General features: G+C 55.6%; 8 protein-coding genes and 1 long non-coding RNA gene across 22 annotated transcripts; 4 read left to right on the top strand and 5 right to left on the bottom strand.

Annotated features, from left to right (window-relative positions):
* Nucleotides 1-2,220: 2,220 nt before the first annotated feature.
* Nucleotides 2,221-6,408, bottom strand: LOC136019132 (immunoglobulin superfamily containing leucine-rich repeat protein-like). The gene is made up of 2 exons (XM_065689007.1): nucleotides 6,255-6,408; nucleotides 2,221-4,815 (listed from the first exon to the last, which is right to left on the bottom strand). The coding sequence occupies exon 2, from the start codon at nucleotides 4,805-4,807 to the stop codon at nucleotides 3,557-3,559; it is 1,251 nt and encodes a 416-aa protein (XP_065545079.1). The 5' UTR covers nucleotides 4,808-4,815; nucleotides 6,255-6,408; the 3' UTR covers nucleotides 2,221-3,556.
* Nucleotides 6,409-9,677: 3,269 nt separating this feature from the next.
* On the bottom strand, nucleotides 9,678-13,507 carry ISLR2 (immunoglobulin superfamily containing leucine rich repeat 2). The gene is made up of 2 exons (XM_065688292.1): nucleotides 13,446-13,507; nucleotides 9,678-12,925 (listed from the first exon to the last, which is right to left on the bottom strand). The coding sequence occupies exon 2, from the start codon at nucleotides 12,917-12,919 to the stop codon at nucleotides 10,826-10,828; it is 2,094 nt and encodes a 697-aa protein (XP_065544364.1). The 5' UTR covers nucleotides 12,920-12,925; nucleotides 13,446-13,507; the 3' UTR covers nucleotides 9,678-10,825.
* Nucleotides 13,508-19,234: 5,727 nt separating this feature from the next.
* On the bottom strand, nucleotides 19,235-29,029 carry LOC136018601 (protein PML-like). 7 transcript variants are annotated; one of them, XM_065687971.1, is made up of 10 exons: nucleotides 28,819-29,029; nucleotides 28,047-28,152; nucleotides 26,500-27,067; nucleotides 24,266-25,164; nucleotides 24,115-24,167; nucleotides 23,616-23,696; nucleotides 23,310-23,526; nucleotides 22,686-22,738; nucleotides 20,037-20,193; nucleotides 19,235-19,932 (listed from the first exon to the last, which is right to left on the bottom strand). In XM_065687971.1, exons 1-10 carry the CDS (start codon nucleotides 28,843-28,845, stop codon nucleotides 19,358-19,360), a joined length of 2,736 nt encoding a protein of 911 aa, XP_065544043.1. In that variant the 5' UTR covers nucleotides 28,846-29,029; the 3' UTR covers nucleotides 19,235-19,357. The 7 variants fall into 7 exon arrangements, with proteins under 7 accessions (XP_065544043.1, XP_065544044.1, XP_065544045.1 ...); XM_065687972.1 differs by having other exon boundaries at nucleotides 24,422-25,164; nucleotides 28,819-29,027; XM_065687973.1 differs by having other exon boundaries at nucleotides 24,587-25,164; nucleotides 28,819-29,024.
* Nucleotides 28,388-34,151, top strand: STOML1 (stomatin like 1). Of its 5 annotated transcripts, XM_065687984.1 has the most exons (8): nucleotides 28,390-28,625; nucleotides 28,860-29,432; nucleotides 29,610-29,716; nucleotides 29,856-30,005; nucleotides 30,469-30,672; nucleotides 31,407-31,617; nucleotides 32,112-32,378; nucleotides 33,192-34,151. In XM_065687984.1, the coding sequence occupies exons 2-8, from the start codon at nucleotides 29,285-29,287 to the stop codon at nucleotides 33,392-33,394; spliced, it is 1,290 nt and encodes a 429-aa protein (XP_065544056.1). In that variant the 5' UTR covers nucleotides 28,390-28,625; nucleotides 28,860-29,284; the 3' UTR covers nucleotides 33,395-34,151. The 5 variants fall into 5 exon arrangements, with proteins under 5 accessions (XP_065544058.1, XP_065544056.1, XP_065544055.1 ...); XM_065687986.1 differs by having other exon boundaries at nucleotides 28,388-29,432; nucleotides 30,559-30,672; XM_065687983.1 differs by having other exon boundaries at nucleotides 28,390-29,432.
* A 296-nt stretch (nucleotides 34,152-34,447) lies between these two features.
* LOC136018602 (protein PML-like) lies at nucleotides 34,448-40,103 on the top strand. 4 transcript variants are annotated; one of them, XM_065687979.1, is made up of 4 exons: nucleotides 34,448-34,636; nucleotides 36,043-36,515; nucleotides 37,453-38,021; nucleotides 39,167-40,103. In XM_065687979.1, the coding sequence occupies exons 1-4, from the start codon at nucleotides 34,514-34,516 to the stop codon at nucleotides 39,991-39,993; spliced, it is 1,992 nt and encodes a 663-aa protein (XP_065544051.1). In that variant the 5' UTR covers nucleotides 34,448-34,513; the 3' UTR covers nucleotides 39,994-40,103. The 4 variants fall into 4 exon arrangements, with proteins under 4 accessions (XP_065544051.1, XP_065544052.1, XP_065544053.1 ...); XM_065687980.1 differs by having other exon boundaries at nucleotides 39,185-40,103; XM_065687981.1 differs by lacking the exon at nucleotides 34,448-34,636 and adding an exon at nucleotides 35,019-35,156.
* A 2,649-nt stretch (nucleotides 40,104-42,752) lies between these two features.
* LOC136018699 (zona pellucida sperm-binding protein 3-like) lies at nucleotides 42,753-46,274 on the top strand. The gene is made up of 9 exons (XM_065688200.1): nucleotides 42,753-43,182; nucleotides 44,161-44,279; nucleotides 44,355-44,458; nucleotides 44,670-44,847; nucleotides 44,931-45,051; nucleotides 45,403-45,494; nucleotides 45,663-45,805; nucleotides 45,930-46,019; nucleotides 46,103-46,274. The coding sequence occupies exons 1-9, from the start codon at nucleotides 42,787-42,789 to the stop codon at nucleotides 46,216-46,218; spliced, it is 1,359 nt and encodes a 452-aa protein (XP_065544272.1). The 5' UTR covers nucleotides 42,753-42,786; the 3' UTR covers nucleotides 46,219-46,274.
* A 4,038-nt stretch (nucleotides 46,275-50,312) lies between these two features.
* Nucleotides 50,313-52,885, top strand: LOC136018991 (zona pellucida sperm-binding protein 3-like). The gene is made up of 9 exons (XM_065688723.1): nucleotides 50,313-50,782; nucleotides 51,183-51,301; nucleotides 51,388-51,491; nucleotides 51,647-51,824; nucleotides 51,907-52,027; nucleotides 52,114-52,205; nucleotides 52,329-52,465; nucleotides 52,541-52,630; nucleotides 52,704-52,885. The coding sequence occupies exons 1-9, from the start codon at nucleotides 50,420-50,422 to the stop codon at nucleotides 52,844-52,846; spliced, it is 1,347 nt and encodes a 448-aa protein (XP_065544795.1). The 5' UTR covers nucleotides 50,313-50,419; the 3' UTR covers nucleotides 52,847-52,885.
* Nucleotides 52,886-54,530: 1,645 nt separating this feature from the next.
* Nucleotides 54,531-65,146, bottom strand: LOXL1 (lysyl oxidase like 1). The gene is made up of 7 exons (XM_065688570.1): nucleotides 63,376-65,146; nucleotides 57,847-57,955; nucleotides 56,868-57,005; nucleotides 56,190-56,346; nucleotides 56,014-56,109; nucleotides 55,520-55,635; nucleotides 54,531-55,180 (listed from the first exon to the last, which is right to left on the bottom strand). Exons 1-7 carry the CDS (start codon nucleotides 64,436-64,438, stop codon nucleotides 55,174-55,176), a joined length of 1,686 nt encoding a protein of 561 aa, XP_065544642.1. The 5' UTR covers nucleotides 64,439-65,146; the 3' UTR covers nucleotides 54,531-55,173.
* Nucleotides 65,147-117,758: 52,612 nt separating this feature from the next.
* Nucleotides 117,759-119,860, bottom strand: LOC136018983 (uncharacterized). Its single transcript, XR_010614691.1, has 3 exons — nucleotides 119,784-119,860; nucleotides 119,182-119,355; nucleotides 117,759-118,199 (listed from the first exon to the last, which is right to left on the bottom strand). It is a non-coding gene; the product is annotated as an uncharacterized LOC136018983 (long non-coding RNA).
* Between the last annotated feature and the right edge of the window lie 16,590 nt (nucleotides 119,861-136,450).

Genomic DNA, 136,450 nt, shown 5'->3' on the forward strand with positions numbered 1-136,450 from the left:
GAGAGGGCGGTGAGTCCCTGCCTTCATCTGGAGCTGCCCCAAGGGCCACCCGGTGCGCTCGGATGCTCAAACCCCTGTCACATCCCCTGCCCGCTACCCAAACAGGATTAAACCCGCACTCTTCTGATCGGATTTGAGCACTGCCTGGCACGTAGCACATCATCACCCACCTGGGTGACAGCGGTGGCACCCCACGGTTGCTTCCTTCTTAAGACAGCAGGAGCCCAAGGGGCAGTTCCTGCTGTTTCCCCTGGGCTTCACCCTGTGAGTGCCGGAGAGATGCGGTGCCAGTTGTCCTGCGCGTATCCGGCTGAAGTGATGCCCCAAGGCAGAGGCTGCACTTTTCCCTTGCAGCCCATCCCATCTCCAGCCTCGGGGGCTTTGGAGGCAGCCTTGGTAATCCCTAAAACCTTTGGCAGCTCCGGGCCATGGGTGGAGCTGGATTTCAGCATCTGTTTACTCAGCCCTGCCCAAGGCTTCCTGGAGATGTCTTGGCAGGAGGGGCCTTCCCTGATTTGCTTGTTTTCTTTCCCTTCTTTGACACAAGCAGCGTGCCCTGGGGGTGAACTGAGCTCCTCTTCTTCGTGGTGGCCTCACTTCCCTCCTCTAAATCCTCAGCATTAATAGCTTTGCCCCCGTGCATCTGCAGTCCTCTCCACCCAGCCCCTGAGCTGACGGCGAGGTGGTGCAGGGAGATGACCCCATCGCAAAGAACAGCCTTTCATGGAAGCCTGCCCCTGCGGGGAATGCAGACTCAGGGCTGGGTCATGCTGTGGCTTTGCAAATTGTGAGGGACGTAGAGGAGATGATGGGGGTTGTGGTGGCATCCTGGGCTTGAGTGAGCTGGTGGCGAGGGGAGGTCAGGATGGTGATGCCAAGTGCAGCATCACCTGCAGCATCTAATCTGGAGGCACACAGCCGGGTGCTCTGTTTGTTATAAATGAAAGATGCTTAATAACACTTACAATTTACCATGAATCCATGGGTGAACTTGGTGGCAGTGAAGGAATTCGCCTTCCTGGTGCCAAAACAGCCACACACCACCAAGGCAGGGGGAGCAGCAGATTGGCAAGGCAGGCAGAGACAATCTTACTGCTTTCATCCTTGCCCCAGGCTCCAAACCCTGTTCCCAGCTGAGGCTGCAGGAATAAGCTCCTGTACCCCTGTATTTCCAGGCAGGCAGGGAAGGGAGCACCCCGGCTGCGATAAAACTCATGTTCAAAGCTGTATCCTCTGAAACGAAACCAAAACTCTCATTGGGGCCGTGATGTTTTCCATCCTTTCTGTCTGTAATGGGAAAAACATGTTCCTGGTTGTTAGCATCGGAGCCTGGTTCTGCCTCGGGACCCCCACAGAGCCCTCGGCGCCATACCCGGGCTGTGCTGACGTCCAGCAGCTCCTCGGCTGCCCCTTCCCTTAACCCTGCAGGCTGGCTGGGCACCCACTGCTGGGGCTGCAGAGCTCCTGTGCAGGCTTGAGCCTGCTTTGCAGCTGGTTTCGGTGTTCCTGCCTTCCCCTGCCCGCTGCAGGCAGCAACGGGGGGAGTTGGGGGTGTCCTATAAATGTATCCTTCCTCCAGGGTCATTGTGGGAGGGCTTTGGGGGAGCTGGCGGGGAAAACTGGGTGCCCCCTGAGCAAAGAGGGTTGGGGATGATTGAGACAAGGACTTGGGGGTGCTGGTTCAGGAGAAGCTCAACAGGATCCAGCTTTTGTGTCCTGGGGGAGTGGAGAGATGCTGCGAGGGCTGGAGCAGCTCTGCTCTGGAGCCAGGCTGAGAGAGCTGGGCTGGGGCAGCCTGGACAAGAGAAGGCTCCTGAAGGGGAGACCTGAGAGCAGCTCCAGTGCCTAAAGGGGCTGCAGGGAACCTGGAGAGGGGCTTGGGACAAGGGCCTGTAGGGACAGGCCAAGGGGAATGGCTTGAACCTGCCCGAGGGGAGACTGAGCTGAGCTCTTAGGCAGAAGCTCTTCCCTGGGAGGGTGCTGAGGCGCTGGCACAGGGTGCCCAGAGAAGCTGTGGCTGCCCCATCCCTGGCAGTGCTCAAGGCCAGGTTGGACACAGGGGCTTGGAGCAAGCTGCTCCAGTGGAAGGGCTCCCTGCCCGTGGCAGGGGTTGGAGCTGGATGGGCTTTAAGGTCCCTTCAACCCAAACCAGGCTGGATTCTATGTGCTGTAGTACCCGGGATGTGCTGGGTTTGGGGTTCACAGAGGCAGCACGACCAGTTTAGAAAACAACAACAACCAGTATTTATTGCTGTCCATACAGCTTTGGTTACAAGGCAAGAGGGCTGCAGGCGTCCATCCAGCTCCCGCAGGCGAGCACTGGCAGAAGACACAAGAGCTGGACCACCCGTGCCTCGGGGTAGGGGAGATGGAGATGCTCAGCCCCCCCCACCAGGAGACATGGGGTTCCCCAGCACCCTGTGCAGCCGGATATGGTATATATGTCCCATGTGGGAATGCTAAAGCACTTAAGGAGTTTGTTTATGCCTTACAGGTCAGCTCGGTTTCTCTTTCTGTCATCTGGGTTTTCCCAGTCTTTCTTCCTCCCATTCCATTGTGCAGTCCCTGCTTGGCTTCCTATCAAAGAGGGGTGCTGGGACATTGCTTTGGTCTCTCTGAGCTCCATCCCTCCCCACTGGGGTTGGAGCTGGCGCAGGTCAGCTCCGTGGGTCCAGCCCAGAGCAGCAGTTTGGACCACAGGCTTCAGCAGTGAAAGGCAAAGGGGAGGGAGGAAATGAGCTGCATCACATCTGGGAAAGGTACTGAGGGAGGCAGGGCCTGATCCTGCAACATGCAGGGAGGGTGCAGGCACCCTGGGTGCTCCCAGCACCCAGCCAGTGGGTGCCCTTTGTGCTCCCGCAGGATTGAAGACTGTGGGACAGCTTCTTCTGCTCCATAAAATGGCCTGATCCAAGCCCACAGCCCCATCCAGCACGTCCTGCCATACCCATCCTGCCTACAAAGCACCATCATACCTCCGTCCCTCAGAGCTACATCCCCTGGGCCCCAGGACCCCATGTCCAAGCTATTTCCCTACTCTCAGACTGGTCTTTCTGCTCCTGGTGCTTCATGTGAGGCTGGTGATAGGAAGGATGCGCCTGGCCGGGCAAGGGCCGGGGCGCTGGTCACAGCAGGGATGACACCTTTGGTGCTGCTGGACCAGAGATGCCCTCCCTGGTCAGAGCTCACTGCTGCGGGTGGAGGTGGGCTCTGGGGATGGGTGATGGTCGCCCTGTTGACGATGGACTTTAATCCTGCTTTGGTCTCAGGAGGGAGACAAGTCGGGAGGCGGCAGGTTTGGAGCCCTGAACACAGCAGCACAATGTGGATCTGCTCTGCATCACCCGAGCTTGTTTGAAGCTCTCAGCTAACAAAGCCCAGCCCTGACTCCCCATCTAAGGAGGGGTTGAACTGCCAACCCTGGGCCTGAGCCTTGGCCCCCTTTGACTCCTGACCTCCCGCAGTTCCCAGAAGCTCAGCAAAGGCATGGCACTACGTGAAGATAAATGCTACAGAAAGAGGGGGACCCCCAAGGCACCGTTTCCTTCTCCCCCCTTTAACAGCAGAGTGCGATGCCCAAAGCCAGCAGGAGGGTCCCCAGCTGGACCTGGGGCACTGCTCCTCCAGCCCTGCTCTTGGACTCCCTTGGCATGTGGTAAACGATCACCAGCTTTTCTCCAGTGCCAGAAGGATCTAATTCATCCCCCTTGTAGCAGCTCTTGCCCCCAGGGTGGCCAGCATGGGGGTCATCCCGGAGCAGATCCTCAGCTGGATTCTCCGACCCAGCCAACGCCACGTTGACCGAGACATCCCGTGTTCCCACATCGTTGACAGCGAGGCAGGTGTAGATGCCTTCATCCTGCTTGCTGAAGTTGGGAATGGCCATGGTGCCGTTCTTGAAGGCCAGGAAGTGCTCTTGGCTCTGCTTGACGTTTCCGTCCCGCGCCACGTTGGGCCCGTTGATCTCAACACGGCGGCTGGAGGTCTGGATCTTCCACCTGATCTCCGGCGGAGGGCTGCCCGCCACGCTGCAGTGCAGGGTCAGCGTCAGGCCGTCGTACATGACCGTGTTGTCCAGGTTGGACAGGTAGGTGAGCTGCACGGAGGGCGCAACGCAGTGGTGATCAGGGATGTCCGTCACCGCCCTGCCCTTCATCCTGCCGGGAGCCACGCACAGGGTAGACCCCCCCTTGGTGATGGACACAGAGGTGCTCTCAGTCCACTTCTTCAGCCAGAAGACCTTGCAGGAGCAGTTAAAGGGGTTGTTGAAGATCTGAAGCTGGGACAAGGAGGGCAGGTTATCGAAGGTGCCCTCGGCCAGGGTGGTCAGCTCATTGTCATTGAGCCAGAGGGAGCGCAGGTCCTTCAGGGAGCGGAAGGCATCCCTGGGCAGCCCGGCCAGGCGGTTGTTGTTCATCTTCAGGATCTGCAGGCCGCTGAGGTTGCGGAGGTCCTGCCAGGGGAAATCCACGATCTTGTTGTGGCTCAGGTCCAGGTTCTTCAGGTGCAGCAACAAGGCGAAAGCCCCCGGCTCCACCACCCCGATCTGGTTGTAGCCCAACCACAGGGACTGCACTTCGGGAACCTCAGCGAAGGAAGCCTGCCCCAGCCAGCCGATCCTGTTGGCTGACAAGGTGAGGATGGTCACGTTGGAGGACAGCCCCTCGGGTACCTCCTGCAGGTCCTTGTAGGCGCACTCGGCCAAGAGCCGCCCGTTCTTCTTGGTGGAGCAGGAGCAGGGGCTGGGGCAGGCCAGGCAGGGCCCCAGGAGAGCAGCCAGCCCCAGGCAGCAGAGCAGGGGCCTCATTCTTCCTCCTGGGAACAGAGATGGGGGGAATGAATAGGATGGGCCGAGCCGAGATGGGGATCTGTGTTTTCTTGCCAAATACTAAGAGGAAGCAGCAGGAGAGCGAAGCATCCATGTGGTTAACCCCAGGCTGCTCAACATACTCTTCCCTAAGCTGCAGAAGGCATTCCCTCACCGAGAGCAGAGCCTTCTACCTATGTGAGCAGGGAAATTCCCCCTAAACCCTTTCCTTCCCCCTCTGGAAAATGCCTCTTTTTAATCCTGGCTGAAATCCAACCCTTGGATGCTGTTTCTCCAGGTTTTGGGATGAAAAGCGGGAGCTGGGAGTTTCAAGTTCACCCTGCTGAGGCTGGAAGGAGGCGAAACAGAGCGACCACAGCTCTTTCACAACCAGCCTTCCCCTAAACCATTAAGCCCGCCTCCCCCGGAGCCCATAAGTTGTTGGGCTTTTCATCACGCTCTCAGATCTCAAACCAGCTCCCCCCATCTCCATGTTTTTCCATGTCATGGAAAAATCCCAGCGTCTCAAGTGCTTTTTCTTAGCAAGAGAGTGTGGGGTCCCTGGCTGCTGGAAGTCTTTAGAGAGAAATAGTTCTGAGCTAACTCCTTACTCCCCTTCTTGTTGCCTTGCGCAGGAGACTGTGCACGCTCCATTCCCAGCCTCTCGAAGCTGTGTCCCACTGGGAAGAGGTTAACTGCGCCTCAGCGAGGAGCTGGCAGCGAGACCCCTTTGTCTCTGCCTTGTAGGCAAGTTTTGCTGCTCCTTCCAATCCCCAACCCTGTCATTTAGACCGGGGGGGGGGAAGGAAGGGGGTATTTTATTGGCAAGGAAGAGGATGAATAAGACCCACACAACAACTTGGGGATGGGGGCAAAAGGGGACACAAAGGGTCCTGTCCTGCAGGGATCAACCACCCCAGGCATGGGGTTCAAGGGATGGGCAAGGACCCCGCAGGGTTCTGGGGGTGACGGACGGTTGAGAGCCCAGTGGGGAGGGCGGGGGTGTGTGTGTGTGTGTGTGGAACAAGCTTGGCTGATGCATTCAAAGCCCCTGGTGGGTGTCATTTTGGGGTGCCCAGTATCTCTCCCAACCCAGCCTGCCCGGCAGGGGCAGATCCCATCACCAAGACCGGGATGCTGCGGGGGGGGGGGGGGGGGGGGGGCAGGACGTGGGGTACAGCCCCAAGGCAGCACCGGGGGGATTTGTCCCGCAGCGCTTGGTCTCCCGGAGCCCCCCCTTCACCCGTCCCCGCCGCCAGCATCGCCCCGGGGGTGCCGTTACCTCCCCCGCTGCCCCGCGGCCGGGCGGGCCGAGGCGGCCCGGGGCGATGAGAGCAGGGCCCGCACGCCGCATACCAGAGCTGTGAATAACCCCCCCCCAGCCCTCCCCGGCCCGGCCCTGGAGCTCCCACCCCGGCCCCCCAGGTCCCTTCCCCGGCCCCTTCACCGGCAGCTTCTCGTGGATGGAGCCCGCTCGCCCTCGCTCCTCTGGAATGGGGGAAAACGGGACCGCCGGCTCCCTCGGCCCTCGTCGGGCTTCTCCTCCCCTCCCCGTCCCACGGGCCCTTTTGTTTTCCATGGCACCGACCCACTACCGCAGGCGGAAAACGGCTGCGGGGCCCGTCCTCCGCCCGCCTCCCCCGGAGCCCGGCCCCCCCCGGCTTGTCTCCGGAGCGGGGGGAGCACCCAAACCTCTGCCCCCCCCCCCCCCCCCCCGCAAGCCCTGCATCCCGGGGTCCATCTCGTCCCCCACCACTTGCAGGGGATGTCTATGGGACAGGGCAGAGGGTGAGTGGCTTCAGGAGAGCATGGGGGGTGCTTCTGGCTGGGGAGTCTCCTCTAAGAAGGGGGGAAAGACTTTGGGGTCTCAGGGGCGGCAGGATGTGTGACAGGGTAGGTGTCCCAAAGGCTCTGTCGGGGCGCAAGGGAAGGTGGACAAGCACTGATGTCACCCAGAGACATCTCCTCCACCTTGCAGTGAACTGTCGATAACAGCTTTTCAAAGCAGATTCCTCCTCCAGCCTCCAGGACCACTTGGACAGAGGTGGGCAAAGCATCCAGGCCTGGGATGCTGAGCAGGTCCTTGCTCCCTGCCCTCCCAATGGCCAAACTGGGCTATCTCTGGTAAGAAACCTGCCCGCTTTGGGGCTGGGGTTGGAGCAACCTGGTGTGAGACCCCCTCAGCATGGAAGCAGAGGGGCTGCAGAGGTGCAAAGACCCCCATCCCAGAGCAAGCCTCTTTGGAACAGACCCTGAGCGGGAGGAAGATGGAGCAGGGAGGGAAGCTGGAGCCCCCAGGGGAGCTTCAGCTCCGTGTAGCCCAACCACAGCTCCCTGTCTTCACACTTGTGCTGACGCAGCCGCCGCCGAGGCCAGGCTGTGAACAGACTTGGCGTTAAAAATAGTGCCGTGCAAGGGAGAAGGGGATTAGCTTGAATCTAAAGCAGTTCATCAGGCAGGCTTGCAGCCCGGCTGCTGCCACACGAAGCATCTTGTCCAGGGGGGTCAGGACCTACTTTGTGAGGCATGTGTGGGGGCTGGCACTGCCCCTCTTGGGTGTGCTGGTGTGGAGGTTGCTTCCTGACCCCCCCATGGGTTGATATCTGTGGTGCCCATCACCCCGGCGCAGGGCAGGCTGGTATCTGGCTGGAGGAAGGATGGTCCATTGGCCCCCCAGGCTGTGAAGCACATTGTGAGCATCTTCAGAGCCTCTCTGCAAGAGGTTTGGGGTGCTGAACGGGTGGGGGGTGCAGAGCAGGGGTGACTGCAGAGGACCAGACCTCATTCTGCCCACTCACACCCATGGAGCAGATGGAAAGATGCTGCTCTGAGCCTTTCTGTGGGCACCACAGTCTCCATCTGTGACCCTGCCGAGGTACAACCCCTCGCAGCACTGCGGTGGCCGTACCGACACGGCAATGCTCTCTTCCCTTCATTTTTTGATCCAGGATAAGAGACAATTTTGGATGGGAAGGGGGATAAAATCTTCTTTATCCCGGAGCTGTCTCTAACAAAGGGCGCCAGACGCCTTCACACACTTTAGGTGACACTGTAAGTGTGCGACAGTGGGTGCAAGCTCAATCCCCGGGCTGGCGGCAGGCTCTGGAGAGGGGTTAATGCCTTAGGAGGGGCTGAGCCATCCCGGATGCTTTAACCCTTTCCAACCCCCACTGAACACGGAGCGGGTGGGAGGATGCAGGGCTCTATCCCTGACCCCTTCATGTGCCTTCGGGCACCAGGTGCTAATTAGTGCCCCCCTAAAAAGAAGCAAATCTCAACATCAACCAGCAAGGGAGGTAGCTCATCACGGCGAGATTCCCTGTAGATCTGTTAGGCGGGGAAATCTATTACTCTCTAATTAAATGAAAGCCCAAACGATTGTTCTTTTTCTATTCCTTGTGTGTTTCTAAGCACGAAACTCAATTATAAGTGGATCCGCAGAAGGGGATTCGGCTACAAGGGGGACTCTGCTTGGCACGGGGGGGTTTAAAAGCTGGAGCGAACACCTGGGCTGCTGTGGAGCAGCCTCAGTTTCCCAGGATTTGGGGGATTTGGGTGGGCACCCTCTGCTTGCTGCCTCTTTGCTTGCAGACCTGCTTTGTTTGCCTCCCCCATGCTCCGTGCCGCAGGAGAAAGATGCAGAGGCCGGGTTTAAAATAGCAAATCATCCTCTGGAGGATGGAGGAAAGAGTGTGTGCTCAGCGGGGATCTGCGGGGGTGCGTTTGGGGAGGGCGAGGGGCACCGCTGGGGTATCAGGGGCCACCCATGGGTGCTGGTGAGGGGGTGACCATCCCCACATGGCAGCGGGACACTGTCTCTCAAGCAGGGACACAAGGAGGGCATTTGGCTTCTTAGCTCCAGATAAGAAAAGCAATCAAAGGCAGCCTTAAATCTTCACCGTGTAACTGCGGGCTTAAATCATTGCCCGGACGAGATGGGGATGCAGGGCTGGGGAGGGGGCATAAATCCACTGGACAACTTCTTATCACCCCTGCTCTGCGATTGTGTGGGGACCGGGGTGACACTAACCCCATCCTGCCCCCGGCACAGTGCTGGGGATATGGTCACGTTTATACCTAGCTACAGGGTGTGCGTAGGAGACAAGAACTGGGGTTTGGCATGCATGGAAAAAACCGTGTACATGGACAGTGTGGGTATTTAGCATGTATTTGTATAGATACTGAGCATATATATTGTGTGCGCACAGATGCACACAGCTTATATACATTGTATGTATTCTTGCTGCCTACACATACTGTATCAGGGTGTATGTAGAGTGTGTGTATGTGCTGGGGGAAAATATTTGGTTTTCTTATATAGTGACTATAGAGCATCCACAGACTGTAGGATATATTTGGTTTATGATATTTTTATGCCTCTGCTGTATTTACATCTATTTGTTGCGCCTATAGACTGAGTACACACGAAATTTGATAAGTCTATGAAATGTGTGCACAGACAGTGTGGAACTATTTATGCGTATATACCGTGAATGTGTGTGTATAAAATGAGTGTATACAGCAGAGATGTGTATATAGAGGGTGTAGCTGCATATATAGTATATGTGTGAATTATATATAATATGCATATAGAATCATGGAATCATAGAATAATTAGGGTTGTATACAGAAATAAAAGATAGATACTGTGTGCAGCATGGTCTATGGGTATAAATATATATATATATATATGTATATATATATACACACATTTATAGCGTGTGTGTTCTGCCTGTAGCTGCGGCGATGTGTCTCCACGCCGTCTCCCTCCTCCTCGTGATCCCCTCGGCTGTACCGGGCTCTTACGGGGCAGAGCCGGGGGGACAGCGGGTGCAACCTCCCGCTCGCCTGCATCAAGCACAGACCCGGCTCCACTTTCAATCCCTTTTATTGACTCTTTCACAGACAGAAGCTCGCAGAAAGGCGCCCGCGACTCTCGCCGGTCCCGGGGCTTCCGGGGACCGGAGGGATGGGGTGAGGGGGGGCGGTGGCGGTGACCCCCTCGCCTCCCGGGGCCGGGTCCCCACCGGCAGCATGGGCCCATCTGCGGCACAGACACTTGGCTACAAGGCTACTCTACCCAACACACATCGAGGGGTCCCGCCGGGCCGGGGGGTCGGGATGGGACCGAGGTGGGGGGGGGGGGGGGGTCGGGCCGCCGCCGCTACCCCGGGGGAGCGATCTGGGGGCGCGGAGCTGTCCAGCCCCGCCGGTGCTGAACGGGTGAGCGCCGGGGAGCCCCGGCGCCCACCGGGCAGCGGAGAGGGGACGGCACCGGGGGACCTCCAGCACCCACCGTGGAGGATAGGGATGCACCGGAGTGCGATAGGCACCTACCGGCGGGCACCCACCGAACCGAGGGGACCGGCGGGGACCCACCGGGAAGCGGCGTGGAGCGGAGAGCGGGGAGGGTAACGCCGAAGAGCGGCGGGGACCGCACCGCGGCTCTGCGTGCCCGGACCGGGGAGCGGCAGGAGCGGACCGGGGAGCAGAGGGGACTCACCAGGGACCGAGGGAGCGGCGGGACCGGACCGCGGAGCGGCAGGGACCCGCCAGGGGCTGAACTGTATCCAGAAAGAAAAAGAGGTTTTGGGATTCCGGGATTTTTTCTTTTACCCATTTTTTTCTCATCGTTTTCGTTTTTCTCCTTTAAGGGGAGAGAAAACACGGGGCGGACGGAGAGCAGAGGCGGGCGGGGGACCGGGAATCGTTGCGGTGATGTCTCCGAGCCGCGAGTGAGGAGACCTCCGGTACCCAAAACGGAAACGAAATCCTGGGAGAAACGTCCCGCCCGCACCGAGCATCCCCGGGGCCAAGTCCCTTCCACGGGGACCTGACGCCTGAGGAGGAGGAGGAGGAAGAGGAGAAGGAGGAAGGTCAAGCGGGCGTTGCTGAGGATGCTCCGGCCGTTCCTCAGAGGAAAAGCAGCGGCGGTGCCCCGGGAGGCGGGGGAGGGGGGAGGAGGGGATGAAGGGGAGGTGGGGACCGGGAGGGGACCAGGACGGGGGAAGGGGATGCTCAGCGGGGGCGCTGCCGGTAGTTGCCGTTGATCTCTTGGGAGATGGTGACGGCCTCGGCCCCCAGCGGCAGCTTGTCGCTGTACTCGGAGCGGACCTCGAACTCCTCGCCGTTGGCTTTGGATTGCGACTCCGCCATGGAGCTGGCAGCCACGCTCTCCTCTCGTTCCAGCTCCGGAGCCCCTTCGGCTTCCCTCCTCCCCCTCCATCTGCCTCCTTCGTCATCCTCCTCCTCATCTTCCTCCTCCACCTCTGCTTCACCCACTTCGCTGGGATTGAAGTTCTTCTCGGATTCCAGGTAAGAGGTGCGGGGATCGAAGTCAGCGGCCATGTGCTTCTCCATCTGGTCCGGGTTCTGGGCCTTCATGATGAGCTTGTAGGTCTTCCCCTGGTACTTGGAGAGGAGGTGGCACCACGTGGCCCCCATCAGGGGTAAGGTGGCCAGCACCAGCAAGAAGATGCTCACAACCACGATGATGATGAGTGAGGGGATCTCCTTTTTGGTGGTGAAGACCACTTGGACCTGGCAGTCCTCCCCCAGGTAGGTGAGACACACGGAGTAGTTGGTGCCGGGGTTCAAGCCCTGGAACCAGTACGAGTTCACCCCTTCCTCGATCTTGGACCACTGGACCAAAGCGTGGCCCTGCCTGCTCTCCTGGCACAGGTAGAGCATCCTGAGGTGGACCTTCTCAGGCTGCATGTAGGTGGGTGTGAGCTGCACCCGGGCATCACGCTCTGACACATCTAAAGCGATCACCCCCAGGTCAAACGTGTGCTGCTTGAAGTCACCGCTTTCATTGAAGGCATGGTTGGAAATGTACTTGCTGGTTTGTATGGAGCCACACTTCTTCTCAAAGGGTGGAGGCTGGAAAGGGACTTGCCCATCTCCCGTGGACTCCACCTCAGCTGCCATGGATGGTTGGCTCTGCCGGGTGGGACCGAGGGGTTTGCTTCTGTCATCTGGCATGAGCACACTGTTCTTTGCTCCCTTGGCCCCAGGCTTCTTGTCACCTGGCTGTGCTTTGCCTCCCAGCGGGTCCCTCCCAGGCTGCAGTGGGTATTTCTGGGTGCCTGCCACAGCCACATTGACCGAGGTCTGGTTGCTCCCCATTTCATTGGTGGCCAGGCAGGTGTAGGTGCCTTCTTCCCGCTTGCTCAGGTGGGGAATCACCAACGTGCCGTTCTTGAAGACCAAGAAGCGCTCAGGGTCCTGTTTGGGGAGGTCCTTCCCGGTGCTCTCCTTGGGGTTCCCGTTGAGTTCCAGGGTTTGGCTGGAGGTGCGGATCTTCCAGCTCACTTCAGGTGGTGGGGTACCCGTCACAGCACAGTGCAGCGTCAGGGTGAAGCCATCAAAGAGCTCCGTGGTATCCAGGTTGGGGTAATAGGTGAGCTGCACGGTAGGTGAGGTACATTGCACATCGGGGATCTTCCCCACCGGCACTCCTCGGAGCTGGTCCGGGAGGGCACAGGTGATGGAGTCCTTCTCGGGGATGGAGATGAGAGTGCTGTCCATCCACTTCTTCAACCACTGGAGCTTGCAGGAGCACTCGAAGGGGTTGTTGTAGATCTGCAGGTGGGAGAGGGAGCTGAGCGAGTCGAAGATACCCTCTGCAAGGGTGGTGAACTTGTTGTTGTTAATGCGCAGGGATCGGAGATCCTTCAGGGTGTGGAAAGCTCCCTGAGGCACCAGAGCCATGTGGTTATTGTTCATCTTGAGCAGCTGGAGAGCACTGAGGTTGTAGAGGTCCTGCCAGGGGAAATCCACAATCTGGTTGTGGCTGATGTCGAGGTTTTTCAGCTGCACCAGGATGGCGAAGGTCCCGAGCTCGATGGAGCGGATCTCGTTGTGTGCCAGCCAGAGCGAGGTGACCTGGGTCACTTCCACGAAGGAACGCCGCTGCAGGGAGGTGATCTTGTTGGCCGAGAGGCTGAGGGTGGTCACGTTGGAGGGCAGCCCCGTGGGCACCACTTGAAGGTCCTTGTAGGCGCAGTCGGCAAACTGGTGGGCATACTTGTCCACGCAAGCGCAGGGCTCGGGGCACGCCCCGGCCAGGCCGAGCAGGGCCACCAGCCGCAGGAACAGCAGCGGGGCCATCTCCCCCTGACAAGGGACACAAGGGGGGCTCACAGGGCTCCTGCCCCCTCTCCCCACCAGCCCCATTGTCTGGGCCCGCCCCCCCCCCACTGCCCCTCCACCTCACCCCTCACCCTTTCTCCTCCCGATTCCCCTTTCCCCCCCTCTCCGCCGCTTTCCTCCCATTCCTCCCTGGCTCTTCCCACCCTTCTCACTCTCTTTTCCTTGTCTCGATTGGGCTTACAAACCACCTTGCCCCCGCTCGCCTCCCCCCCCGAAAATATTACATCTCGTTTTCTTTCTTCTCTGCTTTAATTTCTCCTTTTCCTATTATTTGTTTTGCTTTTCTTTTTCCTTTCTTCCACCTTTCAGCCTTTTCTCTCTCCTTGTCCCTACTTTTCTCCCTCCCTTCTCCATCTCTCCCTAGTGCTCTCCTTCCCTATTTCCCCCTTTCCCCTGACCCCCCTCCTCCCCCTTCGCCCCTGTACCAGACACACACCCCCTCAACCCCCCGCCTCGCCGCACCGGGGCTGACCCCGCACCTTACCCGCTCCTAAGTGGCGTTAAGCAGCACGCAGCCCTTCTTCTCGCCGTTACCGGTCTTCCGCATCCTCCTCCCGACTCTCAGAGGAGCCTCCGCCAGGCCGGACACGACGGTGAGGGGCGCGGCGAGGAGGTCGGGGGGACCCCACCCGTACCCCCCTCCGCACCTCTCCGGGCTGAGCTGCGAGCCGGAGCGGGGCCGTACGGGCACTGGGGCTGCCGAGCAGAGAGCGAAGGGAGGAATTAGCATTTCTGCCAGCCTCCCCCTCCGCACGGCTGCCCCCTCCCTCCTCGCCACCCCTTTCCCATCCCACCACCCACCCACCGCCAGCCTCCGGCGGGGACGGACCCGGTTGCTTCCCTCCCCAAAATGTACAATAACGAGCACGAACGCCCTCCCCGCACAGCGCCGAGTACAACTCGCTCGCCCTCGGCAGCAGCCTCCATCCAGACCCCCTGCTCGCCGCTTGTCCCCCATTCCCCACCCCTCCGCACCCGTTTCCCCCCCCCCCGGAGGGACCGGGATGCCGTCGGGGCAGATGCGGGACTCGGCTACCCTCGTCCGGGATATCCTCCTTTGGGATGCGCTTGTGGACGGGGAACCGGGGCTCGGGACGCAGCCCAGCCCTCCCAGCAGCCTTCCCCCGGTGCTGCTGCCCCCCCCGCCCGGTCGCTGCGGTGTTTCTGGGGGCGATGCGCGGCTGTGCCGCCGCCCCAGCCCGTCCCGTCGCGGGCGGTTCCCTTCCGCAGGGCGGCCAGAGAATGCGAAGGGTTTGGGGGCATTTAAAGGCTTAAATGGGGGCGCTGGGGTTCCCGGAATGGGACCGTTCACCTCATCTTCCTCCTTAAGGTTTGAACCCCCCGGAAAGGTGCAGTAACGGGGAGCCCCTTCTCCCCTCTGCAGTTTCTCCTCGACGTGGGGGTCTGTTTTCCCCCACCTCTCCCCAGCCCTGCCCTCGCCTTTCCCTCGCTCTGAAATCCCGAGAAATCATTGATTTTGGGAGCGTGATCGATTCCTCCCTCCCTCCCTCCTATCATCCCCCCCCCCACCGCATCCCTCCATCCTCCGCCCCACCGGCGGCTGCCCCCGGGAGCTCTGCCGGTGGGGGGGGGGGGAGGGAAAGGCTGGGGCCGGCTCCGCTTGGGCTCGGGTGGGTCAGCTCGATCCTCCCGCTGTTGCCGACCCGGCTCTGTCGCGACAGCAGCGGCCCCGCCTTGAACTGCGGCTCCCCCCCACACACACCCCCTCGCGCTGGGGCTAGGCACTGTCCGGGGGGTCCGGGGTTGGGGAGCCCCGACGGGCTTTGAGGGGGTCTCGCCTCCTCCCTGCTTGCTCGTACGTGGAATAAAAAGCCCGATCGGTCATTTCTCCCTCGGAGGGAGGCCGGCTCCGCATCTCCGCCCCGAGGCCACGGGGATGGGCGTGTTCTTCCCAAGGACGACCAGCAGGGAGCGGGGGGATTGTGGTGGGGGTTGATGGCTGAAGGGGCAGAGAGGAGAAGCGGCTTGACAGCAGAATGTCAGGTCTGAGCCTCCGGGCGCCTCCGACCCGCAGGAACTGCGTCCAAAGCACTCTCCGTGACGCCTGGTCCCTAGTGAGCACCTCGGGCAGAGCGGTCAGCCTCAGACGTGCCTCAGTTTCCCTTCAGCCCTGCAATCTGAGGGCTGACAGTGGGGGACACCCACGGGGTGGGCGAGGAGCTTGGGGGTCACCAAACCTGCCTTGTTTCCATGCAAGTGAACCAGCGCTGCCCGAATGCGGCATAGTGGCCACCGACACCACGTCCATCTCCAGTCTCCCTGGCACGGGTTTGTCCCAATCCAGTTGGCATCCCCCAGAAAAGCCCTGGGCATGGTGCTGGGACCAGCCCGAGGAGATGGACAAGGCCACCTCCCTCTGGCGAGCTACAGCATGGGGGGCACTGCTTCAGCTCCAGCACAGACATCTATAGGGCAGCATCTCCTTGCCTCCCTTCCTGCTGGAGCAGCATTTGAGCCACCATCGTGCTTTCAGCATCTTCAGGACCGAATTTCTGGCTGACTCCCTCCCCCCCCATCCCCACTGCTGGCTGGCCACCCAAGCATGTCCTCACCCTTACCATGATGCACTCCAGGCACCAGCAGTTTGCAGCTCATGGAATTACAGCATCAGACATCTGGAGCTGTGGTTCATAGGCATTTCCGCCCCTCCTTCATTTTGCTCACTCTATGTACACTGTGGGGCTGCAGAACTATGGGGCAGCCCTTGCTGGTGTTGGCCCATAGCTGGGAGTTGGGCTGCAGAGCTCAGGTGGAGGGCACAGGGACCACAGACTCGCTTTGAAAAGCATGAAAATAGGTTAAAAGGCCACAAAGATGTGGCCAGCACGGAGAGGGCACTTGTTTTCTGGCTGAGCTCTTCCCCAGTTGCCCTCATTCATCATGTAAGAGGAAGAAAGCCAAGTGCCCTAGATAGAGTTGCAGCATTTCAGGAGCATTGGAGGCAGCATGTTGTGCTAGAAATGGGTCAAGGGATGAGGCACGTGTGATGGGATGGATAGTGCATCCCTCCTCCTGCTCCTGAAGGCCAGAGCAGCTGTCTAGATTAGGACCTAGACACATGGGAGGGCACTGTAGCATGAAGCAGCGTGGCATGGATTGCACCATCAATCCACCTTTCCGTTCATGATGTGTGGGGTTCATGGCACCACTTGTGCCTCAGTTTCTCAGGGACTGGGCACAGTGTTCTGTGGTGGCTCTTCAGTCCTCCCAGGCGAGAGCTCCAAGGAAGGGTGGTGGGGGATGGAGGTGTAGAGGAATGGATGGTTGGATGGATGGGTGGATGGTTGGATGGATGGATGGATGGGTGGGTGGATGGGTGGGTGGATGGATGGATGGATGGGTGGGTGGATGGATGGATGGATGGATGGGTGGATGGATGGATGGATGGATGGGTGGGTGGGTGGATGGATGGATGGATGGGTGGAACAGCAAGCTCTGGACCTGCCAGCCTCTCCTCACACCACACCTGCCCCAGCCCCAAGTTGCAGCACACTCCTATGCATGTGACAAGCAGAAGCTGGGCTGGGGCTGGGTTCACAGCTGGTGTTGACCACTGGATCACCACTGTGGTCAATGAGGGCTTGCTGATTTACACCACTGAGAGGGAGGAGCCCTCCACACCATGGTGGTGGGAGCATTGCCTATTTAACAAGGAGGAGGCAGAGCTTCCAGGTTGGGTTCTTCTGGTTCCTTTAGCTTCTAGCCCTAAGCCAGCTTCTCCATGATGAGGTGAGTGCAGGAGTCATCCCTCCAGGAGCATCCTGGCCAGGGGTGATGTGGCTTCTCCTTCCACCGAGGCAAGTCTTCTCTCAGCTTTGCCTCACTGCTTCTCAAAGTATTTAAGAGGTCTGACCCCTCATCCCTGGTCCTGATGGTCCTGAGCCCTGCTCGGATGTTAGCAGGCTGGTGGGTTTCTTAGGCATATAGCCTAAGTAACCTTGCGTAGGCTCAGTGGGGTGAATTGACAGGCTGAGAACATCGGGGCTGTTCAGCCTGGAGAAGAGAAGCTGCGTGGAGACCTCAGAGCAGCTCCCAGTGTCTGAAGGGGGCTACAAGGATGCTGGACAGGGGCTCTGCATCAGGGACGGTAGCAACGGGACAAGGGGTGATGGGTTCTAACTGAAACAGGGGAGACTGAGATGAGCTCTTAGGCAGAAGCTCTTCCCTGTGAGGGTGCTGAGGCGCTGGCACAGGGTGCCCAGAGAAGCTGTGGCTGCCCCATCCCTGGCAGTGCTCAAGGCCAGGTTGGACACAGGGGCTTGGAGCAAGCTGCTCCAGTGGAAGGGGTCCCTGCCCATGGCAGGGGTTGGAGCTGGAGGAGCTTTAAGGTCCCGTCAACCCAAACCAAGCTGTGATTCTAATCCTCCTCTGTCTGGGACTCCCACTAACCTGAGTGATCCTACAGGGGCATAATCAGATGCAGAAGAACCGGCCCTTTGGCTCTAATTAGTTTTGCTTGATTGTTGGGGAAGAAATCCATTTTCATAAGCAGAAAGGATTTATGCTGCTCCTTCTTTCCTTCCCCCCTCTCCTGAGTCCCAAAGCACTTTGCTTGGGGCTAGCAGGGAGCCCTTTTATGAATGGTTTAGATTGAGCAATGCATTATTAATACCAGCCAATCAAGCAGGCAGCACATTGTATATCATTTCAGGAGAGTCACTTAATTCTCTAAAGTTATTTATTGCTCTTAAGAAAACCCAGAGACTGATTTTTCCTCCACCTCTGGCTTGGATTGGGAATTCCAGGGGGTGGTGATGGCTGGAAGAGAGGCCCAAGCGGGGCTGTACCAGCCTGTGAGCATGTACAAGGTGGTGGTGGGAGGTGGGAGCTGGTGGGACCTTTGGGGAGCCCTCACCCCACAGGGTTACCCCAGGGCTGGAACTTGTTGGGTGCTGCTCTGCTCAGCCCGCAGTGACAACCCCTTTTCTAGCCGGATGAATGAGCTTTACAGCAGCTCAGGGCAAAGAAACAGCTCATCTGGCTCCTGCAGCCCATTGCCTTCGCTATTGTTTTACACGGCTTTGATGAGGCTGGTGACAGCAGACAGATGGGCTCTGCTCTCCTCCGGCTGTGCCCCTTGTAGAGGCTGCTCCCGGCGCACAGCACTGTATCAGCCACCAGAGAATCCCCAGGGCAAGGTGGCATTGTCTGGATTTGGTGACAAGCCCCTGCGTGTCACCGTGCTCCTTTGGGATTGCTCCCTCTAAACTGCTGTGTGCTGCTGGATCCGTCCTGGTGCTTCCCCGGGCCGGGGAAAGCAGCCCCTCGGCCACCTCTGCCTCACTGGCCAAGAGCCAGCTCCAACACATCACAGCCGTGTTTGGGACACTGCTTGTTCCCAGAACGGGGGGGGAGCGGCACATTTTCTCCCTGTTTGTCCCTAATTTCCCAAGCCTGGCAGCTCCCACCTCACCCTTCTGGAGAGAAAACCTTCCCCACATCCCTTTCCTGCTCATCTTCGCCCATCTCGAGCCACGCAGAGGACCGGTCACTGCCCGCCTCCTCCTTCTGTGCCTGATCCCCGCAGACCGGAGGCCGCGGTGATGGCCGCGGTACCTCCCGGGTCCCAGGAGGGAGCACCGGTGCGCGGGAGGGACGCGTGTGCGTGCGGGACGCGGGGCTGGCAGCGCGCACAAGCGGGTCCGAGCGCTCCTGCGCAAGCAGCGCTTGTACGAAGAGGACACCTGGCGGTGCGCGCCCCTCATTGCGCTGTCACCGCGGCCTCGGAGCGCCAGGATGGTCTGGGCTGGAAAGGAGCTTAAAGCTCACCCAGCTCCAAGCCCTGCCACGGGCAGGGACCCCTTCCACTGGAGCAGGTTGCTCCAAGCCCCTGTGTCCAACCTGGCCTTGAGCACTGCCAGGGATGGGGCAGCCACAGCTTCTCTGGGCACTCTGTGCCAGCGCCTCAGCACCCTCACAGGGAAGAGCTTCTGCCTAAGAGCTCAGCTCAGTCTCCTCTGTTTCAGTTAGAACCCATCACCCCTTGTCCTGTCGCTACAGTCCCTGATGAAGAGTCCTTCCCCAGCACCCTTGTAGCCCCCTTCAGACACTGGAAGCTGCTCTGAGGTCTCCACGCAGCTTCTCTTCTCCAGGCTGAACAGCCCCAGTGTCCTCAGCCTGTCTCTGCACAGGAGGTGCTCCAGCCCCTGAGGATCCTCATGGGCTTGATGCCTCCAGTATCCCCACTCCTGCCTGGCTGGAAAAAAGAGGGATGGAGACACCCCAATAAATGACATTGGCTGTGCTCCGTAATGTGCTTTATAAAGGTATGTATTTGATAAGGAGCAGAGAGGGTACGTGGGTCCTGTGTGATGTGAGCATCCCCAGCACACTTAGCCTGAGACCCAACCAGCTCAGCTCACCCCATGCTTGTCCTCACACATCTTCCAGCTCATAGAAGATGAGGTTGCGCCGAGCCAGGACCTTGGCTGCCCTCCTGGTGAGCAGCTTCTCCTGCACCAGGGCCTGCAGGACGGTGTAGCTCTGCAGGTTGCAGTGGGTGAGCAGCATCCTCGCCTCAGCACAGGCAGGGAGCTCCAGCACTTCCCAAAGCTCCTGCAAGGCCTTGGCCGCGGCCAGCGCGCTGCCCTCATTGCGCTGCTGCTGCTTGTGCTTCCTCAGGAGGTTCCTGAACTTGTAGGAAGAGGCTTTGGGTGTCTTCTCTTTGACCAAGGGCAACATATCCACATAACCACGCACAGCACGGCAGAAGTCCACCTTCCTGCCGGCGGCATCCAGGGCTTTAAAGAGAGAGGGCAGCTCTGGTGCCCAGAAGTTGTAGACGATGAGGATTGGCCTGGGGAACAGGGAGAGGTACCAGAGGAGGTTCTGTATCGCCACCTCCATGGAGACACCCTGCGAGAGCAGCGCCAGCAACGACTCGGGTGTCTGAATGAGCGTCTTGAAGGTATGCTCTCCGCTTGTGGCTGCGACCTCTGTGATGTGCTGGGCTGCGGAGGGGAAAGGATGGGGCTGGAGTAAGTATTTGGGGTGCCCCTCTCTGCCTACCCCCCCCCCCCCCAGTGTCCCTTTACCCATGAAGGGCAGTGCTCACTTCGCTGTTCAGTTTTCAAGCTGAGGAACACTAAGGTGCTCAGCTCCGACTCGTCATCCATGGGGCTGTTGGGGCCGGTGCTGTGGTGGGGTGAGGTGCCGCTCCCAGACCATGTGGGGCTGGACGAGTTCTTGATCTTCTTGGGCTTGATGGAAGCCTGCAAGAGATCGGAGAATGGGCCCAAGTCCCATCTGCCTGCTTGGACCTGGCTGGGAAGGCATGAGGAGAACCCTTGGGTGCACCATAGGCCATGGGCATGGACCTGGTTGTGTGCAATGCTGTGAAGCCCATAGGGTCTGATGTGCAGGTGCTGCAATGGACGGCTGGGTTTGTGTTGTGTCTGAGAGCCCAAAATCAGGGTCTGGGCCAAGCGAGCAGAGCCCTGAATGCAACTTGTCCTAATGGGGTGGCCTCCAGGCAGTGGCCAACACGCAGGTCCAAGGAATCGCTGTCTCTTGCTGCATGTCTCCTGTGGATGCAGCTCATACAGGGACAAGGCTGAGCAACCTCACACATGTGATAGTGCTGGACTTGAAGATGTGGTTGGTGTCCAGAGGAAAAGGGGACTGAAGTGGGCCAGGGGGAGGTTTGGTGCCTAGAGTAGTGCTTCCCAAGGGGGAGTAAAAGCAGCCACAACCAGCAGCCTCAGCACAGATGCCCATCCACGGCAGGTATCTCCCTATGGGAAGTCTAGGACAACAATACATTCAAGAAGCTCCAACCTTGGTTTTTCCTCCCTTTTTCCCCAAGGGACAACCCTGCAGCAATGGGGCACCCATCTCCCTCCATCTCTGCATCTTCACCTGCAGCCCAGGGGTGGTGGACACGTGGCTGGACCAATGTCTGCAGCCACATGAGCAAAACCAAGCGCTCCCCAGCTCAGGGCATGTGGGATTTCTTAAATACCACGTTAAAATGGGGTGTCTGAAGGGCATAGGGGGTTCCTCTGTGTGGGAAGAGACAGGAGAAGGCTGGAACTGGTGGTGGCAGTGGCCAGAATGACCTGGCTGGCCTGAAGGCGGTTAGATGAACCAAACTTGGTCACCAAACGTGGTCGCAGATGCTCTTGTTACCCAAACCAGCAACAAGCAAACTGTGTTTCTATGCAAAAAGGTCTTATTGAAGAGGTAAGCAGAGAGGGGAAGATGGGCAGGTTTTGGAGGAGGAGAATCACCCATGCAGAGACACACACTGGGAGTCACAGTGGGTGATGGATCCAGGCAGAGCTGGGTGCTGGCCATGCTCTTGTGGCTGCAGCTGGGTGGACAGAGCACGCAGTCCCCAGGTGACCCCACAAAGGTTCTTCCCCAGCCCCAACATCTCCTTTGAGATATCTGAGCCTTTAGGCATGGCCTTAGCCCTTACCCTTCACCAGCTTCCCTGGGCTGCATCCCACTGCCTCATCCTATCTCTCAGCTGCCATTTCCCCTTTTTTTCAGGCTTTAAACCATCTTTTCCCAGCTCTCCAGGTTGCACTTCCCTAGTGCCCATAACCAGACCATAGGGAGATGTTTATACCACTGGGACCTCTCTTTTACTTTCAGCCTACACCTTTGTTGCACGCTTCAATGCACATCGCGCCAAAGGACACTCAATTCACACCGGGATTTCTCACAGCAAGCTGCTAACGTTCCCAAAACGCCCAGCTTCAGGATCTTTTTAGCACTAGCAAGGAGTGGGGACAGGGTTTTAGCCCCACAACTCTTTCTCCCCCCATTAGAGCTGCATCAGGAGAGCAAGTTAAAACAGCAAAGGCAAAAATGAGTCAGGAAGCCAGCAGCAGGGTGGGATTTAATCAGGGAACAGCTTTATTGAAGAGTAAGAAGAGCTTCTGCTTTAGTTTATACAGAAAAGGGGTTGCCAACCCCTCATTAAGCCAGTGCAGGAAAATCACCCCCTTCACCATCCCGAATCGGCCACACTCGCCTCCATTCCCAGAGGGATCCCCTGCTTGGCTGGTGACAGGGAATCTCAGCAGGGATCCCTCGCCTTTGGTTCATCTAACCGCCTCGGCTGGAGCCGTTTTGGTTGCAACACCCCAGTTTGCAGCATGGGTGCTATGAAATGTCGCCGCCGCGAGCTTGGAGATGCCCCCTTGGGAATGCTCAGGTGGTCCCTACTTGCTCTGGTGGCTCCTAGGACCTTCTCAGCCTGTGTGGGCACAGGACTGGAGTTCTCTGTGCGCACGGATGCTACTGTCACCTCCAAACTCGATGTTCTTGGTATGAAAACTGGGGTTTGTGTTTTAACCTGAGGTGACAAAGAAGCCATAGAGACCAACCCCAAAGGGTTGTCTTGGGGGATCAGCTGGTGTGGGATCCCACCTCAGAGCGGATCAAGCTGGGGCTTGTTTCCTGCGAGAGAAGAGCCAGGCTGCTCCAGACTACCAGGAGATACTAGCAAAGGTCTTGGCTCAGGAGGACTAGATCTGTGAGCGCCCAGATGCCCTGCATCTATCCATCCATCCTTGAGAGCAACCCAAGGGGAAGAGAAAGCTGCAAGCAAGTCTCTGGCTGCTGCTGGGGTAGAAGGCTCAGGTCTGAGCATGGCTGGAGGAAAGGGAAAGGCACCCCGGAGATGCTGGGGGGCTGCTGCCTCTTCTGCCTGCAGCGTGGCTCAGCAAGGAGGGGGCTCTGGCGTGACACTCACCACTGTGTCTTCCTCGCTGTCCTCCGAGCTGGAGATGATGATGCTGGTGTCTTCTGCAGAAGGAACAGGAGGATGCTGAAGCTCCAAGACTGTGATTTCGGATCCCATTGGTTTTCCCATGGGAGAACCGATATTATCTCCTGATTTATTGCAGCAGGAGGCAAAAACACTTCTACCAGGACCACGAAACACAAGCCCTCGGGTGCTCTCAGATGCACCCCAAGGTTGGGGCAACCTCTCCACTGCTGCTTCACCCAATGGCCCTATACCAGCCTCTCCAGAAGATGTATTTCATCTTCCCTCCTGTTTGCAGAGCAGAGCCCAGGACCCCTCGCTGTGGAATGTTCCCCTCCGCTATGCTCTTCCCTAGGCTTGGGTTTTGGCTACCTCAGAGGCAGGACATGGAGCTGGATGGAGCATCCCTGTTCATCCCTGAGCATTCCTCCTGTTTCTACCCTCTGGGAAGCAGCTCCCACCCTCCGCTTCTCTGACTCAGGGGAGGTCGGCCCAGGCTCTGAGTGAATGGGGGTGCACTCAGAGCCCGCTGAGAGGCTGGGAAAGATGGGGGACCACCATAAGGATGGGAAGAGATGTAACAGTGAGGACCACATCTCTAATCCCTACCTGCATCAACAATGTGGCTGCTGGTGGCAGGGATGCTGCTGCAGTTCTGGTCCGGTGTGGAGGTTCTGAGTTCCCTTTCGTCTTTCCACTGGTTTGAAGTGGGACAGCTGGGGACCGGCGTGTCGTTGCCCTCCAGCTTCATGAGCTTGGGAAAGGTCTGGCTCTCCGCTTCCAAGCAGTGCGATGTCTGCTTGGGCCACGTGGTGACAGGGTCAGCCTGGAGAGAGGAGAGCAGGAGGGATGTGAGGTGTCAGGGTGGCAGCGCCTGGTCCCCAGAGGCTCCTGCCTGGCTGCAGTGGTTGTTACCGGGCTCCTCTGCATCCCCTCAAGGCTGATGGTGCAGGTGGGCACGATGCTCTCACTCTCAGGCTGGATGGGCTCCTCTTGCTGCACAGAGAGCATGGAGTGGCATTAGGGTGAGCAGAGAGAGGGGCAGAGCATCCTCAGCGGGGGGGGGGGGGGGTGGAACTGTGGCACGGCTTGGCTCAAGGCTTGTGCCTGAGCTGTGGGTGTTTGGCAAGGCTACAGCCTGGGGAGGCTATGGTTTCCCCTGATGAAAATGAGGGGTGAAGCAGGAAGCTTGGAGAAGTGGGATGGGGTAGGAGCACGCCTGGGTGGTGGAAAATGCTGCCTACAAAGCAGATTCTGCTCTGCCCAAGCAGAAACATCCCTGGGGGGTGGCTGTGCTGCAGAAATGGGAGTGATGCGCTGGAGAGGGGAAGGTGGACCCTTAGGAGCAGCTGGCAAAGGTCAGAGGAAGGGGGATCCACGTTCAGCACACCAGGATGGAGCACGGATGTCTCACCAGGTTGTTCTCCAGGGACAACTCGGCCACGGGGTCAGCTTGGGAATTAGTGTCTGCAATGGAGAGAGCAGGGCTGCAATCCCAAATCAGAGCCTCTGGAGCTCCCACCCGGCCCCGGTACCAGCCGAGACAGGAACAACCTGTCTGGTACCTGCCACAAGGAAGGGGCAGCTCTGGTCTCCTTCCCCTTCCCCAGGCCTTTGGTTAGGGATGGCCCACGGGTTTAAGGAGCCTCTCAGGGTCCAGAAATCGGCATCACCAGAGCCTGTTGTATTTATGGGGGACCAAAAAGGGGCTCTGGTCATACCAGCAAAGGAGCAAATGTTGGTCCTGGTGGAATTAAGCACCCAACAAGAGTGAAGCTGGGGAAGAGAGGTGGCGCTGGGCCCTGTGGGATCCAGAGCTGGGTGCTGGCCTTGAGCTGGCCCAGGTCCCCGCTGCCTGCGGATGCATCCCGACGGCAACTCCTCACCTGGGTGCCCCTCGACGCGCTCCACCAGCGCCTGCAGCCTGGCTCTGCATTCGGCCAAGTCCCCAGCCTGTGTCCTGTCCCTGGCCTCCGGCGGCTGCAGATGCTGCAGCTCCTGCAGCGCGCCCTTGATGAAGGGCTGCATGTCCATCACCTCCTGCTCCGTGGCGTACAGGCTCATCTTCTCCACCAGCCGCTCGCCCGCCTCCATGCGCCGCAGCACCCCCTCCACGCGCTGCAGCTCCCGCGCCAGCTCCCGCCGGCCCTGCTCCTGCCGCGCCTCCAGCATCCCCAGCAGCTCCTCTTCCTCGCGCCGCAGCAGCCGCACCAGCTGCTCCACGCGCTGCCGGATCAGCTCCCGCAGCTCCCGCTGCGCCCGCTCCAGCCGCGACGCCTCCTCCCGCAACGCCGCGCACGTGGCCTCGAAGCCGCCGCGCTGGTGCCGCAGGGCGCGGGTGACGGTGCCCAGCTCCTGCTGCCGGCGCTGGGTCTCGCTGCGGATGTCGCAGAAGGCCGCGTGCCGGCTGTCCAGCAGCGCGCACGAGCAGCACAGCGCCTTCTCGCACTGCTGGCAGTAGATGCTGCGGGGACAAGCACAGCCACGGCACCAGCTCGCACCCTGCCCCGCGCACCGGCACCTCCGCACCCCGCACCGCGCTCGCCCCTTGCGCTGAGGAGGCGCCGCGCTGGGGCCACGCCTGGGTTTAGGCTCCCCCAGGGGGGAACCAAGACCTGGGGTCACCCTGCGCAGGTTCCTGCTCCTCTGTGGCGCTGGACACAGCCACTGCGCTGACCGTGCAAGAGCTGCGCACGGGAGGCATCCATCCCCACGCCGCAAGGGAGGGAAGGAAGGGGCTCCCTGCCCCTCCGTGAGCACTGGTTGGGTTACGTATGAGAACAGAAGAGCCAAGAGCGTCCCAGCTCCATGAGATGCCTGAGGCAAGAACGTAACAAGGGGGGAGTGGAGACCATCATCCGGCCCTTACGTACGCCCTGGTAGCCTTGGGAAGCAGTGGCCTGGGGACACAGGGATTGCATCGCGGCCGGCATCAGTGCTGGCCTCCACAGGTGCTCCAGCCCCTTCCCCTCTTGCTTGGACTTGCCCTTGGGGGCATTTAAACCTTGTCCTGTGCTGCACCCGTGCTGCTCCCCAGGCCCTCTCCGAGCTGGCCTGGCACCAGCAGCAAAGCCCGCCCTCCTCTGCTGTCCAGCACAGCAGCTGGAGCAATAGGCTTCTTCTTGCTGAGCTCCACCAGCCTCATCCTCCTTACCCTAGCAAGGAGCACCCCACACACTCCCCTCCCTTGGTCTACGCTGTCCCCACTCTCCCATCACCACCTTGAGCCTGGCTCCATCCAAACCACCCCTCCACGCTCTGAAGCCCAGCTCTTGCAGCACATGCTGGAAGGAAACGCGAGCATCTTTCAAAGCCAATTTGTGAGTGGTGGGAGGAAAGCATTTCCACTGTGCCGGGTGTGATTCCCCTCCCCAAGGGGCTGCTGAGGAGTTGCACAGGAGTGGAAACTGAGGCACGGGGCAGGGAACGCCTTTGCCTTGCACCATCAGCTGCAGGTGTGGGCATGAAGCCTGGTGTTAACCCACTTTTGCTGCTTTCCGTCGTCCTGAGACCTGCCAGCCCCATATCACACCCTGCTCCTGCCCAGCGTCTTCCCAGGTTGCAGAGGTCCCTTCCCAAAGGCAGGCAATGAAACCATCGTGGCTCTGCCCTCCTGGCAGAGTTCATAGGATCCCAGCCTGCTCTGGGTTGGAAGGGACTTTAAAGCTCATCCTGTTCCAAGCCCATGCCACGGGCAGGGACCCCTTTCCACTAGAGCAGCTTGCTCAGACTCGGTCCTGGAGCAGCAGCCGCAAAACCCTTGGTGCAGGATGGGACCTGGGCACAAATCACCACTCACCTGGAGATGTGCCCCTGCTCAGCATGACCAGGAGTGGAGCAGAAGAGGCTGCAGGACTTCCTGTTGTCTTCCAGGAACTGATGGGCGGACTCAGCACGAAGTTCCTCCACCCTCTTGGCCTTGTGGCTCCTCTTCTTGAAGAACCACTGGTGGTCCTCAAAGCACTTGGTGCAGAGGAACTCCTCGCACTCAGAGCACCACACCACAGCCGTTTTCACCCGGCACCGGCTGCAACTCGGGCCACTGGGGCTACTGAGCTCCTTGTAGACCTTGAGCCTGGCCTGCAGGTTGATGAAGAGCAGGTTGTCCATGTCGGGAATGCCGCTGGCCTGCGGGATGGCCGTGGAGCACACGGGGCACTGCCCGATGGGCTTGTTCTCGCTCAGGCAGCCAAGGCACAAGGTGTGGAGGCAGGTGAGGAGCTTGAGGTTGGGCGATTCCTGCCGGCAGCCCTCGCAAAGGATGAACTGGAAGTCGTCTTCCTCCGCGGGAGGGTGGGATGTGGGCAAGCACGGGGGTGTACCCGGCTGGGCTCCTGTCTCCATGGGGGCAGCGGCACCATCTCCATCTAGGTGGGATTCGGGGGAAAGACCCCATTGGACCAGAGGAGATGGAGTGTGGCAGGAGGCTCAGTCCCACCCAAGGGGGCCATGAGGCCCCTGTGCAGCCCACTTCACACCCCGCCCCGGCTGCAGGGAATCACAGCATCACAGAACCATCAGGGTTGGAAGGGACCTCTGGAGACCACCCACTCCAACCCCTTGGACCCCTTGGTGGCCAAGGCAGGGCCACCCAGAGCAGGTCACACAGGAACATATCCAGGTGCGTTTGGGATGGCTCCAAGGAGGGAGACTCCAACCCCACCCTGGGCAGCCTGTGCCAGGGCTCTGCCACCCTCAATGTAAAGTGTTTCCTCATGCTGAGGTGAGGGAGTGTCAACCCTCCAACCCGAGGGCATGTGGATGGCAGCACTCCCCAAGGCAAAGGATGCTCTGCTGGGGAGATCCTCTGCTGGCTGCACAGGGTTGTGCTCCCTCCTGCCTCAGTGTGGGACCCTGCGGGGGGTCCTCCCCGCTCCCCAGCCTCCTCCCCTTTGGGCGATTATGGATCTCGCAGTTGAGGGGGAAGGCTGCAAAGCGACTTTCCTTTCGCTTTTGCTGTCGCCGCCCCTTCCTGCCGTGTGAGCGAGAGCGCAGGGAAGGAATGGGAAGGGAAAGGGGGATCTCTGGCCACGCTCCCCCCCGGTTCCCTCAAAACCTCCGGGGCAGCACCGGGATGCTGGCACCCGAAGGTGTCCCCCTCGTTACTCCCCACCCCGGGCCTCCCCCAGTGCGGCAGCGCAGGCAGGAACCCCCCGAATAAAGCAGGGACCCCCCGTTACCACCCCCCATGCTGTAGATTTGTACCCTAACAAAAACTACCGCCCCCCTCACGCCCCCAGCGGGCAATCCCAAGGCAACGTTTGGGGGGGTCTGGGCCAGGCTTTGCCCCCCTCCCCGTCCCGCCTCCCCTTCCAGGAAAGAGGGGACCCCCCCCCTCCCCTTTACCTGCCGGGAGCCCGGGGCCGGGCGGGCGGGGGGCTGCGGGGCTATCGGCCATGGGAGCACCGGGGCCGGACTGCGAGCGCCCAGGACTTTCGTGTTCCCGGTCGAGCTGAAAGAGGAGGAGGAGGAGCTGGAGGGGAAAAAGGCGGGGAAGGCAAAGGGGGGGCCAGGCGGGACGAAACGGGGTGCCGGGAGGGGGGAAGAGGGAGCCGGGATTCCCCGCTCCCCGCCGGGCAGCGCACGCTGACCTGCCTGCTCTGCCTTCCCTCCGCCTGGGGTGCTAGCACCGGGGGATGCTGCTACCGGGGGTGCTGGTACCGGGGGATGCTGACACCAGGGGGATGCTGGCACCACGGAGAGGGGGTTCAGATGGCAAAGCTCTGTTTCATCTACCAACTAGGTCCCCCCGGGCTGTCATGGGGTGCATATCTGGGTGCCAGTTTGGTTCCAAGCGCAGCCGCTGTGTGTGCATTTGGGCCTCAGGCCACTGCTTCAGCCAACGGGGGCTTTAAACCGGCCCTGTTGTCACCCCCCTTCCCTTCACAGCGCTGCTCTTTGGCCTTCACTGCCCTTTGCAAGCCGGTAAGATGGAGGAGGGGGGACTTTGGCACAGTGAGAAGGCAATGCCGGAGAGGGAATGGCTGCGAAAAATACCCCCACTGCTCCCCCGCGCAGCTCGGTACCCTCCGGAGCCCCCTCCCCACGGGAACATGCAATGGAGGACCCCGTCTTCCCCATGGAAGTTCCTGGGCAGGGGCTCTCTGGGAAAACTCACCGAGCCGGGAGCCATGAGCCGTTTCATCCCTGTGCCGTCAGCAGCCACATGACAGGCGGACCAGGAAGCGCCAGCAGCTCGCTCCTTCCCTACACAGCGTCCTCGCCACGGCCTCCGGTCCCCACGGACACCCCTCGGGTATCTCCCAGCTCCAAGGGGGTGAGAAGCACAAGGGTGGCTTCTGTCTCCCGGCTCAGCTCCTGTGTGCCCGGAAGATGGGAAGCTCCAGGCTGGGTGAGAGCCTGGCGAGGAAAGCTCCTGAAGGATGTGGTTTCTTCTAGCCAGCATCCTCCGTGATAACAGCGCTTGTCAGCTCCTCGCCGGAGCACATCAGGTCTCCAGGCAGCCAGGCAGGGACGCTGGGTCGGGCTGGGGACAGGCAGAAGCCATGCTGGCCGCAGTGCTGGGAGCACAGAGCTGAGCTTAGGATGCTCTGAGCACCAGCCCTGTGCAAAGCACCTGCACCATGTTCAGCCGGTCGGGATACCAGGCCCTTCCCTTGGGAGACTTTGACCGCTTCCAGCAGTCCAGCATTGGGCTCTATAGTGCCCAGAAGGGCTTCTTCTCCTTTGGATCCAAACAAGACTCTCTGGGGCCAGCAGGGAATACCACAGGTGAGTCCCAACCTTAGGAGGGATGTTGCTGCTTCTCTCCCTGTTGCTGCAGGGTGTTCCACTGGCTGGGTGGCCCCCATGCTTCTCTGGGGTGCATGGGGGAGAGGCTTGGATTGGGGGCTCACAGGCAGGGCAGGGGGGTTGGAGCAGGTACATGTCCCTTTCACCCCACTGCAGAGTCCTCCCAGGGTTGGCTGTCCTGGATCTGCCATGGGATTATCACCTCCTTGGTCTTCTTGCTGATGGTTGTCACCTTCCCCATCTCAGGCTGGTTTGCCTTGAAGGTAAGGGAGGAAGGCAGGGCAGGAAGGGGATGACAACCCATCCTCCATAGGGAGGACTGCTCCCAGCTGCCCCTGGTCCCTTTGGCACCGCAGGACCCAGGGCTTTGCTTCAGCCCTGCTCCAAGCTTTCCCATTGCAGATCGTGCCCACCTATGAGCGAATGATCATCTTCCGCCTGGGCCGCATCCGAGCACCGCAGGGACCTGGCGTGGTCCTGCTGCTGCCCTTCATCGACCACTGGCAGCGAGTGGATCTGAGGACAAGGGCCTTCAACGTGCCCCCTTGCAAGGTAAGCGGCTGCTGGCTTCAGGGCAGGATGGAGAGACACCTCTAAAATACCCAGAGCACATGGATTTTGGGGTGGTCTGACCCTTGGTGCCGTGCATGGACCCAGCTTTCAGTTCCTCCTTGGGTTGTAGCTGGTGCTGTGAAGGCAGAGTCCTCACCTCTCTGCAGCTGACTTTGCATACCTTGTTCAATGGGTGCTCCTGCCTGCAGGAATCTCAGAAATATCCATCCCTATCCTTTCCAGATGTCTTTCAGTCACAGTCCCATGCTGGAAACTGTCCTCACCATTCAGACTAGCCCAAACGTCATCATTTGAGTTGGTTTCATTTCTAATGACCTTCTCAAAGAGACCTAGAGCTGCTTGCCAGCTGGGGAAGAAGTGAGTGCCTTTGCTCCCAGGCTGTGTGCACAAAGGTTGGGCAATGGGGCAGAGAGGGGAAGAGATCCTGACCCCTCTGCCCCAGCTGACCTCCAAGGATGGGGCCGTCATCTCCATGGGTGCCGATGTCCAGTTCCGCGTGTGGGACCCCGTGTTGTCTGTCATGATGGTGAAGGACCTCATCGCGGCCACCCGGATGACGGCGCAGAACGCCATGACCAAGACCTTGATGAAGAAGAGTCTCCGTGAGATCCAGATGGAGAAGCTGAGGATCGGGGAGCAGCTATTGGTGAGCACTGCCCCAAAGCCTTGGGCTCTTGGTGTGAAAGTAACAGCAAGGGAAAGATGGAGCTGCTCCAAGTCCGTCTGGCCATGGTCCTGGCCAAGGAAGGGAGCTGGGAAAACGTGGTGATTAGTGGGAAGCAGATATCTTCAGCCTGTGGAGCTCTGTGCCTTGTCCCTAAGGGCTTTTTGGCCACAGAGAAAAGCCCACATGGTGTTGGCAGGCTTAAATCTGACCCCCATAGCTCCACCAGGAAAATGCCTGGAGGGCTGCAAACTAGGAGGGGAGCAGGACAGTGTTGGCAGAGGGGTGATGAGTGCCTGCAGCCAACCTGGGCCAGGCCAAGATCTTGTGTGCTGAATGTCTACAAGGGATTGGATATATTATTATATAGGGAGCACCATACCAGGATGTGTTACCCAAAGGGAAGCAAGGAAAGGGCCAGCCTGGGAGGGAGCTGTGGAAAGGGGAACAAGACAGAACTGTCCTCCCTGTCCTGACCTCCTCCATGCCAGGGCAGCAAGTGGGGGAGCAGGGTTGAACGTAAGCATGGACAGCTTGGAGGAGCTGGACTATTGAGCCTGGTCCAGCACCTCACATCTAAAGCTGATGGGTAGCAGAAGTGTAAGCTATTGGATGCCCATGGTTGGTGTGCTATGGTTGGATGTTCTCCATGGCCTTATCCAGCTCTGCTCTGTGGCCTCTTCCCAGCACCTCTCCCTTTCTCCCCGCCTCTGCAGCTGGAGATCAATGACATGACCAAGTCCTGGGGCCTGGAGGTGGACCGTGTGGAGCTCAGCATGGAGGCTGTGCTGCAGCCGCCCCGGGAGAGCCCTCTGGCTGCCGTGCCACCCGCGCCCGGGCTGGATGGCACCATTCAGCAGCTGGCTGCCCACTTCTTCAGCAGCACCCTGGCTGGGGCAGGCAGTGGGACCGGCGCTCCAGAGGCAGGTAATCGATCTGCGTCTCTGCCTGCGACACCCCTCCTGCCCGGTGACCCCGTGTCCTTTGGCTGTTTGACACAGAAGTCAAAGTCCGGAGGCACCATGCTCCTATGAGCACAAACAGCGGGGAAGAGAGAGGACAGCTTCGGGCACAGCTCCAAACCTTTCCTACAAGGCACTGGGGAGGGCAGGAGCAGATCTGCAGGAGCCTGGGCTCAAAACCACCTCAGTTCTCAGTGCTCCCATCAGGCAGCCCCAAGCCTCAGCTCACCAAGAGTCACACTGAGGGCAGCGTGGGTTTATTGGGGTTTTTTCCAGGGGCCCTGCACCAGTTTGTTTCCTGCTATTTCTTTCAGGGATAATTTTCCACCCCCTGGTAGCATGGGAAGAGTAACCCATGGCAGACAGTAGGAAATGGCAACCCCAGTGGTTGTCTTCTTGCTTAGCTGAAAACGCACTGGTTAAGTGGGTTCCTTTACCTCCTGTGGTGGGTCCATGCAGACCAGCAAAGCTCACCGCCTCACAGCGTACCCTCTGCTGCCCCAGTGTCCCCAGCAGACAGCGTGGAGACAGTGAATGAGACAGAGCCTCTCGCCGCTCCCCTCCTTGCCAGCAGTGCCCAGAGGAAGCCCAGCACGGACGAGCTGCTCGCGGCAGTGGAACCCATCCTCTCTGAGGCCCTGGTCAGCCAGGTGGGAGCATCCTACCAGGTCAACATCGCCCTGCCCAGCGGCGCCTGGAGCACCTACTTCATAGACCTCTCCTCAGGTCACTACTTGGGGTTGCTGCGTTGAGGGGGGGGGGTGTTGAGCCCGTGCCCTGTTTTCATGCTGTGAACTCCCAAGCTTGGTGATCAGGGGTCCCAAACCAAGCCCATTTGGTGGCTCCCTGAGAGGCAGCCCAGGGTCCATCAGCTGCGCACTGCAGCTTGGCCACCACGGCCGTGAGTCCTTGCTCCCGAAGCACAATTTGGTTTGGGTTAAAGCCATGATTTTTCCTTCAGAAAGAGAGTCCTGGGAGAAGGTTGGCAGCTGGGTTTCCCGGTGGCTGGCAAAGTGGGGTGGATGGCTGAGGCCTCGGGGTTTGTTAGCTGTTGATGCCACCAGCCTAAGGGGGTAGCGGTGGAGGGACATGAGAGGACAGCACCTTGGGCTACTGCCATGCTGGAAGATGCCCTAATCCATCCCCCCATGGCTGCTGATGGTTTTCCTGGTGGCCATGGCAAAAGCAGGACAAGGCTTGGAGGTAGACCACTGTAACGGGACATTGGTGGAGCAACACAAGAGACGTTTATCTTCATAAGGAGGAAGCACTCCTGTGTCCAAAATCATAGAATCACAGACTGGTTTGGGTTGGAATGGGCTTTAAAGATTGTCCAGTTCCAAACCCTCAAGTGGAAGACACCTTCCACTAGACCAGGTTGCTCCAAGCCCCATCCAGCCTGGCCTTGAACACTGCCAGGCCTTTGTTTGTCATCTGGTTCAAGTCAATCCTTATGGAACAGCGGGGGTGAATGCCAGCAGGCAAGGCTGGATCCTGAAGCCCTCTGTTCCTCCTTCTCCCACCCGTTGTGTGCTACAGGCAGCGGCCGGGCTGGCCATGGTGTGCCCGAGGGCATCCCTGATGTCATTCTGGAGGTGGCAGAGAAGGACCTGAAGGACCTCTTCTCGGGTGACCTGCGCCCCTTGAGTGCCTACATGAGCGGGAGGCTGCAGGTGAAGGGCGACCTGCACCTCGCCCTGAAGCTGGAGGAGCTCATCAAGGCGATGAAGCAGCGTAGATAGAGCAGAGCATGCGTGTGGGTGCGTGTCTGTGTGCATGTGTCTTTGTAGGTGTGCGAAGGTGGGGGACATGCAGGGGTGCTGCACAGTGGGGGCCTTGTCCTGCTGGAGCTTCTCCCTGTGGAGGCTGCAGGAGTCGGTGAAGACCTGAGCAGGGAAACTGAGGCTGAGCTCCATTGCCAGTCCTTGTCCTTGCCTTTACCTCCCCTGCCCATCATTTGCTTACAATGGGATGAGAATCCCATGAGAAGATGGGATGCAGTTGGCACCCCAGCATGTGCCAGTTTGCTTCCATGTCCCTTGGCCAATATGCCACCAGGGCACAGCCTCATGTCCTGGTGCTCCCATGATGGGCTGCGTGGCCAGACTGGAAGGGGCATGAACTGAGCAGGTTGGATTGAGAAGAGCCTGGGGACACTGTGACCAAGCACAGTAGCCATGGGATGGGCAGCCAAAGCAGGGCACCAGGGCTGGCTGGACCAGGCTAACGGGATACTGGCATCCATGGGGAAGGAGCAGAGGTGGTGATTCTGGGAATGACCTGACTCAGAGGTACCCAAACCTTCCTGACACAGCAATTTGGAACAAGCGATTGCTCTGATTTGTGCTTCAAAGTGCTTTTGCATGTGTGCTGTGAGGCCTGTCCATGGGGCACGTGGACTGTACATAGGCATATATGCATACTTATTTATTTTGTAAGCTTCCTTTCTATCAGCTCTCAATGGACAATAAACCTGGTCTGCAGCCTTGTGCTTGTGCAGCGATGGGCTGATGACTTCCGCACCCCTTGGTGCCTCAGTTTTCCCAAAGGACCACAGGTAAAGAGGTGCTGGCATCAAGGAGGCTGCGTGGTGTGACTCCATCTCACCACGTGAACATGATGAAGACACAGAGTCTTCATCGTGGAGTGGGCTTCACGGAGTGCAGCCCCAGCAGCACCCAGCACCCAGGGGTTAACATGTCTTGGCAGCTTTACCAGGCCCCAGGGTGCTTTGCTGGACCAGTGGGACAAGCCTGACAGGTTTGTGCCCTGTACAGGCCAGGGACAAGGGGCAAGGAGGACGGAAATGTCGCCAGAATTGAAGCGTTTCATGGGTGCAATGAGGCCAAACCACCTCCTGAATGTCTCCTGCAAAGCCTGGGGCTGGGTGGCACCAGGCTAAGCCAAGCTTTGGAGACCCTCCATGCAGGGGAGGTGACAGCAGTGCCCTGCTATGCCCTGTCCCTTTGGGGATGCCAGGCAAGGTGAGTCCCAAGGGTTCCTGGTGGTCCCTGCTCCGTGGTGGTCCCCATGGTGCAGATGGTTAGAGGGGTAGCGATGCCCTGCATGAAGGGGTAAAGAAGATCCAGGACACAGCCCCCAGGACAAAGAGGTGTGTGGAAATCCTCTCCAAGGGTGGGGGGACAGTCCGTGACCCCCTCGCAACCTTGGGGTGCAGAGGAATGGGCTGGTTTCGCACCTCAGCACGGCTCCGTCTCCCCGCCGGAGTGCGGCCGGGCACTAGGACCCTGCGGGGCGATGTGAAAACGCCTCTTTTCGGGGGGTCCCGCGGTGCCCCCCGGCCTTGTCCCCTCCGGGCAGGGATAACCCGGCCGGGAAGCCGCTGAGGGCGGTGCCGGCGGCGGGGAGCGGGCTCCGCGCAGTTCCGCCCCGACGCGGAGGAGGAGGCACGGGAAGCGCGGAAAGAACCGAAAGTGCGGGCGGCGGGGGGGGGTCGGGTGGTCCGGCCCTGCGCGCCGCGCCATGCCCGGCTCCGGCAGCCCGGTGAGCGCCGGCTGGCCCCGGGGGGGAGCGGGAGGTGGGCTCCGGGGTGCGGAGGGTCCGGGGCGGGGGGGGGGGGGGGGGGCGGTCCGGGCCAGCAGGAAGCGCTCGGGGAGGGGGGGGGGGTAACGGTTCTGGGGGGTTACGGCCCTTTCCTGGTGGGTGCTAGGGAGGGTGCGGCCCCCCCACGCTGGCAAAGCGTAGGTGTGGGATGGAGCGGGGAGGAGTGGGCACGGGGGACAGGGGGGATGGTCCCACCCTGGCAGGGTGGCATCCAGAGGTCTTTGGATCGTGGGATCACGGAATGGTTTGGGTTGAAGGGACCTTAAAGCTCATCCAGCTCCAACCCCTGCCGCGGGCAGGGACCCCTTCCATGGAGCAGCTTGCTCCAAGCCCCTGTGTCCAACCTGGCCTTGAGCACTGCCAGGGATGGGGCAGCCACAGCTTCTCTGGGCACCCTGTGCCAGCGCCTCAGCACCCTCACAGGGAAGAGCTGCCTAAGAGCTCAGCTCAGTCTCCCCTCAGGCAGGTTCAAGCCATTCCCCTTGGACTGTCCCTACAGGCCCTGCTGAAGAGTCTCTCTCCAGAACCCTTGTACATGTTTCCTCTGTGCCCCATCCGCTGCATTATAGCCCCCCCAGCCCCTTAGCCCGGAGGCTGTCCTGTTGCCTTTTTGCTGCAGGGGGAGGAAGTGCTCAAGGCCATTCCATCCAACCATACCACAGTGCATGGGCCACATCTGGCCTGTTCATAGGGCCTGGGCATTGCTGGTGGCTCAGTGGTTGCTCTAAATAGGGTCTGTGGGTTGTCTTCCTCCCCCAGAGTTTAGTCTCATAAGCTCCTAAATCTCACCCCTGCACGTACTCCTCTTCCTCCCTCCCTTCCCAAGCTCCTAGAAGACGACTTCCAGTTCATCCTTTGCGAGGGCTGCCGGCAGGAATCGCCCAACCTCAAGCTCCTCACCTGCCTCCACACCTTGTGCCTTGGTTGCCTGAGCAAGAACAAGCCCATCGGGCAGTGCCCTGTGTGCCAGATGCCCATCCCGCAGGCCAGCGACATTCCCAGCACGGACAACCTGCTCTTCACCAACCTGCAGGCCAGGCTCAAGGTCTACAAGAAGATCATTGGTGGAGATGACTTGTTCTGCGACAACTGCAAGAAACCCAGTGAGTTCTGGTGCTGTGAGTGCGAGGAGTTCCTCTGCACCAAGTGCTCCGAGGCCCATCACCGCTATCTGGCGAGCCACGACGCCAAGAGGGTGATGGACATCAGGGCAGGGTCAGCTAAGGACTTCCTCGAGGGCACCCGGAGGAGCAGTAACTTCTGCTGCTCCAACCCGAGCCATAAGAACCAGACTGTAAGGTAGGTCAAAGAGGTGTGTCCCCAGCTGGGTTGATTCGCTCTGGGCTAGTCCCTGATGGGACTGAGCAGGGTGTCCCTGTCCCTTTGCTGCCCTGGTGTCACCATGTCATGGAGGAGATACGGGAAGTGGTGACCGGTGGGTTCTAGGGCATGGATGGTTTGGATGGAGCCAGGCTCAAGGTGGTGATGGGAGAGTGGGGACAGCGTAGACCAAAGGAGGGGAGTGTGTGGGGTGCTCCTTGCTAGGGTAAGGAGGATGAGGCTGGTGGAGCTCAGCAAGAAGAAGCCTATTGCTCCAGCTGCTGTGCTGGACAGCAGAGGAGGGCGGGCTTTGCTGCTGGTGCCAGGCCAGCTCGGAGAGGGCCTGGGGAGCAGCACGGGTGCAGCGCAGGACAAGGTTTAAATGCCCCCAAGGGCAAGTCCAAGCAAGAGGGGAAGGGGCTGGAGCATCTGTGGAGGCCAGCACTGATGCCGGCCGCGATGCAATCCCTGTGTCCCCAGGCCACTGCTTCCCAAGGCTACCAGGGCGTACGTAAGGGCCGGATGATGGTCTCCACTCCCCACTTGTTACGTTCTTGCCTCAGGCATCTCATGGAGCTGGGACGCTCTTGGCTCTTCTGTTCTCATACGTAACCCAACCAGTGCTCACGGAGGGGCAGGGAGCCCCTTCCTTCCCTCCCTTGCGGCGTGGGGATGGATGCCTCCCGTGCGCAGCTCTTGCACGGTCAGCGCAGTGGCTGTGTCCAGCGCCGCAGGGGAGCAGGAACCTGCGCAGGGTGACCCCAGGTCTTGGTTCCCCCCTGGGGGAGCCTAAACCCAGGCGTGGCCCCAGCGCGGCGCCTCCTCAGCGCAAGGGGCGAGCGCGGTGCGGGGTGCGGAGGTGCCGGTGCGCGGGGCAGGGTGCGAGCTGGCGCCGTGGCTGTGCTTGTCCCCGCAGCATCTACTGCCAGCAGTGCGAGAAGGCGCTGTGCTGCTCGTGCGCGCTGCTGGACAGCCGGCACGCGGCCTTCTGCGACATCCGCAGCGAGACCCAGCGCCGGCAGCAGGAGCTGGGCACCGTCACCCGCGCCCTGCGGCACCAGCGCGGCGGCTTCGAGGCCACGTGCGCGGCGCTGCGGGAGGAGGCGTCGCGGCTGGAGCGGGCGCAGCGGGAGCTGCGGGAGCTGATCCGGCAGCGCGTGGAGCAGCTGGTGCGGCTGCTGCGGCGCGAGGAAGAGGAGCTGCTGGGGATGCTGGAGGCGCGGCAGGAGCAGGGCCGGCGGGAGCTGGCGCGGGAGCTGCAGCGCGTGGAGGGGGTGCTGCGGCGCATGGAGGCGGGCGAGCGGCTGGTGGAGAAGATGAGCCTGTACGCCACGGAGCAGGAGGTGATGGACATGCAGCCCTTCATCAAGGGCGCGCTGCAGGAGCTGCAGCGGGCTGCGGCCAGGAGCCAAGCGCAGCCCGTGGGCTTCGCTGAGTGCAGAGCCAGGCTGCAGGCGCTGGTGGAGCGCGTCGAGGGGCACCCAGGTGAGGAGGCACGCGGCCAGGCGGGCTGGTACGGGGGGACCAAAAGCAGAGTTGAAGGTTATAATCCCTGGTTAGACCGTGTTCTCCGTGGGTCTCCTTCCACATGGAGCCTTGATGGCCCTGTGCCTCCAGCTTTTGCTCACGTGATGGGCACAATCCAACCTCTCCCAAGGGTGGGATGCAGTTGTTGCATCCATCAGCTCCAAATCAACCTTTGTCTCTTGATCTTGCAGAGAATGGCAGTCCCTCAAACACAGGTTGACAGGGAGGGAGTATGGTGAATTGCTTGGTATGGAGGCATGCCACAGGTTGAGGGACAAGGGAGCTGCGTGGCACCTGGGTGGAGATGGGGCACTTGGAGCTGGGGCTTACAGGGGCTGCTGTGGCAAGGAGGAAGCGGGTGGAAGGGTTGGATCAATTCTGCATCCTCTCTGAGTTATGTTTGTGCTGGTGACACCTGCAGGTCCCTCAGGGACCATAAGCACCTTGCTGGCCCCTGACCACTTCTGCTCCTTGTGTCTCCAGCCCTTTTGGCTTTGCTCAACATTTGTCCATAACCACATCTGGGGCAATTCCCCTTTGGGCTGCTGGTTACCAGCTCAGGGTGGTGCATCCAACCAGGAGGTGAAACGTTCCCTGCGAGCACTCCCTAACCGGGATGGCGAGAGGTCCACGAGCACTGCTGGGTTTGCTCAGGTCTTCCCCCAGCTCTTCAGCAGCAGCGGTGTGGTGGAGATGCTGAAGGTTTGGGAATGGTGAAGGCCTTGGTGTCTGTGCTGTGTGCAGGGATGGTGTTCTGGAAGGTCCGGGTTGGGTCAAGTGGTAGAATCCTCCCAGGAAACAGGCAGTGGGAAGCAGTGGGTGAAGAGACTTTGTGGGGTCTTCTGCTCCATCCCCCTGCTGCTGTCTTCAGACCTGGGCTATGACCAGTGTCCTCCTTGGCCTGCTGTGGGCATCCGCCACTGAGCTCCCCAGGGCAAACTCATGAGCTCTGGACCATGTGTAGCTCGTGGCATAGCTATGGATGGTTCATCAGCCCAGGGGTGATGTCCTGGTGGGCATTGTCCCTTCACCTCCCCTCTCTACCCCACCAAGCAGGCTGGGAGGACCCTCCGAGCCCTCATTCTCCCTCTTGCTCCCTTCAGTCCCCGTTCCCAAAACAGGTACCTCTGCTCCCCACCACGACTCAGTGTCTGAAGACGGGACCACCCTGATCCTTCACCTGGAGCCTCCCAGGGAGCATTGCCAACCGCATGGAGGTCTCCCCATGGGGCTGCCTGCCCCCCAGCAGCCCTGTGCCCCCGTATCGAACCCCTCCAGCAGCAGAGGACGCGTGTGTCCAAGCCGGGGAGGGGATGTGTCCCCCACCCAACCCACATCTCCAGCCCTGCCGATGCAGAGGGATGGAGAAGCGGAGAAGGACGCCACGTCAGCCCATGGGGACCCTGTGCCTCTCCCCAGGAGCATCCAGGACTCTCTGGCCTTGCTGCAGGAAGATTTCGGTGGCTGGGCCAGGTCCAACAGGCAGCAGGCAGAAAAGCTCCTGAAGATGGGCAATCGCCTCCTGCAAGCTCAGCACAGGGCAAACAGGCACTTGGTGTCCATGACCCAGGAGATCCGGGCCATGTCCCACTCCCTGGCCAACATCGCCTCGGCTGTGGGCCCCTTGCTGCAGGCCACGGGCAACCCCCAGGACCCCCAACCTGCAGACATGGAGTGGCCATCGCTGCCCTCCGGCATGCTGGAATTGCTGCTTCCCAGCACCCTGCAGAGGCAGGAGCCACTGCTCCCGGTGGCTACCACGGCCCCTTCCCATGTGAGCTCCCCTCCTGCCACCCCCCCTGTGAGCCCAGCACACTCGGAGCCCCTCAGCCCAGCCTCCGAGGAGGAGCATCCCAAATCAAGGCATCCCACCGGCAGCAAGCGTGGTGGGAAGCCCAGCACCAGGCTTCGGAAGCGAAGGAAGAAGTGAGGGGCTACCAACCAGGATGCTTGCCATGGGCTGCAGCTGGTTGGGGTACCCTTGTGGAGACCAGGGTCTCCATTTCATCTTGCTGTGCCAATAAATCCTCATGGAATGAATGGTGCGGTGATCTTTTGCTGGCTTTGGAAAGGCAGCATCTCCACCCCAAATGAGCCCTCGTTACTGCATGGCAATAACGTGCTTGGGAACAGCGTGGTCCTACTCTTTTGCTTTCCTTGCCAGCACGTGTGACCTCCTGGCTTATGGGTCTGGGGTGGGTGGGAAGGCAGCAGACCCATATGGAGAACTGGAGGAAAGGCTCTGGGACAAGGATGGGTGAATGAGCAGGCGGGTGGCTGGGCAGCCCAGCTTGCAGGGTCACTGCTGGATTTAGCCTCAGTAGCATCTCCAAGAGGTGACCCCTCAAGGAATCACAGAACCATAGAATCAACCAGGCTGGAAAAGCCCTTTCAGCCCATCCAGTCCAACCATTCCCAGCACTGCTCAGGCCACCCCTGCCCCATGGCACTGAGGCCTCGCCTCCACAGTGTGTGAGCACTCGCAGGGCCGGTGCCTGCAGCCCTGCCCTGGGCAGCCTGTTCCAATGCCTGAGCACCCTCTGGGGCAGGGATTGTTCCTCAGCTCCATCTAAACCTGCCCTGGGGCAGCTTGAGGCCAGTTCCTCTTGTCCCATCCTTTTTCCTTGGGAGCAGAGCCCAGCCCCTCCTGGCCCTGGGGCTGGCAGGGGAGAGATGCTGCTGCTGGCTGTGTTGCTCCTCATCCTCCTCCCTGGCTGCCCAGGAGCTGCCCAGGGCAGGGTTGGTGGTGCCTATCAGGGGACTACGAGCCCTGGTACTCACTGCAGGGGTGAATCAAAGCCCCGCATCTGAAAAGCGGCCCATCTGCCTTGGCAGGTAGGGAGATTCTCTGCTTGGACAGCTTTGAGGAGGACACGAAGAGGAGTGGATGAGTGCAGACAAAGAGCTGTCAGTGCTCCTTTGGTCAGCAGCATCCAGCCACCCTAGCCTGGGAGATGAACCTCCTAAGTGGGCACACAGGGTTATTGTCTTCCTACCTCTTTCCTCCTTGCTTTCCAAGCTTGAAGACAGCCCAGGAATTGCTTGATGCACCTCATTGCTCTTTGGCTCCTGCCTCCAGATGGAGAAGGAATAAACCATTTCCCGTGCATTTGTTGTGCATTGCAAGTGATTTCCTTTTGCTCGCCATTCCCACAGCACCCACCTGCTCAAAAAGGCAGATGTGCAGGGTGATGGGTGCTGTGGTGATGGTTGCTTTGCAGTTTGATGGGGCCCCTTGAGCCCACAATGCACGATGGGCCCAGGGTGACCCATGTATATGTGAGCTGTCCAGTTTGCATCATGCCAAACCAGCCTGATTCATCCGTGGCTACCACCTGAAGTTCATGGGCATCTCACCTGCATCTCCAAGCAAAGCAATGAGCACACCACTGTTCACCCAGAGGCAGCGGCTGTCCCTAAAACCCCAGACAAGGGCTCCATCCAAAGCCATGCTCCTCCCTGCTGTCACTTCCACACTCAAACTGCTTCTCTTCCCGATGTGCATCCCCTCAGCAGGCATAAAGATGCTCATGGGGGGTTCAGCTGCATGAACCTCCCCTGGTCCCCTCCCTCTGGGCACCATGAAGGGGACAACCTGCTGCTGGGCCACCCCAGGAAGGGATGGACCGTGCTGAGCATTGTGCCCCAGGTCTCATAATCCTCCTAACGATTCGAGACCATGATTATGTCTAATTATCATTAGTAAGAATTATAATTACATAATAGCGTTCTAATTTTTAATAACTATAATTAATCATAGTTATTATTATTTCTAATACCTCATAGCTCTAACATTACTCCTGATACTGATTATTCTAGTCATTATTTTACTACCGCTCATTGCCACACCAGTCCTGCCCAGGAAACTGATGGCTCCAGGGGACAAATCTGGTCAGGAAGCAGTTGACCAGCCACATGTGCACAAGCATGTTCCTCCCTTTTCTAAAATCCCGGGAAGCACAAGGAAACACAAGGAAACACAAGGACACATGGGTGGCTGCGCTGGTATGGACATCACTCTGCGGAGTCTGGTCCTGCAGGAGAAAGGATGTGGTTCGGGACAACTGATGGGGATCTCCTCCTGATTCCCCCTTTTCCTTTTATTCTTCCATATGACTAGAACTCAAATTGCCCCTTTTTCCTCAAAAGAAACCCAACTTTTTGCTTGGTAGACAAATGCCATCCATGATTCCCTCACATCCTGGCGTGCCCCAGTTGACATGAGCAGCTCCATGAGGATCATCACCATCCTGAAGGAGCTGGGGACAGGGACCAGTTTGGGCAGCTGAAGAGTGGGTTTGCCTTGGGAAAGCATCACCTCCCATGATCTGGAGGAGGGATATGGAGTCTGGAGGTAGGATGTGCAGTCTGGAGGTGGGATGTGCAGTCTGGAGGTGGGATATGCAGTCGGGAGGTGGGATATGCAGTCGGGAGGTGGGTCACATCTCTGTGGGTCTTACAGGGCTGGTTGTTACCAAAAAACAAGTGGAAACACGCAGCTGGCTGCACAGTAAACTCAACATCCCTCGCATGGGTGAGGAACCCAACCCACCACCTCATTGGAGCCCACCAATGGCTCCTTAAGGATCTGGGTGCTCTCAGCTGTTGGCAGTTACCCTTATGGGAGGTGTGGCAAGCATCACCTGCATTGGGAGTGGGAGATGTGGGCTATAAAGGGTCCCTGGGCAGCAATTGCAGCTTGTGCTGTACTCTGGTAGGCAGGATGAGGCCTGGAAGCAGCCTGGGGTTTGCTCTTTTCTGTTCTTTGCTTGGGGAGGTTGTTGCCTACAACCCCTGGGACTTCTTTAGAGGGGAGGTTGAGCTATGGAGGTACAGAGAGGATCCTTCCTTGGGATATCCCCATACCTTCTCCCAGCCTTGGGCATGGGTGGACGTGTCCCAGCTGCAGGCTGCAGCCCCGCTGCACCCTGTGGCTGTGCAGTGCCAGGAGGCGCAGGTGATGGTCACGGTGCACAGGGACCTCTTTGGCACGGGGCGCCTGGTCCGGGCTGCGGAGCTGAGCCTGGGCTCAGCTGGGTGCCGGCCGGCGGCCCGGAGCGATGCTGAGAGCACCGTGACCTTCGTGGCTGGGCTGCACGAGTGCGGCAGCACCCTCAGGGTAAGGCTGGGGGGGATGGAGCCTTTGGGTGGGGGTTATCTCTTGGCTTGCATCTCGGTGCCTTGGGATGCTGAGACTGGATGCTGGAGTGGGGCCATTATCAGGGCCTGTAGGGACAGGCCAAGGGGAATGGCTTTAACCTGCCCGAGGGGAGACTGAGATGAGCTCTTAGGCAGAAGCTCTTCCCTGTGAGGGTGCTGAGGCGCTGGCACAGGGTGCCCAGAGAAGCTGTGGCTGCCCCATCCCTGGCAGTGCTCAAGGCCAGGTTGGACACAGGGGCTTGGAGCAAGCTGCTCCAGTGGAAGGGGTCCCTGCCCGGGGCAGGGCTTGGAGCTGGGTGAGCTTTAGGGTCCCTTCAACCCAAACCATTCCATGGCTGGCAGGGGTTGTGCTGTAGTTGGACTCGGGGAGGGTGCACAAGAGATGGGGAAGTTTTCACCCTGCCCAACACAGGTACCGAAGTCTTCCAGGACTCCCTGTGCTGGTGCTGCCACCTCGAGGAGGTGGGGGGGGCAGATGACCTGATGCTGGGAGCCACTGCAGCAAGCCGGCACTGGATGCTGCCTTGGAAGGCACCCGTGTTGCTGCTGCTTGAGTGTAGCATGAAGAACTTAAACTGGAAGTGGCCTTGCTTCCCTGGGAGAGGTTTGGTGCCATGAGGGTGAGCAGATCACCCCAGCAGAAGTTGCTCTGATGTCGTGGGAGTGACATTTCCCTGCCTGTTGTTCTGGGGCATGGAAACTAGAAGGAAAAACCCAGGCACTGGCTCGAACAGCTCTGCTGCTGAGCAGAGGCTGCGCTGGGGCAGGCAGGAGCAGCTTTGCATCCCTGGAGCAGGATGAGGGCCACTCACCTGCATCCAGCCCGTGTTCTATTGGCTGATGTCCATCTCGGTGCTGTCTCCAGGCTTCAATGTGCTGCTCTGTGCATGTGGCCCAAGGAACAGGGCTCTTGATGCTTGGGGATGTCTTTCCCCAGGTGACCCCGTATGCTCTGGTCTACAGTACAAGCTTAAACTACAACCCAGTTCCTCCTGGCAACCCCGTCATCATGCGCACCAGCCCTGCCATGGTTCCCATAGAGTGCCACTACCCCAGGTGAGCTGAGGCAGGTGAGGACCAAGCAAGCCCTTCTGGTGCCATGAGAATCTAACTGTGAGCATCTCTCCCCAGGAGGGGCAATGTGAGCAGCGATGGTGTCAAGCCCACGTGGGTACCCTTCCTGTCCACCCTGTCCTCAGAGGAGAAGCTGCCCTTCTCCCTGCACCTCATGAATGGTAGGTTTGGGGTGAGGGTTTCCTGGTGCTGACCTCTGAGGTGCTCGTGCTTCCATCAGATGGTGCTGGTGTCACTGCAGAGCTCCTGGGGCGCTGGGTTTGGTAGGGTTTGGTAGGGTTTGGGTGGGTATCCAGGGCCTGTTGTGCTTCACTGCTTCCACCCCAAGCTGGCTGCCCATTCAGCAGTGCCTGCTGACCTCTCTCCTTCCAGACGACTGGAGCGCCGAGAGAGCCTCCACCATATTCCAACTGGGAGAGGTCCTGCACTTCCAAGCTAGTGTCACCATGGAGAACCACGCACCTCTGAGGCTCTTTGTGGACACCTGTGTGGCCACCCCAACCCCGGACAGGAGCTCTTCCCCCCAGTATGCTTTCATCGACTTCAGTGGGTAAGAGCTGGCTGTGTCCTTACTTGAAGAGCACCCTTCTGCAGGCTATGGCAGCTCTAAAAGTGGGATCCTCTTGTGTCCAGGTGCCTGGTGGATGGGCAGCTGGATGATGCCACCTCGACCTTTATATCCCCGAGGCCCAGGCAAGATGTGCTGCAGTTTGCAGTAGATGCATTCAAGTTTGCAGGAGACTCCAGCAACCTGGTAAATCCTTCCTAAAGCAAGTGAATCCCTTCATCTAGATGTGGTTGTGGCCTCTGGAGCTGCATTCCCAAGGCAGCTGCCTCATGGTGATGTATGGGTGAGGCCATACATTGGAGCCTACTTAAGGAGCATGGCCCTCTCAGCCAGGTATCTCCTTTGGAGACCAGTTCTGATACTGGCCAAGATGAGCCCTTCTGATGGGCTTCAATAGCTGAAGCCTCAAGTGGCTTGAAGGAAAGAGAGCCTTGAGCTGCCCTGGGATGTTGGTGCTCCCATTGGAAGCCAACTTCATGGTGCATAAGGAAGCCATAAAGGCAAATGAGAACTAAACCCTGCCCCTGTTCTCCCCAGGTCTACATCACCTGCCACCTGAAGGTCTCCCTGGCTGGCCAAGCTCCAGACCCTCTGAACAAGGCTTGCTCCTTCAACAAAGCCAGCAACCTGTGAGTAGCTGGAGCAGCTTGCCCAAAGATGAAGAGCTGGGGCTTCTCATGTGGTGCCACCTCTGGGGAAGGTGGGGTGGGATCCAGGTGGGAGGGTTTGGCTCTCTCCTTTGAGATCCTGAAGGCCATGGGGCCATTGGATGGGCTGAGCACTGGGTTCTCTCCTAGCTGGGCCCCTGTGGAAGGCACCCAGGATGTGTGCTCCTGCTGCGAGATGAGGAGCTGTGGCTTGGCCAGGGACTCCAGGAGACCCCACGCTCCATCCCCATGGCAGGGGGGACGTGCCCGGAGAGCGCTGCCCTCCCAGCTTGGTATGTCTGTGTGCCTCTGGGCATTTGTCCCCGTCACTGTAACTGGCTCAGAGCTGCCTCGCTACCCCTTGGCTAATCCAGGATGCTCAAATGAGTCTGAGTGCTCAAAGGTCCTCCCTTCCAGATCCCTTGGTGAAAGAAGCAGATGTTGTGGTGGGACCCCTCTTCATCCACAGCTGGCGGCGTCGCCCAGTTCGGAGGATGCCTTCACAAGGTAGGGCAAACCCAGGGGAGGGGAGGGCTGGGGTGGCAGGTCCTGGCTCTGGCCATAACCACCTCCTTGCTTCTCCTTCCTAGATGCAGCCCAGTTGTGGATGGTTTGGGGGCTGGCCGTGGTTGCTGGTTTGGTCGTTGTGTTCCTCACTGTTGTAGGAGCTCTGGCTGTCTGCTGGAAGCCCAGCAACCCTGTTTAATTCAGATGCCACCTTTGAGTCTATCCAATAATAAAGTATAAGTTAAATGACTGAAAGGTTAAGTGAAGAAGTCTTCTTGGAGAGGCAGCCAGACCTTCGTGCTGACTGTAAGTGTGCTGCTTTGCCTCTCCAAACCCACCTGAAGCATCTTTCTCCTGCCCCCCATGTTCTCAGCAGAGCCCTATACAGCCTTTCCACCCCCATGAACAGAGCTGGCAACTGGATGCCAACACAGAGCACTACCCAGATGCCTTTTCTTGTCTGTACCAGCATGGAGTTCTATCTCTCTGTGGGGCTGCTTGGGTCAGCTCCATCTTGGTAACCCTTTATTCAATGAGGGCTTAATAAAACTTGCTGGAAGCTGGACTGGGGAGAGAAATGGAGCTTTGCTGGCTGAGGCAGGGAGCATGACTTGAGGGATTTTCCTAGGCCGCAGGCAGGAATTCCAGTGCCTGCCCCAAGGACTGTTTACACATAGTTCTATGTAACAAGCCTTGGCTGACATGGATAAACAGTCCTTGGGGCAGGCACTGGAATTCCTGCCCCACTTCCCCCCCCTTCCAGAAAGGAGATTTCTGACATGCCTGAGTCCTGTTTGCTTTGCTGCTTCCTTCTCCTGTTGAATTTGGGCTCTTTGCTTAGCACAGGAGCTGTGATGGCCAAGATGTGCGTGCCTCAACCCCAAGACCTGGGAGAGGCTCCTGCTTTAGGCATCAGTGGGAAGGGGCCCAGCTGAGCAGCTGGAGCTGCAGTGTTTGCTGCTGGAGCAAGTCCAGGTGGCTGGATGCAGGGAAAGCTGAGCCCTGTGAGGAGCTGGGGCTGGCTCACAGCATGGCTGCTCCTTGAGCTGCTTTGCAAAGGGCAGGAATCATAGAACCAGGACTTGTGTCACCTCTTAGCCTGCTCATGGGGAGCTTGGGCAGCTTGCTTGGTCACGGAGCACAGGGGAAAGTGGTACCTTGTGCAAGGGGTGTCTTCGGGTCCCATCCAGCACCCTTGGAGCCCCTCAGCCAGATGCCCCTTGCTGGATGTCACTTAGCACTGGGATCTCCTTGGTACAAGGTGCCGAGATGGATTTGAGCCTTTGGGTCACCTAAACCACTGTCCCATCCCTTCCCTTGGTGTTGGTTTGGTTGCTCGCAGTTCTAAAAGCAGATGAGCCCTCCCTCAACATGGCAAAACTAGTTCTAGGCTGGATCAGGGAGCTGCAGTGATTTGGAGTGGGGATTGGGCATGGCTTCCTCCCTTGTTGGGAGAGCTTGGTCCTTGTCTTGCAGTGAGATAGGAGCTTTCAGGGGGCAGTCTCCAGCATCCTCTGAGAGCTGTGAACTGTCAGAGCAGAAGGGAGAGGAGGAGAGCAGAGCATGGCAACGGGTAGAAGTGATCCAAGTCCAACACCGGCTGTATCAGGCTGGCACTGGCCATAGGTGAGGATTCCCCCACCTCTGTGTGCCCAGCCCAGGGCTACACAACCCTCCTGGAGAAGCAGTGCTTCCTCACCCGACCCGAACCTTGCAGCCCATGAGTTGTTGCTGCTGCCATGTTAAATAGAATCACAGACTCAACCAGGTTGGAAAAGGCCTTTAAGATCATCAAGTCCAACATGCATTTGGAACACTTCAGAGTCTGTGATTCCACCACTTCCCTGGGACGCCGATTCCAGAGCCGGAGCACCCTTGCAGTGAAGAAGTTTTTCCTGAAACTCAAAATTATGGAAAAGCATCTTAAGAAGCACAAAGTAAATAAATGGCTCCTCCAAAACCTTACAATTAGTTCCATGCAACACAGCAAACACATGCAATAAAAAGCTTAATAAGATGTAAATAGTAAGGTGCCATGTTGAACTATTCTATTAGGTGCCATATTAAACCGAAAACCAGTAACTGGCATTTAGGAAATACAGCTACTAAAACGGATTTAATCATCAGAAACTGTTTGGATTATTATCCGAAATTAAAGTAATGAGAAGATGATAATTTTAACAGGTTTAGGAGACTTTCTTAAATAGAAATCTACTATTTCAGTCACAGGATCAGGTATCAGTGTTTCATAGGAAAATTCATTTGGAGACAAAAAGGGTAGGAACAATTTTTAATCTTAATGTAACTGAGTACTTCTTGCTCAGCATCTTTCTCACCATCCCAATCACTCAAACTACCTCAGCTGGCTCCAGCCGAATCTGGTCTACAAGGAACTCTGTGATGTGGAAATGCTTTCTGGCTTCCTGGAGCAGCCCCTGCCCCTTCCTGGGCAGCATCACTGGCTCCGGTGGTGCTCAACAGCAGCACTGACCTCAAGTTTTGACTTAAAGCTTTGTTATGAGCAAAACTGAGCTCTCTTTTAATGTCTCTTTTACACAGCTGGGGGAAAGCACTGAGGTTTCTGCTTGTCCAGTGCCCTGGGACCTTGTGGTCTCTGTCTCCATCAAAAACCTGAGCTCACGCTCTTTCCCAGTGGTGCTGGACCATGACCAATGTCACGTTGTGCTTGGAATACAGGGCAGCTGCTCCTTGCTAATCAGGGAGCAGAAATCCCCTTCTTCATACAGAAGTACCTCCTCTGCCCTGAGTCTGGGCGTGTTCCTCCACCTGGGAATCACCTTTGCTAATGTGAGAGCTATAGCCACAAGGTGATCCATCAGAGGGATTTATTCTCCTGCTGGGATCAAACCCTGGTACCCAAAGGCCCACAGCCTAAGCTGGCCCCTGAGCTGTGGCTCTCTGGGGTGCAATGGAGTGAGGCCAGGCATCTCCCATGGTCCTTGCAATCAAGGACCCAGCCGAGGAGTGATGCTCTCCTGCTGGGTGTGGGGTAGCAGCTTATTTACCGATACAGCATCACCCGCTGCCGTTATCTCTGTGACGCATGGCCTCAGGAATCCCTGGCATTCCTACGCCAGTGCCAAGCTCAAGGTACTTTAAACATGAAGGAGAAGGCCTGGACCACTGACAACAGCAGGGCTGGGGCATTGGCTCCTAAGGGAAAGGCAGAAGGTTTTATACTTGCACATGTGTGGTTTTGGGGATGCTGAGCCGGACACAAACTCCAAAGCCAGTGGGATTCCTACTAGGAGAGAGCTGGCCCCGGTCTGCCCCAAAACCTTTCCATTTCATTTTCCCCAAAATGGCTCAACTCGGACATCCAAATCAGAGGCTTTCCACTGTCACTGAGGCCTGCCAGGGACATCCCAAAGGACAGAGAGGGATTTAGGGTATGAAACAGAGCATCCCTCATAGGGAGCCAATGGGATGCTTGCATTCCCTGTTAGGGAAAAAGAGTTAAAGACACTCAAAAGAAGGGCCAGAGACCCCAATTATGAGGCTTGAAAACATAGAGGGTGTCTTTTTAAGCAACTTTCCCTGTTCTCCAGCCATGAGGAGCTCGCAGTGGGTGGGATACAGGCTGGGATGCTGCACATGGGGAAGGGAGCGAGGAGTGGAGGACCTTGCCTCCAGCTTCTGCTGTTCCAAGTTCATTTCCTTGAGGGCAACAAAGCAAAAGAGCTGGGGAAGGGCAGCGGAGAGAAAAAATGAGAGGTTTTGGCTCTGCAGCCAATGACCTCAGTGCTGAAATGAGGCTGCGATGGAGCTTGTTCAGCCCTGGCTGAGAACAGCCATGCTCGTGTCAGTGGTGAGGGCTCTCCGTCAGCTGCTGCTGGCCGAGCATCCCGGTCCCACATGGGATGCGGGGGGATGTGTAAAGCCCCGTTTTGCGCTGGAGCTGTGAGCACATCAGCATCCAAGCGCAAAACCAAAGTCCCAGGGGGGCTGATGGCGCCGGGCAGGAACGGTCCCTGCGTAAGGGATAGGAAACACCCAGAGCGGGGTCACGGACCCTGCTCTCCTGCTCTGCCAGTTCCCCAGCAGCCTTGAAACCCCCCTTATCACCTTCTAACCTAAACAAGTCCCTTTGTACCAGTCTCCCCGTCTCCAGCCTCTGCTGAGTTTTATAAACAACTGCCCAAAGAGGCTGACAAAGACGTTTTCTCTCGCCTTGGGCAGCCCAGGAACGGGGGGTCCCAGCACCCCGGAAATGATGGGGTCACGCCTCCCCTCTCCCTGCACCCACGAGGGCCGGCCTTTGGGTACCATTGGTCCCCAAGCGGGAGCCCAGGGGCGGACAGCTCATGCTGCTGGGGGGGATATAAGGCTGGAGGAGCAGCCCGGGCTCTCTGTGCCAGGGCTTGCTGGAAGAGGGAAGGATGGGACCCAGAAGCGGCTTGATCCTCGCTCTTCTGTGCTGGGCAGTGGGCGAGGTGGCTGCCTACACTCCCTGGGACTTCTCCTGGGCTGACCTGGCGAGCCGCGGGGTGCAGGCAGACCCCCATGCCTGGTCCTGGCTGGAAGACCCCCATTCCCGATCCATCTCCAGCAGCCAGCCGGTGGTGGTGCAGTGCCAGGAGGCTCAGCTGGTGGTGACGGTGAACAGGGACCTCTTCGGCACCGGCCGCCTGGTCAACGCGGCCGACCTGACGCTGGGGCCAGCAGCGTGCAAGCATTCCTCACTGAACCAGAACTCCGTCGTCTTCACCGCCGGCCTCCACGAGTGCGGCAGCGTCGTGCAGGTAAGACCTTCACCCCCCCATCCCCAGGGTCCTCCCTGGCAGCCCCTCCGGGATCCTCCTTCGGGAGCAGCTCCAGGCTATGGGACCAGGTACAGTGATGCTGGGGGATGCTCTGTGTTCGGGATGCAGAGTGCCACTGAGGATCATCCCCAGGGGAAGGGTTCGTGGGTATTTCCCCCAAACCAAGGCATTTTCCCCACAGCTGGAGACATGCTGATGGTGCAAAGCCTCCCCATCAGACCCACTTTGCGCATGGTTTTGCCTATTGGGAAGTTCAGCTCACTGAGCAAGGAGCAGGGTTCCTTCTCCATCCCGTTTTCTTCCCTTTCTTTGGCTTTCCCTGGCATTTCCCAGGTGGGGGGTGGTCTCTCTGACAGCTTCCCAACGCTTTTCTGCCCAGATCACGCCAGAGTCCCTCATCTACCGCACACTCCTCAACTATGACCCCAGCCCTGCCAGCAACCCCGTCATCATCCGCAGCAACCCCGCCGTCATCCCCATTGAGTGCCACTACCCCAGGTGAGGCCTCCCTGCCCCTGGTACCCAGGGGGATCGCCAGGGACCAGCATGGGGCTGTCCAATGATGCCCAGTTATCCTTGCCCAGGAGGGAGAACGTGAGCAGCAACGCCATCCGGCCAACCTGGGCTCCCTTCAGCTCCACGCTGTCGGCGGAGGAGAGGCTGGTGTTCTCCCTGCGCCTCATGAATGGTAGGTGGGAAGTTGGGGTGGTTTCCACCCTTGTCCCAGTGTGGGGAAGCTCAGGGATGCAGCACCCGACTGGGGTGAACACCAGTGCTCCTGCTTTTGGGATGGGCCTTGGCTCTGGTCCCACGGGACCTCCCCTCTCACCCCTTGCCTTGCAGAGGACTGGAGCGCCGAGAGACCCTTCACTGGTTTCCAGCTGGGTGATGTCCTCAACATCCAGGCGGAGGTGGGCACTGAGAGCCACGTGCCGCTGCGGCTGTTCGTGGACAGCTGCGTGGCTGCCCTGAGCCCCGGCACCGACTCCTCACCCCATTACTCCATCATCGACTTCAATGGGTGAGCCGCAGGGACCCAGCCTGCAGCAACGCTGCGGGGGCACCCAGCAGGATGCTGACCCCCACCTGCCGTCCCTCCCCAGGTGCCTGGTTGATGGGAGGTCGGACGACACCAGCTCTGCCTTCATCACCCCCCGGCCCCGCGAGGACATGCTGCGCTTCAGGATCGACGTGTTCAGGTTCGCGGGGGACACCAGGAACCTGGTAAGGCTGCGAGTGTCCCCTGCCGGCCCCGAGCCGGTGTCCCCCCACCGGCAGGTCCCCACCTCTCTCCCTTGCCCTCCCTGCAGATCTACATCACCTGCCACCTGAAGGTGACCCCGGCGGAACAAGCCCCGGACCCCCTGAACAAAGCCTGCTCCTTCAACAAAGCCAGAAACACGTGAGTAGGCACCACACCGGGGGCAGGTCCCCTCCAGCACCCCACGGCCCCAGCCCTGGGGGGCAAGAATGCTCCGTGGGTGCTGGTGGGGGCTCTGGTGACGATGCTCGCCCCCTGCTCCAGCTGGGCCCCCGTGGAAGGCACCCGGGACATCTGCAGCTGCTGCGAGACCGGGAACTGCGAGTCCCCGGCGCAGTCCCGCAGGCTCAACGCCCTGGAGCGCTGGCCGGGCCGCCGCTTCCGCCGCCACGATGCCAAGGGTGAGGTCCCTATGGGGACAGAGGGGACACCCCGGGCTGCGCGACAAACCCGCCTCATCGCTGCTTCCTCCGCAGGGAAAGAGGCTGAAGCCGACGTGGTCATCGGCCCCGTTCTCCTCTCGAGGGCCCCGGATGCCGTGAGGGAGCAGCAGGAGGGAGGTCACGGTGAGTCCCCGCTGGCCCCAGCCTATGGCGTAGCCCCTGTGACAAGACCTAACAGCCCCCCTTGGTTTTGCAGGTGAAGCGACAGCGATGCCCGGCATAGAGATGTGGCTGATAGGCGTGGTGGCCGGCGTGGGGCTGGCGGCCGCTGTGGGGCTGGCCGCTGTGGGCTTGGCCGTCGCTGTGGGGCGCAGGAGATGCGGCCGTGCCTCGGCGTGAGCGTAGAGCGAGAGCCAAATAAAGCCATGGAACGACAAACGCGTCCGTGCTGCTCCCTCTGCGATCGCACCCTGGGGCCGGGCCGGGGCCGGGCCAGGACCCTCGCATCCCCACCCGGGTGTCAGCCCGGCCCGGGGCTGGGCGCAGAGCGGCCCCGCTCATGGGTGCACTGCGGACAGACCCCGGCTGCCCTCGGCCCCATCCGGCCCTCCCGCGGGATGCGGCGTCCCGGAGAGCGTGAAGGGGCTGGGCCTGGGGAAGGAGCGGGCTCCGCGGGGCCGCTGCCTGGTACCGCCCGGAGAGACCGGACGCGATCGCACCGCAGCCCCGGGGCCCGGCCTGGAGGACGTCGCTGGCGGCGGTGAGCGGGGCCGCCCCGGGCGCTCGGCTCTGGAGCCCGTTCCCCGTCGGGGCGGAGCGAGGAGCCGGCAGCGGCAGCCCCGAGCCGGGCTGAGGGGCGCGGGGAGCCCGCGGGGCTGCACCGAACCCCCCGGGACCCTCCACCGGGCCCGGCGCCACGGCGGCGGCACCGGCACCGCTCCGCCAATCACGGCCCGCGCCCTGTGCATCTCCGCCCAATCCGGGCCCGTCCTTTCCATGCGGCCCCGCCCCTCCCGGCTCTGGGGGCTCCAACGGGCACCGGAGCGGCCCCGCGGCGGAGCTGGCCCCGCCCTCCCCGGGGCCCCACACCGCTCCCGGCCCGCGGCCGCCGCTCCGGTCTGGGACCGCCCTCACCCCGCCCAGCCAATCGCAGGCCCGCCAGGGCGCGCCCGTCTGCACTGCACCCAATCGCGGCCCGCCTCTTCAATCCGGTCCCGCCCCCCCCCCCCGTCTCCGCTCAGCCCAGCTCCCGGCCCGCCCGGCCCCGCCACCCCCGTTCCCCGTAGGCCCCGGTCCCGGCGCTCCGCAGGGGTCGCGGTGCCGCTGCCGTAGGCCCCTGAGGCGCGCGTGGGGCCCCGGGGAGGGCGGGGGCAGCTCCGCGGCGGGGCCGCTCCCGGTGCCCGTTGGAGCCCGCAGAGCCGGGAGGGGCGGGGCCGCATGGAAAGGACGGGCCCGGATTGGGCGGAGATGCACAGGGCGCGGGCCGTGATTGGCGGAGCGGTGCCGGTGCCGCCGCCGTGGCGCCGGGCCCGGTGGAGGGTCCCGGGGGGTTCGGTGCAGCCCCGCGGGCTCCCCGCGCCCCTCAGCCCGGCTCGGGGCTGCCGCTGCCGGCTCCTCGCTCCGCGCCGTGCCCGGCAGGCTGAAGTCCCCAGAGCCGAGGGCCGCCAGCGAGGTCCTCCAGGCCGGGCCTTCCGTGGCACTGCCATCGCAGGTCCCCCACTGCTGGGGATGGGGGCGAGCGATGGGGGGGCAGAAGATGGGGAGACAGGGGCTGGAGGGACAGGAAGAAGGGGGGGGGGTAATAAGGCAGCAGGGGCTGGAGCTTATGTCAAGGCTGTGGCTCCCAAAGCATAACGGATGTCACCCAAGGTGACCGTGTCTCCTACCCCATGGGGCAGCGAGGAGCATTTGGGGTGTCTTGAGGAGCACATCCTGCCCACCCGCCTCATCCGATGTGCCCTTTGCTCCCCAGCGCCCAGGCTTAAATAAAGGCCCTTGGGACACACCTTGGGAGGGTTCCCCAGCCCCTTTGTGTTGGGGACATCCGCTGGTGGGCCGCTGTGCCCTCAGTTAAACGCCAGGCTCTCAAAAGCAACGTGTTTTAATGAATTCTGGTTTTAAAGCTCGTGAAAATAATAAAAATATTAATAATAATCATAAAAACCCAGCCCATGGTTTCCAGTCATCTCAAGGACTCCGTCCTTGTTTCCAAACAGGCAGAGCGGGCCCCGCGTTAAGGTAATGGGATACCCAGCACCTTTGATCCCAGAAGCAACCAGAGCATCCCTGCCCGGGCAGCACCTCCAAATCCAGGCTTGTCTCCTCCCCTCCCAAGGAGGTGGCATCACTGGAGACACCCCCCCCCCCAATAAAAAGATGCCAAAGGGGTTAAAGACTACAGAGCTTTCTATTGCTAATATGCGATTTACGTCCTTTATACAGCATTTATGGGCCCCTGCCTTTATTCCAGCATTGGTTTCCCTTAGGAAATGGGATAAAAACCAAAAGATTAAGGAAAAGTTAAGTATAAAAAACTATTTCAAAGACTCATTCTTGCTTCCCCTTCTTTTAACATGAAGAAATTGGGGGGGGGGGAGTTCTCTCTTTCTGGGGGGGTCTCGAGGAGCTGCTGATGGTCTCTGGTGGGACAGAGGAGCCAGCTCAGGCACTGTGTTGAGAGGGGGACAGAGGTGGGGGCAGGTGAGGTCCCTCCGGCCCTGCTCCCATCAAGATCTGAAAGGAGACAGAAGGGAAAGAAGAAAAATAAACCCAGGATTTGGGGAATGCATTGAGGAAAAGATTTTCAAATGCTGTTCTAAAGGCAGAAGGGGTGGGGGTCTCTTGAAAGTCATCTTCCTTCTTCCCTGGAATAACCAGGAAATTCAATATATAGGGAGTGAGACACCAACCCCAGCTCCCCCACTCGCCAAATCCAGTTTCTTTTTGATGCCGAAGGAGAAAAACTGGATAAAAGGGAGGAAAAAGGGGCCTGAGCCCTATACGTGGGGGGTTTTGACGGCTAAGGGAGCAGAGAAGGACAGATGGAGGGAGGACAAACGGACATCTCCTTACTGGGAAATCTTGCAGTTTGTCGTGGAGACGTAGCGCCCGGTGTAGTGGATGTTGCACCTCACCACGTTGTTGGTGAAGTCCGACTCCAGGACGATGTATTTGGGGTTCACTTGAACCTAAAAACGAGGGAAAGGGAAAGGAAAACGCTGTAAAACGTGGTGAGAGCGGGGATGAGAAGCACCTAAACCCATGTGAAGGGGATGGCACCGAAATAGGTGTGCGGTCCCAAACCCGACCACAGAACCATAGAATCAACCAGGTTGGAAAAGCCCTTTAAGCTCATCCAGTCCAACCGTTCCCAGCACAGCCAAGGCCACCACTGACCCATGGCACTGAGGGCCTCATCTACACAGACACTTGCAGGGAGGGTGACTCCATCGCTGCCCTGGAAGCCTGTTCCAGTGCCTGAGCACCCCTTGGTTGAGGAGATCCCAAGGTGACCCCAAATTGGTACTGTTTGCCCCTAAAAGTCTCCCCCCAACAACCCCGTCCACCTTTAGGACGTAATTCCCCGGCTGCACATCGGTTATATCGATCCACTGGCAGTCAATGTCAGCGTTGTAGGTGTCGTAGCACCCCGGGCTCAAGCCCTGCAGGGACAAAAGGGGGTTCAGGGTGTGCCGGGGGGGGATGACACCCCAAGATGCTCCTTGAGCATCCCCCCATGAACCTGGGTGTGGGCTGTGCAGGCGTAACGCTTCAGGTTGCCGAAGTCACAGGTCGTGTCCTCCAGGCAGAAGCTGGCCTTGTGGCCCTCAGCCACCTTCCTCCCCGTGGTGGCATCCAGCAGGTCGTAGTGGCTGAACTCATCCATGCTGTGGTAGTGCCTGGGGAGGGAAAAGGAGGGACAGACAGAGTGACACCCCCCTTCCCCCAAATGGCATCATCCCCTCCCTCCTCCCCCCAGATGTGATTTTGGGGGGTCACCATCAACCCTGGCTCCACACCGGCTTTCAAGCTTCCTCCCTGGGGACATATGGAGTCCATATGGGGACAGGGTGCCCAGAGAAGCTGTGGCTGCCCCATCCCTGGCAGTGCTCAAGGCCAGGTTGGACACAGGGGCTTGGAGCAAGCTGCTCCAGTGGAAGGGGTCCCTGCCCGTGGCAGGGGTTGGGACTGGATCAGCTTTAAGGTCCCTTCAACCCAATCCATTCTATGATTCCACGATTCTATTAAGTGCAGGAGCTTGGTGGCTTTAGGGCTAAAGAAGTGAATTAGGAGACACCACCCCCCAACCCCCCCCCCCCCCCACCGCCCCAGAGATCTCAAGGCAAAACCACAGAAGGGGGAAAAAGCCCTTTTGGAAGCCTCCAAACTGGGACGGGCGGAGGGGCCTGGGGACACTCACTGGTGGCAGCTGTGCCATTCCCAGCTGTGCCGGGGCCGGCTGGGCAGGAAGTCGGCCGTGCCCTGGTTCTTCACGCGCTGGGGAAACCTCAGGAGCACCCGCACGTCGTAGTCGGTGGTTTCCGGGGTGTAGGCAGTGCTGGGGACGCGGCAGGGTCAGTGCCTCTGCCCCCCCCGCCCCGCGGAACAGGAGACCCCCAGTGCCCCTGAGGAGGAAAACCCCCGGCGTTTCCTCCATGGAAAAGGGAATTAGGGAAGAAGAAGGAGGGGAGAGAAGGTCCCGGCCATGCAGCACCCGCCAGACACCTCCCTCCGGCCTCCTTTGCGCTGTGCTTTGCATCAAGCTTCCCTTAGCTCTTTGCTTTCCCCTTCCCTCTGCCTTCTCCTCTCCTTTACCCTCCTCTCCTTCATCCTTCATCCCCTTCCCTTCCTCTTTCTTCTTTCCTCTTCTTTTCCCTTTCTTTCTCCATTTTCCTCCCCATTACCTTTCCTTTTCCCTATTCTTCTCTCCCCTTTCCCACCCCCTCTTCTCTATCCTTCCCTTTCCATTCCCCTTCCGTTTCCCTTTCCTTTCCTCTTCTCTTTCCTTATACCTTTTTTTCCCCTTCCTTCCTTTCTATCCTTCCCTTCACTTTTCCTTTCCCCTTTCCTCCTCCCTACTTTTTTCCTTCTCTCCTCCATCCTTCCCCTTCCCCCCCTTCCCTTTCCCTTCCCCCTTTCCTGTTCCCCATCCTTCCCTTTCCCCATCCCTTCTCTCCACCATCCTTTTCCTTCATCCTTTTTCCCTTTCCCCTTCCTTTTTCCTATCCTTCCCTTCCTTCCCCTCTCCTCCATCCTCCATCCTCCTCCCCATCAACACATCCCCCAGGCACCCTCACATCCTTCCTCTCCAGCTGCCCCCTTACCCCAACTCCCCACTCTGTCCCCCCATGTCCCGGCTCTGTCCTCCCATGTCCCCCTGACCCCACGGCTGCTCCTACCTGGCCAGACACTTCTCCTCGGCAGCGCAGCGCAGTGAGTACAGGTGAGCTCGCTGCACGTAGGTGGATGCTTGCACGTAGTTGGGATCTGGCACCAAGTCGGGGAGACCTGCAGGAAGATGGGAACAGCCCTTGGGGACAGCCCTTGGGGATGCAGCAGCCCCCTCTGGAAGCAGCCGGCCCCGGCCTCGTGGGGACCTTTTGCTTGGGCCACCCCCATGCTGTTTCAGTTCCAAGCTGCAGATCCTCCCTTCCCCTCCTCTCCCCCCTGGCTCCCGCTGGCAAATCCCAATCCTCCATTTTCCTGCAGCGGGATTGCTCAACCCGGCCTCCTGGAAGCGATTCCACCCGGCCCTGGCTGCCCTGCAAAGGGTTATTGGGGTCCCCCGGAGCCCCCGCAGCTCCCACCCTTATGGCAGCAGGGACAGGGGGTGACATGACCCCCCCCGGAAATGTGGGGTCCCTATTTCCTGCCCTGTTTCCTGGGTTTCACCCCAAAATAAGGGTGAAAGTGGGGGCTCTGCTAACCCCAGCCCCCTTCTCCTCCCCTCCCACACCATTATCCTTCCTCTCCTGTAATTCCCAAAGGAACCTCCCAAAATGACCTGCGGACACACAGACACAGCCACAGGGACAGGCCGGGGTTGCCTCACTTTCCAAAAGCATTACAAAGCCCAACTACTCCCTTTCACACCCCCAAAGGCTCCTTCACAGCCTCCGACCTGGAAAGCAGCTGGAATCAGCCGCTCAAGAAGGACCAGGATGGAGGAAGAGGGTGGGGATGCTCCCAGGCACTCCGAGCCTCAGTTTCCCTCCTCACAGCCCTCTGCAAAGCCAAGCCCTGCTCCATAGCAACCTCTGCTTACCATGAGCATCCCTCCTTCCTGCAAGCTTTCCAGCCTGTCCCATCCTCATCCCTGCTCTAATCTCCATGCCCATCCTTGTCCTCTTTCTCATCCCTTTCTTCATCCCCATGTTCACCCTAATCCCCATCCTCATCCCTCATCCCCACCCCCATCCTCATCCTCATCCCTCATCCTCTTCTCCATCCCCATCCTCATCCCTATCCACATCCTCATCCCCATCATCATGCTCATCCCAGTCCTAGCCCTCATCCTCTTCTGCATCCCCATCCTCATCCCTTCACCATCCCCTTCCCTGTCTTCATCCCTATCCCCAACATCATCCTCACTCCTCACTCCATCCCCATTCTCATTCTCATCCCTATTCCTCATCCCCTTCTGCATCCCCGTCTCCATCCTCACCCCTCATCATCCTTGTCCATGGCCCTTGCAAGGGACCAGGGGGCTCCAGCCACACCAGCTCCTCTGTTTACACCCAGCCTGCTTCCCTTTTCCCCTTTCTTTCCCCTTTTCCTCCCCTTTTCTCCCTCTTTTTCCACGGGCTAAAAGAACAATGCCTCCTTGTTTCTTGGCCTGCCTTCCCTCGAGGGATCACGTCACTCCATTGGAGCTCGTTTCCTGCCCCGCTTGCTTGGTCATCGCTGCTGATGTAATACCCGGGGGGGGCTGCACACACCAGGGGGAAACCGGGAGAGCTTGGAAAAGCTTTCCCCCTATCCTTAAGACCATGAATCCTAACACAAGTGATGGGAAAGAGCCCTGGCCCCGTCCCGCTCGCGGGAGGAACATTTGCCATCGTTTATAAACCAGCTTTTCCTCCGCGCTGGTGTTCAGAATAAGTTCTTGGATGCTCCAGAGAGAAACCCAACTGCTTTCCCAATGGGAAGCTGGAGTTTCCCCCACCGTGGAGCTCGCCCTGCACGGCCCCGTTGTTATTGTAGGGTCTCAGGCCTGGTTTTCGCCTCAGCGAAGGGTCAAACCGCTTTGGCAGGACCCGGCCTCGGCACCCTGCAAATGTCCCCTTGTCACAACAAGGGCACCAGAGTGTCCCTGTCCTGAGGCTTTTTGCTGAGCCAGCACTTTGGCATCTCCTGCGCCCCGTGATCGCCTCCGCAGTGGGACAACCACAGCAAGGAGGTGTTTGGTTTTCCCGTCCCAGCCCTCAGCTGCCCCCGGGAGCTGCCAGAGGAGATTTCCTTCCCATTCCCCATGGAAAGCGCAATAATAAAGCGAGGCAGGCCCGCTCCCCAACGCTGTTTGTGCAGGTGTGCCCAGCTCAGCCCAGAAATCCCAGCTCCAGCAGTTTTCCAAGAGGGAGGCTGCTTCCCTCCCTGTGCCTGGCAAGGCTGGCTCCCTGCCCTGGAGATGGAGGGAACACCAAAGGGGTAGCTGTGAGCAGTAGGGATGGGGATGTGGGGACACGCCGAGTGACTGAGGTGCACCCCTTCATCCCATCCCCACAGCATCCCTCCTCCAGCACATCCTGACACCCCTCTTCATCTCATCTCGTCTCATCTCATCTCATCTCATCTCATCTCATCTCATCTCATCTCATCTCATCTCATCTCATCTCATCTCATCTCATCTCATCTCATCCCATCCCATCCCATCCCATCCCATCCCCACAGCATCCCTCCTCCAGCACTTCCTGACACCCCTCTTCATCCCATCCCATCCCATCCCATCCCATCCCATCCCATCCCATCCTTCAGCACCTCCTGGCACAGTTCTTCATCCCATCCCCACTGAAACTTCTCAGGATCCGCAGTGGTTGCTAAATGCCTGAAGACAGCAAGAAACCCCAACCCAAACCCGTTCCCAAGCTCACAAAAGGGAGGCTTTCCCACCCAGAGTGCCACCTCCTGGCCCAGGTGCCTCATCCATGGGTGGCAGCATCTTCAGGTGCCACCGCGACTCAAGCTTAGTGGGTACCAAAATCCCCATCACCCCATGGGATTTCCCAAACCCTTCCCACTCAAGAACCAACCCCTGGTGACCCATTGCATGAGGGCAAGGTGAGAAACCTGCTGGAGACAGAGGAAAGCAGGGGACAGGGGTCCAGGGTGGGGTGAGGAAGCCCCTGGAGATGCCTCCTGGGGGTCAGTTGAGAACGGGGAGCAGCAGTGGGAACCGGCACCTTGGCTGAACTCCACAAGGAGGGGTGGGCTACCTGCCCCCATGGCTTAGATGCCAAGTGGACTTCACCTTCACCACCCAAGGCCTCCTTTGCATGAGATGATTCTGCCCCTGAGCAAGACCTGGGTGATGCTGGGGTTCCTCTGCAGTGGTCATAAGCAGGACACGTGAAGACTTTCAGTGTCCCCATCTCCCTGCAAAAGCCTGGTCTGATGCATTTATCCCCCTCCATCGATGAAGCCATGGGAGATGCTGCTCTCCCACCTCCACCATGACCTGGCCACCTATAGATTTAGGGCTGGAAATTATTTCCTTCATCCTTCTCCATCCTTCTTCCCGTTCCTCTTCCCTTTTCCCTATCCTTCCTTCCCGTTCCTTCCCTCTCCTCTTCCAAGACGTCTTCATGGGCTGGTTTGGATGGAGGAACCCACCATGCTCCCACCAGCCTAAATAAAAAGCCTCATAAAAGCCGGCGGGATCTAATTGCTTAATTAACCCCCCAGGTGCCCCCGAGAGAGGCCAGGAATGCCGCACATTCCTGGCGGAGCCGGCTGGGATTAGGAGGCTCTTAAAGATCTTAAGGCGCATAATTACCATCTGATTCGGCTTTATAAAGTGTTTTGCCCAATTAAGGAGCCTGCCTGAAGGGTGGCCCCCAAGGAGGTGACAATGTTTGGCTGCACAGAGCAGCAGGTGACCCGGAGGAGAGGCCAGGCAATGGGGTGGTCCTAGGGACTCGCCTCCCTGGGATGCTCGATGCTCTTTATTCCCTTCTTTATTCCCTTATGAAGAAGGAGGCTGGGGGCTCCTGCACCAAGAGGTCCCATTGATGGCCAACAACGAGGGTTGTCCACCCCGAAACCCTGGGCAGAGCCACAGCACCATCACCTCCTGGCCCAGCTTCCAGGGATCCTTGAAGGACACAGCCTTTGCCAACAGGAAGATGCTGAGCTTGGCAGGCATCTTCCCATTTCCCTCTGTCGCCTCGGGTCATCTGCAGGGCAGCCATCCCGGGCGACACGGGACTGCCAGCATCCCTCATCCCTGCATCCCTTGCCCCTGAATCCCTTGCCCCTGCATCCCTTGCCCCTGCATCCCTCATCCCTGCATCCCTTGCCCCTGCATCCCTCATCCCTGCATCCCTTGCCCCTGAATCCCTTGCCCCTGCATCCCTCATCCCTGCATCCCTTGCCCCTGAATCTCTTGCCCCTGCATCCCTCATCCCTGCATCCCTTGCCCCTGCATCCCTTGCCCCTGCATCCCTCATCCCTGCATCCCTTGCCCCTGAATCCCTCATCCCTGCATCCCTCATCCCTGCATCCCTTGCCCCTGAATCCCTTGCCCCTGCATCCCTCATCCCTGCATCCCTTGCCCCTGCATCCCTTGCCCCTGCATCCCTCATCTTCCCATCCCTCACCCCCACATCCCTCACCCTGCAGGAGCAGCTACTCCCAGCGGTGCAGGCAGAGATTCAGAGATCCAGAGGAAGATCCTCTCCTCACAAACCCTGATCCCAAGCTCTTTTCCCACACGGCCGCGGCGGGGCCGGCCGGACCTCGCGCTGACCCGGCTGCTCTCACTGTGTTCGCTCACTCGCACGCAATGGGGCAGGGCTGGGACAAACGCTTCCCCTCGGGAATGGGGTTTTCTCAGAAAGCAGGGATGGGGCTGGCTGGGCCATGGGGTCAGACGGGTCAGAGACTCCAGCTGAGATGGGCTTCCCAAGGGACAGGCCGGGAACAGATTCCCCAGGCTGCTGCTCCTCACGCCCTCCAGCTTTGCTTCCAATTCCACCACGGAGCAACAACCGCTCTGGGCAAGGCTCAGCCAAAAGCCACAGGATTTCATCAGGATCAGGGTCAGTAGGGCATGGAATGACAGTGTCCCTGCTGGGACCTTGGGCCCTTGCTGCAGCCCAATGCATCTGTAGGGACAACTGGCTCCAGGCAAGGCAGCACAGACCCACCTGGGAAGTGAGCATGCATAGCATGTGCCAGGACACACTGTCCTACTCCAGGAGCACGGTGTTCCCCCAACACATGTCATCAGCCACCCCGCAGATACAGGATGACCTGGGATGTGGCATATGCCCCCCCCCCAGGAGGCAGGATGGCCTGGGACACAGGATGGCCTGGACACGGGATGGCCTGGGACATGGCACAGACCCACCCCACAACCAGTGTCTCCCCCATCCCACAGCACAGACCCACCCCATCAAGATGGGATGACCTGGAACATGGCATAGACCCACCCCAAGCCCCACCAGGACTTGCTCCTTCGCACCCCTTCCCTTTCCTCCCTGGTTTTTCATCACCTCAAACGTCATTCCCAAAATATGTGGAGTCCCCAACAGTCCCACAGTGGGCCCTGGGCCACATTTGCCCTCATAGACAGCATCCTTGGAGAGCAGCTGGCACCAGCCGTAGATGCAGAAGGCTCTGCCCTCAGGGATACCTTCTCCCTTAGGTGCCCCAGAGCATCATCCCACCCCGGGGAGCTGCCACCCACCCCAGGGCCCCCCTAAACTCACCCCGTCCACCATGGCTGGGCCTGTAGACGCTCCCGACGCTGACCCGGGCTTGGCTATCGGGGACGGCTTGTGGTATCTCGGGGTTCCTGGCAGGCAGGTAGGGCTCGGGCCGAGGAACCCCGTAAGGCTCCAGTGCCCGGAACGGCGGCTGCGGCTCGTAGGGTGGGTACTGCCCCCCGTACCCCGTCCCGGGGGGGGCCTGGAGGTTATCCGCCGATGCGATGCCGTGCCCGCCGGGTTGCTGGTTGCCGTACGAGTCCGGGCTGCCCTGCTCCGGCGAGCCGCCCGCATCGTGGTACAGGCTATGGGAATACCGGCGGTCCAGCCCATCGACCGGCTGCGGGGCGGCGGGCACGTAGGGGCGTTCGGCCGCCGGGTAGTACCCCTGGGCTCTATAGGGGCTCTGCTCCTCCCCGTAGTCCTCGTAGCGTTGCCGGGGTTGGAAGGGGTACACCACGCTGGCGCCCGCCGCCGCCGAAGCCACGGCCGCCCCGCCGGTGCCGGTGCTGCGGTAATAGGTGTACGCCTCGTCGTACACCCGGGGGGCCTCGTAGGGCTCGTACTGGGGGGCGAAGGGGAACTGGGGGTACGCGGGCTGCCCGGCGGAGGCGAAGGCGAAGGAGGAGGATGAGGATGAGGAGGAAGGCTGGCGGGAGCGGCCAGCAGGCCGGACCCGCTGCGAAGCGGTGCTGTCGCCCACCGGTCCCTCACGCCAGTTGTCGGGCACCTGCCCGAAGCCGAACGGGTGCCGCGTCTGCCCCCGAACCGTCTCGGAGCCCGGGCGCGGCGGTACGGCCGGTGCCTGCCTCCGGACGCTGCCCGCTCCGCCGGTCACCGCTCCCGCCAGCAGCAACCGGTTCCCCCCGGGTCTCTCCTGCCCCGCCGGTACGTACTCGGCGCCGCTGTTGAGCAGGCTGTAAACGCGGCCGTTGTTCTCCCACTGGATCAGCTGCCTCCACGGCTGCCCGCCGCCCGCCTGCTGCTGCTGCTGCTGCCCGGCCGCCAGCAGGCACAGCCCGCAGCCCAGCGCTGCCCACAGCCCCCACGCTCCCCGCCGGGCCATCCCGGGAGCGCCTCTTCCCCCCGCAGCGCCGCCGCCAGCCCCGGCCCAGCGGCTCCGGGCCCGGCGCAGCGGCCGCGCTACCGGCGGGGGAGCGGCGGGGACCGGGGACGGGGAAGCGGCGCTGCCGGGTCCTAGGAACCGCCTCCGGCCCCGATCCTGCCCTCGGGAGCCGGGAGGAAGCGCTGCAGGGTGCCGGCCCCGAGGTACGAGGCTTCCGCTCCGGATCAAACCCCGGAATTTGGGGTTGTTTTACACGGTTTTTTCAAAGCCTGGAATGATACACGCCTTCAAACATTTGGGGGGAAAACGGCGGGTTTTGGTCCTAGGAACCGCCTCCGGCACGGATCCTGCCCTCCAGGGGCCGGGAGGAAGGGCGGCGAGGTGCTGGCTGCACGCAAAACGCATCCATTCGGGACAAACCCCCGACTTGTTCGGCTTTTCCACTTTGTTTCAGCCTGGCACGGCGCACGCCTTCAGCATTTGGGTCGAATTCGGCTCGTTTCGGTCTTACACAACGGGCTCGAAATAGGGGTCGGGCTTGTGGAAAGCGCTGATGGGGCAACGCGACGCAATCCTGGCCGCTTGCAAGGACCCCATTTCCCCCTAAAGGGACCCGATTCGCCCTGGTGACTGTCCCACGCAAAGGCCTGACACCAGGGTGAGGGCCTGGGTGAGCACCTTCACTCCTTCACAGAAGCTTTCAACAGGTTTCAAAGGGGAAACTGCCAAAAAAAAGGGAGTTTTCCCCCAGAACTTGTCTCTTTGTGACAATTTGTTGTTTGGGTTTGTTTTCCCTTGATATTGTGTCCTAAATGAGGCCGGATCCTGCACAAAAGGGTTTTAACAAGGAATAAAACCAGAGACCGGTTGGCAGCTCAGGGCTGGGAATTCTAAACAGAAAGGGGGGATGTGAGGAGTGAATCCGGGGGTCTCCAAGCCTGCTGCCAGCTAGATCCAGCCCATGCAAACCATCAGCACACCGGCACCATCGCTCCTCAGCATCACAGAATGAAGGGCCTGTGCAAACACAACAGAGGGGCTATGACACCTCATCCCCCCCCCCAGCGACCCCCTGCATCCCCCCCCACACCTTCCTACAGCCCCACACACCAGAGGGACACATCCGCAGGGGAGTATTTCAGGGCAGAAATGAAGCTGGGACAAAGCATCCCTCCATCCTTCCCTCCATCTTCCACCATGGCAGCCCTCAAAAGCTGGAGCGGACACCCCGGCCCAGCCACCCCGCTGCCACTGGAGCTGCCCGGCACTTCCCTGTTGCTTTAAATCCCGGCCGTAGGGACGTGTGTTTTCCACGTGTAGATTTTTCCTTTTCCCCTTCCCCCCCCCCTTTCTGCCGCTTCCATTCCCAGCCCCAGATCCGGGGATGGAGCCAGCGGCCAATGCGAACTTGGGCCCGGGGGATCCCAGCACCAGTCCTTACCAGAGGGCCCGATTCCCCCCGCAATTCCCTGCATCCCCCAATACTTCTTTGCTTTCCCTTGCTCCCGCCCGCGCTCCTCCCTTCTCCCCGCAGGGACTGGAAATACCAGAGTTGATGTAATAGCAGCACAGAGCGCTGGCCAGGAAGGAAAGCCTGGCCTAACCTCCTCCTCCCACATCCCCACCGCCCCACGGCCGCACATCCTCAGTGGGGACAGGGACACGGGGGGGGCTGGCAGCGGGTCGCTCCCCTCTGCATCACCGCAGCCCTGCACGCAGACAGGATTTGGGGATGGAGAGGATCTGGTGTGATGTAAAGGGGGGACATGATGCAGAGATGGGGTTACCCCACACTGACGGGGGACAAGAAGGGGTGATGGGGGGGTCCCTATAGGTTTGGGTAGAGGGTGAGGGGCCCGTGTGTGTCCGAAGCCCCCACCCTGCTCCCCGCGCGGCCACAAGATGCCACGGGGATGCTGTGGCCGAGGGGACAGGCTGCCAGCCCCGTAACCCTTAATGGGGAGGTTGGAGGACACGCAGAGTCCCAGGGGGTCCAGCGTCCCCAGAGGGGATGCAGGAAGGGGGCGGCCAAAAGCGGGACCCTGGGCCACCAAAGCGAGCCACGAGTGGCCTCGTCCCGCTCTGCGGGGGGGGTCCCGCTCCCACTAGATGGTGCCAGCAGCCCACGCTGCGGTGCCACCGCTCCCGAGGTGACAGCGGCAGCTTCTCCATCCCAGCCCCACAGAAACCCCTGCAGAGGTGGGCTGCGAGAAGGGGGCACGGGGCTGCACCCCCTGACCCATTTCCACCCCTTCTTCTGTTTGCATGGGGGTGGATGCGGGTGCCCACATCCGGCACCAGAGCGGAGGCCGTTGTGGGATGGCTCCCAAAAAGAAGCCCCAGTGCTGGGGGAACGGGGCAGGCAGCCCCCGGCACAGCTCCAGTGCCTCCATCCCCTCCCACACTTCAAGCTGACCCCTCAACCTGCCCGTTCTGCTTTCCCTTTGCCGAAGCACTTCCCCACGTGTTGAATTCGCTTCATTCCTAAGTAAATGAATTACTCAGTAACTTAATTACCTGCAGAGTAATGTTCTAGTGCTGTTATTTGGGATAACCACTCATGTGAGTAATTGGGTGTCACCTTACTGAATTCATGGGGACCCATGGTCACTGTGGGGCGCAGTGGCACAAAAGCTCCTCTGCCTCCATCCATGTCCAACGCACCCAAAAGCTCATCACCAGCATTTTCCTGCCTCCTTTTTAATGTGGATTTGCTGGGAATTTGGATTTGCCAGGAATCGGGATTTTGGAATTTTGCCAGGAATTTAGATTTTGGAATTTGCCAGGAATTGGGAATTTGGATTTCCCAGGAATTTGGGTTTAATATGGATTTGCCAGGATTTGACTCCATTTTCCAAGACACCCAGGTGAGGAGAAAAAGGGGAATTTAACTGGACTTAAATCTCTGCTTTCTTGCCTTAAAATGGGTTGGTCTGGGGAATGACAGGCTTCCCACAAGCAATTTTTAACAGTTTAAGGCAGAAATCCCCCTCTTTTCTCCAGTTCTCAGCATCGTAAAGAGAGCCAAGGCCCAGGAGCAAACCAGCATCCCCCATCTGTTTGACCCTGGCGCTATGGGGACAAGCAGATGGGACTGAGCCCATCCCAGAGTGACAGAGGAGAAGGAGAGCCACATCTCCCTGCCAGAGCCAGTCTCCTGCTGTTCGTTTCCCCCCAGAATCAGCCAAACTTAGAGATGCAACAGCCTCACCGGAGCAATTCCATGGGGAAACCTCTGGGATGGAGCAGGGAGGTCCCGTCCTTGCCTGGAAACCATCTCACACCACTGCTGCAGAGGAATCACCTCCTTTCCCCAGGATCCAATGGCTCTGCTCTGCCCGGACCCTGAAACAAAGGAAAAAGGGGGGAAACACGAAGGATAATCAAGATTGAAAGGAAATCATCAAAATGGCTCTTTGCCACATCCCTTTGAGAAAGCAACGTCATGCTCTGAGCGTGCTGGTCCTTTGGGATGGACCGCGGTGGAGCTGGGATGACTCCTGCTCCATCCCTTCACCCCTGTGCCTGGGTGGGAAACTGAGGCACGGGGGATGCTCATGCTGGGACCTGAGCAAATCCCACCGAGCCGTTTGGCCTGTGCAGGAGGAGGAGGAGGAGGCAGGCACGGGAGCATCCTCCTCCTCCACACAACTCATCCCAGCTCCGCAGCCGGAGCCGGGAAGAGCTTTCAGCAAGGGAACGTGTTTGAAACCCCATTTACCCACCAGCCTCCATGAGAGGCTCCTTTACTACTTCCCTCTCTGCATCTCCATCAAATACCCCACAGCCGGGAGGAAACAAGCCCTGAACTTCTCTGCCAACAGCTCCAGAGGTCAGCTGCTGTGCGTGATGCCTTCAAAACCCCTGCTCAAGCATCCACTGCTTGATGTTAAGCGTGGGGTGATTCCCAAGCCAGGGAAAGGGGCATTTGTCATCCCAGCCAGCAAACCGTCCCCCCAAGCTTTGTATTCCCAGTATCCCAATAGGAGAAGGAAGAGCATGAAGTGATGTTACATATACAGCAGTGTGTAGCAAAGGGATTTGTTGGATCATCGCATCCCTAAAAGTCTCTTTCCTCCAGGAATTTGCCTGGTATCCTACGGGAAGGGGTGAAAAAAATATAATCTGGGGTAATAAAACTTAAACTCAAGCTTGGAGTGAGGTGGTTCCTCTCCTCCTTCCTCCCCAAACTGCGCAACACCACAAATAACACAGAATTCCAGAGCAACTCCATGGAAAAAACCTCTGGGATGGAGCAAGGAGGTTCTTACCCCACATTTGACCCATAGATGGCTGGGGGGGGGGGGGGGTGTGTCTGCGAGGGATGCTTGTCCTTCAAACATGATGCTCCCCATCTTGCTTTATGGTGGTCCTTCTCCAACGTGATGCTCCCCTAACTTGTTTTAAGGCTTCCAGGTTCATTTCTGAGCCCTCACAGTGCTCCTTGCTCTCCACACTGACATTCCGCTACCACACTGAGCAATCAAAGGTGATTTTCTTCTCCCTCCATGTTCTTGATGGGGCTTATAATTAACTCGCTTCCGATTGGCATCCCCATCTGCATCTCCCTCATCAGAGATGTCAGCAGAGTTCTTCGGGAACCTCACCTCTGTGGTTGGGTTTTATAGCCAAGCACAGCCTGGGATGCCAATCCAAGGGGTTTCTTGTCCCCAAGGATGTCCCCAGCGGATGCTGTCCCTCAGCATCCAGCCCACAGGGACATCCATAGGCAAGATGAAACTTCATCCACGTTCCAGCCTCCTGGTCCCAGGCCATGCTGAGCATCCCATCCAGAGTGGCAGGGTTGTACCCAAAGGACAAATACAGCTTCTTAGACCGGTTTTGGTGGTTCAAATTAGCCTTCGGGGTGGGACCAGGCATCGGGGAGGACATTGAAGGTGACCAGGGGAAGCATCCTTTCAATCTGCATGGCTGCCCGCTCCCAGCACACGTGCGAAAGCAGCAGAGGTTTCTCTTAGCTCTTGTCAATGGAATGAAGTTGTCATCACCCTAATCTCAGCTGTTGTGCATGAGGAATGTTCCCTCCCTTATCTCCCCAAAACTCCTGCCTCCGGTTTCTAGCCCATTTGAATTGCTTTAGTGCTTTGCAGCCTAACCTGGCTCTCCGCTAAGCTGGGAAAATCCATCACATTCCTCAGGGGGAGAGTAAAGTCCATGGAGCTTTTCGCCTTCCCAAAGGGCATCATCCTCTGATCTCCTGAGCCCGGTCACCGTGACGGTCCCCAGGGGCAAGGCAGCCCTTGCTGGGGGACAAGGCTCACCCCAGATGGGGAAGATGGGGTTACCATCACCAGGGACATCACTGGGCTCCTTCCCTTCCAGCCTTCCCCTGCTGCCGCGGCTGCAGAGGGTTGGATACAGGGCAGGGGAGATCTTCACCCGTCAGCCCCAGGGAGAGATGTGCTCTGCACGGGGTGTGGAGAGGCTCAGGAACGTCCATCTGCTTCCTTCCGGAAGCCGGGAAGAGGCTTTCCATCATCCTCCCACCTGGAGGCATGCAAGCACCCATGGGTGCACCCCTGGCTCTGGCAGCTCTGCCATGCAGGCGGAGCACCCCAGTTACCAGCCGGCAGAGCCATGGGGAGGTTTCCTACCCTGACAACGTCACTTACGGATTTCCATCAGGTAAAACCAAACAGTTCCCATCACTCCCATTCATTCCCTACCACCAAAGCTTCCAACGTGGCAGCACCCAGGGGCCAAACAACCCCAGCAGCACCCAGCTGAAGGCCAGGTAACACCCTAAAATAACACAGAGCTACTATTCCTATGGGAAAGTTAATGTTTCTTGGGGATTATTAGGTCTTAATGTAAGCATCAAGGGTTTCCCTGTGCAGAGAGGGTGACCCAAGGTGGCTCTGCTGTCCCAGCATCAGCAGATGGCAGCCTCAGCAGCCTAAAAACCACCCACCGCTGTCTCACCCTCACTGCAGCATCAGTGAGGGGGCTCAGCATCCCCTTGGGGTGGCTCAGCCCCCTGCCAAGAGGTCCCAGCACCCCGCTGGAGGTCCCAACCCAGCACAGATGCTGGGTACCCTGAGGGCTTCGCTCATGGATGGCAGGAGATGGAATTAATTAGGGAGGCAGAGTGGATAATAACATGTTTTTTAAAGCATGTTGTTTGCAGCAGACTTCTCTGGAGTGGGTTATTTATAGGCTGTGTCTATAACCTAAATAAAGCAGCTGAATTGCACCGTGCTGCTCCGGGGGATGATGCTGGCTGGGGCCCGGGGGGCTCCAGATCTCTCAGTGATGCTCCCCAGGCACCCCCCACCCCTCCATAGGCAAAGCAGCACGTTTCAAAGCAACTCACCAGCTTGAGGACCCTGAGATCCTCCCTCTCAGCAGTAACACGATGTAAGTGGGTGGTTCGACGAGCAGACCCTCACTAGGACCCCTGTACCTCATTCCTCCCATGGGACCCCGAGGAGGAGGAGGACACGATGCTCACCATGAGCTGGACCAGCTGCTTCCCCGTGGCTTCATCCCAGCCCTGGACTGCTGCAAACAGGGAGCAGGAGCCAGGGCTACACACACCGAGTGGGGTAGAAACAGGGCAAAGCTGTTTCCAGACCCTGGGAAGGGGGGCTCAGACACCCCAACTCCAGCTCACCCCAATGGGGGCCTCACCAGCAGGGATGCTGCAGCCACCTCCCCACACCAGGAGCAATGAACATCTTCTTCTTTGTGGTCTTCCTCCTCCTCCTCACCCTTTATCCACTCTGGCTGCTCTCAGGTGTTAATGCCTCCCCTGGGTTTAACCCATTGCTGCCCTCCTGCTGCAGCTGCCCCTGTTCTGGGTGGGTTGGGACAGTGGTGGCACTTGTCACCATCAGAGGGTTAACCCCAAACCTTGCCAAGATGCTGTGTGCTTGCAATGGGATCCCCCCATACCCTCATGTAATCCCCAGACCTTCCCACTGCTGGGGTCGTGAGCATCCTCCCCTGTGCCTCAGTTTCCCCACTCACCTCCAAACCACCAGTGGGAAGCTGAGCTGAGGGAAGGGTTCATAAATAAACCCCACCACTTCCCCTGTCTTTCCTAGAGCTGCTTTCCAAGGGAAACACCACCCACAGCCTTGACAAATGTCTTTGTCTGGCTCACAAGGGGAATAGCTGACACCCAGAGCGCGGTGCCTGCTTGCACTCTGGAGTGGTAGGTGTATAAATACATAGTGAATAAAATGAATAGTTTTGTTTGTTCTGCTCTTATCTAATTTAATAGCTTCTGGGTGAGCAATTACTCCCTTTAACAAGAGCAAATAAGCAGCATTAGTGTAATTGGTAGAGTATTACTCTGCTTTATGCTATATAATGCAGCATTAGCACTTACTCTTAAAAGAAAGGTTTCTGCTCCTCTCAAGGTTGGAGGGATGCTCGGTGTGGGTTAACCCTGGTTTTACACACAAAACCCCAAACCCAGCTCCTTTTTGCCGTTCCCACAAAGGAAAAGCTGGTTTTACTCCCCCCTTAATGTTTGCTGCAGGATGAAATCTCTCCTGGATGAAGGGGTGAGAGGCCTTGCTATGGGTCTGGCTGTACCTCACAGCGATGCTCATCCTCTCTCCCAGCCAAAACAAGGCTGAAACCTGCCTGGGCAGCCCCAAAACCTCATCCCTGCACATGGATTTTAAAGAGAAGGGGGGGAAAAATGACCTGTCAAGAGAGCAAGAAAAATCAGCCCATCATCTCCGGCCAGCCCGGCTATGTACACAGGTTTAAATAGGCATTAATGCATCCCTTCCTGCTTGACATCATATCTGGGTTAATGTCTTTGCCTGCACACTCAATGATGGACATCTCCATTAGGAGCAATAGAAAAAGTGACAAGAACTGTCTGGGGAAAGGGAAAAACCAGAGAGAAATTGGCTTTTGGGATGGGGCGAGGTGGAAATTCCATGTCAGCCTCTTTATGTGCATTGCTGTGGAGGAGGAAATGGAAGCGGCAGCTCCGGATCCGGGGGTGTGTGGACAAGGAAGTGGGAAATGGGAGGTAACACCCCCCCCCCCCCCAGTCACGGCAGTCTGGGGGGGGTTTCCTGCCCCTTTTCTTCTCCAGTAACCCCAAATCCTTCTCCCCACATCCTTTGGAGCTGCTGCATCTTTGCCCTATGGAGGAGGTGTTTCCTCCAGCCGTTCCTCCCTGGGGAGCAGAAGTAAAGGTCCAGTTCTTCCCGGTGCCTCCTATTCCCCTTCAAAACAGCTCCCGGTCTTTCCAGTTGACCTCACTGGTCTTGGGGAAAGGACCTGGGAAGCTGGAGGCCTCTTGGCCCAGCTGTGCCTCGGTTTCCCTCCCTGTGGAGAAGAGAAGGGGGAGGAAAATGGGACATGTGGACAACTTGAGTTGGTTCAGAGGGGAAGGGATGTAGCAATGTAGTATCCATCCTGTTCCTTCGCCCACACCTCTTCTCTGGGTGCTGAGCACCTTTAGCCACCCCATCCCATCTCATCTTCCCATTCTATCATGCCATCCCAAGGACCCACTTTGGTGCACACGGATGGGCTGAGCCTGACCATACAAACATGGTGTTCCCCCTGGAAAGAAGGAGGCAATCCCTGTATTTGATGTGGCAGCCCTGCCCCTTACTAAGGGAGGAGCAGCCAGCTGGCTGCTCTAGCAGGGAAGCAGTTGATGGGGGAACAAAATGAAGGAAGAGAAGGAGCTGGGAAGGATGGTTTAACCCCATCATAGTGTCTGCCTACAGGAAGAGTGGCCCATCCCAGGTTCTATGCCAAGAGAGGGATGGTTTGTAAGCAGGTGGATTGGTCTGCAAAGGGCAGCATGAAGTGAACTGGTGTAAACTCATCCCTGGCAGCACCCGGTGCAGCCCTGAAGATGCAGAGATCAAGCAGGAGCAGTGCCTGAACCGGGGTGTTCTATCACTGCAGGGAAGGATATGTCTCAGATGCAATGGAACACGATGCTGTGGCTCCTGTTACCTGCAGTGGAGACTCAAAGGAAACCATCACACACCCAAAACCAACAGCACCCCACGAAAGGGCCTTTTCCAGTCCAAACCACTTGTCCCCTTTAAACCACTTCCCAGGGTTAGCTCCCAGCTGGTGCAAGGCTGATTATCAACATGCTCTCTTTTATCCTGCAAAGCCACCTCACGTCCGCCCGTGCCACAGCACCTAACCCCAGCCCAGAATAGCATCAACCCCAAAGCGGCTCATGCCCGTTGACTAACCTTGTTCATCCTCCAGAGACAAAGAGAAACCAACCTTGGGCGTCAGGGAGTTTCTGGTACAAGATCAAAGCTGCCTTCGTTTTGATGAGAGCAATTTATACTCTGCTAAATACATGGAGCATGCAACGGAGCTGGCTGAAAGAGGCTTGGAACACCCAGGAACTGGCAGCTGGGGTTCACAGGGCAGCGTGTCGTGGGCAATGCAGGTCCATCATGGAGCAGATGGGTGCAGAAATCACTTTCTTCAAGTTAAGAAAGGCAGACTTTGCAGAGAGAGGGGGATAGCTACGCAGCAGGTGAAATAGGTAATCTGGAGCAAGGAAAAGAGGTTTTAGGTACGGAGCCTGTGTTTCAGCAGCAAACTTCTGGCAAAGAGATGAGGTGTGAACATTCCAGACCTGGGATAATGCTTCTACAAGTGGAGAGCTCCCGCTTTGGTGCTATGGATGCTGAAATGGCCGTGCTATCGGTGATCACCCCAAAACGTGGCCAACACCTCATCACCTGTGCTGCAGGGCCTGACGGGTCCTGCGGCTTTCCCAGGGCAACCCTGCTGCCCCTTCTCACCCTCCTGGTGGAACCAGAGGCAGCCCATGGAAAAGCAACCTCAGGAGCTGAAGCATCGCCCAAGGAAGGGCAATTCCCCAGGGACCCATTCCCCCACGCTCCTGCTCAGGGTGACATTCCCGGGATGGAGCTGCTGCTTGTTCCTCCTCACCAGCATCCCAGGGGGAAAATCCCAACCCCAAACCCAGCTCCCTCTGCACACCATGTGCTTTGAGACAGGTAGGGAAGAGGAGGAGGAGGAAGCAAAGCAGCAAGGCTCGGAAAGCACGGTCTTGTTAAATAGCTCAGCAGGGACACAGTGTAATTAATCCTAACGAATTCATCATGGAACAGCCCCTCGGTTGGTTTGGGATAAATCAGGAGCTGGCACCTAATGGCATCATCATGAGGAGGTCCCTCCTTATGGCAAGTGGGTTCCCGGGTGTCCAAATCCCCCCCAGCGCTGAGATGGGGAGTGGAATGGCGATGCCCAGGAAGGCACAGCCAGCTCTTGTCTTCCACAGCCTCGTCTAGGAAAACAAGGCTGAGATCTCCCCAGATTTTAGCCAGGGGGTGAAATCCCTTGAATAAACGAACACAGGCCCATTTGCTCTTGCAGGGATCAGCTTTTGTCCCTCATCTTGCAGAAACGCCATCACAAACTAAGCCAGCACTGATGTAACTACATTGCTCAGCCTTCCCCGTCTCCTCTCACCCTCAGCACAAGCAATGAGTTCCCTCTGCAAGACAAGGAATGCCCTGTCCATCTGAAATAGGAAGCATTAAAAATCTCTCCTGTTGCAGCTGGAGAACAATGCTTGGCTTAAAATACATGGGGAAAAACATGCTTGGATGTCTCATGAAGACGAAGAGGGATGTCTATGATTCATCATTATGCTCTGCCTTGTCAGATGTCCCAGGCCAACACAAGAATAACAAAACATCCACAGCATTGCCAGCTCTTCCTTGCCGGAGCCTGGGGACCACAGCTTTCAGCATTCCGAACAGCCCTGGACCGGGATACTGGACTTTGGGTACCTCTGGCATCCCAACGCACTTGGTGCGGGAAGGCTTTCCTCCCCAGAGGCTTTCCCAGCTTTCCTCCCCTCCTCGTCTTATCTCCTAAAGAAAGCATGTCAGGCAGCATTAGCTCATCCTTCCCCTGATCCCTGCCCAGAGAGCATCCCTTGCAAAACAGACCGCTCCGTGTCAGCACAAGTGTCTGGAGTGATAAAAGCCTTTCTGCGGCGGTGGCTCCGTATGACCAGCCACTGGATGCTCCCAAACTGATGAGGACCTTGAACACATCATCAGATGTCCTGCTCCGCCCGCCAGCCTGCTTGAGGATGGATGAATCCCTCAAGCTCCCTGGAGCCTCCTGCTTCTCCTTCTTTAACTCTCATGGAGATTTATGGCCCTTCAGTGGCTTCCGTCCTTCTGGGGACCTGACAAAGTCCAACCCTTCTTAGCAGTCTGGGGTCTAGTTATCCATTGCCCACATCCTCAGTGCTGGCATGAGCTGCCTGACTACATGAAGACAGAAAAAGCAAGAGGATTCTGGATGCTGCTGCCCAGCATCACTTAGGACAGGGTGGGCATAACCAGGGGGTTGAGACATGGAGCATCTCTCTGAGACAAGCAGCTCCCCCTCTGAAGCAGCAGTCACAGTTCAACTCATCACCATGCTTCGCTTCAGGAGCAATTTTCCTCCTTGTGCTTGTTTGTTTTGTCATGAACTCGTCTGGGGCAGGGGAAGATCAGCCCATCCTGCTCTTTGCAATGCTTTTTTCCTTCTTCATCTCCCACTGCGTTTCCTCGCCCCACCTTTTTTTCCCTATTTTCCCCCTTATTCCCTTTTCCCCTTTTTTCCTTTCCCCACTCCTGCCACTCACCATCAGGATCCTGCTCCTGTTCTCCTGCAGAATGTGCTCCCACACCACCACAAGCACTTCGGAACCCTGGCAGGGCTTCCCTTCAGGAAAACCTAGGGGAGCAGATGGAAGGAGGGAATTAACATCAGGGGAAGCCTGCAGGCAGAATCTCCAGATCCAGATAACCAGACCCTCAGACACAAGGAGTTAAACTCCCGATAAGCTACAGAATAAACAAAGCAGCAACTCAGATTCCTTGATCTTCCTTCTCAGAGGAGCCCAAATCCATCCGCTGGGTTATGGGTGAGGGTCTCACAGACGTGGGACGAAGCCCAACATGGGTACATTTGGGGGGCCTTACAGTGGTTTTTTGGATGTTTTCCTCCAAGAGAAAAGCAATTAATGGCTCAGTGACCTCCTGATCCACACACGCCTCTGAAGCAGCGATCTCCCATCAGCCAGAGGATAATGAGAACAAACACTTCCCTCACGGGCTTCATTGAGACAGGCGAGAGCAGAGGAAGAGTCTGTGCAAATAATGATTGAGATAATCAAAGTTACCACAGTGTGGGGCTGAGGGGTGAGCTGCACAGCGAGAGCTTCCTGTAGTCCAGAAGCTGCAGATGGATGAGCTTGGCTGGAGGGATGCAGGATGCTTGAGGTGTCTGGACAGAGGGATGCAGGATGCTCAGGGTGCCTAGGCAGAGGGAAGCAGGATGTTTGGCGTGCCAGGGCAGAGGGATGCAGGATGCTTAGGGTGCCTGAGCAGAAGTATGTAGGATGCTCAGGGTGCTTAGGCAGAGAGATGCAGGATACCTGCACAGATGCAGGGCCGGTAGGGGAGACCAAGGATGGGATTTTAACACAGACTCCCACAGCCTCCAGACATTGTCGAAAGACTTGAACATTCACTAGAAGGAGAAGCAAAAGCAGGGGACCAGCAAGTGAGTAACCTGCTGGTCTTCTTCTGAAAGATGAGAAAAGCAAACCCCAGAGCAAAGACAATGCTGTATGGTAAGGGCAAACAGAAGCAAGCCATTGGGATGGGAGCCAAAGGCCAACATGGACAGAGAAAATCAGGCAGTTAAAACTGAAGGAGAGGGAATATATTCCACCCAAGCAGCACAAGCAGGACACGAGAAGGGCTGGCCCATGGCAGGACAGCTCAGGAGAGTTCAACAGCTGCAGCTTCAGCTCCTTCTTCATACAACTCATAGAGTAAAGGAGATAAATTCAGAAGAGTGGGAGCAAAGGGCTAAGGTCTCACCATGGAGGCTTCTCTGGAGAGCTGTGTGACCCCTGCTCGGTGGCCCTGGCCCGCATCCTCAGCCTATTTAGAAGGTTCAGGTGACAATCACTGTGCCAGTATTTGCCCTCTTTCCTGGCATCCTCCCTAGATGATGCTGCTGGATCCAAGGAGGTGTTTTCTGCCAGATCCGTGGAGGTGCCCAGGAAGCTTGGGACTCACCCAAGTGTTGTGCAAAGGTGGGATCCATAAACGCAACCGGGGTCCTCAGCATGATGCAGCTCTTCCTCCCAGCCGTGTCCATCACACAGCTGCGCCCCTTGGGGACATGGAAAGTGGGAAGCAAAGGCAGGGAAAGAACCTATAGCCCAGCTTGTCTGTAGCCACAAAGGCCAAAGCCCCAGTAACAGAGGATTCAACCCCTTTACTACAGGGATAAGCACTGCCTGGTAAGCTGGATGAGGGTTATCCCAAATGGATGCTCACGGAGAGGTGTGCCTGGTTCAGGGTAGAGGGGAGCTGGGGGCTGTAGCTGGCTGTAGGACACCAAGCCAGGAGCAATTATGGACTTTCACCACCTGAACTCTTTGATCCAAGAAAGAAGCACCCAGAAATTTACTCTTTCCTGGAGCAAGACTGGAAGAGCCAATGGACCTCATGTTCCCTCTTGACCAGGAGATGGGAGAGTAGGAGCAGCTCACAAAAGCCTTGCTGGTAAGAGAGAGAACATCCAGACGTGCTCACTATAGCAGAGGTGTGATCGGCACTGCTGGATGCTAATGGGAAAGGTTCTCCCATTGGGGCCACGCAGGACCTGCTGCCTGCTCTCCAGCCTCTGCTTTGCACAGGTAGCTCAGCAGAAGGATCTTTTCCAGCTGCTTCTTGCCCACCGTGCTTGGGCCTCATATCATGTGTGGTCTATGCAGGTCCAAGCCTGGAGGGAGAGACATCCACCTGTGTTGGACACTTGGAGGTTTTTCACATCATCGCGTCCTGCACACGTAAAGGCCTTTGGGATCAAGGTGAATAGGCAGAACAAGCTTAAGACAGGGCAAAGCTGATTTCCTTGCCTGCAGGATTCAAGGGGACTCCAAGGCAGCTCTCCTACCATGATTTTGACACAGGATTCCTGCTGGCACAAGACTCCCATCACCCCCTCTGCCACAAGTCTTGCCTACATGCTCGCCTGTGTCTACAAGAAGTTCCAGCATCTTTCATTTCTAAAGCAGTGATTTTGTAACAGCAAGGCACTTGGGGAGAAAAAAAACCCACCCAAACCTTACCTCCTTGCTTCGTCTGGGTTGATTTATGCAGGTTACGTTGATTTGTAACATCAAATTTTGCAAGATCATTTAATATTCCTTTTGTTGTACAACTTGGAGAAGCCTAAATGGGAACCTGAATATAATAACACTCTTCACTGAAGAAAGCTCCTTTCATCCACAGCAAAAAGGGCCCAGAGGTTCTTTCCCAGCTCCCAGCTTCTCTCTAATGACATCTCTATCTCCTAGCTTTCTATATATAATCCCCTCTCTCTGGGTCACTTGCCCCACCGCTGTAAAGCTGATGGCTCCAGGCGATGCTGTAGCAGATGCCAGATCAAGCAGTCAAACGCTGCAGCTCACAGGGAGAACAGAGGGAGAAAAGTGCCATCAAATGGAGCTGCTGTGGGGGTTTTAAGGTGTTTAAAACCATGAGGACATGTGCTGGGGCTGGGCCAGCCAGGGGGTAGCACCAGTGGCTGCGATCCCTCACCCTGTCACTGCTATGGGGCAAGGACACCCATCCCAGTATCTCAGCCAGGTAAAACTCCAGCACTGATAGCCCTGGTCCTGCTGCAGCTGATGGAGGAGGGAGGATTTCCTCATAACCTCTCTCTCCATCCCAGCGCATGATTTTGGAAGCAGCTGGAGGTGATGCAGGACCTCCGCAAGGCCTTTGGTGGCATTGACCCCATCCCCAACCCCATCCCTGCTGGGTTAGGGACCTACGTGATGAGGCTTGCAGCTAGTCCCATGCACAGCTACAGGGTTAGTTACCCTGCACACAGCTGGACACTGAACCTCAGGTCACTGTAACCCTGCTGGGGACCCCACGGTGCCATCAGGGAGCTGCAGGTGTAGGAGAAGCCCCTGTGCTGTGGGCAGGCTCCAGACAGACATAGCTCCAAGTGCTGTGGGCCACAAGAACCTCACATCAGGAACTACCCCATGAGATATTTCCACACCTCTGACTGCACAGGGGATGCCAGGCCCTGGGGATGACAGTCTGGCACCTCAGGTACCCCATCTGTACCCCCACTGGGGCCATCACCTGCTCTTGTGGCCCAACAGACCCTTGTGAAAGCGGCAACATCCCAACCCATCCTACTTGGATAAGCAGTTTCAGGGTTTCCTGCTAAAACAGCCCCTATTTACAAGATCATTTAAACCCAAACAACCCAGCAGAAATGCTTCCAGCCTGGATTTGCCCATTCCCAAATGCCCTGGAGATGCCTGGTGTCAGGAGAAGGAAAGAAGGGCTCATGGGATGCTGCAGGGACACAGACAGCGGCTGCACCCCCTTGCACAGGGAGTGACGCTTAGCACTCCTGCAAGACCAGCCCTGTGCCCTGTCCCCTCTTGGATGACACAACTCCATCTCCAAGGAGACAGGAGCATCCTCTCCCCAGCCTCCCCATACCCTGGGTCCCATCCACCAGCTAAGGGCCTAAGAGGTCACCCTACCAAAAAGCACTGCCCAAAGCCAACCACGAGCCAGCGCTGACCTCCCAGATGCTTTCCAGACACTGCCTTTAAGCCCAGACAGGAACAGTTCTCGCTACCAGCCCAGCAAGGGGGAAGCAGACTGTTTTCACAGCTCTCTGCAAGCGTGACAAGGTGTCTGGGTTTGTCTCCGAGCTCTCCTGCCTGCTTCCAGGGGGATGAAAAGCTGTTTTTAGAGGTTGAAAAAAGGAAGGAATAATAAAACAACAATAAGTGTTTCAGTGCAAGAATCGATTCTCCCTCGCTGGGCAGAGCTGACTAATCCTGCACTGTGAGAAAAGGAGAAAAAGAAGTCAGTGAGTGAGAAATGCCAGCTGAGGATAAGTGCAGAGCATCGCCAGGCAGAGGGATGCTGCTTCCTCAAGGAGTCTTCCATTCTCCTAGGAAAACAGGGAGGAAAAAGTCAACTTCCTGGAGTGGTTTCAAGGCCAGCTTGGAGCAAGCTGCTCCAGTGGAAAGTGTCCCTGCCCATGGCAGGGGGGTAGAACTGGATGAGCTTTAAGGTCCTTTCCAACCCAAACCAGGCTGGGATTCTATGTGGTTTCCCCCTCAGATGGCACCCAGGTGGACCCGGTGAGGCTGGGGACCCCTTAAGGCATCCTCTCCACCGCTGAGCCTGCTCACCCTGTTGATGAGCATCCCCTCAGCTCTCTACAAGCAAAGGGAGAGTGGGTCTGGCCAGGCCAGGGTAGCAGAGCCTTCCTGGGCTTCCCACCATCCTGAAGCTCACGAGCCACATCAGCAACCTGCTTGGCTTCTATTGAGCACGTACCCTGACTCCCTCAGTGGAAAACACAGCCCCGAGCCCACCTGGCTCTGTCCAAGCCTGCTTTTAGTGGAGGATAAAAGTCAAGTGCAGTATGGGTTAACATCGCCCATTAGAAATGACCACAGAGGAGGAATTAAGGGAGTGAAAACCAGGAGAGGAGACGGGATTGGAATCTGAAGTCTATGTCCATCAGAAGGAACACTTCCTAATGTGACTCCTGGGGCCCAAAGGCAGGTCCTGGAGGAAGGGCTCTGCAAGCACCAGTGCTGCTGCCCAGCTCCTGTGGTGTTCCCAGCTCCTCTTTAAAAGAAAGGGGAGCAGGAACATTCACTTCTTTAAACCCAGCACCAAACAGAAGGGACACAAGAGTGAATTTGTGCTGGTTTCAAAGACCCTGTGCATGTACAGTCGGGCTTTTGTCTCCCAAGGAAATCCACTGGGCTGGAAACAGCATTTGGGGGACTGTTATGGAGAGGTATGGTGCAGTCTTGCTCAGTTTCACTCCTCTCCAAGTGGAGTAAAAGGCAGGGACCAGGAGCACTGCCCAGACTGAGGGAACCCCATGTACCAGCAAGGAGAAGGAGGGTCTGAGATGCGGGATGATGTGGGATGAGGCACTCGCCATCTCCCAGCTCTGCAGTGATGCTGATGCATCACCCACTCATAAGAGCAGAGGAAGGGAGGGGATCACACGCCTGCAGGGCAGAGATGTGCCAAGGGATGCTGTGAGGCAGCAGGGACAGGAGTTCACCAAGGTATGAGGTCCCACAGTGTTCCCAGCCCACATCTCCTCTCCAACCCAAATCCCAGCCCTTTGGTGCTAAAGGTGCCCAAGTCGTTTAGCATCTCTTCGGGTTTGCTGGTGACCCATTTACAATGGCTTGGGTAGATCTCAGTCTACATCCCATGTATAATGTGATTACAAGGCTGTGTAATTGCTGCATAATTGTCCTTCTTCCTGAGGCTGGTGCACCCTGGGGTTCCAGGCTCTCAATCTTAATTAAAAAGAATAAATCTTAATCAATCTCAACCATAATTGCAGAGCTGGAGGTGGGGGGGGGGGGGGGGGGGAGCAGGGGGAGGATCCCTCAGCACACAACCAACCTTTGGGGTGTAAGGGGAACATGAATCCACGTGAGGAAATCAGCCTAAGGAGGTGCCATACCCCATCATTAGGGGTCTAATTGAGGACTCTCTTACACAGGGCTTTAACCCCTCAGTGGCTGATCGTTTGGCAGAGCAAAGCCTCGGGAAGATCCACCTGCTGCAGAGCATTTCCAAGCATCCACGCATCCTCCGCATTTTGCACAGAGCGGAGCTATTTGCCATCCTCCAGCTGCTGGGAGGCAGGAGCACATCAGCCTTTTCTTGTCCCCGAATCAAAGGGAGTGATGCCGCATCTCGTTTTTCTCAGTAAAGGTGAGCCACAGGGGATTGGGACCCCCAACTCCCCCTTTATCCATCCACTCACAGCCCTTCTGTTGCAGAAGTGCACTGACTCATAGCACCAGGGCAGCGGGATGCGAACCAGCTCCTGCCTGGAAAGCAAGAAGCCAAGTTAATGATGGGGCAGAGCTAACAAAGCCGTGCCAGGATCCCACTGCCAAGCTGCTGCAACCCAGGGAACACAAGGATGAGGAGAAGGGGCTTTCCAAGGGAAGGGTTTTCCAAGGCAGAGATCTGGAAAGAACCGCCGAAGGGATGCTAGGAGTGAAGGCAGGGCTGTGAAGGAGGAGAAGCCACCCAAGGACTGTGCAGATGCCTGCTGAACATGAGCTGCCTCATGCGGAGAGCCTGCTCCTGGGCATGAAGTCGGTGCCTTGGCCTCATGCGCACTGAAGTGGTGGATCGAACACACAGATGACGGAGCGGTGCTTGAATGAGTAAAACAGGGAGAAAACAAAGAGGAACTGCGGTAAAGAGAGGCAAATATAAAAGAAAAACAACCAAAAAGGCAGGTAGATGCAGTTATAGAATCATTGAGTGGTCTGGGTTGGAAATACAGCTCCAATCCCTACCACGGGCAGGGACCCCTTCCACTGGAGCAGCTTGCTCCAAGCCCCTGTGTCCAACCTGGCCTTGAGCACTGCCAGGGATGGGGCAGCCACAGCTTCTCTGGGCACCCTGTGCCAGCGCCTCAGCACCCTCACAGGGAAGAGCTTCTGCCTTACATCCAACCTGAACTTCCCTTGTTTCAGTCTGAATCCATCACCCCTTGTCCTATCGCTGCAGTCCCTGATGAAGAGTCCCTCCCCCAGTGCAGAGCTTGCACACAGTGGGAGCTTGCAGACCCTGCCTGGTTTGGCTGCAGGCACCTCTAAGTCCATCCATCTGCCCTCGTTATAGCAAGGAACCACCAGTCATCCTGGATACACAGCTGCTAACAGCCAGGGTGCACGAGAGGGATGCTCAGGCGAGAAATACTCCAGGGGAGGTTTGCCCAAGTCCCCTCCTGCATCCTCCCATCCACGACCAGGATTGTTGCCCCATCAGCCCTGATACATTAGGAGAAAAGCCACCCGGAGAGCAGGGGTTGCACTTGGGGAGCTTAAATGGCGTTAGGTGGTGCGGCACGTGAAAGAAGAGAGGTTTAGATACAACAAAAAAGATCTTTCAGAGTCGTTTTGTTGAGGAGTAACTGGGCCAGATCTCACCTCCTGCATTAACTACTTGGTCTTCACTTCTGTCTGAGACTGGCAAGGATCTGCCCTGCTCAGTGGCCAGGGAAACCTAAGCAAGTTGCAGAAGGGCTAAGGAAGAGTGAAATGAGGAGGAAAAGACAAGAGTGTTCCCAAGAAGCTTTGGAGAGAGCTGACAGAGGAGGAGCACTCGGCTAATTACATCCTCAGAAGCCTCACCACTTCCAGATGAATTTTTAATGACAAAAATAACGCTTTTTCCCAGCTATTTAACATAGAAAGGAGAAGCTCTGGAGATTGCCACAGCATCCCCCAGTATTACTGCATCTGGGCATCTCCAGACTACACAGAGAGGTGAACTAGAGCCTTTCCCAGGCAGGTCCTGACCTTGGGAGGTGGGACCAGAAGTTAGTTCAGTCTCACATAGACTAAGAAAATGCTCTTTAAAGCAGAGGCAGGGAGATGGGATCACACAGGGGTCCGGTGGTGGTGACAGCCCCGGGAGGAGACTCGCTCGAGGCCCCACTCGGTCGAGTTTTGTGTTTAACACAGGATACCTCAGCTCTGCAGGGCTCTGGAAGCAATGAGCAAGCCTTGCCTAGCACAGGGCTGTAGGGAGGCAGATGGTGCCACAGACTGAGAGCAGCCAGTGGCCCCAAACACCTCCTCCACCATCCAGCCCCCAGGATGGACTGCATCTCCACACCTACGTCATCTCCCGGCAAGGCGTGGAGATGGGCATTTAGCACCGTGGAACACGACTTCTACCTCCCTCCAGCCTGCCCTCGTGGTCTAGCCTCCCTCTCTGAACCATTGCTTTACCCAGAGGACAGGGTACCACAGCTGGGGTCTCAGCACTGCAAGCCAGCTCCTTTCCGAGCCCTCGGAGCAAGGTCTGCCTGGAGCCAGAGGAGGAGGTAATCCGTCATGAGCCATATGCCATGAAAAGCTTCACTCATCCCTGGAGACAAAGCAAGAAGTGAGTGTAGATATAAAGTCCAAAAAGGAGAGGAATTGTAAAGCTCCAGCTTCAAGATGAGAGGGAATCAACCCACACTATTTCCAAGCAGTTGGACCCATCACCACTGGGTCCTGCCTGGGATGCTGCAGCTCTGTGCTAACTCGAACGAGACAAATGATGGGTTGTGCAAACCAGTCCTGTCTTTGTTTTAAAGCTCCTCTCATCTGATGTCTTCTGGTGCTCTCCTTGTGAGGAAGAGCAATTGCTCTCTGCTGCTCAGGTTTTTATAGACTCTGCCACCAACACTGTCCATCATCCCTATGCTGAGGAGGGATGGGTTGTTTAAGCTTTCCTTGTGCACAAGCCTTGCACCCCCCTGATCTCCCTCAACACTCCTCTCTATTGTTGCCTGGGGAGCTCCAATTCTCAGCACAGCAGTTAGGAGCCACAAGACACACATGAGAAAGGTGCAAGCACCCTGCCATGCCTGTCTCCTGCTTGAGAGGGTCAAAGTTGGACCCCCAGAAAGGAGCAGGGAAAGGAGGGGAGTTCTTTGACACAGCCAAGACCTCACTCAGCAAGATGGTCTTAAGAGAAGTTAAAGGCAGGGATACTCTTTGGGGCAGAAAAAGGTGTTGGGATGGAGGAGCCCCTTTGGGCAGCAAACCCACCACCATCCAAGTAGCTGTTTAGCTTCCCTGACAGCATCTTCCAGTGACACATCCATCTTTAATGGTTTGAGGGCTGCAAACTCTCCCTCCCTGTCCCCAGTTTTGTTCTTAAAAACTGTTCCATCAAAGAGATCTATGGAAGGCTCTGTTCCCAACTGACAAGCCATCTATTTAAAGTTTATATGCCCAGGAACATTCACAAAGACTTATTAATGTGAAACTGCTGAAGGGAGCAAGTCCGTACGGAGCAGCTACACAAACATGTCTCCATTATCATTTAATGCTCTCCAGCTTGGCGAAGCAGGCAAATTCTTGCTCCTCATCCCATCCTTTCCCTACCTCGGTGGCTTATTCCCCAGCAGCGAGAGCAGGAAGGTCTGGCAGAGAGGGGCAAGACAGCACATGGAGGGCCACCTCCCTGAGAGGGTGCAGCTGGATGCAAAACCCACCCCAGTGCTCTGGTTGCAACAAGGAGCAGCATCTAGGAGATGCCTTTCGTCGGGAAGTGGCATCTCCGGTATGGACCACGGGTGCTTTAGACTGCATGGAAGAAGAGCGGCTCACACCACAGTGAGGTGGATATGGGAATGGCAGAGTCACATCTCCTGGGCAGCAAAGGAGCAAGCAAGTTTGAGATGGAGCAAGGTGAAACTATGCCCAGTGTGTTGCTGACAGCACAGGCCCCAGAAAACATGGATGGGCTGGGTAGAGAAGGAGGGTTGGGGGCATGCAGAGCCAGAAGATCCCCCTGCACCCTGGGGGGCATCCTGCAACCCAAGGACAAGGCTATGGGGTAAGTGCATAGGGTAAGGCTGCTGAGCTCGTCACAAGGAGCTCCCTTGCTCTGGCAGTTCCACAAACCTGGAGAGGGTCCTTCCACCCTTCCCAAGGGAAAAGCCACCTTCTCCAACCTTGGTTTTGTTCAAGCTGGAGAAAATAGAGAAATGAACCAAAAGTGTCTTTCCCAACCCATATCAGCTAAGAGATGTAAGTGATTGCATTCATGTATGCGAGCCCTGGGTAATGTTTTCCTCCTGGCACACTGAGAAGCAAAGCATGACCTTGGCTCCTTGAAATCCAAGATTTATCAGCGAACGCCCACAAAGCTCATCAAACCAGGCAAGGAGCAGAGCCGAGATGAATGGACAATAAAGGCATCACTCTTTCCCCTTCCCAACGCACGTGTAAATAAGTGCAGTGTTCCCAGCCAGGCAATGACAGATCAAATATGGCCCATCCAAAGTAATTGCTTGTGCTTTTTCTGGCTCAAGCTTTCCAACCTTGGGGTTTTCCTCCTGGAAGAAAAGCCCTGCTCTTCTGATAAATCCCTCTGGCAGTGCAGCTTGTGTTTAGCTTGACAAGAGGACAAAACAATAAAAGTCTTGAAATGGAAGACTAAAGACATTAAGCATGAGAAGATTTCTTTGTGCTGAGGGATGGAAAAACCTGGGGCTCTGAAGCTGGAATGGCTGAGACCATGGAGACAGGCAAAGCAACACACACTGGAGGGGGTCAGCAGGGAGCTGCTGGTGCTTCCAGCTCTGACCATGACCTTATGCTGAGCTCCCTCTGCAGACCAGTGTCACCAGGGAAACTTCATCCTGGCACCTCCATCAGGCCCACTTGCTGCAGGCTCTGGGTTTCTGCATCATCCATGACCATTTCCTACCCGGTCCAAATGCACCCATGCCCACCTCCAGGTTTTGGAGTGATGAGGCAGCAGGGATCAAGAGTTCTGCTCTTAGCCTTGTTCAGCCTTGCACTGCTGCTGGCACCGAGCATCTCCATCTCCAAGGACGGAGCCACAAACCTCTCCTGCCATCAATATAGGCAGGTGAGAGCTCCGCTGTAGGCAGACAGTGCCCAAGGTGGTGCTCAAATCCATTTCTAAGCCTGCAGAGAGGTTATACACACTGACAGCGATGCCAAGCCTTGTTCCTAGGGAAAGGCCATCAGCGCTAGCCAAAGGCATTCCCCAAACACCCACAAATCCATCTCATGTAACAGCCTCAGGTATTGATTACCTGATGTGGCCAAATGAAGCAGCTGCTGGGAATCCCCACCGAGATTTACGGACACTGCTTTGCGGCACATGGATTTTTGTGAGCACACAAAGGATGTCATTTTTTGTATCCTTCCATTTGTTCATAACATTCCTGCCTTTTATAGGGTCAATAAATTTTTTAGAAAGCACTTTTATTGAGCCATTTCCTAATGAACAACCCCAGCAATTGGCTTCTTGAAAGGAGTCAAGGTAATACTGGAACTTTATGTCAATGCAGTAAAAAGCAAAATAATGTTGTTAGCTCCTCAAAGTTCACAGGTGCTCCCCAGCATGGAAATGCTTTGGGATAAAGGCACCATAAACATGTTAACTTGGATTACTTACACTGCCCACCAACACCTTCTACAGGGCCAAGGCATGGATTTCAGTGGGAAACATCCCTCTATATAAGCTCAGCTCAGTGTTCGCTGTGAGGTTCCCCATCTATTGCGAAAGGTTTCCTTTGGACAAGTTGGATGTTGAGTTGGGGCATCCCAACCTGGAGGTGACTACAGGGAGACGGGACCAATGCTGGATCTCACCTAGAAGGAGCAAGAGGACCTGGAGAAGGAGGACCAGATTTCACAAGGACCACAAGAAGGCATGCAAAATACGGTCAGACATAGCAGTCATGGACCAAAACCAGCAGGAGGGAATGGAAAAGGGGACTCAGAGATCCAGACAGCCTTCCAATTGCATTGCCTCACCTTGCAGCATCGCCGATAGACAGCCCATCTGGCTCAGTCCCCGGCAGCAGGGATGGGAGAAGATGTTTCAGTCCAGAAAAGCAGCCAGGGACTGGGAATAGACAAGAACAAGCCCTCAGCTTGGTTTATGAGCTCAAAAATAGCCACCCCCCACAATTAAATCATTGGCAGGTTATTCACCGACGTTGTCAGCCCTGCGCAAGCTCCTCATTTGGAGGCTTCAGTCGTTGGAAATCAGGTTTATTCGGGGTGAGCTGGAAAATTACAGGGGGCAAGGAGACAAATCACACTGAGATCACCTATCCGGTTGTTTGCTCGGAGTGAATTACATTGGTTTAAATTCAGACATGAGGTTATACCCAGGATATATTTCCTAGATAAATAAGCCACTAGCCTTTTCTGCTTGTAACCAGGCAACATGCAGACATGTGGGTGTAGGACGCCAGTGAATGTTTATATTGGGTATTATAACCTTTGTTTACTGTTGGACCAGCCCTATTCCCTCATTCTGAAGGAGAAAGGAAGGGATATTGCCAAGCTGAGTGGATATGGACTCCTGCCTTATAGCCGAGCCCCGCATGAATAAAAACCACAAGCATTAAATCTCCATTCTCCCCAAGCGTCGGATCAAGGGACCCTGCAGCAGCTCCTGGTGTGGGGAGCAGCTCTTGAAACATTTAACACGCTAAAATCAGCAGCAAGTGAGGTGGAAAACTAAAGAAAACCACCCGGAGCAGCTTGATTTTCAGCCTTTCGGGACACGGAGCCATTAAACTTTCATGTCCACCCTTCACCTCCTCCTTGCCCGGCTCTGATCCGATTTAGCAAACACTCAGTCCCAAGGACCGGAACCTGCTGTAGGCAAGGCAGGGAAGATAAATAAGGCACCAGCACTTTATGGGATGCTGAAACATAAGATCCTAGCAAAAAGGTGGTTTCTTGGGGTTAGTCCTTTCAGAGTGACTGCCTTTCTGTGCCAGATCTCCCTTCCACCAGCCCTACAAGACTGCCAGGGATGAAGGGAACATCAGTGATGCTGTTAGAAAGGTAACTACTGTGGGCATATATACATATATATATATAACATAAAATCCAAATTAAAATATATAGAGAAACAAAAATATATAAAAAATGTGAATATACATATTTCTATTTTAGAGAAGTTTTCTCAAAAGGATCTCATGGGAATGATTAAAAATATATTTCTTGGGAAGCTATACTTCAATAATACAAAACACACCAAGGAAAACAAAACAGAAATGCCCAGAATGGTTCAAATTAAAGCCCTGTCCTTTCTGTCTCCCCCATCCCTCGCATTCTTCGGAAGCTGCCCCAAATTCCCCACTTTGCCCAGGTTTCCAACACAGGGCAGCAGATTTGGGCTTTCCCTTCGGTGGAGGAAAAGCCAAACAGGATGAGCAGATGGATTTTCTGCAGGTTTCCACCAACCAGCAGTGTGAGCAAATCACTCACATTAAAAGATACCCCCCCCTCCTCCCAAAGCCATGCTTTCTGGCTGTCCTCCCTGCTACACACCCCATTGATGCACGGGAGCCATGGGCAAGGCTGCAGGTGAACCTTAGCAGGTTGAAGGTGTGCATCCCCCTTTGGGCACCATCCTGCACTTCGCAGGTTTCCTGCCATGGGTGCTGGGTACAGGAGACCCACCCCCAATCACCGCCTTGTTAAGGGCTTAAATGACCCCAGGCTTGCTGTACATGCCTCTTTTGGGATGTCTTTCTCCACTCCAGGAAAAAGCATACCCCAAACAAGCAGCTCCGCAGCCAAACCATCCAGCAGAATGTGTTCCCAGATGCAGTGGTGCCTTTACGGTAAACAAGGTGCCCTCAGCCTCTGGCACAGCCTGATCCCCAGGTCCCAGCACCCAGCAGGATGCTCTCCCCATCACTGCAGGGGTGACACCCACATTCTATGGCAGGTACTGGCCCCCCCATCCCCATTCAACATCACTGCAAAGCCTAGATCTTGGCCCATAAGGAGATATTCCTGTAGACCAAAGTAGATGCCATGGCCAGACAGTGACACCTCCACTGCTCCTCCTGACCCAGATGAGACACCAAGGAGCATTCACCAGCAGTCTCCGGTTGCTGACTCCCCACTATGGCATCCATGCAATAAATCCACTGAAGCACTACAGTGAAGTCCCTGGGCTGCCCAGCTAGTGGGGACCGCAGGTACCAACTCACTCATATTTCTTCTCTGTCCTTCTCTGTGCCCTGGTGACACCACACTGGGGTGATCGGGCTCCACACTGGACACTGCTGTCACACATGGCCCTTGGTTGGTTCGTGCAGCGTAGCAAGTCCATAAACACAGAGCAAAAATCCAGGAGATACTGGTGGCACCAGAGATCAAACCAGGGCAGGTTTCAGCATCTCGAGGTTAGATGGGTATGGCTGTGGGATGCCCTCTAACGATGATACCCTTAAACCAGAAGATCCTCATGAGCACCAGTCAAGCATCTTTGCCTGCTGATGGGGCAAACCTGCAACCCAGCTACCCAGGGGGGACATACTGAGGATGGATGGGGACAGATCCATGCTCAGAGGCTCTCCTGCAGCCTGCCTGCAGGCTGGGGCAGTTAGGGTGCAGATCATGTACCTGATGCATCTGTGCCAGCTTTAAAGGGTTTCATTTCGTACCACCTTGACTCAAAATTTTACTGCAATTCTTTGCCTGCTCTTTATCCACTTTCACTGCATTTGGCCTGCTTCTGCAGAGACCTTTCTGGGACACTTTCCAACCTTCTGTCTCTGTTTATCTTGCACCCTTGATAGGGAAAGGGAAAAGAAACCACATCCCAACCTCCAGGCAGGCAATCTGGTCTCTTTGCTGCACGTTGCATCTTCATTCCCATTCTTGCTGACCTGTTCTTGTCTCTATTCCACTACCCCGTTCCCCGCCCCCCTCTTCTCCCTTTGGCTGCTCTAATAAAAACTGGGTTTAGGAGACTGAGGGAAGAGATGGATCTGTTTGGATGCAGCCCTGAAAGCCACTCTACCTGTCTTTGGTCCATATAAGAGAAGGGCTTCATTTCTGCAACCCCCAAACCCAATTAATATCAGGCTAGAAACTGCCTCATGTGCATGTCTGGAAAACAATCAGTCACATTCCTTATAGGATGGCTTTGCTCTCAGCCAAGGATGCAAATCAGGGTGGTGATGCAGGGAGAGAAACTCCTTTCTGTTCGGACCGTTTTCCTCCCCCTCTGTTGTTTCCGACAGCCCAGAGATCAAACTTCTTCCAGTTCTTTCAAATTCCAAGCATTTTTTCGGACGCCAAAATGGGTTTGTTGAAAGAAGTTGATGTTTCCTTTCAAAGTGCTCAAGAAAGAGCAAAGGAAAGCTTTTTACTTGGTTTTTCTACAAAAGGAAATACCAAAATAATGGACTTTGATGAGCACAATCTGCTCTGCTCCTGCCTGTTTCCATCCCAGGGACTCAGATCCCCAGCCTAAGGGCCCTTGGGACCCCCAAAACCCTGGGTGCAGGGTGAGGCAGCAGACCCCAGCCCACAGTGGAAGGTCCTGGGTTGTTTGCCTGCCTTCAGAGGCTGTTTTCCACCCGATACCACTGCAGAGAGTTGCAGAACCAGAGGTCTGAGGCTGGCTGGGAGGGGATGGAGCCCTGTACCAGGCAGCAAGGGTCTTGCTGGGGACCTGCTCCCTAAGGGAAGAGCCCATTTTGGGGCTGGGGGTTATAAACAGACCCCTAAAATAAGAAGAACCAATGGACTTAGTGCTTGAATAGAAGCCTTTAAAAGCACAGCTCACAGGGTGGGTGCCCCCCACCTTGGGGGCTGCAGTAATGCCTAAGGGGTCACACAGTGTAGGGTGCAGCTCTCGATACCAGCAGCTCCCACACCTCTGCCCAGGGAATTGCCCCATACTGGGCATTGGGAGCCCTATTCCCACCCTACACCAGTGCTTCACTAGGCATAGAGCTAAACCTTTGGGCTGGCGTAGCAGAGAGGAGCAGAAGTGAAAAAAACAACTCAAAGAGGACAGAAAGGATAAATAGCATCAAAGGAGCACAAATAACATCACCCAGGCTGACAGCTATGGGGCACAGGGAGGGTTTCCATCCTCATTGAATCCCTTGGGAACACCGGAGGCACAGGAAGATGGGGCAGCTCCGTCTCTGGGGTAACTCACAGCATCACCCCAGTGTGAAGCAGCAGCTCATGGTGAAACCTCCATTGGCCAAGCCAGCTCCCAGCAACCTGCCACCATAGGGACCAACATCTCCTCACCACCTGCAGCTTATCACCCCCTCCTCCCCAAGCACCTCCCTCGCTCCACCCCTTGTTATCTCATGTGTTAAAGTAATTGAGCTGAGCTTGAAGCAATTGGGGGTGGAAAACAGGCTCAGAGACAGGAAGTGTCAATGCTCAGAGCTAAACTGTAGGGTTCAGAGTGAACAATCTGTGGCCATCATTAAAGAACTCTGGAAAAGGGGTGCAAATCCCCAAATCAGGCCTGTCTCTTCCTTTTGGACAGCTGGAAGGGATGTTATATCCTGTAGGAAATTCCAAAAGTCCATTTCATTTTGGTGAGTAACAAGGTTCCACTGTGCTAACATTTGAACTGTGTAATGCAACGTCTAATGCGAAGCCTCCCCATAGTGAGACAGCAGGAAAATCCAGATGAAGTGAAAGCAATAGCATCCTAAGGAAACATTTTCACTATCGGAATGGAAGGAGATTGAAAAGATCCATCACAACAACTCTACAATAATGGGATTTTTTTATTATTATTGATATGCTCCAAGGAATTTTTGCCAGTTCAATAAAACTGCACATTCTGCAAGAAAACTCCTGCAGCAGCAACATCACAAAGTTCCCCTTCGGGAGCTTCCCTCAATATCCCAGAGGCTCGGCGATGGTTTTTCCTGCAGGGAGCACTGGTACATCCAGCCTGCCACAGCCCTTGCAGTGATGAGGGATTCGTTTACTTGTCCCCTTCCCAGCTCCAGGGCTCCTCATCCACGCCAGGCACAACACTGGAGAAGGAAAAGCAAGCAAGGGACTGTATGTCCCAAGAGCCCTCCAAAAATTGGGAGGAAAGGGGGATTTTTGTGAAGAAACCAGCAATTTTCCAGGTGTGAAGGTGGGCAGAGGAGACCTTAGGCTGTGCTGAGGCTCCAAGGCTCCCTTTAGTCTATCTATCTGTCCATCTTCAGCCTCATCAGGACCATTGTAGCAGTGGGAAGCCCTCTGCAGGGGCAAATAGAGAGGAAGGAAGCACATCCATCCAAATGCATCCAGCCATGGGTGACGTGGTACCAGCTCACTAAGATGCCCCCCAGCTGGTGATGCTCTAAGCAGTTCCCATCGCTCCAGCGTGCCACAGGCTCCAAGGGCACGGGGAGAAGGGAGGTGCAGAAGAGGAACAAATCCCTGGTGTATGCATTAAAGATCATTTTGGTCACAGCAGAAAATTGCTGGCAGCTCTAGCATCTGAGCAGCTGCCATGTGGCCTCCAACCCTTCCCTGCTGGAAGCCAGCCTGGAAATGAGCTGGCCCCAGGACCAAGGTCCTACCTGAAGGATGGGGGGAGATTTATTCCTTGAAATCAAAGCCAGTGACTATCCCACCTGATTTTGCACAGGGAAATCAGTGCACGGAGGGTGTCCCCAGAGGGGAGCAGAGCCCTGCAGAGCCTGCCTGGGCCTGCACGGGCACCCCCAAGGAGATGAGTGTCCTCTGGCAGGGTGAGGAGATGCTGGAGGAGCAGAGTTAAAAGCAGGATGTCTAATGTGACTGTACCAGCCTGGAAACACAGAGGAAGCATCATCTGGTGCACGGTCCCTGCAAATGAGCACGGCAACAAGAGCCAAGGTGGGAGAGGACCAGCTCTCCCATCCCCACCATCTGTCCTGTCCGGCCTCTTGCTGTGCACCACCAGAGTGTACAGCCAGAGCCCAAGTGATGCCTGAACAATTCCTGATGCTTGAAGGCATCCCACTCAAAGCCAAGTGTCCTGGATGGCTGCAAAGACATTGTGCAAAGGGTAAAGCTGGTGTCCCATTTGTACCCAGGAGAGGAAAGGGTCGGGATACACGTGCCTGGCTTGAGCCTCTGGTCCCATGGGCATCAGGTACAACCCCACAGCTGGCAGCATCACCCCTCTGCTCCATCCCCAGCACATGCCAACACCAGCAGCAGCAACGTGGCAAGATGCCATCACCCGGCCAGTGCTGTGTCCCCTTGGCCACCAAGCTCACCCTCTGCTCCCTGGCCACGTGTGGCCCTCAGGAGGTAGCACCTTGCAGACCCATCCTGCACTCTGGCATCTCCAGAGTCCCAGCCAGGCCGGGTCTGAGCTGGTGTCCCAGCCATGGGACATGCTGGCTGGTGTGCAATGGGGTGGATGTCCTGAGCCCATGGCACCGGCGCTGCCAAGGCAAGTCTCATGCAGACGAGCGGCGAACCATCTCACAGCAGCAGATCTTCACCTTCCACCTTTCAACTCCTAGGGATGACTTGCAAAAGAGAGGTTAGTCTATGCCAGAGAAGTCGAGCTCTGTCTCTCATGGTAAGACATGATCAGTCTCCCTCCCTCCCTGCTCCCTCCACCTTGCCAAAACCAAATGTAGAAGGCACACTCTGCCTGCCTATCCCCAAGGGGGGCAAGGAGCAATTTCCTCTCCTCTGCACGCTTCAAAGGTGCTCGTGATCTGAGAGCGTCTCCCTCTGGTTCCCTTCCCCTGCAGTTTGTTTCCTCCTCTGGCAGGCTCTGTACTTCCCATTCCTCCTGCTCTCTCCCTTATCCATGTAGCTGGAATTCCTGCATGCGGATGCAGCTCAGCTCAGCTCCCAGAGGTTAGGGACCCTCAAGGACTATAGTTTCCCTCCCTGTTTTTGAGCTTCTTCCCTACGTATTAACTCCTTCCAGCTCCACAAAGCTGGATGCATGCTCAGCTAATGCTTGGAGAAGGGGAATCCCTGTCAGGCACCATATAAATGGTGGATCCTTTATGATCTGTCATAGGAGCATGTGGGTTCAAGCTACAGTCTCCACCCATTCGTGCTAGGAGACCATGTTCCATTCCCCAAGGTCTAGATAAGCCCCAGCACCAAGCAGGTACATCCCACCCCAAGAAGATGCATTGAAGCTGGCGATGAAACTGAATGTCTCACCAGGGCCCTTCCTACCCCATCACAGGAGAACCATTTCAGATCCACCCCGCAGAGAGAATCCAATAAAGAGACAAACTTGGGTGTCCCAAACCCAGAAGAAAATGTGGAGCACGGTGCTCCCTGGGGGGAAGCTTGGGCTGAGAGCAAGCGATTGCTTCTCAAACTGCTCTCATGCCCTGGAGCACACATTTGCTTCTATGTTTGTGCTCCTTTTTGAGTCCAAATCAGATGGAAATGGTGAAAAATGCTAGTCCACAATCTGACAGAACTACTTCTCCTTCTGCTGGCAGGGGGATAATGTGCACAGCCCAAAGAGGGGACCACCTCAAACCCCAGCATGGGCAGCCCATGGTTTTCTAAGCAGAGTGGCCCCCTTGCAGGCTCAGGTTTCTGATAGAGGGATGAAATAGTTGGCAAAAGGTGCATTCCAGCATCAATGGGGCTATCAATAAGCTTGAAGGAAACCAAACCCTTTCCTGGTGGCAGGAGGGAGGCATGTTGGTGTCCTACCACGTTGGAGAAGGCCGACGGGAGAGGAAACCACCCAAAGTAGGACCAGAACAAGGCTGATTCCTCAGCTCTTCCCAGGACGTTACAACCAAACCACTTGTCCCACCATTGTCTTTCATAGCTCCAGATGGTATCAACCTGCAGCCTAGGTTAAACCTTGCGTATTTAACTGAAAAGAGTAGGAATTAGAAAGCCAAAAATCATAGGTGCAGATTGATTTGTGTGGTTTAAATAAAGCTTTCCAAATGGAGGCATTATCCACTGGAAATTGTTAATGAAAAGCTAGCAATGTTCTCAGAAGAAGAAATATTCTCGGCATGGAGGCAGGGTGTCTATTAAAGCCAATAAAATCAGATGAATGGGGCTCAAAGCTAGTGGTTTTTATTACACCAGCGCAACACTGCAAATTTCAGCTAACACCATTTGGAATTAGTTCTGCTCCCAAGGTGTTTGAAAGAGTCATTTAGCAGATATTTGAGGGATTGGGAGGTGCTGGAGTTACAGCAGATGGTGTTTTAATTTGGCTTGTGGAACCCCAAGAAACATCATGAAAGGCAGAGGTGAGTTCTGCAAGCAAGCGAGAGGCAGAAAGTCCTATCTGCATATTTGGGAAGTTCAAATGCCATGGGTATAATTGGCCTCATGTTAGCAGCGGTGCTGTCCAGAATAAACACCGATCAGTTGATGAAATGACCTTCAAAACCTATTTGGACATCGAGGCCAAGACGCTTTAACTCAGCCATCAGCAAGTTGGGCACAGAAGGGTTCTGGAAAGGTGCCCTCCCTTTGCTGCCCAAGTAGGGTTTGGAGACTCAACCGCAGGAAACTCTCTGCCAAGGATGTGTCAGCCTCTCTTCCCAAGATCCCCTCAACCCTGATGGACACATTGAGCTGTGCTGTGATTGCGGAATCCAAATATGTGCCTTTAGAAGAATTAGGACTAAGAAATGAGTGAGAAATTAAGACAGTCAATGCGAAGACGCTGGAGAAGCCATGTACAATGAGACATGTGCCCATGCTAGGGTCCCTATATAGTGGCCTTCTAGCAGCCCCCAGAACGCAAGCTGAAGATCACTGGAGGGCTCTCAGCTGCTTTGAAAGGACTCCGTGCCATAATATGTGAGTTTCCCATTAAAGAAGAGCTCTGAAAACCTAAACTTTAAACTTGCCAGGACCCACTAACCCTCCGTGGAGCCATCGAGCCATGTCACCTACCCAAGGGCCCAGGGCTGGAGACAACCACTTCCAACCCGTTTGGGCTAGAGGGATGGAGAGGGCATCTCAGCAGGGAGGAGGGTACAAGCCCTACAGGAAGACTGAAAAGCTCCCCCTGAGCAGTGACACTAAAAGCTGCCCTTTTTCTTTTGCTGCTTACCAAGAAAAGAAGAGAAAAAAGGGAGGAAAAAGAAGTATTTACCCTGTTTATAATATCGCTGTAGATCAACATATTAATTATTGATACAACCAGAGACAAAGGCAGTCTCCCACCACATCAAACTCATGTGAGGGGTTTCCATCCATCAAAACCCTTGGAAGGGAACAGCCTAAGAACAAGTCTCCATGTGGAGGGGAAAGCAAAGGGAGACGGAAGACCACCCTACCATGGTCCCACATCCACATCATCTCCAGGAGCAGCAGAGCAAGGAGCTGGTCAGAGGACATGACCCCTGGATATGACTTTGAGTGAGGGCTGAAATGACCCTCCCATGGGAGCATACAAATCAATCTGGTGGGGTGAAGATGACAACGTGAGCACAAGCTCCTCTTTGCTGCAATGAATCTGCTGTGCAGCGGGTGCTCCAGAATGAGGCAGGGAAAGGCTGGCAATGGATTAATAATTCACGCTAAAAAGCCGAACCAAAGCCCTTGATGTGAGTTTGCAGCCTCCCTCCCCGAGGCGGGCGGGAGGGACAAGCCAGTGACAGTCCTTGAAGAGGTGCCTGGGCTGGAAAAAGAAGGAAAACCTCCCATGGCAACTGGAAAAACCTCCTCATTTTTCAGCTAGGCAGGCACTGTGGTGGGGACCTGGGTTTGTCCCACTCCCAGAGCAGCTCGGACAAGGGACACAAGAAGGAAATAGCAGTCCTGACTGACACAACAGGGAAAGACCATGGAGACATTGGTCCACAGCAGAATTACCTGCCCTGGAGCCGATATTGAGCCTGGGTCCTGACGTGCAGCTTCATTTTGGCTGCAACACGGCTGTGGCATTCAGCTGGTTCCTTCCTTTGGGGACAAGGAAAGGCCAGTTTGAGCAGCTGAAGCAATTCTCATGCTTGAGGACAACCATGAGACGGTGGTCACAGGGGAAGACCACATCACTGGAGCTCCCTGGTCACCACTGTGACATGGGGCTGCCTTTTCCCCCTGCTCACACATCCCCAATGCATCATGTAACAGTGGTGACAAGACTCATCCCAGACCAGCTTTGCAGTGATGGTGGGGTGGGGGACCACATCACTCCAGCATGTCTTTGCAAGGGGCACAAGGACACCTCATCCTTCTGTCAAGCTTAAGGTCACCCCTGCAAGGGACAAGGCAGGCAGAAGATGTGCTGGTTTATCTTGTCTATTTGGAGGCAGCAGACCAGGTCCTGCTCTGATACCCAGCCAGCCTCTGCCTCTGCACAAGCTGCTTCAGTTTGCCTTCATCACCAGTGTCAGGGAGGCAGATGGAGCACACTGCAGTTAGATGCTGCCCTCCTTCCACACACTCCCAGGGAGCTGGCTCCCAATATTCCACCTCTTATGAAACCTTTACCACATCCTTGGTGCATCCAGATCTAGATACTCCAACCTCAAGAGTCCAAGCCTGCCTTTATTACCCGCAAACAAAACAACTAACACTCAGTTAATGCACACAAAGAAACTGTAATAATAGGTAGACACCTACAAGGCACCAAATCCATTTTGGTGGTTACTTCCCATGGTTTAAGAGAGGCATTTTTCAGTGCTGGACGTGGCCTTTTCACTTGCCTCCAGCTGCAGGACTTTGGCCAAAAATCATCCCAACTTTTCTGATGGACATCGATGAAGTACTTTTAACCACTGAAGCAAACAAAGGTTTCTTGTGGTCACCCAAGAGACCCCCTGAATGTGCTCACTCCAGAGGGGGATTGGCTCTGCAACTGCATGGGCCTGGCCAGGAGGTTTCACCACTTCCTTGGGGAGGAGGTGGCATCTGCCATCACCATGTGCCAGATTGGTGGGCCCATCAGCCTTGAAGGGATCTGTCATCACCAAACCAACCTAGTGCCAATAGTAGAGGGGGGAACCTAAAGGAATAAAGACAAAGGTGTCTTCCCCATGGTGGGAACCTTTCCAGTTGACATTTTCATATAGAAAGGTCTCCTGCACCCTGAGGACCTCCAAGCAGAGGTCCGAAGCAGAGAGGATCTCCATGAGATTCAGAGGAGGCTTCCTCCTTCAAGCAACTGCCCTATGTACGAGCAAAAGCCTCGCAGGGAGTTGCTGTATGATGGCAGGGGAAGCTCCTGGGGAAGGACATGCCATGAGGGGAACACGTTCTGTGAGGGTCTCCTCTTGCTGCAAGCAAAGCTGCAGGCACACACTTGCACATTGCAGGAGCAACCAGCTTGGCCGACTGCTCCCAGGCTGTAGCCTTGATTATGGGGACCCTCCTTTTCCTTCCAACCAATTGTGTCTTCCATGAAAGACACAATGAGCCCTCCCCAGGAAACCCCACAAGACCAGGACTCACCCAGACATCCAGGTTCGCCCTGAGACCTCACCCAGTGGCCACGGTCAAAGAGACACAGGCAGGTTTCGATGGAAGGCGCTTGGGTATGGACTGGTTTTACCTGCTGCTATTGAGTGGGGCTCCAGGAGATCTCCAGTGACAGAAGAAGGGTTTAATCAGCCCCATTCTAGGTCCTATGTTAATTCATGGAGGACTCGCTACCTTCAGGGCTGTACAGCCACTGAATCTTCAATAGCTTGTCCTCACACAACCCAACTCCTTTATTTTCTGAGCCTGGAAGCTTCCTCTTCCTGCTCATCAGCAAATCAGATTTCTTAATAGCAAAGTGAAATAACCTGAGAAGTAATGGGAAAGAAAAAAGGGAGGATTCAGGTTTCCCAGGGACCTTGATCTCTTTCATCATCTCATTGTCTTCAGAGGGGTGGTTTTCTTTCAATCTAATTATGGAGTGGATGTGTGTTGCCAGCTCTGTTACGCATCCTGGCTTCCATCAAAACAAAAAGGAAGCTAAATCCCCTATTATTGTTTTTTGATGAGAAATTCAGGCTAATGATTTACATCTGGGAAATAATTTCAGCAACTTTACGTTGTTTTCCTGAGAGGTGTCCTGCGGGAGCTCTGCAATGGAAGAAATGGCCATAGGAAGAGGCAGCTTTTGCCAAGAAGAAGAAAGGGATATGCACACCCAATATGCTTCTTGAAGGCCTTTACCCAAGTGTTCAAAAGCTGCAACCCATGTGAGCATTTCCATGGCTGGTGGCCACTTCTCGGGAGGGCTTCCAGTAGGCAGGGCCTGGCCAAGCTTCTTCTGCATGAAATGGAGAGGAGACAACTGTAAAATGGAAAAGGGAGGGTTACATGGAGGCATGAGGGATGAATTAGGGATGAGCTGATTGGGACCATGGAGGGAGTAAGAGTGCAACGTGAAGACCAGGCTGGAAGGGGCTTGGAGCAACCTGCTCCAGTGGAAGGTGTTCCTGCTTGTGGCAGGGGGCTGGAGCTGGATGGTACCTTCCAACCCAAAGCAGTCTGGGATTCTATGAAGACCCTGCAGCAAGACACGGTGGCAGCAAGGCAGGAGGTACGTGCCCTTGAAAAATTAGGTGGAGACAGCAATATAGGAGATGAAGGTGTTCATGGGGAGGGACAGGCAGGGCAAGAAGATAGGCCTGGGACAGAAGGTGGACTAAGGTGGAAAGCAATAGTAAGGGGCAGCCATGGGGACCAGAACAACAGGCAGCATGTGGCGTCCCGTGCTGCCTGGGGATTCAAAGGCAACAGCATCTGGTAATGCATTTAACTACATGGTCAAGGTTTCCTCTCCAGAAACAGCCCAACATCTTACTCTCCTCAAGCCTGACAAGGTCAGGGTCATGCATGCAGACTAAGGGTGCATTTGGTTGTATGCAGGAAACACTGACCTTCTCTCTCAGGCAGTAACACGCTACTGGCGACATACCCAAGAGGCACTCCATCACTGTACTTACTACAGGAGAAAGGGGTGTCTGCTCTTCTTGATGGCTACTTGTGGCTAATTTAATACAATAACTAGATATTAGCGTATTAAAGCAAACGTATTAGTGCATTTGGACAATACTTGCGACTTTTTTGCCTCTTGCTGGGGTCACTTGAGCCCTCTTGTCATGAGGAAAGGAGAACAGGGTTTAGGCAGCGTCACCTGCAAAGGTGGAGTGTCTGTGTCAATGAAGGCACGTGGGGCTTGGAATGAGTTGATTCACCCTTTGGAAGAGGAAGGAGCACCAAGCTGGGCTAGCAGAAGAGACAATGCCCTGCTCTGGGCTGACCACGCTGGCATCAAGAAGGTTAAACATCAGCAGGACGATGGGTACCAGACCTCAGCACAAAATCACTGAGAATAAAATTAATCAGGAGCACCACGGGATGTGGCATGGGAAAATGCATTTAACTGCCTGCCCACCCATCCCCGCAGCACAAACAGCACCGAGCTGCTCATCTCTAAATGAGCATTTGACCTGGTCGGTGCTGCTGAGAGCTGGTGAGACGCCGTACCTGCCAGGAATGCCAAGATGCCTCTGAGTCACGCTGGCTGGAGCGGGAGGTGGAGGAGGGACATGGTTTGAAAGCAACCCAACTTGATGCTTGCAAGCCCTGTGGCAGCTTGGAGAGGAGGGCTTATTCTTTCCCCAGGACCATGGAGACGCAGGGCCATCTCCCTCGGGCTTCACACACCTCCTTGTCACCGGTGGTCCTGCATCGTGGTCCATCACAAGGGTGTGCCTCAGCTCCACATCACATCCCCAGATGCGTAGCGTACATAACTGGTCAGATTCCTCACTTATGACACATTTCCTTAAACTGCTCTGCTCCAGAGGAGTGGTGGTCGTGGTTAGGAAATGCTGCGGCATGCAAAAGGTAGAATGACAGAGAGAAACAGCTCAAAAACTGAGTCTTCTTGTAAGAAGAGAGAAAGGGAGAGATTTGACGGTGATACATACGGGCCAGAGAGATAATGCAGAAAGGAACAGGCATAGATTTATATTGAAAGATATTCCAGATAAACAGGAGACAGATGAATAGATATAAATGGATTAGATAAATAGACTGTAGGAAGGGAAAGGGGGAAAAAATAAGAATGATTATCTGGAGAGAATTTATTTCCCAAATAAATCCTGATCTCCCATTTTGGCTTTGTTTTGCAGACATAAAACACACCTCCTATCACAGATGGACCAGAGACACAATAAACTCTTCCTCACCTTTTTGCAGCCTCACAGTGCCAAGGCAGAGCTCAGTCCTGACCCACAGGTAGCTCAGCTCACAGCACCACTGGAACTCCAACACCTCCCAAAACCACAGTCAAATGCTGCTGCTTTGCCCATGTGTGCCTACACAGCACCAGCTATGCTCAGCATCCATAATGCCATCGATGGGCAGCTTCCCAGACACTGCTGCTTTATCTCTAGGCCATAGGAAAGAGGAGAAATGGAAGGTGATTTCCTTGCAAAAGGTGAAAACTTACATGAAGATGAACCTCCTATTTGCTGTCATGGCTTACCCCGTTTTCTTGCCGGTGCATCCTGTCCATCACGTTCATGAGGATCAGCAGACCTGTGAGATGCCTTCAGCCTTTGCAGGCACCACTTCTGTGCTATCCAGGGGTGGAAATCCTGGCAAGCTCCCAAACCACTCAAGCTGTGGCTCAGGCCTGCCTGAAGCTGAGGGTAAGAAGCTTGTTGTGTGCAGGGCTGGATCCAGCCCAGCCTCCCCACAGAGCCCGGCAAGAGCCGTGGATGATGGGAGGGTGAGGAAAGGTTGTAGCAGCATCAGAGACGTGGTCAGTGCATGGGTAAGAGGCAACATTCACAAAGGAGAAAACACTCTCTTGCTTAAACAGATGGAGAGATATGAACCCCAGGAAGAGAAGGATGGATAGAGAGCAGGGATTAGGGACCATGGCCTGCTGGGAGCCATCATCCTTCCATGAGCCGGGTTTGCAACGTACAAGCATGCATCTTTTGGCATCAGCTCAAGCAAAAACCTCCTCAAGTCATGTTGCATTTGCTAGAGGGTTTGAGCACACACATGTATCTCGAGGGGGAAAAAATCCCTTTTCCCCTAGCACAAGCCTTCAGGGATAAAAAGCGAGCCCAGGCTGCCTTGCGTGGAGCACAACCAGACACTGCCACGCAACATCACTGAGATCAAGGGGTCTGCAAAGGACGAGTTATTGAGAGATATCCTGCAATAACACCCGTCGGGAGTGATGGATAGACAGTGTGGGGAGGGTTTGGATGTGTGCTGCAGGGTTTCTGATCTGCACATGAGATGTGAGTTTTGATGGCGGGGGTGGTCCCCGAAAGAGCTCACTACCTTGGGGGCTTTGCTGGTGCTGCTGGCACTAAGAGCAGAGCTTCTGAAGGAGACCCCAAGGCTAAACCATCGCAGCAAAAAATCAAACCCTGTTTTCCCTCCACAGGAGTCACCTGCAAGGGATTTAGTCTAAATATATCTCCTCCATCACAGCTTGCATTTCGAGCAGTGCATTAATGTGAACAGCAGGACGCTGGTGGAGGCGGGCAGTGAGGGAGACATGGGCTGGAGCAATGTGGGCAGGCACAGGCTGTCCACAGCATCCCCATGGGACCCCTCTCTCACCCTGCCCATAGTCCTTCTTTGCCAGAGCATGCAAGGAGCAGGGCAGGGGCTGGAGCATCTGTGGTCCATGCTTCAGACAGCCATCCCCATTTATTCCCTCCCACAGAGATGCGAGCTTGCCTCTGCAAAGCCTGGGACCAATGCAGTGCTGTCACTGCTGTCAGGGTACAGCAGCCAGGCTCCAATCCATGGTGCAGAATAACCTCCTGTACCATCAAAAGCTCATGGACATGCTTTTGGTGGTCTCTGGTGCTCACCTTCCATTTACCTTGCAGAAACATCTGAGAGGTGTCCCCATTGAAGGGGGAGGGCACTCAGCAGCTGTCCCCATGGTCTGGCCAAAGACAGGCAGCTGCACATAGGATCGTAGAATGCTTTGGGTTGGAAAGGACCTCAAAGCTCACCCAGCTCCAACCCCTGCCACGGGCAGGGACCCCTTCCACTGGAGCAGCTTGCTCCAAGCCCCTGTGTCCAACCCGGCCTTGAACACTGCCAGGGATGGGGCAGCCACAGCTTCTCTGGGCACCCTGTGCCAGCGCCTCAGCACCCTCACAGGGAAGAGCTTCTGCCTTATCTCCAACCTAAATCTCCCCTGTTTCAGTTTGAACCCATCACCCCTTGTCCTATTGCTCCAGTCCCTGAAGAGGAGTCCTTCTCCAGCATCCTTGTAGCCCCCTTCAGATACTGGAAGCTGCTGTGGAAGGCTGCATCGCTCCATCCAGGACAGAAGAACTACCTGAGCATTTTTACAGCAGATTTTTGCTATTTGGCGTGGAATATTTTCGAGAGCTGCCCAAGAGACTTGGGCACCCCAGAGAGTTGCACTTGGGCAAGTGCCAGCCGGGCCTTCCTCCTAATGAATACAGAGCTGGCCATAGAGCCTGCCAAAATCCAGAGTGGAAAAAGACAGAAGGCAGCCAGGAGAACAAGCACCAATGAATAAGTTTTATTAAAATCTCCAGCTTTTATGCAGTTGCTGAGTTTTGATGCATCTCAACCGCTACTGAAGGATGCTTGGGGCTGGGTGGGACCAACCCACCTCGGCATCTGCGCATCGTGTTTCCGAAACGACTTCAAAGAAACAAGGGGTTTGTGTTTTCTTTCATTCCAAAGGGTGGCAGGACACAACCACTTCTTTGGCCAGCTTTGCTGGAGTCAAAATACACCCGCAGCAGGATTTCAGCAATGTCCCTGCATTTGCATGGTGTTGGTGCTGCAGCATCCCGTGTGGGTGTCGCTCCCAGCTTCAGCTGCCCGGGTACCATAGAATGGTTTGGGTTGGGAAGGACCTTAAGATCATCCAGTTCCAACCCCCCTGCCATGGGCAGGGACACCTCACAACAGGCCACGTCACCCAAGGCCCTGTCATGCAGCACTGCTCCATCAGGCCTGATTCTGCACAGCCAGGAAGGTCAGCATCTCCTTTGCCCAAACCGATGGCCTCCAAATCAACCCTCTACAGGGAGGATCTCCCCACCACCACAACTGAGCACATGGCTCCTCCAGCCCTGCATTCAGCTTATACCCAAAATGTGTTTTGTGGGGATGCTACAGCCGCCTTGCAAGGCAAACCCCTCCTGATACTGGAGTCCTCCATTGCCAGCTCTGACACACACCCAAGCCTCTGTCAGGTTAATCTGGAGTTGTTCTCAGGGGGGAGTCTACAAAGAGCACCGGCGGGGGAGACCTTTCCGCTCCCCAGAATAACAAGCAGTGGAGATGGCTCCAGGGCACCAAAACCATTCCAAGGTGAACCCAGCCTTGGGAAGGAGCTCCCAGGAGCTGCTCGCAGCCACCCATGACAAAACACCCACTTCCAGCCCACTCCTCTTCATGCCTGAGCCCTCTCCCGAGGCCCTGGGACACTGGAATACATCAGCCTCGATCAATGATGCTTGGAGTAGCTCAGAAACCTTCCTCAAAGCTCCAACACCCCTTGGTGTTTCCACATCTAGCACCAGAAGCTTTGAGCAGGGTAATAACACTGCATCGTTCAAAAGGAGACTTATAAATGTTTGAAGAGCTTGTGTTGGTGGCAGCAGAGATCAAGGGCTGCAAGCAGCACGGATCCACCGCAGACAAAGCCCACGTTGTCAGCAATTTGCAAGCCTCAGTTTGATGTCGCTGCACTCTCAACGATGCCAAATACTTCCTGGTCCCATGTTCCCCCTGGTCCTGCCACCCGGCCTGCCCATGGGAATCACCTGCAGGGATCCACCTGCATCCTTTATCCATGCAGACTAAGGAGAGAAGGTCCTGGACTGCTGGTGGGTATGCAGAAGTAACGTATCGGCTTGTACTAGCTCATTTTGATCCCAGCCATGCGTACATCCCTGGATGAGGTGCCTGCAGGCATGCACACAGTGGGGTTTCCTTCTGCAAGAAAATGAAAACTCATGGAAAATTTGGATCAAGTTCATGAAAAATTTGGGAAAAGTTGGTGGTGTGGTCCCACCATATGCCTGCTGAGGAAGATACATGGACACAGCCCTGCTTGGAGCAGGGAAGTGCAGAGGGCTAGGGGGAGCAGCAGCATCTCATGGCTTGTGGTATAAATACTTACGTCCCTCTTGGGCTAGAAATGTATATAAACTTATCTATGAAATTATATAACTTTATATAATATTTATATGCATTTATAATCCTCTGGGGAGATGAGTATGTTGTTCTTCTTCCTTATATCTAACCTGGACTTCCCCTGTTTCAGTTTAAACCCATCACTCCCTGGCCTATTGTTACAGTCCCTGATGAAGAGTCCCTCTCCAGCATCCTTGTAGCCCCCTTCAGACACTGGAAGCTGCTCTGAGGTCTCCATGCAGTTTCTCTTCCCCAGGCTGAACAGCCCCAGTGTTCTCAGCCTGGCTCCATATGGGACATGCGCCAGCCCCTGAGCATCCTTGTGGCTCCATGTCCTTCTTATGTTGAGGGCACCAGAGCCGCACACAGTGCTGCAAATGAGGTCTCACAAGAGCAGAGCAGAGGGGCAGGATCACCTCCTTCGACCTGCTGCTCACGCTCCTTTTGATGCAGCCCAGGATACGGCTGGCTTTCCAGGCTCACACTGAAGCTGGCTCATGTCGAGGCTGAAGCCACCATGCCCCAGCACCTGCAAGCAACTACATCACGTAATCCCACTCCTAACTGGATTAAATTCCTTCTTAAAACCAGATGGCCCCTGGCTGTCCTCAGATTCCCTCCTGAAACTCTCGTGACAGCTGAAAACCTTCCGCTGATTTTCTAAGTGCCTCCCTCCTGATTGTCTGTGCTGCTCACTGCTGCAACTGTGCATCTTGTTCCATCTGCAGGAACAGCAAATGCACACCTATTCCAACTTAAAAGCTGTTTTATAGCCCATCGAGGAAGAGAGTGCCACTTACATTGCAAACACGCAACACAGAAGCCTCACATTTGGTACTTTTGATGGTGCTTGTGTATTTTAAACCCCACTTCCTCCTCTGTTTTAAATCAGAGTTAAAGTTTGCCTGTGCATATTGGCTACAATTTGGTATCACTAAAAATACAGCGTTTGGGACTGTACTTCCATAGCAGCTTCAACAAAGTAGGGCTGGAAATGCCATGTGCCTGGCAAGAAATTCAGCTTCAGGTGGCAGGGAAGGATGGATGATGGCAGCACATTGATGAGCATCCTCTTCCTTTCTTCCCCTGCCTTTCTATTTCTACGCCTATCAGGGAAGAGTGCAATTATTAATCATTAGGAGAATTCCAAGGGTAATCAGAGTAGGGCAATTGCTGGGTACTGAGTGCCCTGGAGCTGCAGCTACATGCCTAGAGCAGTGCCCTTACTCAAATGTTCAGTGCTTGCACCCTGTTTCCATGATAACTAAGGAGAAGCAAGCACAAATTAAGCAGAGTTCAACAGCTGTGTGGTTTCTGGCTTTTTATGCACATTTAAACATTATGCCTGGAGCCACGGGGCCTGGATGGGGACCCCAAACCCCTCCCAAACACAGAGCCACAGGGCACGGATCAGACCCCAAACCCATCCCAAGCTCCACAGCCACAGGACATGAATGGGGACCCTAAACCCATCCCAAACGCAGAGCCACAGGGCATGGGTGGGGACCTCAAACCCATCCCAAACAGAGCCACGGGCCATAGCCAGGAGCAACATCAGCTGTTGTGGAGTTCTCTCTTCTGACCTGAACCTCCTGTTCTCTGCACCAGGCAGGGCAGCCAGCATCATACTTCTCCTCCTCCTCCTTCTCCCCTCCACTGTTTCAGCTCCACCAGGCTGATGTGTTCCACGTGCAACACAAAACACCCATGTAAAGGTCTGGCGGCCAGCAGGCAGGTCAGGCAGCAGCATCCTCCTCAACAAGCCCAGCCAGCAGACATGGATGGAGCGTTTTGGGATCCTATAACCTCCCTCAGTGCCTTGCCAGCTCCTCTCCCCACCCAAGGCAAGCTGCCCCATGAAGCCAGGAGGAGATGCCAGCCCACCACGCAGCCAAGTGCCTCTTGTTTTCAATGAGACACTTGTTATCCTTGCTCTCTGCCCCAAGGAGCGGCTCTGGTCCCACTACATGCACTGAGAGCCAGGCATCCCCCATGCAGCAAAGCCATGGGAGCCCACTGGGGACCATCAAGGTCTCAGAGCAGTCCCTGGGGCATCTCGGCTCCCCACAGCCCGGCCACCTTGTCAACCATGTAATTCCCCCTCAGTTTCTTTTTCCTTTAGTTAAATCAGTGTTTTCCATCAATGCAAGAAAAGAAACCAAGTGTTTCCTCCTGAGAAGCTTTTTCCCACTCCACAAGTCTCTGGGAGCTGCAGATTCTCTCCTCCAGCCCCAGAACCCCCTCAAACCATCACCACTATTAAAACACAGGGCCTTCTCTATGAGCCCTCTTCACCCTGTGCCGCAATACCCAGCCATTAAGCTGCACATCGCACTTGCCTCAAAACCAAAGGAAATTCAACTTATTTGATCCCCAAACTCTTGAGGTGTGATTCTACAAGAGTTGGAGACAAGGATTTATCCCTTGCCGAAATCAAGGCACAACCCCTTGTAGCAGCACTGGCCAGCAGCAAGGGGTTTTTCTGAATGGGAAGGAAATAAAACCAGGCGTAAGTTATTCCTGAAAGGCAGGAGGCTGGGGAAATAATACCTTTTCCTGCTGTTGGCACGCTGCTTTGATCTTTACTTTGTAGTTACCATAGTGACAAATAAAAAAGGCATAGGTGGAATAACATGCTCGAAGTTGATGATGTCCTATGCGTGTTTCTCCAGTGCCGGCTGCAAACACCCCCCAGCTGCTGCGGCACGTATGGCTCATGGGTAGGAGTTACACTCTGCTCACGTTAAGTGATATATAAGCATGTGCCAGACACAGAAAGCTCCACCACTTGGTTTGTCATGGTCTGGAGAAAGGAGGAAGAGGGTTTGTCTTGTCTGCAAAAGGAAGTGGTAATATTGCAGCTTGGGAATGGACCATCATCGTTCTCATCTGGGACTAGAGGGGGCTTGGGTGCTGCGGATGGGGAAGCAGCATAAAGGATATAAACCGGCCTGCAGCGGATGGTCAAAGCAAGAATATCTCCATCATCCAGAAAACCTTTTCTCCAGCTGCTCAGAGGTCTGCACTCACATAGCACCAGGCTAAAGAGTAAAATACAAATGTGCAAAGGCAAAAAATTACATCCCCCATTGCTTTGCTTTCCCCTGGTCCATTCACCCCAAGGACTAAGCTTTAGGACAGAAAGTTGCTGCCACTTCCAAAAAAGCCAGAGTTTACCATTTCTCCCAGAAACCACCCCAAAACCACTGTCCAAGCCAGTTCCTACTGGTTAGGTAAGGTTTAACAGTCCAGACAATCTTCATCCTGCTCACTTGCAGTTCTTAACTGGGGCAGCCTAACCTGGAAGTACCAACCAACCTCCACCAATGCCTTAATACTTCTTTTCATACTAAGAAAGGAGCAAAATGCTATTAGCATCGATTCCTCTCCTATGGAGAGGTTCACTGCAGATTTGGATAGACTGCAGCATTCCCAGTGAGAAACTGGGATGTGCTCCTGCACCAGGGCATCACCTCAGACTGACCCATGGAGCTGGCTGCAAGAAGCAATGAGATGCTGCTACAGGCTCCAATCATCCTGATTCTCCCATATACAGGTAATTGAAAATTGCTAATTCCTATGTTCCAATTGATGGAGCAGCCCAAATATTTGCAGGTCTCTGAGCCCAAAGTGGCTGCATAAAGGAGCAGAGCAAACAGTGGTGATGCCAGCACCCCATCACACACACATGGAATTAAATATAACAAACCCAGAGGAGCAGGGCCAGTATCAGCACAGCAGGGGAGCTTTGAGGGCTGAAAAAGAGCCAGGGCAAAAAGGGTTCATAAAGTTACTGACTGGTTTGGGTTGGAAAGGACCTTAAGATCATCCGGTTCCAACCCCCTGCAATGGGCAGGGACACCTCACACTAAACCATGTAGCCCAAGACTGTCCAACGTGGCCTTGAGTACTGAAGTTACCAGCTGGACGACAAGCCAAAGGCACCATGGGTTATTGCACCCACCTGGCAGGCAGGGAGGTGGGGAAAAACCCCAGATACCTCTTTCCAAAGTCCCATAGAAAGAATATAGGAGACGCCAATCGCTCCTGAGCACCCATCAGCCCCTTCAAGGAACCCACAAGGATGGAGCCATGCTTGAGGGATGCAACCAGCCTCAGGGTCCTGCCAACCCCTGCCTGGCTTCGCTGCTGTTGACACGCAGCTCTTAAGTCAATCCGTGCACAACTAATACGCTGCATCTGCTGTGTGTTTTGCTCGGCATTTGTTTGCTTTAGTTCTGTTGAATCTCTTCCCGTGCTCCCTGGTAAGCTCTAATGATGTGCGGCGGCTGCTGTTGTTGCACCATTACGCCGCGATAATCTTTGGACAATTATTTGCTGGATTCGCCCCGTTGCTGGATGAAACGGTGCTTTTGCCAGCTGTCAGTTACATATTGCTCAGAGCCCAAGCCAGACCGCGGGGAGCTATCCTGGCACTCAATTAACAGTTGCCAATGCCAGGAGCATCCTAGAGAAGCAGCTCTGGCTTCAGACGCTCCTTAGTGATTAAGCATGTGTTGGGTCCTAGGGCAATAGGTGATGCTTACAGGTGATGCACCCAAAGTGGAGGCAGGGTTCATCCCAGGTGCTTGCACTCTTAGAACCGTACAATCCCAGCCTGGTTTGCTTTGGAATGGACCTTAAAATCATTCAGTTCCAACCCGCTGCCACAGGCAGGGACCCCTTCCACTGGAGCAGCTTGCTCCAAGCCCCTGTGTCCAACCTGGCCTTGAGCACTGCCAGGGATGGGGAAGCCACAGCTTCTCTGGGCACCCTGTGCCAGCGACTCAGCATCCTCACAGGGAAGAGCTTCTGCCTTAGATCCAACCTGAACTTCCCCTGTTTCAGTTTGAACCCATCACCTATCGCTACATGTCCTATGGCTAACCCATGTCCTATCGCTACAGTCCCTGATGGAGAGTCCCCCACCAGCATCCTTGTAGCCCCCTTCAGACACTGGAAGCTGCTCTAAGGTCTCCACGCAGTCTCTCTTCTCTAGGCTGAACAGCCCCACTGTTCTCAGCCTGGCTCCATATGGGAGGTGCTCCAGCCCCTGAGCATCCTTGGTTTTTAACATCATTTTTTCTTCAAATATTCCAATTCTTGTTTTCCCTTAACTCCTAGAAAAAGTAAGGTTTTCCTCAGCCACACTCATACAAGAAGAGGCAGCAAGAGGTCACAGGCTGATTCTTCACTATGATGTCCGCTGTAAAGGTCCTTGGCCCCCAAGCCAAACTTGTGGGACTCCCTAGGTGGAGGAGACAGCCCATAAATCCACTGTTACAGCAGAGCACAAAACCCATGCATCTGGTGGGTTGGAGCCTCTGGGCTGAGCTCATGGGGGAAAGCGTTGCCCAGCAAAGCTGCAAGTGGAGCCTTGCAGGAGAGGAAGGGATGCTTCTGTCCTGGGGAGGCAGCTCAGGCCCTGGCTTTTAAAGCTTTTAGTCTCAAAGACACACACAAAAAGGAGGTTTTTTCATGGTTATGATTTCAAAACAAACCCTCCGAAGCTGATGTGACTTGGGGGGATCCTCCTGGAACACCTCGGAGGCAACTCAGATGCACACCAAAACACCTGGCACTTTACATGAAGCTCTCACCCTCCCTGCCGCCCCTGCTGTTCCTGTAATTAGAGGGAAAGGTCCTTTGTCTCCAAGTAAACCTCCCCTTTCCCTCTCCCTTCCAGAAGATGTCAACTCCATTTGATTTTTGATGGCAAGCTTTTGGGGTTTCTTTATGACAAGCTTGCTCCTGCACGCCCCATTAGCCTGGGTTTGAGCCGTTATAGGCTTTTTGCAGCATCCTCTTCCCTGCATCGTTAATGCTGTTGCACATTAGGTCTTAAATATGCTGCTCCAACCCCTCTGCAGGTGTTCTCAGGGCTCAGTGCGTTTCTAACTGGCTGCTCCTGTTTAAGTGATGGGCACCCCGCCTGAGAACAAGCACAGGCAGCTTTAGGACCCAAGGGTTTTTCCTCCCTCACTCCTCTTTTAAACCTCGCACTCCTCATCTCCAGGTCAGAAAGGAGAGAACAGGCACTTCCCATGCATCCCTGGAGCTATTTTGCCCTAGGACACGTATTAATGGGTTACAGAGATAACCAGCTGCTTACACCTGTTCTTCCATTACCTCCCCATCAATGATGCATGAACCTGTCTCCATGGGCTCAACCTGTCCTCGAAAATCCAAATGCAGATAGGGATGAGCAGCCCCACCTGGGCAGACGTTACACTGTTTGCTTTCATTAGTGGTGATTATATGCATCATTCCAGTCATTCCGAAAACCACCTCCAAAGGGGATGGAGAGACTGTACTGAGCATTAGGCCATGATGCTTTCAAAGCCTGTCAGCAAGGACAGCCAGGAGAACAGAAACCAAGACAGGGCATCATGCAGAAATATCCACTGGGATAACAAACTGGAAGTCCTAAGGGAAAAGAGCAAGACTGCTTTCAACAGTGAACATTTGCCTTCAGATGGCCAAACTTGACCAGAGCCCCAGGACTCTGCAGTCATAGATGAGGGGTGTACATGGTACCCATGCGTGGTGCTTTGTGTTTTCCTTGGATGGAGCTCATGGGATTTCCAATGAGATGCTGCCACCTCTGTTTTGTGTTCCACAGCTGTCAGCGAGCCCTCCTGCCCCTGGTAGCTCCCTTCCCATTGACACTCCTTAGATTGAGAGAGAAAACCAAATAACACCAGGCCTGGGTATCCTATGGCATCATCAGGACCTGGGGAACAAAACGTGCACACAGCATCCACTCTTTAAACGAAGGCTGAGCTGAAGCATCACCTTTATGAGCCTGAAAATAAGATCCTGCTTTGAACAGTGCTACCATGACCCCAAACCCAGGGATGCTGGGAGCTCCTTTTTCCCCTGCTTGATTCATGATGTGGATCAGACTCCTGAAGTACCCAAAAGCTTGGGAGCTGCTGGAGCATCCTTTGCATGCCCTGCAAGCACAAGCCTTATTTTTACATTAAGAAAGGATAATGGAAGAATTAGCTGGGAGAAAAGCAATCAGAGAGCAGCAGAAAACACCTGATGTATTAGAACCACTTCAAAGCCTCATCACTCTCAGAGGGGTCTGCAACCCCGTTTTGCAACTCACTACCCCAAATCCTGCACTGAGATGCTCTTACAGTTCTTATGAACAGGGGAAACAAGAGGTAAATGCATCCTCCCCAGTCTGGTACAGCACAGGGGCCATGCACAAGCTGCTTTCTGGGTGTAAACACTACTGTTTTTGTACAATGGACATTTGCTCCTGTCTGGTCTCCAGCAGGATGAGCCAAGGCCTGTGGAAACCAGGGAGCAAAGGATCTTTTGGCCATTGGCATGCTGCCTTTCCAGGAAAGGAGAAAACACAGCAGGGAGTTTTTGGAGCAGCAGGAGTTAAAGAGTTGTCTCCATCTATTAGCACCACCCAGTCTCACATGGAGTTCAGGAAGAAAAAGAAACGAAAGAAAAATAAGCCTGACAACATCACATTAAACCAGCAGCCATCCTTTTCTCCCATTACTTTAAACCATGAGCGTCCTGCTTTCGGGGAGAATCGAAGTGATTTTATTCCCCTGCAAAACAGATGCTTGAGCGTTCAGCACAGTGGTGGGGAAAATGGCCACGCTGCTACCCTGTGGCCAAGGCACCCTCACACAACATATCGAACTAGCATCACCATCGGCTGCCTCCATCCGCGGTTAAATCAAGCCCAATTATGACAGGTGCAGTTTTATATCACCGTTTGGCTTTTATTGCCATCATAAACGGTCCAGCTGGCATCAGGCTGGCAGCAGTTCATAGCGAGAGAGGTGCTGAGATAAATACAAGGAGAAGGGTTTTTTCTTCCATGCTGTGCCTGAAAATCCATCCCCGTGTCGTTCACACCAACCCCAGGTCCAAGGCTGGCGAAGGGAGAAGCCAAAGCATCGTAGCGGAAGATGCTCACCCACGTTTGCTCTTTGACCTCCATCAGCAATACCAGGGAGCTCACAGCATCCCCTGCTGCTGGGGTGGGAGAACAGGGACGAGAGAATTTGCCTAATAAAGCTGATGGGCTTTGCAGTTCACCCACCAAACCGAAGAGGGTGGGATGGAAAGTGGTCCAGAGCTTCTCAGCAGGAGATGCCTTGTGCCACCCAGGCAGGTATAACGCATGGGAACGAGCATCCTCAAAGGCAACATTTTGGGTAAATACTTCACCACAGATCCCAAAGGAAAAATTCTGCCTGGGGCTGAGGCTACTTTAGCATTTCCAACTTGCCATTGCCTGATCCACAGGCCCCAGAGCTTGAATCCAGGGACCAGATTCTGCTTGTTGCTCATCACCTGGAACAGAGTCAAGAGCTGGTGCCTGAGCCAAGGCTCCCCCATTCCCAGGTTACTACAGAGCCTTTCAAATATATCGGATTAATTCTCATCCCACCCAGCACACCCTGGAGATAGATGGGGATCATGGAATCATTTAGGCTGGAAAAGACATGGAAAAGATCACAAAGTCCAACCGTTAACCTGACACTGCCATGCCCATGTACACCACATCTACACGTCTTTCAGATCCCTGCTGCGACGGTGACTCCACCACTTCCCTGGGCAGTCTGTTCCAGTGCTTGAAACCCTTTCAGGGAGCTGGGCTCCCAAGGAACAACTGATATTGCTACTAAAGGCTGAGGCAAAGAAGCCATTAAGTACCTCAGCCTTCTCTTCATCGTTTGCCATTATGTTTCCCCCTGTATCTAATAAAGGATGGAGATTCTCCTTAGCCTTCCTTTTGTTGCTAACATATTTATAGAAACATTTTCTGTTGTCTTTTACGGCAGTAACCAAATGAAGTTCTAGTTGGGTTTTGGCCCTTCTCATTTTCTCCTTCCATAGGTTCCTAACACCCCTGTAATCCTCCTGAGCTGCCTGTCTCATCTTCCAAAGGTCAGGAACTCTCTTTTTCCCCCCGGAGTTCCAGCCAAAGTCCAGCCAGGACTGTCTTCTTCCCCGTGTCTTTCTGCACGTGGACTCCTTTGCCCTTCAGGGCTGCCTCCCAAGTCAACCAGACTTCCCTAACTCTTAAACAGGCCAAAGTCTGCCCTCTAAGAGTCCCAGGTAGTAGTTCTGCTGACCACCTCCTTTACCTCTCCAAGAACTAAACACTGTCATTTCACGATCACTACACCTCCATCACATCACCCACAAACAACAGGTCCAGAGGGGATCCAGCAAGCCACAAACCCAATTGCCCCACCAGCCTTGAGGAGAGCACCTTCAGGACTTCAGCCCGGCTTTAAATTAACATGGGAGCTTTGAAGTTAACAGGGAAAGGCCAGTCTGCCCCTTCCCCAGCTATTTAGAGCCAGCTGACGGAAGAAGGGAACAAACAAGAAGCAAATGTAGCAGGGATCTCCCTGTTTACCCAAGCGATTGCACAGCTCCAAGTAAGCTCCCGGAGGAGGATGAGGTGTCTTGGCCACTGCAGTAGAGCATCGCGGCAGCTGCTGTGCGGGAAGGAGGAAGAGATTTACTGTCTCTGGTGCTTGTTTCCCCTTCCCCACCCCCTCTTTTTGGTAATAATAACTGTGAGAGAGGGTGAAAGGGTGGGGGGGAAATCTCCTGCACCTCCCCATGGTGCTGCCTTATTAAAACCACTGACAATTAGTCATTTGACGAAGCAACAAAGAGCCAGCATCAGAGAGGCACGATTGGAATGTCAATGTGCTAGGGGAGGGATGGGGAGCAGAGGCTCTGGGAGGAGAGCTGCCAATCTCTCTGCAAACCCCACAGCCACCCTTTTCCACCCCGCCTTCCTCAGCCTTGGGGTCCAAATAGAGCTGACAGCAAGCACCATGCTCCATCTCCCCCCAGATCTGCCCTGACTTGCACCCCTGGCCCAGCTGGCTGCCAGATTTGGGACACTGGGCAAGGAGGGGCTCAGATCCCCAGGAAAGCTGCTTTGCTGTTAGAAATCATGTGCAGAAGGGATGGGGAGAACTTGAAAATCCCACCCCAAGGCAGCTGGACCCCAATGAGCCAGACCCAGGGGCCTTGAGCAGCTTTAGGGGTCTCGTGTCCAGGGATGCAGGCTGGGTGGGATGATGGGTGGGTGGATGAAGGCTGGGTGAGAAGGACGTAGGGATCAGCCCAGGGCCCCCCTTCCCCGCACCTCTCCATCCTTCCCCATGTAATCCCTCTGGAAAGACCGGAAGGACAATGAGGTGGAAGGGGGCTGGAGATTTAATATAAAAGCTGTATCTCACCACTGCAGTCACAGCCTCACCCTATTTCACACCCCCCCTGAGCCCTTGACTCAGGAAAAGCCCCCAGACACAACCCATGATCACCCTGAAGACTCAGAATCAACCCTATAATAACAGAAGCCAAACACATCTCTGACCACAGCAAGATGAGCCCAAGAGCGTACAAGGGGCTATAAGCCCCCTCCTTAGCCACAAGTCTACCCCAAGAAGGAGGCTGGGGGGGGGGGGGGGGGTGTTGTCCCAGCCACCAGCCCTTCTCTTATAGCACATCATACCCAGGACATGGCTCTGAATTCAGAGGCAGAGAGCTGCCAGACAGAGACAATATAAATGCAGCCCCGCAGCCCAACAAATGAACACTATCTTTATTAGCATCTTCCTTTTATTATAGCTTATAAGGACTTTTTTCCCCCCTTCACTGCCTTTCTCCTTCTTTTATTCCCAGGAACAGTGACATTTATTATTTCACTAGGCAAGCAGGGTGCCTTTGCCCAGCATCCCCCAGGGGACATAAGGCCACTCTGGGGACACTGGTAACCCTTTAAGAAGGGCAGCAAAGTATGGCAAAGGAATTGCAATGGACAAGAAGGGGCTGGAGCATTTCCTCCATTATCAACAAAGAGAGGGGGGAAAGTACAGATTCCCAAGGCTTTGGCTTCCTGAGGAAAGCTGAGGGCCCACCACCCTGACGAGCCAGACACTGCAGATGGAGGGATGACAGGCAGAGCTAGACATGCTCCCCAGCACCAAAGATAGGAGACCCATCAACTCCCTCCCCTGGAACCAGCCCATTTACACTGCAAACAAACTGCCTGAGTTGGAGCATCCCTTCATCCCAGCATTCCCAACACTACATCCCCCTAGGGACCTCCCATGTCCTCCAGCATCTTCAGCCACCACAGTGAAGGCTCCCTCCCATCCTCACAGCCTCCTCTTGGTACCCTGCATCCCAGGGGAGACAGAAATGCTCGGTGACATGCTTAAAAGGGAGCTGACCTCTTTAGCCATGCATGGATGCTGCTGAACAGCCGGCGGGGCCAGGGAAACATCTGTGCTTCCTGATCCTGGGAGATGCAAACGGCCTCCGGGAAAGGCAGGATCAGGCCCAGTACAGCTGCTGGAGGCTCAGCAATGGGGTCACGTTCAAGAAAGGGGTCCCTAAATCAGCATAAATCTATCAGGGATGTGCCTGTCTCAGCAGAGCCGTGGGCATTCCAAAAGCATCTCCGCCTGCTGCCGAGGTCCCCATGTGGTTTGCCAAGAGGAGCAGCCCCATGGTTTAATCTCAGTCGCTCCTCATGGAGTAAAGATGGATTGTTGTTGTTATTCTTCTTCCTCTTTTTCCTCCCATCCCGTAGGTGAGGCTTTGCATTCGGAGGCAAGAGCAGATTGCAGCTTTTAATTAAAACCTCTAAGCCTTTTCCTGCTTCGAGTTGCACCAGGAGCAATCTCTAAACAAGGCTCAGCAGCGAGGAGACAGCGCTGACTGCTGCTCTGCTTCACAAAATAATGAAAACCTAAAGCAGCACAAGCCACAGAACAGGGAGTCCTTCCAACAATCTGTTTGCTGTACCCTGGAAAATAATAGCAACCCATATGGAAAGCCCACACAGCTCTTTTCCAGGTGCTTTGTGCGGCATGAAATCCACGGAATAAATCACCTGTGTGACATGGAGGGGTGCTGGGGCTCTGTTGATTTGCTGTGGCTCATTCCCTTTGGATGCAAACATGTGGCACGGGGCAGGATTTTCTCCCTACGGGGGAAATGTCACCCTAAATACCAGCAGCGTGGGGCATTGCTGTGGCAGAGCCCTGTTCCCAGCCCAGCTGGGAGCAGGCAGGAAGGGGTGGGGGGAACAAAGAGGCTGAGAAATATGTTCCAGGCCTTATCTGTTCACAGGGTGATGGAATGCGATGGGTTTTCTCCATATTGCTAACTCGAGGTGGTTATGGGGAGCCTGGATCCCACGGTGGGTACCTTCGTGGGGCAGAAAACCTGGCACTAAAAGGGAAACTGAGGCACCACAAAACAAGGATGATGCTTAAATCAGATATATGAAGGAGAGCAGAGTAACTAATGAAGCCATGAAAACATTCCTGTTGTGGGGATGCCAGCAGTATTTTAGCTGGTCCATGAATAAAGCCCTGGAGCCACTTGCAGGCACACAGCATCCACCTGCGCAGCCAGCCAGCTCTGTTCGATGAAGGGATGAAGGATGTGGGGACACGCTCTCATAGAGGATGCTCTTCTTGGTTGGCCAGTACCCAAACACCTTGGAAAGCTGTTTTCACTCAGAAAGCACCAAAAGGCACTTGGCAATTCTGTTCTCATCCTGTCTCAGTGCTTAAACCTGGGGGGTTTATTTGGTTTGATTCTTTGCCTGGACAAAACATCCATTTGGGTACATGCTCAGGCTGCCTGAACACGTACGTTCAAGCACGTACAGGAGCTGCAGCAGGTCCTGGCATGGGGTCACCACCTTCTTGCAACATCAAGCAACCTCTCATACCCTAAAAATCCTCCCTTTGAGCTCTTTAAGGTGGCTCTGAAAGTTTTTATCCCTTCTCCCTTTCATTTTTAACCCAGAGAAGCAGATCTCCATGGACAGGCTCTGCTCCAGGCCCTGGGATGGTTTCGTCTCCTGGATATCACACATGGATGGCCAGGACAGAACCTGCTCAGGTGGAATGCAAAATGTGTTTAATTAAACTGGGAATTAGAGGCTTTTCAACCTGATGGGGACTAAACCAAGCCTTGCTTTCTGGAGAGCTGGTGCCAGCACCTCTCAGGTGGAGATGAATGAGCTGCTTTGATTTCCTCCCTCTCCCCACTAGGCAGAGCATCCAAGAGATGCTCAGCAAAGTCCAGCACAAGCTCAGCACGGAGGTTCAAGCTCCCACTCCTCCTCCTGAACCAGCCTGATGCGATTTTCCCACCTTCCCATCCTTAGGCCACTTACTTGCAGAGAGATACATGCAAATCCAGCCGGAAAATTAAGTGTTGTAAAACAATGAAGACTAATTAAAGCTCCAGTCATTCCACGCTGCAGGATCAGGTCTTTGTAGCTAGTAAATCAGAAGGGAACGGTGGCTGGGATGTTTGTCCACTTGGCTGAGCTCTTCCAGCCATTTACCTAGCATTGCAAACGGATTATGTGACTAGGAGAGAGCAATTAGGAAGCTGGACCATAAACTTTATAATTGATGGGATCCTTTCCTCCTTTTATACCTGCTCCTTCCTCAAAGGCAGCACTGAGCATGTTGCAGGGCATCCCTGCAGGGCTAGCGTGAGGCAGCATCCAAGGACCCACCCTGATCCTCTCAGCCCAGCAGGTATCTCCTTCATAAGGACCCCTATTCCATAGATCCGGATATGGGTTCCGGCTCCCACATTCCACCAAGGAGCATTGGGATCCAACCCCCATGCCTGGCAGCAGCCATGTTTTGGGGATGCTCTGCACCAGCTTGCTCCCCACGGAGGATTTAACAGCACTAAAGGGCTCTCCAAAGCCTTTGGACCCACCCCAGACAGTGAGAAAAGCCCCACATAAACCACACTCACCACTTGATGTCCCAAGTTTAGGGGACTGGTGATGGCACAGAGGAACCCCTACAAGGACACACACTCTTGGAGTCCCCATAGCACTACAGCAGCCCCTAGTCCACCCCAGTGCCCTAATAAAGCCACAGCAGCACCCTCCAGGTGCCAGCAGTTGGGGTCCTGCCCCAAGCCCAGCCCAGCTTCTATAGCAGCAGCAATTAGAACCCCCCCCCCCCCCCCATGAAAAAACTCTATTTCAGGACATTAAATGCACCGACATGGACGTGGTGACAGTGGGACAAGTCTGGGGCTTCATCCATAGAGGCAAAGTTGAGGGATGCTGAAAGCCCATGCACAAGGCAGGGACCGGAGCAGAGGATGGACAAGCACCAAGAAGTCTTTTTCTCCACTCAAGTGACATTTTCTGCCCCTGATGAATCGAAAACCTGTGATCAGTGATTTCTTACACACAGGCAAGAGCCATAATCTGTGTTCCCCAGCCCTGAATCGATGTGGCTGGTAGAAAAGGCTCATGAGCATCATTTTGGGCACCCCCAGCACCTCCAGCTCCTTCCTTTGGAGCCATCCTGCTGCAAATCAGCAGCATCCAAGACCCATTTCCCCTGAGATACCAACCTCTCTCCTAATTTTTACTAAGATTGGGCAGCGAATAACCTGGTGGAAGAGAAGATGGGACAGACAGAGGTGTGCGGGGCTCCCTGCTCCCCCCGAGCAGCCCCTGCTCCCATCACCTCTCTGGGGAGGGACCAGGGTTAATATTACAGGTTTTTGGTGCCGGCTCCCAAAAATGCATGGTTTGAGCCCAGAGGGACCATCTGCTGGATGCTTCTCAACCTCAGCACTGGATTTACAGAATAAAACCAGCCCAGGGCGTGAAGAATTTAATAATACAAGGTGTTGCATTACAAAGCCTGGAGAGTAATATCCATATTATGGTTATTATTAAATCAGAGCAGCCTCCTATGTTTTGTCCTGCCTGTAATTTAAACGGATCCTTGGCTATATTTGGGTGCTTTCACAGGGAAAAAGCCAGGAGTTATAGCTGAGTACCCGTTAAAAGGGCCTGATGAGCAACTTTTCTCTTTCTAAATACAAATATGAATAGGAAATATGTGTATTTTAAATATTTTATAGGGATTTCGCAACCTCCTAATGCTGCAAAGACTCTGCCATCGCCTCAATAGGTGTCTTTATCCCAACAACGCAGACATGTCCCCATGCAATGGGATATCTCATATGGTGAGGGGACAGTTTCACCAGGGGACATTTCAGTCCTCAGCTAAGGGGATTTTGGAGATCAGTGGAGTTCCAGCCTCTCCCATCAACCTTCCCTCTTGGGAAGCAGTCAGCCCATGGTATGGAGACTGTGGGTGATGAAAGGGGACTGTGCATGCCCCATGGGGAGCGATTTGGGTCAGCATTATGCAATAGAGCCTGGTGAACGCAGGTTGGGATTTACAAGGGATTTGTGGCTGGCTGGGTTTAAATGCGCCTATTTCACCTTTTCTAGCACCAAAGATGCTACTCCTCATGGAGGATGATGCTGCAAGAAGCCGGTCCAGCATTTTGCTTTCCCTGAGTGGAAAAGCACTTCACAATGTGATGCTCATGAAAACTCAGTCCAGGAAGACTGCAGGGAAAAGGGGAATTCTCTTTCTGAATCATTGGAAGCACCTTGCTCACCAGGCCTGATGAGGAGGTGATGGCTGCTTGGCTGCAAGTAGAATGAGCCGTGTAAATTCCTCAGGTGGGAAGCTAAAGCCTGGGCTTTCCAAATCTAAGGATTACCATCATTAGCTCTGGCATGTGAGCTGATGTGCTGAATTAGCAAAGCCAGGCTCGGGGCATGACTGCGGCTCATTGCCCGAGCTGGTGACAGAGCTGTGACTCCTGTTCATAGTGAGGCTGAAGGTGGCTCTTCCATGGGGAATTGTGCAGAGGTGGAATAACTTCTCACCTTCAGTACCAAGTTTCTGATGGGGAGCACCAGTCGGCAATGCCACAGCCCAGTAGGAAACGGGGCTGCTGGTCCAGTGCAGGAGAAAGCTGCTGCAGGGGCCCACAAGTGAAATGGGTTGTGTTGGGTCAGTGGAATTCCCAGCCTCGCTGGACCCTGCGGGTTTTATTCCCCTTTAGGGAAGCAGATCCCTACGGATGGATCTCCCCTTGCATCAGGGCTGGGTTGCAGCTTGTCGGAGCAAGGACATCCTGTGTGATGCTGTGACCAAGGTGCTCCTGGCCTCATGCCTCCGTTTCCACTTCTGCTGCATGCATGCAAGCAATCGAGGGAGTTGTTGATAGAGGAGCTCAGCTGAGCAGGGACCATGTCTGTCCCTACACGCCCACAAATAGATCCTAAAGCCTAAGAAAGGACCTGGATAACATGAAGCAGGGATGCCACGTGTTGAAACGCCCAGCGAGAGCCTGTGGGCAGCCTGAGAGCCAGAGCTAGCGGAGCTCTTGGGCTGGCTCCAGGGCTCTCCAAAGGGACAGGAAGAAAGTGAACAAAGCCCCTGAATCCCTAAAGAGCACTTGGCAGGATCAGCCCATCCTGCAGAGCTGGGCTGGGCTCCCTGTGGAACACTTGGGCTCTCTCAGCCCCCCACACTTGAAGCAGAATAGGAAAGAAAAGATGTTTCGCAGTGGGTGAAAATGAGTTTGCTTCTGGGAGGCAGGAATCACCTTTTCCTGGTAATTACGAACAAAGAGCATCATTCAGTGAATGCCTGCGAGGTGGTTAATTAGCAGAGAAGGGAGCATCTAGCAATTAAGAGGTGTTTTTCCAACAATTCAGGGTAGCAGGGTCAGGAAACAAGAGGAGGATCAGAGGGAGCGCTTGGCTCCTGCATCCACCACTGTGCAGGGACACAAGGGCAGCCCTGGATCTGTACTCCCCAGGAAAGAAAGAGCAGAGATGTGGCATGAGTTTGGGTTGGAAAACTAACTTCCATGTAGTCCGTCCACCTCCCACGTATTCCTTATGCTGTGGGGCTGCCCCATAGCTCAGCTTCCTCAGCAACACCACTGGTATGGGTGGGATGGATGGATGGTATGGATATTATATAGGTATGGATGTTATATGGGGATGGATGCTGCGGGCATGATACTCTTGATGATGGTCCCTACTGCAGACCATCTGCTTCGAGATCTCCCCTTCTCCTCCCTGTGAGCACCTCCAGCCTGGGTAATGCCCCCACCGAGGCTCTTCCTTGGGGACACAGACATCACATCCCTTCCTGTTTGTCCTCAGCATCCCCAGCTCTGCCTTGGCATTCCAGCAGCAGCTCGATTTCAGCAGAGCCCCAGCCCTCAGCACTGCTGGGGCCACCCCTGTTTACCGGTTATTTGCTTCCCCTTTCTGCTCCACCACATTTCAGCAATGCGAATATGTCCAGCACCTATTTTATATCTTTTTTCAGCTCGGTGACAAATACAGCAAAGAACAACACTGACAATCTCCAAATTAACCAGCTTTTAATCCATTTATCACGGGCTGCGCAGGGCTGTGTGCTGCTGGACTTGTATCAGGCTGGGATGCACCATTAAGTCAAACCTCTCACAGAAGTCGAACTGCATTAGGTTGAGTTATCTTTATCAACTGACCTTGCAATCTCATAAAGAAAATAGGCTCAGGGTTGCTGGGCAAGAGCAGGCTCCAGCATTGCTGCAGGTCTGAGTGGGCAATAACCCCTTGCGGTGCCTGCTCTGGGATGGAGAAACATGTGCCATATCCTTGCCTTGATGTGCTCCTGTCACTTAGCAGCACCACTTTAGCATGTGGAGAGGATTTACATAACCCTCTGGGGAGAAGGAAGCCTTGGAAAGGCCCCATGGACCAGGGATTGCTGAGCCAGGGAGGGGGCAGCAGCATCCCTGGGGTTGCCCGGGGAGAACCAGATCCCCCCATCCTCAAAGCTGTACATGCTGAGGACAAAAGTGGGTGGCAGATGGGGACACCTTGGGCACAAGGGAAGGCCTCAGCACTAGCAGGAGGTGCTGGGGACATCCTGCAGACACCATGGGTCAGGATGCTGTGCTGCTCATTTGGGGTCTCCAGGGATGGGTAATGTAGTACTGGGTGAGCACAAGACAGGGGCTGTGATTGCAATAAGAAGGAGCTGGGGTGGGGGGGCAGTGCCTTCCCTCCCTATCCTCCCTACCTCCCTGTCCTCACTGGAAGGAAATCAAAGCCGTTTCCTAAGGAGGATCCCGCAGTATCTGCCTGAGTCACAGGCTGCTGGGCTCAGCAGATGCCAACCTCAAGTGATGCACAAGCATTGGAAAAAGCAATGCCACCCCTGCATCCCTGCTGGGAGCCTCCAGCCACGGCTCCCCAAAGACCTCATCGGCTATAAACTATCCCGACTGCCAGGACTCTCCTTCACCAGGCTTCAAGCACTGAGAACAGCAGAGCAAGGAGAGAGGGAGGGATGAGAGAGAGGACAGGCAACAGAGGAGAGAGCAGCCTTGCCCTGTTGGATAAAGATGGGAACGATGAGTATTGCTCTGTTGGGCTGTGCAGCACAGGAGTAGATTTGGGCACCTCTGTGTTGGGTGGTCTGGGCTATTCTGAGCCCCCTTTTCCAGCAGAGAAATGGGAACAGCATCAATTTTTCACCCTGTTAGGGGAAAAACATGGCTAGACTGGTGTTTCTAAAGTACTTGCATGGCTCGGTGCCTACACAAGCTAAAGGATGCTCAATCATTGCACCATACAAGCAATGCTTTGAAGACTCAACATCCAGCCAACATCAACCTGTGGACCAGCTTTTGGCTCTTTCTTCCCTCACTGAGCATATTTGGCTAATCTCAAAAGCCCACCATGAAGCAGAGGTCTCACACTGGTCCAGCAACAGCAGAGAAACCCAACTGCAAGTGCTGGCCACAAATGGGCTGCTCCTTCAACCCCAGGGACCCTGGCTGAGATTCAGGGTCTGTTTCCCCTATCCTGGTCCTTACAAGCGCATAGCACAGGACTCTGCACCTACCTACCTCAGCTTGGAACAGCCTCCCAGTGCTCCTATGGGTTGTGGTGGCTCTGGCGCATGTGATGGGTGGATACAGGGAGCTTGAAGAGCAGGGTTTAAACGTGCAGCATGGTGGGATATGGAGGTTCACCCAACTCAGTCCTCTGGTACTGATGTTCTTCAGCTGGGCGAAGAAGGAGAGAAGGTACCAGTAGATGTGAGTCTGCCTCTACATGGAGCAGGTAACAGCATGGAGAGTTGATGCAGAGAACAAGCCAAAAACTGGAGAAAAAGGTATTTGCGTTGATGCAAACCAAACTTTTACAGAAAGATTCAGCAAAATAGAAGAGAAAGAAATGGGTTGAGGACAAGCAGAGGTGTTTTCTTTGCCTCGGGACAGTGCGTTTCTTTCCTCCAGCACGGTGTGTGCTATTTCAGGCTTTCATAGCCTCCGTTTAGATCCATTTTCAAATTACAAAAAGAAATCCTGATTTACAAGGCCAAAGTCAAACCCGTTGTTGTTTGAAACAAGCCAGGATGCCTGAAACAAAACGTGCCCTTAGGAAAGAAATGAGAATGCAAGATGAAAGATCTCAGAAGCTCCTCCTTCACTTCCCCCAAGGGCGAAGGTTGACCCGATGCTCTGCTCCCCACACTCACGAAGCATCAGTGCCCACACGTTGTGCTCAGGGAAAAAGCCACATACAGGCTTTTTTGAGCACCCATCCCTAGGACGGGATGTGGATGGTGGGACCACCATGAGGACGGACACCCAACTCCCGGACCCTGCTCCTTGGTCCATATCGTTCTTCTGAGTGGTGTCACCTCCATCCAAGCTCAGGTCTGCAGGTCCTCCTGGTGAGTGATCTCGAGGCCCCTTTAGGAAGGACTCAGGGCACCATCTCTGCTTGGTTTTCGGGCAAGCACGGAGGAAGTCCCCTATGCCAGAGCAGGGAGCAACCCTCTGTGCGCCAGGTCTGGCAGCAGGGAGGGACCCACACCCTTGCAGTGATGCCATCTGCATCTCTCCATCTCCCTTATTTATCAGGGAGTTTACTGTGGGAAATCTAATCACCATTTTGGAGCTAATCCCTCCATCAAACCCGTGCAAATCCCTTCATCCAGAAGTTTATTAATATTAGCTCTTCTCAAGCAGAAGTGAATTAAGTGCCTTTACCTCCCGTTTGGCTTTTTGTTCCTCTTCTCCTCACCGCTGTTAATGGGAACAATTCAATTAAGGAACAAATGACTTCCCAATAAAAATCCTTCCTTGCTGCCTCCCTCCTCCTCCTGCTCAAGGACTAAGAATGCTTAATTGGGGAAATGAGCTCTGCTGGCGGTGCTGATGGAGGCAAGCACAAGCCCCAGCGAGTGCAGCCCCCACAGGCTCTGGGCATGGGGCAGAGGGGCTCAGCTCCTCCCAGGGATGGGAACTGCTTGGCTGGGAACACCCTGGGCTGGGAACAACCTTTTGGGCCTCGTGATTTGCCAGGGGAAGGTGTCCCAGCCCGTGCGGCTTGTGCCAGTGTCCAGCTGATGCCATCCCACTTGGGCACGATGGTTCGTGGAGAGGAGAACCCTTGAAGGCTGCAAGTACCCTTGGGGAAAGGGGATAAAGCCAGCAACAAGGCTTGAAAACAGAAACACCATCTGTGGGTGCACCTTGCACCCTGCATCCAAGGGAGCTCAAAGGTGCCCAAGCCCACTTCCAAGAAGTCCAAGCCTGCCTTCGCCGAGTTCACCTCCAAGCATCCTGCTGCAACAGGCACGGTCCCCACCAAGCAGCACTGGAAGAGGAGGCTCAGCAGTGCTGCCTCTCAGCTCAGCTCCATCGCAAAGGCCACGGCCTATCCCTGCTGTCAGAAAGGATTTGTTCAGTGCTGCATGCTCCCTCCTCCACCTCCTGCAGCGACAGAGCAGCTCTTCCCTTGAACCTGGGGTAAGCCTGGGAAAGGAGGTTGCAGATCCCTGTCCAGCCCAGAGTTTGGCTTTTATCTCTGCATCAGTGGCAGGAGGATGCCATGGACCAGAGATGCTCAGCCATGGCTGAGGTGCTACCTGCAAGGAGAAGACACGTGAGCAGGGGCAGGGAGCAGACCCAGAACACAGAGGATGAATCAACTTAGGAAAGCTGGCTCAGGAGGCCCATTAAACACCATCTCCCCACAGCTCCTGCTGAAGTTGCAGGGCAGCCAGACCCAGTGGCTCCCCTCCTTTGACATTCTCCACTTGCTCTTCACCCCAGGGCCTGCCTGGGGATACAGCAATAAGGACCATCCCCATACTTTCACCCCCATTTCCCAGGGTTTTCCTTCTAATATATCCCACTAATATTTGACGTTGATGCTTCCCTGCCTTGCCCAGGGATGTGTGGAACAGCACTCCTCTGCCCTGCTCGCCACCAAGGGAGGGTGAGGGATGGGCACCCAGCCTTGCCGATGGCCACGTTTCAGCGGTGGGGAAAGTGATACAGGAATGCCTCTGGGAAGAAACGTGCTACTGGAATGTCAGCAGCGGTTATTGTAACGGGAGAGGCGCGCTGGGCGGGCAGAGCACAGTTCACGTCAGGACAGAGCTTGTGGCTGTTTGACGGGGCCGTTTCAACCCAAGCAAAGCTCCAGCCTCAGTGTCACGGCTGGCAGCCCCATACCCTCCTCGGGTGCTAGCAGAGGGACAGAGATGGCCCTGCCAGCAAGGAAAGGGCTGCGGGATGCTCTGACAAGGGTCACATCACCCAAACTGACCTATCTTGAGGCAGGAAGGATGGCAGAGCCGCACAGCTCCACTTTCAGTTCAGTCTCTCTGGCCAGCGACCACTCCTTGGAGCTGCTGGAAAGCCTCCAAGGCAGTGCTGCAGCAAGGGCAGAGCTGCTGTGAAAAGAAGATTTCCAGCAAAGCGGGCTGAGCATACCCGCAGTGAAGAGGCGTTCGTTCCCCATCTCTGGGTCTTTAGCTTCCTCAGGAGACACGTTCATAGTGGTCACATCACCACTGGAGGTGGTCTCCTCCAGGCCCGTGTTCCTTCCAGATCATTAAGTTTGGTCCCTGGAGTTACCTACACACAGAGGAATCCTGTCTTTATTCCATCACAGTTGCCACATGCAGCCTGTGCCCCCAGCAAGTAGTGTCTCACCTTAGCATGGCTGAGGTGATGGAGCAGCAAGTGCACTCATCCAGGCACGTCTGCACAGGGACCATCACCTGAAGAACAACAAAAGCACAAGACAGCATCCTCGGGGGGACAGGAAAGGGACTTCCGAGGCTGAAAACAGTAAAGAAGCCCCAAAGATAAAGCTCTCTGCATCATTTGCTTCTCCCATACAAGGGAAAGACGCCAAACTGCTCGACAGGGCATGTAATACAGCCAACAGCACTGCTTTCCCCCTCCTTGGCTCCACTGAAGGGATGGCTGCTCATTAGCGAGTGGCACTAATTAAGAGAAATGAAGCTAATTTGCAAGAGCAGACTGAAGAGCCTCCCCCTGCTTCCCTTTGCACCTCCAAGCAGCTCTTCAGGAGGTGAAGCAGGCACCAGAGCACATTGAGGTAGCAAATCCTGGCCACAAGTACATCCCACCGAGGATGAAGCAGCTCCTCTGGGGCCCACAGGCACTTGCAGACCCAGATCACAGGAGCTTCAGCAGAAACCAGCCTTTGTTTTAGTGACACCATCACAGAAGAGCGCAGTTGAAAGCCTTGCCAAGCCTTGACGCGCTGCCTTTGATTTCTGCAAAACAAAATGAGGGTTCCACACAGAAATTAATGACATCTGTTGACCCAAAATGGAAACAGAAAGTGAAGAGTTTTTCCCCAAAATAAGAGATTCATTTCACATTGACCCAAATTTGAAGGGTTTTATTACTGGTTTGGACTCCAGGTGATGAATGGAAGAAGCAGCCACTCTCCCATCACCAGGGAACATCTAACTGATGTTGTCGAGCATTACGAGTAGCAACAGGACAAGGGGTGATGGGTTCAAACTGAAACAGGGGAAGTTCAGGTTAAATCTAAGGCAGAAGCTCTTCCCTGTGAGGGTGCTGAGGCGCTGGCACAGGGTGCCCAGAGAAGCTGTGGCTGCCCCATCCCTGGCAGTGCTCAAGGCCAGGTTGGACACAGGGGCTTGGAGCAAGCTGCTCCAGTGGAAGGGGTCCCTGCCCGGGGCAGGGGTTGGAACTGGATGAACCCAAACCATTCTGTGATTTTATGAGAACAGGAACATCATAAAACATCCAGATGGGATCACAATTCCCAGATGTGGAATCTTGCAAACAGCAGAACAAGACCATGGAGGTGTTCTTCCCGAACATCTGGCATGCCCTGGCACGGGGATGCTGGATGCTGAGTCATGACCAGAATGCTTAAAATCCCTTCAGAACCTCTTCCCCACAAGCTGGTGAAACCCGTTGTGTCCCCCAGAGCATCTTGCAGCAAGGAGTCCACAAGTGAACATCCCATTTCAATGAAATAGCATGAAAGAAATGAGGTGATCTAGGATCTTTAATTAAATTCAAAGCTATAAACCAGGTTACACAGGACAAGCTTGGCCTTGGACCTGCCAAGGAGCTTGGCAAGACCCAGCTTGCAGATGCAAATGGGGAAGGAGGAGAGAACAGAACCACCAAGGGTTCCTTGAAGCTCTAGATTTCACCTTTAATGTATTTCAGCGCATGATTCAAGCACATTATCTGCATGAAATGCTGCATTAGCATCAAAATGAGGGGAGTTCTGTTCGATATATTAAAGTGTCTCTGATGGGTTTGAAGGTAGCTTAGTGCAAGAGAGGCATTAAGGAAGTAAATGCCACATTTGTATTCAAAAGAGCTTTCTTTTTTTTCATTTAAAGCCATTGATGTAAGAAGTGGTGCTTAAGACGGGCTTATAAAAGCAAGAGTGCATCTTTGCTATGAGACAAAAAGCTGTGTTGATGGTGAATGGTAAAAGAAAGCAAATAGCCCATTTAGAAGGTGTATTTCTTGAGGGTTTTGACATAGGAGCTGGAGGAGGGACAGAGCCTTTGGGTGGCATCAGCACGGAGAACCATATTTTACCCTGAATATGTCCCCACGATGCCTTTGTTTGGTTCACGCCTGGAATTAGAAGCAGTTTTTCCAGGCTGGCCACCCCCACCATCGTTTTTCCTGGAAAATAAATAGGATTTATTGACCCAAGCGCCTGGCAAACGCCCAGTTTTCCCTTTTCTGTGAATTTTTAAGGGAGAAAAGAATATAAAAGGTCTATTTAGGCTTTTCTTAATGTATTTTTTTTTTAATGAGGATGGCTTTCTTCTTGACAAAGCAGCTTCAGATGGCTCATTTCAACATCAGAAGTTCAAGTCCTGTCGAAGGAAATGGGACCAATGGAACTGCTGGGACAGTTTCAATGGACTTGTGCACCAAAACATGCAAGGAAGAGCACTACTGCTTCAAAATAGTCTTCATATCTTTATGCCACTCAACTAAAAAAGCCTATTTTGGAGCTGGCTCTGAGAAAGGCAGGGTTTGACCCCAAAACTCAGACCCCACTCCAGTCCTGTTTAGACCATGATGGTTTTTACTCACTGTGTTAATGCCAGACAAGGAACGTTTTAGCTCAAACCACCCGGATTTCTGCTGAATTTGGGGGATCAGAGTGGTTCAGTTTCCTGCTTTGAAGCTAACACAAACTGCACTGAAAGCTCAGGGCGAGCATTAAACCGGCCTCATCCATCTTTGCCACCTCCGAGGGCAATTAATAATCCCTTGTCTTTCCAAATTGAGAAAGTGAGGGGTTATATTAATTGCTTCTGACCACTTAATGAGTCAGGGAGAGACCCTGGGAAGCTCCTCTTCCTGCCTGAAAATCAGCCAGAGGGAAAAATCCACTGTTCTTGGCCGAGGTGCATCACTTAGGGAGCTACTTATGCCTTGGAGCTGGCGCGGGTGTTATCGCTCCCCAGCCATGGGGCTGCTGGAGGTCATTGCTCTGGAAATCCAACCTGGGCTTTGGAATGAATTAAATCAATGAGAACGGGTGCTCCCAAGGGAAAGCTGCTTCCTCACAGGCACTGGGAGGTTTTAGGGGTGTCCAGCTCTGAGCGCAAAAGAGGCTGGATACACAGCAGGGCCTCCAGTGACCACACTGTCAACCTGTCCCCGATGTCATCGCGCTCTGGAGAGCTGTGCCAAGAGGAAAACACACCAAGAAAGAGTTGGAGAGCTTGCAAGTCTTAATAAATTAACAGCCCCTTCCTGCCAATGGCACTAAATCACAGCCTGGAGGAGGGTCGGCTCCAAGCACTCAGCCTCCAGCCTTCCTCCCTGCATGGCACCCTTCCTCCATCACCCTACAAAGCAAAACTGGGTGACTCAGGTATCTCAGCACTCCCCACCTTTCCACCCAGCTCCTCTAAACACCAGCTGTCCCAGGGACACCCAGCCCATGGAGCTGCCCCCACACACACGAGGATGGGGCTGTTACGTGGAAAAGCATCCCCACGTTTGTGCGGGCAAGCCCTGCTCTGCCCCAAGGATCTCTCACTCCCAGCTTCCTTTCCCGTTCCAGCTCGTTTCCCCCCTCCTCCCTGCAGCAGGTTGTCCTGTCACAGAAGACGGGAAGGAAACAATGCGGAGGAAATTGATAAGCATGGCTTGAAACCCAGAGAAAGGGAACATTTGCCTGGGAGAAGCTGTGATTAGATCCGTGTGTGTGTGTGTCCTTTGCCAGCGCTCCTAAAAATAGAGCTTGGCTGCACAGCCTGTCACACGCATGCAGACATGCTCTCGCTGAGGCTATATTTACCAGTCTCAGACAGCCACATTCCCATATGTGAGCCTACATCCCCCCGCAGACTGGCACTCAGGGTTCACATGGCCAGGAAGGGACCACATTGGTGGTGAGGGATGTCCCTGAGCATCCCTGAGGGATTGAGGCCCAGGAAGAAACAGGATGGGGGGCACGGAAGTGGGGAAATTCATTTCTGGAAGGTCCTAGAAACCATGTGGAAAAGCAAAGGTCTCCATTTGGAGACATGGACGTGGGGCAAACTTCAGAGGCCACCCAGATGGCCAGAGGGCTCCTGGTTCTACCCCAAAGAAGCAACCCCCAAAAGTACCTATTCCCCAGCCCTTCCTCTCATATCAGCCCCAAAGCCAGCATTTGTGGCCAGGTTATGAAATCCTGGACTGGTTTGGTTTGAAGGGACCTTAAAGCTCATCCAGTTCCAATCCCCTGCCATAGGCAGGGACACCTTCCACTAGAGCAGCTTGCTCCAAGCCCCGTCCAGCCTGGCCTTGAGCACTGTCAGGGATGACATCTCAATCTCCCCATTCCAGTTAAAGGCATTTCCCCTTGGCCTGTCCCTACACGCCCTTGCCAAAAGCCCTTCTCCAGGTTTCTTATAGCCCCTTTGTAGGTCCTCCGAGCCTGATATCTGCACAGCACAGACATCTACAAGCCATGAGCTGAAGAAGGCTCACAGCGAGCTCCAGCACTTCTCCGATTCATGAGACCGCTGCTCGTGACGCTGAATTCGTGGATGTGGGCATGAATAGGTTTGGAAGGAGGAAGGTCCCGCAGCTGCTTCTCGGAGAAAGCAGAAGTGGAGCATGACCTACATCGCCTGCTGGAGCGCAGCACCTCCGCCCCCCGCCACGCTGGTTAGCCTCGTGATGAAAGGGACAACGTTGAGACAATATTAGTCATATCCATGCGGTCTCTGAAGAGGACAGTTGAAGACTGAGGTATTATTATCTACATGTGCCTTTGCAGAGGTTGCGTGCAATTAGCATTATTCAGAGATATGCAATTAGCATTGCCCAGAGATGTGTGTTTCGGGTGGGAAAATCGCTGTTTTTCTTCCCAGGGAAGTTGTTCTGTGCAGAGTTTTCTCAGCTCTGAGCATTTTGGGCCCACTGGGAACTGGAATTGTGCCATTTGCCCCAGCTTGCCCAGCCAGGAGCAAAGGATGGTTCAGCTACTGCAGCTTTTGTTTAACTGGGGGACTTTGGACAAGCTCAGAGCGCCTGCAGATCCAACAGGCACCTGCACGCCAAATGGCCCAGTGCCACCTGCAGCATCATTCCCTGGTGACCACATCCCCAGCAGCTCTGCTCCCCTCCTGCCCAGTGCAGAGCATCTGCCCCAGTCCAGCACTGCCTGCAGGAGAATGAGTTTCATCTCCAGATCAAGGACCTGAGCCACGGCTTTGGTTGCAAACCCCCCCACCTCTGATGCCTCGGGGTGATGTTTGGGTGGACCCAGCCTGGAGATGGGTGCCCATGGATGGAACAGGGGATGGCAGCTCCAAGGGTGGGTCAAAACCAAGATGATCTTCCCTCAGAGAGAGCAGCAGAGACCTTCTGGGACTTGGCTTCGTTTTGCCACATAAAGATCCTCTGTTTAATCCGCTGGTTGTTGTATCACCCTGTGAAACAGCATTACCGGAGGGTGAGAGGAGAGCTCTGTGCCATCATATGAAGAAGCAGGGGGTGCTTGCTCTGGGTGGGCAGGTTTGGGTGCCTGGGCACACAGAGAGCACTTGTATTCCTCAGAGCACAGCACTGAAGGTGGCAGTGGGAGATACTCTCCAGTGGGGAAAGACCTACAAGGTTCACTGTGCTAAGAGCCACTGGGTTTGATAGCAAGCTGCAGTACCCTCAATCATACCAATAAGCACTAAAAACCCCAGCTTTGATTTAGCTTGGTGAAGATCTGAGCTGTATATAAAGAGCATTTGGCAAATTAGGAATATGTGGGTTGTTTAGAGATGACCAGTCCATAAATCCAGCCCTTTCCCCACTCCCAGCTTTAAGTTTAGAGCCCTAAACAAGGTCTAGACCTACTCAGACTCTCTCAGCATAACTTTACCACCAGGAGTTGTCCTTCACATGAGGACTCCAGACAACCATTCACTCACAACCACACTGCAAACACCACATCGTGCTTCAGGTTGGTGCTTTCTCCATCACTGACAATTTGGTACCCACACCCTTAGAGTCTTTGGACTGAGTGTAACTGGAGACATTAGTGCCTTCAGGAGCAGACTAAGGCCAGCAAGTGATGTTTCACAGGGCTCTTCAGGCAAGGTCAAGGGTGTTGGGTGCCTGACTTAGAATTGCTTGAAGGTACCAGCTGCTCGGACATAGTGAGGTACCTTGATGCACCAGGTGACTTGCAATGGGACTGTAGAGCACAGCCCAGGAGACATCCCCGCACTCATAGCAATACTGCGGGATCACTCATTCCGAAGTCCTTCCCCCACCTTCTTGCAGACAAGTTAACCTACAGCTACCACCACAACCACAGAGAAACCACTCCACACAGGCAGACATGGGCCGATGGTCCAGCCAAGAGCAGCAGCCCCTGATGCCCTGACCCCTCCTCGGCCAGGGATCATTGCACATCCAGCCCAGCTCGCAGGGACCACAGGGGCCACCACATAATCCTGCTCTTCCCTTCAGCAGGAGCCAAGCCCTGCAGAAACACATCCTGTCACAGCAGCACTTGCTCCAGGGCATCCCATGCCAGGTGGCTGCTTACCTTGCCAGTGCCCATGTCACTCCCTGCTCTCCCTTGCTGCAGCCGAGGGCCTTTAACAAATGAATCCCATTCCAGTCCAATCTGTTTGACCAAGCTGGGCTCCTCGATGCCCCTGGGGTGGTGGCAGATGAGAAAGGGCTGCATGGAAAACACCTGCCTGTTGCCCAGAAATGCTTGTAAAAAGCAAGCAGGCTGCCTGGGTTCACTGAGAATATCTGCAAGTGTGACATTGCATCCATCAGTGGTACAACCAGTACCAGCTGCCAAAGCATCATAGCAACCCCAAGAAAGGTGCCAAGGAGCCCAGTACCTAACAGGAAGGTCATGAAGACTTCCCAAGGGTTGGAGGAGCAGGGTAAAGGGTGGTTGCAGCAGATGGAGGCCAGAGGCAAGCACCAGGATGAGCTCACCCCTGCTGCAAGAGATGCTGTTCACACACAGGCAGCTCCAGGCTGGGCAGGCACTCCCTTGACTGCATGCAGATGGCTCCACAGCCATCCTCGGGGCTGATAAACCCCTTCATTTCCCCAGCAAGAGCATCGCTTAAGCACAAGCCACAAGCAAAGCCACAAGTGGGCTCTGGAGCTAATGCACAAATTATATTTGAGCAGCACTTCTCCCCAGCGCCGCTCTGCAATACAGGGAAATTGCTGTAATAAAACCAGCCTCTCCATGTGCAAAAGGCAGCAGGAGAGGCAGGAGGGAGCAGGGGCCTCACAGCCAGGCCAGCAGCAGGGCAGCCCTTTGGGAGGGGATTACACAGCATCATTCGCCTCCAAGTACAAGGTGATGCTCTCCCAGGCCAGGACAGGGCTTTCCCACCACCGCTACTGGGATGTGAAGATGCAAAACCCTCTAGACAGGAAGAAGCCAATGGTGAGGAACCCATGCTATGAACAGCCATGGGGTTCTCGTCCTGTTCCTCTACCACAGGCCTCCAGGGTGGGCTCCCCCAGGACACAGGGACCACAGTTTCCTCCTTAGGCTTTTCCTATTATGAGCTTTATAAACCTGAGGGCAAGTATCCCATGATGCAGGTCATCCTTAAGCTCTGTAGTCACAGATGGAGCATCTGCCACCAGTGGCAAACCAGCACCAAGCCCAGACTCACTGAGTCTGAGGAGAAACCCTCCGCTGGACCCAGGCACTCCAAAGCAGGGCTGTCTCAGTAAGTCATTTAGAAGTGATTAATAGAAAAGGGATTATTCATGCAAATTATTAGAAGGACAGTTCCCAAGAGCAGAGCGTGCTGCTGGTGACACTCAGCATCCACTTCCTCAGCTGTAAAACCTGCTTGAAACAAGCTGTTCCAGCCAGGATCCTGAGATGAGAAGGTGCAGAAGACACCTCAACTACTTGCCCTTGGATGGCCATGGAGCCGCACTGCTGACCACTGTCCCCAGCCACAGAAGACACAAACCACCACGATTCATCTAAACACACATCCCAGTGTGGAGCATCATCACCCCAGCTACCATCAGTAGCTGGGTAGAAATAAGAGAGCAAGCCCTGGAAGAACAGCAGGTCTGTGCTTGCCAGCCAGCCACAACCTTCTACACCCCCAGGGTTGGGAGAAAGGTACAGAAGCTCTCAAAGCAGATGAAAAAGCCCCATATTCATCTATTTTTTCTGCTTCACATATGAGCATCACAGCTGCGAGGCCAGAAATCAGCTGCCTGCCCTGGTTGCTGCTGCTTCCAGCAATGTTTAAACTGAAGGAAGCAAAGGGGAGGATCAAACAGCATCATGTTAACCAGGAAGCCCCAGCTCCTCTCCACCCTGCTCTCAGCTCCTGTTGCTGTGCAACCCCTCTGGTTTGGGAAGTGCTCTGCAATCACAGCTGAGAGTCAGAGATGCTGGGAGGATGCAGAGGGCGGCTGCAGCAGCTCTGCAGCTCCCAGTAACTTCACAATAGCCCAGCAAAGGAGCACCAAGCCCTTCTTCATGCCCGATAACAACCCATCCTTACAGCATGCTGGGATACTCACCTCTGGATCCAAAAAACGGCTGGAAAACACAGCATGGAGAGGCTCTCAGGACACAAAAAGCCCAACATTTTGGCGATATACAGAGACCCGAGCAGTGGGGGAGACAAACGCAGCCAGGGCTTGGCAGAGCAGAGCTGCAAGAATAACCAAAGGCAGACCCATCCTGGGCCCAGCCCCATGGGGTACAGGATGAGGTC

This window comes from Lathamus discolor, chromosome 8 (assembly GCF_037157495.1).
Source record: "Lathamus discolor isolate bLatDis1 chromosome 8, bLatDis1.hap1, whole genome shotgun sequence".
In the NCBI taxonomy this organism is placed as follows: domain Eukaryota; kingdom Metazoa; phylum Chordata; class Aves; order Psittaciformes; family Psittacidae; genus Lathamus; species Lathamus discolor.

Excerpts from the sequence above, each read along its gene's own strand:
- ISLR2 (XM_065688292.1), bottom strand. The coding sequence starts at position 12,919 with ATGGCCCCGCTGCTGTTCCTGCGGCTGGTGGCCCTGCTCGGCCTGGCC.
- LOC136019132 (XM_065689007.1), bottom strand. The coding sequence starts at position 4,807 with ATGAGGCCCCTGCTCTGCTGCCTGGGGCTGGCTGCTCTCCTGGGGCCC.
- STOML1 (XM_065687983.1), top strand. The coding sequence starts at position 29,285 with ATGTTCAGCCGGTCGGGATACCAGGCCCTTCCCTTGGGAGACTTTGAC. Across the intron at positions 31,618-32,111 it reads GACCGGCGCTCCAGAGGCAG|ACCAGCAAAGCTCACCGCCT; the intron begins GTAATCGATCTG and ends GGGTCCATGCAG. Across the intron at positions 32,379-33,191 it reads CTTCATAGACCTCTCCTCAG|GCAGCGGCCGGGCTGGCCAT; the intron begins GTCACTACTTGG and ends TGTGTGCTACAG.
- LOC136018601 (XM_065687971.1), bottom strand. The coding sequence starts at position 28,845 with ATGAAACGGCTCATGGCTCCCGGCTCG. Across the intron at positions 22,739-23,309 it reads CAGCCACATTGTTGATGCAG|AAGACACCAGCATCATCATC; the intron begins GTAGGGATTAGA and ends TTCCTTCTGCAG. Across the intron at positions 20,194-22,685 it reads ACAGCGAGGAAGACACAGTG|GCTTCCATCAAGCCCAAGAA; the intron begins GTGAGTGTCACG and ends GATCTCTTGCAG.
- LOC136018991 (XM_065688723.1), top strand. The coding sequence starts at position 50,420 with ATGGGACCCAGAAGCGGCTTGATCCTCGCTCTTCTGTGCTGGGCAGTG. Across the intron at positions 52,206-52,328 it reads TTCAACAAAGCCAGAAACAC|CTGGGCCCCCGTGGAAGGCA; the intron begins GTGAGTAGGCAC and ends CCCCTGCTCCAG. Across the intron at positions 52,631-52,703 it reads GCAGCAGGAGGGAGGTCACG|GTGAAGCGACAGCGATGCCC; the intron begins GTGAGTCCCCGC and ends TTGGTTTTGCAG.
- LOC136018602 (XM_065687979.1), top strand. The coding sequence starts at position 34,514 with ATGTCTCCTGCAAAGCCTGGGGCTGGGTGGCACCAGGCTAAGCCAAGC. Across the intron at positions 34,637-36,042 it reads CTTTGGGGATGCCAGGCAAG|CTCCTAGAAGACGACTTCCA; the intron begins GTGAGTCCCAAG and ends TCCCTTCCCAAG. Across the intron at positions 38,022-39,166 it reads GCGCGTCGAGGGGCACCCAG|TCCCCGTTCCCAAAACAGGT; the intron begins GTGAGGAGGCAC and ends TGCTCCCTTCAG.
- LOXL1 (XM_065688570.1), bottom strand. The coding sequence starts at position 64,438 with ATGGCCCGGCGGGGAGCGTGGGGGCTGTGGGCAGCGCTGGGCTGCGGG. Across the intron at positions 57,006-57,846 it reads GAGGAGAAGTGTCTGGCCAG|CACTGCCTACACCCCGGAAA; the intron begins GTAGGAGCAGCC and ends CCGCGTCCCCAG. Across the intron at positions 56,110-56,189 it reads CCTGCACAGCCCACACCCAG|GGCTTGAGCCCGGGGTGCTA; the intron begins GTTCATGGGGGG and ends TTGTCCCTGCAG.
- LOC136018699 (XM_065688200.1), top strand. The coding sequence starts at position 42,787 with ATGAGGCCTGGAAGCAGCCTGGGGTTTGCTCTTTTCTGTTCTTTGCTT. Across the intron at positions 43,183-44,160 it reads AGTGCGGCAGCACCCTCAGG|GTGACCCCGTATGCTCTGGT; the intron begins GTAAGGCTGGGG and ends GTCTTTCCCCAG. Across the intron at positions 45,052-45,402 it reads CAGGAGACTCCAGCAACCTG|GTCTACATCACCTGCCACCT; the intron begins GTAAATCCTTCC and ends TGTTCTCCCCAG.